Raw genomic sequence first — 144,179 nt, 5'->3', positions numbered from 1 at the left:
GGCTTTCCCTCAACCCAATATGAGCAAATGCTGGGTAACTTTCGGTGTTGAACTCCGGACTCATTTCACCGGCACTATCACCTTCATGTCATTCAGACGCTAAATAACCTAAGATGTTGATAAAGCGTCGTAAAATAACCTACTAAAATAAATAAAAAGATACATTTTCAATCGCCTGTAAACTCCCAACCCTTCTTATCCCCTCTCACTCCTTTTCCGTACAGAGGCCGAGCGTTCTAAGCAATTTGTTCCGCTCTCGAGTCGCGAGTCTGCTCAGTGAGTACAATTTAGTGTAGTCCTGTCCTAAGACATAAAACATGATGATGATGATGATGATAACATAAATATCATTATTTCAAATAAGAATTACTGTATGTCATGTGCTTCATTTAGGGATACATTGACTCATACCGAAATATAGGCTATATTGAATTTCAGGAGAAATCGTTGTTCAGAAACAGACAAGCGACATGTTCAATACTTCAATATTAAGGCTGTTGAAAACTATATTTAGTAGTAGTATTTATTTATTTATTTGTCCCGCGCCGTGGCGTCGTGGTCTAAGGCAGCTACCTAGGACTCGCGTTACGGAATGCGCGCTGGTTCGAGTCCTCATGGGGGAAGAAATTTTGTCATGAAATTTCGGCCAGTGTATGGGACCGGTGTCCACCCAGCATCGTGATGCACTTGGGGAGCTGCGATAGGTAGTGAAATCCGGTTGCGAATGGCAGCTAACCACACGATACCTCCATTCTGGTTGGATGATCGTCCACCTCTGCTTCGGTATGTGGGCGGGAGGCCAGCAGCCGGCTGGTCGGTCTAGTCCCTTCACGGGCTGTAGCGCCACGGATTATTATTTATTTATTTAATCTGATGGATATCAGGCCTTCTCTTCCCCTCTATCAGTGGAAAATATCTGCGAAAAACTCGAAATCGCTTTTCATCAGCACCACTGTGGATACTTCCTTCATAGTTTGTAGTATAATGAGAAAGTAAAAATAACAGACAGTATTTAGTTGTTTCTCTCAGCGTTACAAATGGCAAGGGTGACAACTCAGACTTTCATAAATGTCAAGTTAGACTATAAAAGCTATTACTAATGATGCACACGAATAAAAGTGATACACGCACGCAAGACGCATATTGACGCCAAGCACAATGGAAGCTTGGTAATTAAAAGAGGGGAAGTGCGGAGAGGGAATACGGGTCACGGTGGGATCCCATTCGTCCAAGGTCAATGCGGAGTATGTCAGAATCGTGTTGGCTTGGCCGGACCCGGGACGGATATCCTTGCACTTAAAGCAAACATTCTCATGGGGGCAGATAAAAAAAAACTAATTTTTTTCTCCCCCATGTTAATAATGACAAAACAAGTGCTTATACAAATTTTAGCCACTCGAGCGCAATTACGAGAGCCGTAAAAATGTTTCCCTGGGTCCGTTTACAGAACGAAAACACAATTTCATTGCAAAAATTTATTGGAACAGATACAGCAACTGTTGAGCTATTTTTCAGCATATTATCCACGGAATTGAGATATTTGTCATACCATGGGGTCGACAGAGAGGTGCAGACGCTGGTTCCAATCCTAGGTGGAAGATTTCTGCGATACAGGGATATAAAAGTTGGCCTGGGTGGTATTCGTGAATCCGACGCTGACGAGTGGGCTATCCTGCCTCATTCCTGACAGAGCCAAGTCCAGTCCTGCAACGAGTACCTGATAAGCCCCAGAACCCGTAGCCCAAAGTCTCTCCTATATCAGTATCGGAAATCCGTACTAACCCAAGAATTAATCCCAGCCAATTTTTAATTAATTGTAGATGACCAGACTGGGTCGCAGGGTACCGAAAAGCGTTAAGTTACGAACGCTCTGACCACTGTGTTGTGTAGATTGACGGGAATGGGAGAGTGAGAGTGCAGTTACTCCTTGCCTCAACACGTAAACATTCAGTGACAGTAGGGCAGAAAATAAATGTTCAAGTTTACAAATATAATATATACAGTGCATTTCTAGCACAAAAAATAATTGTCTAACATTACGTTTCAATTTACATTATACTGTACAAGTTTTAACGATATAAAATAATAATTTGTTTGTGAACAGAGAAGGAAAAAATACACAGTACGTATATAAAATACATTTCTTCATAACTCAATGCACCGAATTACAAGGTACATTCGCAACGTATCAAAAGAAAACTTTTTCAAGAAACGCTTTGAAATATTGCTGAAAGGGATGTTAGCATGTTCCAATACAAATCTCGATGAAATTATGGTTCATGTTTTATGTCTGATTTTGATGTTGAAGGCCAGTTTTGACTATATAACTAAATATTTTCCATGTACCTTTTGTTGTTACAGTGCTTTTGAAAGAATCGAGTTCTGTCTGTCTATCCTTATACTTTTTTAACAATTCGGAAAATTCAGTGTTTTTTTCCTTTAATAAGAAAATATTCCTTTCCGAACGTCTCTATAAGTTCGTTCTGAAGGGAACGCTTGGTGCTTTTAATTTTCGACATATTCCTCAGTAGTGTGAATTATAAAATGGCGAAGTTAACATTAACACAAATATGCGTGTATAAATAATCGAATATATAAATAAAAATAAATAAAATATACTTGTTTAATCACAGGATCTGAAGTAAGTGTGATGACTGTAAGGACCCACGCCAAGCAGAATTAGAAAGGCGGTAATGTAATTTCTTACGAAATCAACTGCACTCTCACAGTGCCAGCCCACCCCATGGGCCTTGATGTCATGCATACTCCGTGCGTTCCAAACTTGTCTCGCGAATCTGTGACCCTATGCCGCAGTCTGTAGATGACAAAATATGAAATAAGAGGACAAACGCGTTACCTCTTGACCCACAGACGCGGCATCAGAACGAAGCAAGTGGTTCGGTGCTCAACCCGTCCTGAAAGTTATTAATTCATGTTTTGAGGAGCTTATCTTCTTTCCTTCGTTATTGACATCTTGTCAACATGATGGTCAATCCTCATAAGATGAAGTGGATATAGGTTTCACCGACATAACATAATTATACAGTGGTCACAGAATATCTCTGAGCCTTGCACAGTGCTGCTAACCTTTCGAATATAAAAGTTCCGAGAAACGGTCCTAATTGCGCCATTTAGTTGTAAAATGTCTCACAAATTGAAATACTGTTATATACATTTTTAAAATAAATATATTTTATTTTATCCTATGACTGAATGGGGTTATTAGGGGTCGGATTTCTAGGTTTTTAACTATTTTTTCCTTACTTCTGAATTCCTAATTTCTTCAATACTTTACCGAATCATGATCGTAGGAGTAGTATATGTGAATTCCGTTGAACCTAAAGAAACTTAAATTGGACCTTAGTAAAAAACCTAAATTGGACCTTAAAACCTAAAAAAACCTAAATCATTGTTGATAAGCATCCTGTATTGACTGCGTTATATATTCATTTGTTTATTTTGAGAGAAATATCAATACATTGATATATATATATATATATATATATATATACTCGACGTGGAGGAGGCTGCCTTATTCCATAAAAAGGTAAAGGTAAAGGTATCCCCGTAATATGCCATGAAGGCACTTGGGGGGCATGGAGGTAGAGCTCCATGCTTTCCATGACCTCGGCACTAGAATGAGGTGGTGTAGTCGGCACCACGCTCTGACCGCCTTTTACCCCCGGTACTCAATTTTATAGGAGGCTGAGTGAACCTCGGGGCCGTTCTGAAACTTTGGCAACGAGAAAAAATCCTGTCACCACCTGGGATCGAACCCCGGACCTTCCAGTCCGTAGCCAGCTGCTCTACCAACTGAGCTACCATATAAGGCAAAATCTGTACTTAGCAGTGACAACACCTATGGCTCCCTTGCTTTCCTCAAGGCACATTTCAATGACCTTCCAAAATATATTGTATACTTGGAACCTTCGTCGCTTCAACTGAAAGATGCATTGGTGTCATTGACTCGCTTCTACAGAAACAAGTACCAGGATCAGTGGGTGAAGCCGTCACATTAAAACTGAAGAAAGTATTGCAGAGGAATCCAGGATTTGAAAAAAAAAAATAAAAAAATATGTGCTCCATTCTCCAGGAGGAAAGATTCAATTGTCAGTTACTGTTGGGTATTTGCTGCAGTTGCAGTGATGAAATTTGCATCTATGATGTCATGTGCTGTCAAAAGAACCTTTTTCTCCTTAAACTGTATTTTGAGAGACAATAGAAAAAAACTTCTCAGTCGAGAATCTTGAAAAGTATTTGGTCATATATTGCAACCAAGAACAGTACCAGTAAATAATCTTGTTTTGTTTCATCGGGCGTCACCAATGAGTGAGTGGCCAGTGTGCGTACAGTTTTCCTATTGCGAAGGAATCAGATTTCAAGCGAAAATTTTAAACACCGTGTCAAAAAATGAAGCTGGATATTAATTAACATTTTAGAAGTGACGTATAATTTTCTAAAAAAAAAAAAAAAAAGAAGAAAGAAAAAATGCAAATTTAAATGTCCCATATTAAGAGTAACTACTAGGAAAAAAAAACCTTCGTCCCATTTTCATTTTATTTTCCTAAAAAAATCCCATGAAATGGGACATGTCTCATGAGTTAGCAACACTGGCCTGGCGACCTAACGATTTTGATTCCCAGAAGCGGACTTGTGGTAGGAAGCGGCGGATATGGCGACATTTTTGTACCGTATCTGTATGAAAACAAATCCTTCACACTGTTGAAATTCAAAACATCCGCTCACTGTCACTGTCAGACTCAATTACATCACTAGAATAGAGGACCAACATAAAGTCGTGAGCAGTCGATGTTTTCAGTTTTATAATACACGCATAACAATCCGCACTAATGCATTAATTATATCTCCGTATGTCACTCTCCTTTGTCTGTAACGTAGGCCAGGCTCGGAGGTATTTTGCGTTGACTGTACTCTTCTTCTGCTCATTTGAGTAGATTTAGGCACTTCTAATGGTCCCAATGGTTAGAATTCTTTTCCGCATTATCTTTTTTACCTAACGTTCGGAATGTATTTTCCACGCAGAAAGTCTGTGAGATGCTCCGACTAACTTTGGGATGAGGTCTTAGACACAAAAACAATAAAAAATTTCATGTACACAAGATGAAAACCAGCTCAGAACAGATTAAACATTTTTATCATATTTGGAGTTTTTTTATATTGATAGTCTTCAAATTGAGAAGTCAGACAATGAGGAATCTTATCACCCATCAAGCAATAGTTCTGGCTCAGAATGGAGGAAGAAGAGGGTATGATGAGGAATTGTTCGATAAAGTATTTATAGATTGCCAATCCTGTAGCTAAGAAACTCTATATTATTAAAAAATAACTGTAACGGGCAGATTAAAAATAGGGTTTTAATTGTTTTGGAGAGGTCTCTCGTAGTTACCAAGAGATTTGGAACTCTCCTACATTCATATTCTGTGGTAGATCACAACATGATTTTGACCGCAATGGAATATATGCCAGAAATAGGAACCCAGTAATAACGCCGAATGAATTGGTAGATGTGAAGTCAGCTCATAACTTCATTGTGACAAAAATGGAAAAAGAGGACTTCAAGAGTTCAGATACCCTTAAGTCACTGATGTCCAAATGCACTGTCTTCAGAAGTGATGAGATGGACTTTAGTGAAATCTCACAATTTCAGTTCAGTTCGAGAAGTCCCTTTGAACAAGGTCGTAAAGCATTGTTACGCCTTTCTAGGCCCTGTGAATTATACTGGCATACTTACGTATTAAGAGAGTAAAACCTGTTGAATCTCAACCACTTCAGCTCTCAATGAAATACAGAAACCCACTCTTCAGCAACAACCAGAAGATACTAGATGATGCAATGTTTCTCATGTCATTAATTCCAACTGCTAACCAACACTTCTTCCAGTCTCTCAGTTGCAGTAATGAGGTAGAAGGAATCTCAAAATATGAATACTAACAGGATTTTAATTTGGAGTTCTTTGTGGCACTTAAATACAAATTATAAAGTGAAAATAAGTACAATTTGTTTAGTGAAAAAGTGTGTGTGTGTGTTTTTTTTTACTATATTAATGAGATACATTGGAAAATATTTCACTTTATCTTGCTTAAGATATAGTCATAACCCCATGTTGGTTATCTCTTAAATTAAAGTCACTATGAGTCTGGATGATAAATAAAAAACATCATACCATATGCTACAGTGTGTTTCCTTAAAAATACTGAAGTGCCATTTAATATAAAGAGATGTTTGCAGCTTTAATTGCAGACTTGCATATGTTTATAAAACTCAGAATTGCTAATAACTCAGGACTAAGTAAGAGTGATATTAGAGAAGAAAAATTTCTCCGGCGCCGGAGATCGATATAAGTTATTCTGTAGGACCAGAAAATTAATCTTTACGTAGATAAGTACGAGTGGCTTATAACAAGTCAACGGATTTTCGGTCCCGATACTGAACGTTAGAGGCTCATTCACAATGAAAATTAAACATAACGTAAGCGTTAACTTAACGTTACAGTAAAATCAAGAGGTCATACCATCATTCACGATGGGAACATAAACATAACCGCAAACATACTTGGTAACCATGGAAACATAACAACGACGCCATTTCCTCATATTCTGTCGTATACTTCAGCGCTCCACGATTGTGTTCTGTTTGCAAATCACGTAAGCATAAGCATGAAAGTTTGGAGTTTGCAAACTTTCATGTTAATGTCTTACGGTAATGTTTATGTCAATGTTTATGTGAATCATTGTGAATGATCCCATTTGGTAGCCTGGGCGCAAACTTCTGTGTTTATGTTACGGTTATGTTTAATTTTCATTGTGAATGGGCCTTAGTTGTGCGTCAGTTCCATGAAGGTCTTTGAACTCATAGCTACGTTCCCTCCATAAGCCAAGGGACGTGACGTCTTGTCGCTGTGTAGGGACAGAAAATCCGCTGTCTGCTTATAAACACAGTCTAGTATATACAGTCATGAAGCTTGAGTTTATGAGGGTACTAGGAACAATAGACTGTGCGGGTATTATTTCGCATTGTCTGTAATGAGGCGATAATAGCGATCCTAGTGGTTAGCAACTATCTATGGATGTATATTTACTACGTATTGAGCTTCGTGACTGTATATACTAGACTGTGTTATAACTATATCTCAGTGAGTCCTTGAAATACATATCCTCTTCACTAATCTGTAAATCCCTAGACTCACAAATTACTAAAATTTAAACTAAAATGGAACTAATTTTCTGTTAACAGTTAGTCTTTCTGATTTTCATCATTAGTGCGCACTCTTTCACATATACTGAAGGACGACCATGAACTGAAGTCAGTGTTCAGGGACTACGAGAAAGTTTTACAGAAATCGTAACCTCGTCATTGGTCTTTCGGCCCATTTAGTCTTCAAGGGAGATTGTAAATCAACACTACATATACATAAGTAGCAAAGCTTCTTGGTTTATGTTGTCATCATGACCACTACTTAAGACAGAATAGGACAGACAAAGATGAGTGCCACTGCCAGGAATCTAAATTCATTACGTTTGTTACTACTAACGTGCCACCAGTACTCTTATAGATAGAAAAAATTTGAAGTGCATATTTTTAACATTTTTGGCACACAAATATCCTAGCCCTAATGATTAAATCGACGTACTAATATTAGGTGCACAAAGTAAAAAAAAGCATATACAGTAAATTGGAAAGAAAACAGTTAAGAAGAACTAATGATTTCGATGTCAATTGCGGGGTATTGGAACCAATCATCATTTTCTCATTCTACCTCTTTACTCATACATTTCAGCGGGATCTCGTGAAGTCACTCATCTACGTATAGCTAATAAGCGTCGCTGGTTCCCTGCTAGTTGTTATACTCTCTCTGTTCCAAAATATGGCATAGAAAGATGTAATTAAATGTTCAAAAATATGGTATACATTTGTTAAAGTTCTCAGTAATATAATGTAACTTTAATACATCTTCTAGATACTTATTTAGTTAATAAATTAACGTAAGAAAACCATAAAAATTAGGTACATTTTATTCTGTGTGATGTCTAAAATAAAAAAAAACAAACATTGTTTTGAGAGCGGCCAATTAACATAATAACTGCAATAAAATACAAATCCCTTTTTGTACAACTGTTGAACCTTAGATGTTCCATTCAAAATTGACTGAATTGGTGTTACGTTTTCTGCAACAGGAACACCACAGCAGGTGCCCATTTGATTTCTGTTCATAATAAACTATTTAAATATTATGGTTTGATGCACTACAGAAGATTAGAAACAATCACAACTGCACTGTCTGATAGTCCCATCACTACTGAACAGAATACCACAGCGCGAAACATTTCATACGCGCATGCGCAATAATCAAACTTGTTTTGTTTGTTACTATACCATATTTTGGAACGGAGAGAGTACTTTATTTACTGTCATAGTGTGCAGTTCGGTGGCTCCTTTGAACACCCACTTAACAGATTTACAACTTCCTACAAAAACACCTCTGACCATTTCATCCCGTCTCCCCATCCTCATGGCTCACAGTTGCCACATTCAATGATATTCTCGTGTAAATTTACGGAATTCTTGGAATTCGGGAAAGATGTGGCAACTCTACCTTCACGTGGATATGAAGGTGGCCTGTCAATTTTTCTAAACTAGGGTTCTGATTGGTTACTAACAGGCGAAGACAATATTTGTCATAGTAAGGAAGACATTTATGACAACCAATTAGTAGGAGGCAATAGGTCTGTCGGTAAAGTCCTTTCTGTGAATTGATGTTGAGAAACAGACTCCTGTTCATTACATACAATTCTTTACTAAAATTCACCCCAAAAATAAGCGTAGTAAGTGACCATGTAACTTCGTTAAATGCTTACTTTATGTGCTGCAAACGATCACTTTGAAGAAATAAAAAGATGACGGGATGATTTTTTTTCTTTCATTTTTGAAACGGAAGATGTCTGAGGACCTAACCTTGAAGAATATGATAAATAACACGAACTGCGACTGTAATGGTCCCCGAAGGTCATCTACAAGCGTAGCGAAACTGCAGCAAGAACAGACAGGGAGTGGGCGGCCGTCATTATCAACCACCATCATCTGTTATCCTTATTGTGTACAGTCCATTCGAAACACCGATAGACTGTAGCTGAGGTCCTGAGGCGCTTGGAGCATGCATGGGTCTGAAAGTTTTAGCTGTGTTGGCAGCTTGCACATACACATGAATCCCGTGGAGAAATTACGCTACAACTATAACCCATGTGCAACATACTCGTACGATCAGAGTTGGAACTACTGTATCTGAATGTACAATAGAATGGAAAAGGCACAAGGTGAAGTGATCTCGGAGGTTGTAAGTTTAGTTGGTTATGATTGACACAGACAATTCTATTTGATTACAATCGACGAAAAAAGTTCTTATCAATAGAATCAGATCGATTACACAAAACTGATTTGACAATATCTTCTGCTCAAAGACTACCCCAAACCAGCCTTGCTTTCAAGCGAATCATCAAGTTTACTTTTCACGACAACCGAAGAGAAGTCCTAAATATCTTTCCAGGACTACCAAACACATTAAAATATGCTGGATTTTATCTGAAATAAGTTAATTGTTTCAAAGCCATAAATTTGTATAAAGGAGCTCACTGTATTACAGTAAAATCCCTCGTATCCGGCACCCAAATAACCGGTAATACCAAAACAATGGTAGACCCTAGGCCAAAAAAAAAAGTCATTAATGAGAAAGGAATCAGTTGGACGAAGATGTGAGTGGTTTTCGTGGATCGCACATGTTACATATTATTTACTTTTTACATTGTTCACGCGTGAAAACATAGACAGAAAAACCCGTTATGTTCCTGGAGTATATCGGGTAGCATCGGTAAGCTGTCACTTAGGCCTTGCAAACAATGCGCAGAGACGATATCTTTAAATTTACCACTTGAACTCGCCCGTTTCGAAGGGGTGTTGGACGAGTCTAAATATGAAAGTGTGAAATTCTCTGTTCCTACAGCGCGTAAAAGTTTCATTCGAGTGATAGTATAAATATATAAACACGAATACATTAGAGATATGTTAAGGAGGTTCAAATCATCGAGCGCTACTTCATCTTCATATCTGCGACGTTGGCTACACTGCTCTTCACGTCACATGGCCGGTATTTAAATTGTCGTAAGTTAACGAAAACGTTTAGTATTTTTTACGATATTATGTATTACAATAATTATGAACTGATGAATGTACATTACCGTATTCAGTACTGAAAATAAACATTGTACATATTTCAAAACTTTATTTTTAAATATCTAAATGAAAATTACTAAATTTCAACTTGGAAAAAATGTTTGTGGATTACAGTATGTCTTTACATAACCTATAAACGTATTTTTCTAATTATCCTGAAAAATCAGTTATCCGGCACTGGCTTTGTCCCACAGTTGCCGGATACGAGGAATTCTACTGTATTTTTAATCCAGATGTCAACAAAACAAAAACCATTCCCAAGCGACGGTTGTGACTGAAGCAATAACGCAGGATACTGGTATTACTTTCAAGTCCATGTAGCAAGGTACAGCATGTGCCCCACAAGTAAAATAAAAGTGCTTACTGTAAGATCAAGATTATTATAATTATAACTAAAAATTCGGAATTAATGAAGTTAACATTAGGCCTACTTACATTAACAGTTATACTGTCAGAGAATGGAATAATGCAGTCTAAATCTGTGTTGTGTTCGCTCTGTAGAACTTGCATCACCAATATTTATCACTAGGAATCGTATTCTGGCCCAAGGCCTATGGAGATAAAGTTAGTTGTTCATAGACTATATTGACGTCATATTTGGCGCGTGCCACAGCGAACCATCAGCGAAATCTTGCGTCTTGTTTGTTCTGCAGTTGACGTTATGTTCATGATTCAAAACTATACCTTGCAGACTGTTCACAATGCATTATACTATTACACTTTTACTACGTCATACTACTTTTGACCTATAAAACGGTACGAAAAGGACGTCTTTCAATCAATCATGGCTTCTTATCGCACAATTTTATCGCGTCCCTAGCATTTTTTAAAATTTTATCGCTTCCCTAGCAATTGTTTATTTTTATCACTACCCTAGCATTTGTTTCTTTGTTTGCCAACATTCCAAACTGGTCTGGACGTAAAAAAAAAAAAAAAAAAAAAAAACAGAAAATTACAAGCCACTCCAGTCGATGCACAGCAGTTTCAAATATGATTCGCATTGGCATTCAAGAACAAGAATTAATAAAGATCACTGGTCATAGCTATGCATCTTTCCTGAAACCCTATTTACAAATAAATGAAGAACACCATTCGGAAATCCTAAATAAGTTGAGAAATACACCATGTACATCAACGAGTTCCACTTTTACGCATACGTCCCATATAACATCAACTGAACCACCAACCACTAAATAGTTAAAATTTGAAAATTGTACTTTCAATAATTGTTCCTTTTAAAATTATTCATGTTTATTTTTTATTTCATCGTTAATTAAAACTTTTCTTGTTTATTTTATCATCTCTAATTAAAACTTTTCTAACACTTGTTTATATTATTTTGGTTATGTTATAGCTTCTGTTATATGATATTATGGATAGTCACGTATCAGAGATTGTTTAATACTAAGCTTTATTGAAAAATCATCTGTCAAGTGACGTTGATTACTGGGATCCGGATAATTGAAGTGGAATGCAACTGTTTTAATAAAAATGAAACTGAATCAACAAAGCCTTCTTGACCAGTAACAGTCCACAGAGTTCAATGAAGATTCCATAGTTGGCACAACTGATAACAAGAAAACAGCTATTCATAACACACTACTGCCAGTTAGGGCAATATTTGTAATGTTGAGATGGTACAATAATACATTTGAAGACAGTTATATTTTCGTAAATCAATTAACATTTATTGCATTGGAGTACTTCGTTACTTCTAATCTTTATATACTTTCTTCTAATCGTGTAATAGTTAATTAAATCCCACTCGAGTTTTGATTTTCTCTAGATAAATCAAAACCTCTAGTGAGATTACTGTTGATAAAACTGATACTACGATGACTTTCCTACAATTAAAATTATTTATTCATTTATTCAATTGATTTATTTTTACTGGCAGAGTTAAGGCCATAAGGCTTTCTCTTCCACTCAACGACTATAAAATACTTAGCAAATATAAATAATAGCAATACAGAAAACAACGAAACAATAATAATAATAATAATAATAATAATAATAATAATAATAATAATAATAATAATAATAATAATAAAGAGGTTGTTTTTCTGTTAACACCAGCGCAAGTTCCACATCCATATGGTTTCTGAAATTCCTGCTCACATTGCACACAGTTCAAGTAAGATGTTGACAACTAAGATTCGATGATGGCATATGTAGACTATCAGCTTATCAGCTTAAAATATCAAATGCTACTGTATGATGTAGGGTTCATGTCTCATTTGACAAGGAATTCGGTTAAAATAGTTTTGCTGTGAAAGGTGCAATTAAATGTTACTTTGACTGATGAAACGTTCAGTTAACAATCTTTAAACTAAGTATAGTGTTAAATATTTTATTTAAGTTAATAATTTTAGTATTAATCTATTTTGTTATTATTAGTGATTTAATTTTACAATATAACAGCGAATCAGTTTTTACTGTATGTATTATTACGTAAAAATGAAACCTGTGATTCCTGTGTTCCACACACAGAATAACTGCAAGAAGACGACTTTGTGAAAGAAGTAGTTAAGGAATTTTTCTAGTTGGTTATTTAACGACTCTGTATCAACTACTCAGTTATTTTGCGTCGAAAACACCCTCACAAACGGAAAATGTTAAAAAAAACTATTCTAAAAAATAATTCATAATTAAAACCATTCAAATAAATATATAATATTAAAAATAAAACTAAAACAGTAAATTCTCGATTGGATTTGTGACAGCGAGATGGTATTTGGCTTAGAATTCACCACAGATTAACTGAAATTTGTCTTACATTTGGGGAAAACCCAACCAGGTAACCAGTCCAAGTGGGAATCGAACTCACGCCCGAGCACAACTTCTGATCGGTAGGCAAGCGTTTCAACCGACTGAGTTACGTCGGTGACTAATAGGTGAAGATTAAATCCTGGAGTGGATAATAATAGTCTACATTTAAGAAAAAATAGTGACACTAATAGTGGCAGTGAGGTGAGCAACATGGGGGACGAAGAGGAAGTTGTTAGAGTGTCACTGCAATGCCATTAATCTAACCTGAATTTTTAATTTCAATATATAATTTGAACTTAGGCCCTACTGTGTGTGTTTAGAAATTGTATAATGGCCGTGCCAAAATTGTTAAATTGTTCTTTAATTTAAAACACTTAACGAATTTCAGACGCAATTAAATATATATTTTCAGGTGTACGCTATAACGATATTTTTCATATCTGAAAAAAAAAAATCCTTTTCATATGCTACTGTTTTTTTTCTTTATAAAGTTCTTAAGAGAAACTGAGTTTAGTGTTTATTATGCTGTTTAAAATTAAAGACAGCGATAATAATGACGCCGTATGTCATTTCTAGAATGCTCCGGTTCACATAATCCAGAGATGTAAAAATGTGACCCACTGAGTGATTTCTCCTCATTACCTCCTCCTACATATTTAGGTGCGCGCGATTGAACTGAGGGAGGATCGCGTGGTTTTGACATAAACAACCCTCTCTCAGCGCCACATCAGTGCGGTGGAGGGGGTAATACGTCACGCACGATTTCTCCTCATTTACATCCCTGAAATAATCTCATTTCAGAAGGACTAAGGCTGCAATGAACTGAGCCGTCAAAGTAACCTACAGACCATATTAATAATTGTTATGCCAAGAAAATACATTTTAAGATAATATATTGATAGTCAGCATCTTCTGCATTGCCCTACCCTAAACTGAGAAACAAAACAAGTCAAGGGTATACCTTATTTTATTTCAAGGAGTGCAGTTCGGTGGCTTATTTGAACACCGAACTGCACTCCTTGAAATAAAATAAGGTATACCACAAGCTTGTACTGGAAGGCCAGAGAGAAATGACTTTAAGCTTCTGTCATTGGTAAATAAATAAATATGAAAGGAAAGGAAGAAAGAAAGAAATGAGTAAATAATAAATACAAATAAATAATATTATAATATATAGTATGTAGTAATATGTGTCACTTAATAGTAATTATCTTTGCCATAGTGTTATCAGTGAGAAATAAGTTATCATTATAATCTATTTTTGACATGCGCAGAAATGGTCTTCAACTGGAATGAAGAATTAGAGCCTTGCTTTTTCTGAACCGACGCATGCCACGTGCGAGGGGTCCGCCTCGCATAAATCCTGAATACACGAGAGATAGTGAGTGGCTTACTGCAAGGTTAAACTATAAAACGTCTTTGGCTGCGAGATGCGAGGTCTGGGCACCTCGCAGTTATAGAAATATTCACTATCTCTCGTGTAGTCCGGATTTGCGCACGACGCATGCATCTGTTCAGAAAAACCAAGGCTTTAGGTCGGAAGGGAATATTAGGCGCTATTCTCCGATTGTGACCTTGATATTCAGCAAAGTTCTGCGGCTACTACTGTCCGTTACTTAGGAGAAGACGAGCGGAAAGAATGTGACCTTCTTGACTATCGCTGTTGATTATTATAAACATCGCTCAGATAAGGATCCCAGTAGCCAGGTTATTACTCGTACAGGAAACATGAGTAACAATGCGTATGGAAATTAAAGCTAAGTTGAACAGAAGGAGACCTAATGTTTCCGCTTACTGCAGTAGGCCTACAAATATTTCACGTGTTGTCGTACGTGGTCTGTTCACATCCCTTCCTCCTCAGTCCGCTCTCGTCTTCTCCTGAGTCACCGACAGTGTAAGTAGGTGCGCGTGCATTTGTTGACAACGGGATTAGAAGTACAGATAACGGATTTCACGGATGCAGTCAGGCGACTTTAAATTAATCATATTAAAAATATTTCACAGAAGATTGTAAAATTCACAAAATATTGTTAATTTGAAATAAACTATATCTTAACGTATCCTCTTTAAAGGAGTAGTTTCTCTTACACAAACGTAATCAGAGTTTCTACGCAAAAAATATATGCTACCTGTAATTCCTATGCAAAGTTTCGTAAAAATCTGTTAGGAGAGAAGTTATTGTACTAATTTTGTCTACATGCACCCCCTGTAAACTGTAGAGAGATAGTTTCTCTTATACAAACGTAATCAGAGTTGATACACAAATATATTACTGTATAACCGAGCGGGCTAGCGGAGTGGTAGAGGGCTGGCCTCGCATTCGGGAGGTCCGGGGTTCGATCCCAGGGGCCCGCGATCCTGAGGTTTTTCATGGTTTCCTCAGTTATTTCCAGGCAAATGCCGGGATTGTACCTCTTGAAAGTCCGGCCATGGACGGTGATCCTTCCCTTAATCCTTTCATATGTGTGAGTGAATGATGTGTAATGTCTTAAATGTTTGTGTTGTATCGGAGTGGCTCAGGCATTGAGCTGATCCCTCATCCGGGGAGGCCCTCCATGTCCTTGTGTGGTCAAAAAAGTATGTATGTGATCCATAGCTTAATTCCTCTCCCAACAGGTCGCGGCCCTGTAAGGCCCGGGTGGCGTGAGTCGTGTAAATGAACCTAGAAGGGAGAGGTTAAACTGAGAGAAAGAAAGAAAGAAAGAAAGAAAGAAAGAAAGAAAGATATTACTGTATATAATTCCTGTATACGGTTTAATAAAAATATGTTATATAGGAGAGAAGTTATCCACTAATTTTGTTTACAGGCCTACACTAAAAAATATTATACTATCTGTATCTCCTGTTCAATAAAAATCTATTATATAGAAAATAAGTTACTAATTTTGTCGTCCACATCGCGAAACCAGGTGGTCCGGGTTCGAATCCCGGTCGGGGAAAGTTATCTGGTTGAGGTTTTTTCTGGGGTTTTCCCTCAACAAAATATGAGCAAATGCTGGGTGACTGTCGGTGTTGAAACCCGGACTCATTATTTTCACCGGCATAATAATAATAATAATAATAATAATAATAATAATAATAATATGAGAATTGCGCACAAATGTGCAAATACGAGAAAGGTGTCACTATTCCCTACGGTTCACTGGCGTATTCCCTCAGTGATTTGATTCTGTTTCGACACTCGTTGAAATGATATTATCTGGCACACGCTTTATCGCAGAGCTTACACACGCATTCCGGTGATGGTTCGTGGTGTTCAGTTCTGTATAGCTTCTGGTGAAAACCGTGTACTGCCAACCTTGTTATCGCGCTGCGTAGCTGATTATTTGGACCTGTCCAGTTCCGGTTTAATCATCGCGTCGGTGAAGTAGAAATCGATCCATATTTCGTCTCTCTTTTCTTGTCTGACCCTTCTCAGTTGTGTTTCATGACTAGTAGATGGGAGTGTGAGCCTTGTTCGTAGATCTTCAATCATTCCATTCAGGCGCTAAATAACTCGAGATGTTGATACAGCGTCGTAAAATAACCTACTTATTTACTTACTGGCTTTTAAGGAACCCGGAGGTTCATTGCCGCCCTCACATAAGCCCGCCATTGATCCCTATCCTGAGCAAGATTAATCAGTCTCTATCATCATATCTCACCTCCCTCAAATCCATTTTAATATTATCTTCCCATCTACGTCTCGGCCTCCCTAAAGGTCTTTTTCCCCTCCGGCCTCCCAACTAACACTCTATATGCATTTCTGGATTCGCCCATACGTGCTACATGCTCTGCCCATCTCAAACGTCTGGATTTAATGTTCCTAGTTATGTCAGGTGAAGAATACAATGCGTGCAGTTCTGTGTTGTGTAACTTTCTCCATTCTCCTGTAACTTCATCCCTCATAGTCCCGAATATTTTCCTAAGCACCTTATTCTCAAACACCCTTAACCTATGTTCCTCTCTCAAAGTGAGAGTCCAAGTTTCACAACCATAAAGAACAACCGGTAATATAACTGTTTTATAAATTCTAACTTTCAGATTTTTTGACAGCAGACTGGATGACAAAAGTTTCTCAACCGAATAATAACAGGCATTTCCCATATTTATTCTGTGTTTAATTTCTTCCCGAGTATTATTTATATTTGTTACTGTTGCTCCCAGGTATTTGAATTTCTCCATCTCTTCAAAAGATAAATTTCCAATTTTTATATTTCCATTTCGTACAATATTCTCGTCACGAGACATAATCATATACTTTGTCTTTTCGGGATTTACTTCCAAATCTATCTCTTTACTCGCTTCAAGTAAAATTTCCGTGTTTTCCCTAATCGTTCTTGGATTTTCTCCTAACATATTCACGTCATCCGCATAGACAAGCAGCTGATGTAACCCGTTCAATTCCAAACCCTCTCTGTTATCTTGGACTTTCCTAATGGCATACTCTAGACTCTAGAGCAAAGTTAAAAAGTAAAGGTGATAGTGCATCTCCTTGCTTCAGCCCACAGTGAATTGGAAAAGCATCTGACAGAAACTGACCTATACGACCTCTGCTGTACGTTTCACTGAGACACATTTTAATTAATCGAACTAGTTTCTTGGGAATACCAAATTCAATAAGAATATCATACAAAACTTCTCTCTTAACCGAGTCATATGTCTTTTTGAAATCTATGAATAACTGATGCACTGTACCCTTATACTCCCATTTTTTCTCCATTATCTGTCCAATACAAAATATCTGGTCAATAGTTGATTTATTACGCCTAAAACCACACTGATGATCCCCGATAATTTCATCTACATTGGAGTTAACCTTCTCAAAAGAATATTGGACAAAATTTTGTACGACGTCAACAAAAGTGATATTCCTCGAAAGTTACTACAGTTAGTCTTGTACCACTTCTTAAAGATAGGTACGATTATGGACTCCTTCCATTGATCTGGTACAATTTCCTTTTCCAAAATAGCAAGTACAAGCTTATAAATTTCGTTAGATAATGCGCTTCCACCCTCTTGTATTAATTCTGCTGGAATTTGATCGATACCTGGAGACTTTAATTTTTCAGATTTTCTATCGCAATTTCGACTTCAGAAAGTGTGGGTTCGGGTATAAATGGCTCAGCAGTTTGTATTTCAATTTCGTCCCGATCATTTCTGTTCGGCCTATAGATGTATATTTAGTAGTTATAATCTACTACAAAAAAAAAAAACTAATTTTGTCTAAAACCACCTTTATATAGGGATAGTTCCTCTTACACGAACGTAATCAGAATTTATACACAACAAATATATATTATGCTACTTGTAACTAATATGCCAAGTTTCATAAAAATCTAGGTATTATATAGGAGAGAAGTTATTAATTTCGTCCAGTTACAGTAGATTTGCATGTTTACACATTGTGATGTCTGGAACACAACGCTGAGCATGTTGCCTATACAGCAATGGCTTATCTTTTAAAGGCACGCTATCGCCTCCTGGTAACGAAGTGTGGTATTTTCGGACGTGGATTTATTTTAAAGTTACTTACCTTGATATTATCTGTTACTCCAAGAAGCTTGTCGATCAAATTTTTCGGCACCTGTATAACACACAATACACTTATTTCTTAAAATATTTTCGATAAGAGAAGATGCTAGCTTTGTGCACCGAGACGTAGTAACAGCCAACAGGCAGCAACAGATCGATCACAATAGCTATTTGTGTGACGAAACTGCTGCGTGTCAAACGTCACTCGTGTTCCATAGTCCTCTTAATTTAAACAACCGTGTAACATGAAAAATTGCAAATAACAGTGTAACATGAGAAATTACATGACACTCATATTTTATGCAATTTTTAAGTATTATGCAATTTCAAAAGTGGCACCGTGTACATAGCGAAAAGGACAGACTCTCGCCATCTGAGAATGGCCTAAGAAGTTTAAATAATTTTTGGTGAATGGAAGAAGCTTAATCAAGAGTAGCCTATGTAATGTATGTATGTATGTATGTATGTATGTATGTATGTATGTATGTATGTATGTATGTATGTATGTATGTATGTATGTATGAGCTATTCCATCTCAAATCGACCGAAATATAGATAAAATTGATCTTACAATTTCTAAATACAATGAAGCTTTTTTTGTACGTAGAGAACTGTGATACAATGCTTTGTGCAAAGTTTGAGGCATCAGAACTTCATAGTGTTTAAATTAAAAATATTTAAATTTATCGTATTTTCATAAAATTAGCAACTTTAAACTGTTGTGGCTCCGAAACCCTTTCACCCAATGATCAAAATCATGGTTTATTTTGATGCTGAGAAATTAAAGTTTATATCGATATATAAACATATTTTCTTACTTTTTATGGAAATGGAGAAATTTAGATTTTTCCTCATTAAGACGCCTTTAGCTAGGAAAAAATATTTTTAAAATATGTATAGTTAGATTCCGCATTGAAAGTACGAATAAATACATATTTTTACTGATGGAATGTTCATAAGAAAGCATTGAAAATATCAAATAAAAAAAAATAAATAGTAAGCGCGTGAACTAACCAGCTGACTGTGAGACGGGAGCTTAGCCGAGATAAGCAAGGCCAGGAGACAAACAGGTGATGTGTCATCTAGCAGTCATGGCTGTGCTAGCTTTATCACAGGTTTTCATAAACACAGGAGTAAAATGACGCCCAACGCTCTCTTATCTTCAGCTCTCGGCCAGTGCGTGCGGTACTGCGCCGTTCAAGTCTAGGCGTGTGAAAATAATCTATTTAATACCCTCGAAACTTATTGCCGTACAACTAAGCAAACAATGCCGAATCCCTCTTAATAATGCAAGGTTTTTTCTCAATATTTTTTTACATTTTTACAAATAGCCAAAAAGCCTAAAAGCAAGTAAAATCAGATTATCTGTCTCTATGTGTACAATAAACATAAGGATTACTTCTTAACATAACCTACCAAATGTCAGCTTCAAAATAAGCTCTCGTTCAATGTTCTGCAGTAAATGGCTCCAGAGTTCTGAGCGCTGAAAGAGGGTTGTTTTTATAAAATACGCTAAATTTGTCGCTCAATAATACGAAAACCGTTTGACTTTCGATAGTATATTTTTGAAAATGCACTCCCCTCAGCACCTTGTATAAGTAGGGAAAAAATTAGAGTATAAAAAATGCGAGGTTTTTTATTGATCGATTTCATATGGAATAGCCCGTACGTACGTACGTATGTATGTATGTATGTATGTATGTATGTATGTGTGTATGTATGTATGTATGTATGTATGTATGTATGTATGTATGTATGTATGTATGTAATGCTCAACCAGATTGATTCAACATCATTTGGTTTCTGACAAACCAGTACAAAGTCTCCATAGAAGATTAAATTTTTTTTTCACAAACATTTAAATGTTTCCAATTCATAATAGAATTTTCTTCATTATGAACGACGCCCTGAGGTGATGGTAAAATATTCCGCCAGGCAGTCGTGACCAGTGACAATCCTTATGGCAGCTACAGTTTCTTTACGGGGGTGATAAGGAAGTATCTCTGACTTGTCAATAAGACCAGCCCATTTCTTGCCACCACTCTTCAGTTGAAGATCTGAGAGAATCTCATTCTTAAATGAGCAATTAACTAATCGTTTCAAGTTGTGATACGAAAGTTGGGAGGTCGTCCGTAACAATATTTCAGTCCCCTTTTTTGCTAGGGAGTCCGCGATCTCATTTTCTGAAATACCAACATGCGAAGGTATCCACTGGAAGACAACGACGACTTGTAACGCTTTGAGTGAGGCAAGGGATTTTCTGATGTTACAGGATAAGGGAGAGATGCCACTGCCAAAATGGCAGAATGAGAGTCACAGAGAATGATAACATGACTGTGGCAAGTCGGTCTTCCAAACAATTGCTTTAAGACAATATTTATGTCCTCCAATTCACCATCGAAGTGCGACTGATACTGCCGTAGCGACTTGTAGAAGCTAAAAGGCTTATTGTATGTATACGTTCTGTGCTACCTACTGTTTTATTTTGAGCAATACGCGTTAAACCTAGTCTGATGTTTTCAGTATTTACAGTAGAAACAATTTCATATATGCAGGGTGTATAAAAAAATGTGAGAAATCTCTGAGGAATTGATAGAGGATCTGAAAACAAACAAAAAAGTTAATATAAACATACGATCAATTCGCTTAGTTTTTTTTTAGTTACAGTTACATAATATCTGTGACGATAAAGTTTAATTTACAATTTACAATACCTTTTTCTTATATAGAAACTTCTAATTTCTACAGATAGTGCTCAAAATGGCCACTACGAGCTCTAATACAGGCTTCTGAGCGCCGTGTCATCCTCTGCCTTACTCTCACCCATATTCCAGACGCCTGCCGTATCTGCTGATATCCTTCTTCAAGTCACTGGGGAAGAATTTCCACGTCATGAATAGGCCTAGGTCTGCCATATGACTCACATTCTTGAGTGCTGCTGGTGCTGCTCCCGTTATTATTCTCAATATGATTGAGGACTCGTTCTTCTAAGTTAGGTGTTCTGGTGCTCATTGGTCTTCCATCATCTGAAACACATTTTTAAAAAGAGCCTGTTCCCACAAGACGGTCATGTATTCTTTGGAACGTCTTGTTGCTGGGTAAATGTCTATTAGCATACAAACGGCTTGCTTCATTTGCATTGCAATTAGCTAATTATTGAATGACCCATGTAGAAAAGTTTTAATTAAGGATGATCAAATAGACACCAATCATCTTAAAAGGTACGATAAATTATTGAAAGTACAATGTTGGAAAACAAAGAAACAAAAATGCTAGGGAAGTGATAAAAATGCTAGGAAGGTGATTAAAAATTCTAGGATAACCAGCCATGATTGGTCGAAACACGTCGTTCGGTACTGTTTTATTTGTTACAAGTAGTATGATGTAGTAAAAGTGTAATAGTCATTTTAAGAGTAGTTGGTGATGTAAAATAATGCAGTGAATGAGTTTGATTATTCTGCTTCGTAAGGTGAATTTCTGCCATTTCCTGATTACAGTACTTCATTTTGACCACTAGTTGTAATGTATTTAATTATTACACTCAAAATAACAAACTTTCACAAGTATCAATAAAAGTTCTAGCATATGCCTTGTGTTTATTTTGTTATGGCAACTGTCATCAGGTGACTTTGAATACAAAACAAATCAACAACTTAAATACAGAAGAAAATTACATGTGGCTTGTTTATCATCACAAATATTATGTACACCACAAACAATGGCTGTAACTAAAAAGCTAAGCGAAATTGGCCATGTGTTTATATGTACTTGTTTGCTCTTTTCAGATCCTCTATAAATTTCTCATAGTTTTCCCACAAGTTTTGATACACGCCTCGCACAAATCCGGACTACACGAAAGATAGTGAGTGGTTTCTATTACTGCGAGATGCGAGGTCTGCGTACATCACAATTATAGAAAGCACTCACTATCTCTCGTATAGTCCGGATTTGTGCGAGGCGGGCCTCGCATCTCGCAACTTGCATGCATTGGTTCAGAAAAAACCAAGGCTTAAGAGTTTATTTTTCTACAGACCCGAAAGAACTTTTCGACGGGCCAGTTTAAAAGAAAAACAACTTAAAATTTAAAGTTTTGAGAACTGTATTTTAAAGTTTCATATTGCTGTGAAGAATCCAATTAACATCCCTCTAATTTAAAACTTACAGTACATAAAAACAGCATTAACATGAACGTCGGATGTAAGTAAACTGCAGTTGAAGTGACGTTCCTGAATACGATCCATAGCTACATACTGCACCGCCTGGTAACGATCTTGGTTCTCATTGACAGAAACTTCCGCTTATAGATAACATTCACACTGTTGCAACTTGGTTGGCCTCAAGCGCCGATTTTTATGGAATGTATACCCTGTACATAACTTAAGAATGAACAGTAGGCTTAATATGTGATTCAGTATCATTATCATCATCATTATCATCATCATCATCATAATACCAGTGTGGGAGGAGACAGGAGAAGGGAGAAAAAGAGAGATATAGATACTGTATGTTTATATGCTCTACCGCGAGTCGGGTACGAAAAGTAAAATACTCAAGTTGAAACTTTCTAATTAGCAGCGTTATATAGGATTGTTGGAAATGAGTGGATAGCTTCAAATATTCAAATATTTGGGCTGTATTGTAAGTAGTAACATGAGTTGCTGCCAGGAAGTCAAAAGGGGGATAGCAATGGTAAGGGAAGCTTTTAATAAAAAAAAGAGCATCATCTACAGACATCTGATAAAAGAGCTAAAAAAGATACTAGTGAAGTGCTTTGTATGGAGTGTGCCATTGTATGTCGCAGAAACCATGGACATTACGAAGAAGTGAAGAGAAACAACTAGAAGCATTTGAAATGCGCATATGGAGAAGAATAAAGCGTGTGAAATGGACAGACAGAATAAAAATGAATTTGTTCTTGGAAGAGTGGACGATGAAAGAATAATACTGAAACTGGTAAGGAAGAGAGGAAGAAATCGGCCAGATCACTAAGAAGAAACTGCCTACTGAAGGATACACTGGAAAGAATAGTGAACAGGAGAAAAGTTCGGGGCAGAATAAGATAGGCCTATCAAATGATAGAAAACATTAATATATATTATCTATGCGGAGACTAAGAGGTAGGTGGAAAATAGGAAAGAGTAGAGAATGCTGGGTTTGCACTGAAAGCAAACTAAGAATGAATGAATAGGTATAGGATTGTTGTGATTACTAGTAATTTATACTTTATTCCCATTGTGTTTACTTTACTTTACTGATGGTTTGAATGGACTGTAGTGATTTATCCAAGACACCACAACGCGGAACACGGATGATTACAAAATATCTGCTTCCTTGTAATATTATTTATTCACAAAATATCCAGTTCAGTCGCGATGAACTCCGCGAAGCGTGTAGGCGTTTTAGAAAGACTCCAGTATCTGAGTTTTAAAGTTCATTCCCTTTTAATTTATCTGTCTTGCATTTTGAAACTAATACTAGTTTGTGTGATGCAAACGAGAAGGGAATTGCTTGTATTTACTTTCGATAAGTGAAAGAGTCTGAAGTATGACGTTTCCAGTAGACTACCTCTCTGAAACTCGTATGTCGCATATTCAGTATTTCTGACTTGAAGTAACACTTCTGAATAAGATAACGCAATTTTAGTGTGCATTAAGATTTGATTTCTCAGACTTTTGGAAGTACTGTCGCAGAAAGAGCTGCTCCGTGTGTTATAGAAATGTTTCTTTTTAATACAATGACTGGTATTTGTTGACTTTGCGTCTTTCACTGCAGCATCTTCCCCGAGGAGTGACAAGTCGTAACTTTCCGTCTTCGGCACACCATGAAATGCGATTTACATAGCGCCGTATGATATTGTTCATTAATGAAGTAATAGTGGAATTCTGATAGGGGAAACGGAAGTACCCCACGAAAACCTACCACCAAGCACTATCCTTGTCAGCCACAAATTCCACTTGAACTCAACTGGTTTTGAACGAACTGTCCGAAGACACAAGTGATAACAAGAAGCCACTACTTATGAGGCAACTAGGCCAGGAGATAGGCCTAATGGGGTAGGGTGACCAGTTCCTTTCCTCCCTCCATTGCATAGATCGCTGACTAGCTACATATTACTCTAGTCAGACTTCAGATGCATACAAGTTAACAACATGAAAATACGGTGCTCCGCCATTGAAATGTAGAGACATACAATTGGCTCTTAATGCCTGATTTTTTAAATAAAAATTCCAGCTGATTACACTGTTCCAATATTTAAAACAATTGGCTGTTAACAAACGAGTAAGCTACCGGCGTATTCAGTCAGTTAAGGGGTTTGTCTGCCGGCCTGAAGTTGCGCTCGGGCGCGGGTCCGATCCCCGCTTGGGCTGATTAACTGGTTGGGATTTTTCCGAGGTTTTCCCCAACCGTAAGGTGAATGCCAGGTGATCTATGGCGAATCCTCGGCCTCATCTCGCCAAAAACCATTTCGCTATAACCAATCTCATCGACGTTAAATAACCTAGTAGTTGATACAGCGTCGTTAAATAGCCAACTAAAAAACACACAAAAAAACAAACTAGTGTGTTTAAGGCTCGAGAGAATAAGAGTAGAAAGTTTTCTGAAGCACGTAACAAACAAAATAAATTTATTCGTCAAAATGTAGGCCTACTAGCCTATTTTCTTTCTTTTTTTTTTTTTTTAAATTTCGACCGGCCAGAGGCCGTTTTTCCAAAGTTATCTATTTTTGTTTTCTGTTTGTTTTACCTTTGGTTCCTTTGTTTTTTACTTATACTAATACAATCACAACACCCATGCCCGAGGCGGGACTCGAACCCACAACCCTTCGGACCAAGCGATAGGGACATGCCGTGCCCCTACCGCTTGAGCCATCCGGGCCGGCGCCTATTTGATCTACCATTAATAGGCAATATTTTTCTTTTCCTTCACTTAAAGTTGTCTCTTTCTAAACTGTTTATGCCAAGAAAGGAATTACTTCAGCATTTGTTTGATTCTCTGGTTTTCTCTTTCCTTCAGTATTTTATACTTTGAGATCGATTTCGTCATTATTTGTAACCCTAATATAGATGGTTTAAATGCTAATTATACTGATAACATTTTAAACCGAGGATCTGTTGCTAAATAGTAAATTACACAAAGAATAATTTTATAATCATCTTGCGTATGGTCTTTCTCGAAGTTCAAGGAGATATTAATAAACCAGAGCGAAATCTACTTTATTGCTGTTGCACACTAGGGCTGTACGTCAATTACGTAATTAGAGGTTTTGGTCTTTTTAAAATTATTTGTCCTCGCCAGATCCAGCATTAACTATCCGCCCATGGCAAAGAATATAAGGTTAACACAAAAAAGCATTGTAGACTTGTAAAAGAACGCTACCATTATGTTCAAATATAGAGCTGTTGTATAGCTTCCCACTTTATGTAACTAACTGGCACTGGCACTCCTTGATTCAGAGATTCTTCCACAACACGTGAATCATAGTGCGACTATGTATGCCAACTGGAATTATTTAGAATCAACTGTGGATATCCAGCTTCGATGAAATTGGTCATAGTGAAATAGTATTTTGACGACACGAATCCCGAGGATTTCTCATGGGATGAACTGACATTCGCCTTATAGGTTTGGGAAAACTTCGAAGGAAAAAAACTATAGATAACAGTTCAAGTGCGATTCAAATCTACGTAATAGCCGCAGTCTCTTCGATATCATTCTCTCTAGTTAACCTTGGCCACACCAGTAAAATTAATCTATTAACAGAAGGTTATTGCGATTTGGTGACAATAGAGTTACGGTGAAATGGATAGAGGTAAATGAAGTACGTGCTCGGAGAAGATACTATCTTAATATAGTGTTACGTTCTACAAAATGTCGGGAATCGAATGCATTCTGATTCTACCAACTTCAAAATACCAAGGTACCTTTCTTCGAATTGGCCGCGCTAAATTCTGACGAGTGAAGTGGAAAATCATATTACATAAAGGGGCCTAGAATCAAAACTTGCTATGTCCACTTTTAATGAAAATCGAGTTAACGCTGAAATTAGTTTAAGTTAGTTGACCTGATTATCATATTATATTTATATGTAGCAAAAATGGCCATAAAGCCTTTAAAACCCATCGTTTAAAATGGGTTTCATTAACAAAACTGATGATATCCACATGCATATCAGTAACAGAACTGACTGTGTCCTAGTGGTTTCAAAACGGCCTTGTCCGACCTGATATTAATTAATATCTATGTTCTGTGTCTCTATTTTCAGAACTGGCCATTACTTTTTCACGTTTAAGCACTGGAATGGTTGTATTACGAGTATAACCCATTATTGTGTTTGAATTTTGTGAATTTTCAGCAGAAGTCTGTTTGTACCAGACACATTAATTTCTGTTCGTATCGAATTGTAAAAGAACGATAAATCATTACGGTATTCAAAAGATGGATGTTTCGAAAGTGAATGCTACTCCTGGGAGAGGTAGTAAAAGAGTAAAAACTGAAGAGAATTGATAAGAAAACATAAGGCAAAGACAGAGGTAAGAATGTAATAATTAATTTCTTCACATAATTATCTTACTTGAGTAAGTAGAGAACATATAGGAAACCATAACAGTTACTTGTATTTTCTTTAGGCATTCAAGATAAAATCCTCCAAAACCTCCTGTGTGGCCACAAATCTTCAGCTTTCCAATGTAGCTCTTAGGCCTAACCATGCAGGATTTTATGCTGTACCTAAGAAAACTCTATAGGACTACCTGGCTCTGAATTATACTTCAGCCGTGAAAATGAGAACCATGCAGACGTTAGGAATGATGATCCCTTGTGCGAGATTAATGAAAAATATGAAGAACCAACTGTTTAAAAGGCCTACATTTTCTTAGCCTATAATGATCCATGTCTTACATCGTTGGCGGAAAATGTTATAAATAATTTTCCAGGGGTAAATGCTATTGTGTCACTGTTAAGAAAGTTTTTCTTAAATCACCTAGTCACATTCAAACATCAGAGACATGCTACCAGAAGTAAGCCTATCGCGAGAACCAATAATAACTCCCTGGGAAACCTGGTTGTCAGCAGCACTCTACTACGCCGAACATTATGAGGAAATAAAAAGTCGTAGACCAGGGATGAGGCGATATTAGCTCCCAATCATGGTAGCAGAGCTCGACCTTGATCACGAGCGCATGGCGCATCCGCTACATAGCGTCGTAACGTAGACGTCAGTGAATAAAGGCAGCAATTATTACAATAACCTGCGTTACTAAATTTCTGGCTATGCAATAGGGCTAATTATTCAGTTATTTAATATACATGTACATAATATAAACAAATCGTAAAGGGAAGGGTTTTTTAGGAACAAAAAGAGAAATAGGAAAAGTTAATTTATGTGAACCATTTTCTTGTTAACAGCAATTATTTATTATGTAAATACTTCATTTCATTGGTTAGGAGAAACTAATAGGGTCTACCTGCTCCACGTGTGTGATCTCTAAGTACTTTTGAGTATTTGTTGAAAAAATAATAATGACAGTATTGATTGAAATAGAGTATACTGATTGTGTGATTGTAAAATGTAGTCCTTACTCTCCAGTCGTGATTATGTAATGAGTTTTCTTAGAGCGATTTTTGAGATGCACATAATACGAAAAAACAAATTGATTAAATTAAGATATTGAGAGCCATCGTAATTTTTGTGGTCAATCATTTAAGGGGATATGTATGATTTTTAAAACTTCCACAATTTTCGGCCAAAATTTGTGAAATTTAAACTATATAAACAGATCTATAATAATATCATCTGTACAAAATTTGGTGCAATTAGGTCTAATAGTTTTGAAATTATATTTTTAAGTATATTTTATATTGACGTTACTAAAAAAGCTCCTTGCATAAAAGTTCTCAAAATGTTTAGTTCATATTTGATCAAAATCCTGAAAATAGTTATTGGAATAAAAGTGAATTAGCTTTTTGAGCTTAGTAATAGTATAAGTTAAAGTGCAATCAAAGATAAAATATTATTTCTAAATTAAAGAAACACGTAGTCTAATAAAAGTAAATATCCAGAAACAAGCAACAAATAACACATCAACAATACATTTAAAATAAAGAAATAAAAGGAACCTAGATACAGTCTACTGACCCAAATGTAAATTAATTTACCTTCGATGCCAATTCCGAAAGCAATTTACTTCTCTCTTCTCCTGAATAATACCTATATATATATTTTTTTTTTTTTCATGTTGCGTCTCATAATGCCGTTTTATGTTGCTTTTTTGCAAATGATATATTTTTTACACAACAAACACTGGACTTTATCACCATGTTCGAAGCATAAATATTGTATCTTCCACTCTTCCTTGAAAGCTTTAAGCGCTTCAGTTCCGTCATGATGCGCTGTGTTCTAAAGTCTGTACATCCTTTAGCAATGTTTACAGGTAAAAGAGCTCCGCGGCGCGCAGCGGGCAGAAAAGAGCTCTCGCTCTAAAGTACTAGTCGCCATCGCAAGACTGTCGTAGACAAATTCGACAACAGCGATGCTGCTCGCATCTCGAAGGCAAAGGATGCTTTTCAGGATAAAGAAAAAACATCGCTCCTCTTTCATTCATCAAAGTCCACTTTGCTGACTTTCCTGCTACCATTGAACACCTGGAAGGTGCATCTCTTTCACTGAATTAAGCAATGAATATCTTCGGAGCAGTTTAAAATAAGAAAATACCACGGGTAGTGGGCGATGTGCTCGCTTCAAAGCTGTTTAAAATCCTTGAACGGAATCCTAAATACGCGAAGATGAAATACGTAGATGCAACTCTTCAAGGAGAAGAAATGACTGGAGAATTACCATGGGAACCAAAAGCAGTGACATCCGTGAAGTACGCACCAATGACTTCATGTTGTGTGGCGCGAACGTTTTCTCGCTACAGAAATGTGTTGAGGGACAATAGGATGTTTCACAACATATAATTTGGAATTGTACATTGTTGCTCATTGCAACAGTTCATTAAAAAAAGTGAGCATTTTGTTTTGTATGAAATTCTTCAACTAAATATAGGAACTCAAGATAAACTTTGATTTCTACGGTGTGTACTTTCTTGAAAAAGTTTTTTTGTTGTTGCTGTCGGCCTGGGGCGCAGTCGGTACAGTGCTGACCTTCTGTGACCGAGGTTGCGGGTAGACCCCGGCCCATGTCGATGACATTTAAGTGTGCTTAAATGCGACAGGTTTATGTCAGTAGATTTACTGGCATGTAAAAGAACTCCTCCGGGATAAAATTCCGGCACACCGGCGACGTTGATATAACCTCGGCAGTTGCGACCGTCGTTAAATAAAACACAAAATTTAATTTTGTTGTTGCTGTAAATTCAGTAAACAGTTGTCATTAATCACATAAAAAGTGTCTGCAGTTCAGATTAATTTGTTACTTATTTCAATGCAAATTTTTGTCAGTTCAATACAAATATAATATGGCTTGAAGAAAGGGCTGAACCACCGCTTTATAAAGCCTGAAATGATGATTATAAAATTCTAAAAATGCGGGCCTTAGTCATAATCCATCAAGTTTATTATTCGTTATCTAAAGATTGTATGAGTTGCTATGCAAACTCTCCAGTCATTTGCGTGGAACATATTCTTGAATGCACAAATAAGCAGATAGGCCTGTATTCACGGAGACGTAATATGCACAGTAAGCTCAACCGAAATTTTAGTCACGACCATTCAATTGTTTAGGCAAATCAGTGTGAATAGAAACTGTTTAACACTGGTAATATTCAATTCTTTAAAGTAATTCGAGACATCATTAATTCCGTGTCTATTTCTCCCCCTCCAAATGGAACCAAAAAGGGCAATAAAGTAATTTCCGCTTCTAGAAGTAGTTTTGATAGGGTGGTCTATTGCAAAATATAAACTACAGTAATGTAATTAAAGCCCACCGTGAAAGAAATACACATCTCAAGTAAAATCAGGTAAACTCAAGCGATTTCACACCACAGACTTGTCCCTCCAAATAGATTCGTAAAAAGGCAAAAAAGTAATTTGCGTTTCTACAAGAGCTTCTAACATGGTACCTAATAATAATAATAATAATAATAATAATAATAATAATAATAATAATAATAATAATAATAATAATAATAATAATAATAATAATAATCCGTGGCGCTACAGCCCGTGAAGGGCCTAGACCGACCAGCCGGCTGCTGGCCTCACGCCCACATGTCGACGCAGAGGTGAACGATCATCCAACTAGAATGGATGTATTGTGTGGTTAGCACGATGATCTCCCCAGCCGTTATAGCTGGAACATGGTACCTACTTATACTAATATTGTTTTCACATAATGGATCATCACTCGAAATACTGTTACACATGAAATACGGTGATTTTTTAAATAAAATGCATAGAAAATTAACTACATTGTGTATCTCAAAAATCCGAATTGACGGAACATTTTGCTTGTTACTTTTGAATTCAGGAATCGAAATTAGTAAGAATTTGTTAGTTTTATGTCTGGCACAAAATGACTGTTGACCGGTGTTATAAGCGATTTCACATATACGCGTGTTACTGCTTCATGTTAAAGGAACTACATCTTGTATCTATCAAACACTCAAAGAAGCAACACTTGCACGTGCACTAGGAGTGGTGCAATTGCTTGGAGGAAATGCAGAGCACAGATAATGCTGCTTTAACCGCGAGAACCATTTGCATACATTTGCCGCTTACGTGAGCCAACATCGCCATATGATTTGTGGATACGTTTCAAAAGTCCTATGTGGAAAATACAGAAAGACTTCATGAACATGTAGGCCTAACTGAAAACGTGGCTTAGCCTACAACACCTAGATCGCATTCTGATAGTTAATGGTTTGGAGCAGTGGTACTCACTAGACGTTAGAGGAGAGCCAAAAGTGAGTAATTGCAATCTGCCGAGAGCCGCAATGCATTTCACACTAGTGAAGCTTCATTATTATTATTATTATTATTATTATTATTATTATTATTATTATTATTAAAGCCCGGATTTTTAAGCACAATCAAACAGTAAAATAAACAAGCAAATAAGCACGAAAAATGGAGAAAATAAGCACCAAAATAAGCAAAAATGGAATTCTAACATTATGCAACTAAATATCTGACAAAAGCGAATGGTCTGAACATTTCACGGATACATTGTTGCCGTCAGTACCAAAGACGCTCGGGCGCGGGTTCGATCCCCACTTGGGCTGATTACCTGGTTCGGTTTTTTCCGAGGTTTTCTCCAATCGTAAGGTGAATGCCAGGTAATCTATGGCGAATCCTCGGCCTCTTCTCGCCAAACACTATCTCGCTATCACCAACCTCATCGGCGCTAAATAACCTAGTAGTTGAGACAGCGTCGTTAAATAACCAACTAAAAAAGAAGTACCAAAGATAAATAATGCCAAATAATGTAATGAGTTCAGAACCATCAGTCTGATATCGCAGTCGGCAAAGGTTCTCCAGCGAACACTCAATCAACGTTTATATTCTAAGATGGAAGGAAAGTTGGAAGAAGAGCAATTTGGCTTCAAGAAGGGAAGAAGTACAACAGATGCAATTGGACTGCTGCGAACAATCGGCGAAAGATACCTAGAGAAAAATAAAAAAAAATGTATGTAATATTTGTGAACTTGGAAAGGGCTTTTCAGATGAAGATTAATGCAAAAGGAAGACCATGGTTATCGGATGGCATAGGCGGAGTTATTGGGGGAGTGCCCCTCCCCCCAAACTTTTCTGAACTCCTGTTTTTTTCTATTAACATTAGAAAATATTCAATGCAAAAGACTTTTCTTGCTTTTGTTTATGATTAAGTTTCTGTGCTTAAATTGACGAATTAATGTCTTCAGTTCATGTGTCTAGACTATAATATTTATTTTACATTTTTGAATGTACATATATAAGAATTTGTATACCTCGTTTTGAGGAATGGAAGCACTGTAATGTTTCTTTTGCAACAGCCTGTACTCCTGTGTTAGAAGTCTGCAGCGGCCATCTACTGAATTAAGTGTTAGTGGGGGGGGGGGGGGGAAAAACACCATAGTCCCATGTTAAAGGAGTGAAAATTTTCAGTAGTTTTCGTAAAACAACCATAGTCCAAAGATTTTTTTGTGAAACTAGCCATTTTCCAGGAAGATGTTACGATGGCAGCATTTACAAATAATATCCCATTCATAAACAAAAGCAAGGAAAGTCTTTTGAATTCAATATTTTGTAATGTTAATAGAAAAAAAAAGAGTTCAGACACATTTGGGGGGGGGGGCAGCGCTCCCACATACCCTCCCATAACTCTGCCTATGGTTATGCCCTATTACAATTTGTAGTAGACCTACACTTGAAGCCCTGTACAACTCAGTCCGAAACATCGTGTATATGGATGTAACACTATAAGAAACATGCATCCCAAAAATACTTTTATTAAATGATCATATTCCGATATACTGTACCACTGTCCAAGCTATAACAGGGGAGTAAGTAAATGATATCCCCCGTAACCTCGTTATATCGGGATTCTATGGTTTTGCCCTTCCCCCCCCCTCAAGGGAACGGTTCTCTCTCCGCCTATGTCGGATGGAAAAAAAGATAAACGTGTGAATTCGAAATGAGGAAGTAGAACAACTGTACAACTTCAAATACCTTGGGTTGTACTGTAAGCAATACAGGAGCTGTTGTCAGGAAGTCAAAAAGATGATAACAATGGCAGAGGAAGCTTTTAATAGAATAAGGATATCTTCTGCAGATCCCTGAAAAAAGAACTGAGAGACTAGTGAAGTGCTTTGTGTGGATTGTAGCATTGTATAGGCAGAAACATAAACATTACGACGAATTGTAGAGAAACGGTTAGAAGCATTTGGATATGAAGTAGAATGAAGCGTGTGAAATGGACAGACAGAATAAAAAATTAAGCTTTGCTAGAAAGAGTGGACGGAGAAAGAATAATGCCGAAACTGATCAGGAAGGGGGAAAGAAATTGGCTGGGTCACTGGCTTACAATAGAAGAAACTGCCTACTGAAGAATGCTCTGGAACTACTAGAAGAAATGGTGAACGGGAGAAAAGTTCAGGGCAGAAGATATCAGATGATAGACATTAAGATATATGGATCGTGTGCGGAAAGGAAAAGAGGAGGAGGGCGGAAAATAGGGAAGATTGGAGAACGCTGGGTTTGCAGTGAAATACCTGTCCTTGGGCAGAAAACTATGAATGAATAAGCGTATATTGTGTATGTATGTATGTATGTATGTATGTATTACGTATGTATGTGTATATACAGAGTGATTCAGAACCTCTGCAACAAACTCTGGGGATCGATAGATCTCGCAATGCGGATCATTTTTCGTAAAACAACCTAGGTTCTCCGATGCCTCGTTTAGGACCTAAGCGACATCGAAACAAAGACAGGTTTTAGTGACATTAACAATTATAAAACTAATTACTTTTCAAATATGTTTGCTGACAAGTTACAGGCGTTCAAAGTGTCTACCCCGAATCTGATTACATTCATTACTTCGTCGTAGCAGTGGTTATCAGCCTGTGTCGAATTTGATCAAAAGCAGCTAATACTCGCATAGTCGGTTTCCCTCTGGTGTCAATTCGAGTGATGTATTGCTTCACAATTCACATGCCCCAAAAGAAAAAAAAAAGATTAAGGGTGTGAAGTCGGGTGATCACGCTGGCCAAGCAGCAGGTCCGGCTCTCCCTATCCATTGCTTCCCGTAGGTGTTGTTCAGATGTTCTCGTACAACCAGGTTGAAGTGCGTTGGGACGTTACGTTGAATCACATGTCCCCACACATCGTGAAGGGTACATCTTCCATGAGCAGCGGAAGCGTGTTCGAAGAGTGCTCCATTCAAACGGGGCAGCAAAATGACAAGACACTTGTAACCTGCCCGCAAGGGTACTTAAAGAAATAAATGAATAATTAATTTCATAATTAACTGTAAATGTCACTAAAACTGTCTTTTTTTTTTTTCGATGTCGCGTAGCCTACACGAGGCATCGGAGAACATGGGTTGTTTTACGAAAAATGATCCTCATTGCGAGATCTATCGATCCTCAGAGTTTGTTGCAGAGGTCCTGAATCACTTAATAGCATAATATAAATTAATAGATATAAGATTGCGAGAAAAAATGTTGGTTGTACTGTCTTTATTCCAGAGGCGCCACTGTATATGATGTAATTGCATAATACAAACTACCGGAACACTTACAGAGTTACATAAATGGATTCATTAAGCGATCCCTCCGGCGCAACGGCCTTGATGCCGTAAAATAATACAGCGTTGCCACATGATAAATTTCTGACCGCTTTTCCGGATATAAAATTTATATCTTAACTTGCCTTAACTTAGATGATTAAGTCCCAGATTTCTAGACATAAAATTATATTTAATTTGTCTTAATTTACTCGTTCAGTAGATTCTTGAAGTGATGACACATTTCCTCGCGTCTTGTAAAATGTTACCTCTGGTCCACACCTGTGGAGTAATGGTCAGCGCGTCTGGCCGCGAAACCAGGTGGCCGGGTTCGAATCCCGATCGGGGGAAGTTATCTGGTTGAAGTTTTTCCGGGGTTTTCCCTCAACCCAATACGAGCAAATGCTGGGTAACTTTCGGTGCTGGACCCCGGATTCATTTCACCGGCATTATCACCTTCATTTCATTCAGACGCTAAATAACCTGAGATGTTGATACAGCGTCGTAAAATAACCCAATAAAATGAAATGTTACCTCTGATTGAGGTTCTGGCTGATATGTACAGATACGCCACGGAATTAAAAAATGAACAGAGTCTTGGTAACAGTCCTAGTCTATGTAGACAACAAGCTTCGCAAGACTGTTCACAAGTAGCATACATTTAGGCGCTTTTGTTTACTGCACATGCGCAATGCGTTGTATCTGAAAATTAGTAAAATTGCGTGGCCGAAATTTTGTTTCTGTACAGTACATCTATTATCACGTAGAGCCCGGAAGTTAAGAGTGACACTGAGTATAGATGAATAGAAGTGGTGTCCGTTGAGGAGAGTTTTAAGCTTAGTTCACAAGAGTCCGATATGTAAAAATAGACAACAGAGTCAGGAGGAGTGAATAATGGATCCTGTAAACCGTGCGCTAATTTGTAAGTGGGGTTAAGAAGATTAAAGATATTTAACGATACCAAAGGGAAAATACTGAATGACAAGAATGGCATTTAAAAGAAGTGGAGGTATGACAATGATCTTGTAAATCGTACGCTAGTTTGTAAGTGATGGTTAAGAGGATTAGAGACCTTTAGCGGTACCGAAGGGAAAACACTGGATGACATTTCAAAGAAATGGGGGCATGACTTCTATATTTATAAACTACAGCGAGAAACAATATTAACTTTTAGCACCTAAAATTCCGGGCTCTAAATTTATCAGGCAGTACATCTTACTTGACAATATGTTAGAGGATGAATAATTGTATAGGCCTACATCTGAAGTCTGATTAGTGTAATATGTTACTTAGCGATGTATGAAATGGAAGGGAAAGGAACTAGCCATCCTACCTCATTATCTCCTAACTTAGTTGTCTCATAGGTGGTGTCTTGTTGGTAGCACTTCTGAGGTTGAGACCTGTCTCTGAACAGTTGACTAAACATCAATTCCGTATGTTGAAATTTTAATACTAGTATTGTATGAGGGTTGTCCATGCAACTTTTTTCCTCCACAAAAATCAAGCGAGATGGCTCAGCGGTAAAGCACTGGACTCACATTCAGGAGGTCCCGGATTCGATCCCCTGTGTGAACCAGTGTGGTCGAGGTTTTTTCCGTGGTTTTCCTCGACTGAATGTAACTAATTTTCAGTTAAATAAAGGGGAATGTCAGATTGGACCACAATTACCACGAAATAATAGATAGGCCTACACAGAAAAAAATGCAACAAGCATTCCCAATAGTAAACTACAGACGGTCGCGATATGATCTAAGAGTTATAGTGACTGTAAATAAATACAGATAAAATATTTTTAAAAGTTTTATAAAAGTTACGTAAATCTATATTAAAATTTAGTGGCTAGAGGTTTCCTCAATGTGAAAATCGGAATTTTCAGTAGTGTAACATCAGTGCGCGTTAATAGTATAGCCGATGTTTCGCGAACAGACGGTGAATTCTGAAAGCTGTTTTCATAATACACTGACTCAGTTCTCCGTTGAAATTGATGTAAGAAAGAACAACGTATTGCTAGGAGGCCTACTTCAGGTAGGTTACTACAGCACCGTACACATCAAAATTCTCAGTGAATAACATTAGAAGGATGATCAATAATCGTATGATTAGTCAAGAATTGTGGCCACCTCGACCCTCAGATTTAAGCTTTTTAGATTTTTATTTTGAAACTTGTATATTTTTTACGTAAGTTTCTTGGAACTCTTCTCCATAAAACACACTTCATGAATTTTTTATTTGCATTTGGTTGGTTTTTCAGTAGCACTTACTGTAAGGGACTACTTGCTGAAATATTATAGGTAACAGTATTCTTTTGTTCCAAAGTACACACATCCTTTTGCAGAGACGGCGCCAGTAATGGGAATTCAGTGCGTCTGTACAAACCCGAAGCTAACTCGTCTCCACTCTTTTACCTTCCCTCCACCGCTTAAACTCCGCAGAAGTATTGAAAGTGCTGCTAACATTCAGAACATTAACAACCAGCTTTTCTAATTTATTTAATTATATTTACAATCTTTTTCCTTTATATGGAAGAGGGGCCCGAAGACTAGCATCGTAGCCTCGAAGTAGTTTGTTTTTTAAGCTAGTTATTTAACGATGCTATATCAACTGTAACTTATTTAGCATCGATGGAATTGATAATAGCCAGATGGTATATGGCGAGAGGGTCAGAGAATTCACTATGGAATTACCTAAGTTTCGTCTTACAGTTCAGCAAAAGCGCGGGAAAAAAGCCATCATGGTAATTGGTTCAAGCGGAATTCGAACTCACGTCCGAGTACTACCTCGGATCAACAGGCAAAGACGCTACTAGCCTATCTGATCTACACAGGCAATTCCCGGTCAAAGCATACCTTACAGTTCCTTCATTTAGGAATGGTTGTCCGGATGGCTGGTTTCTTCGTCAATACTAAGTTATGTGACGTCATCTATCGATTCAGCCATGTAGGCTTAAGAGTCTGGTGAAGTTCCATAGAGTGCCCTGTCACTCCCTCGAAACGTTGCTCGTAACAGGGTCAGAGTATTGGAGAGTACCGCATTCTCGGCACAGAAGCGTATGCAGTAATGCTAGAACGAAGGTCATTAAAGGCGATATCATACATGTTGTTCTGGTTTACTGAATAGGCTACAGGAGACATGGATTAATAAACAGTATTGTCATAGTGAAATGTCTCATTAGCAAGGTTACCATTAGACTTGGAATCTAAAATAAGAGAACATTGCTGAAAAAAGGACTTTTTAAAAATTCGTATGAACAAAATAATTAAAGATAAAAACAATGGCTCACCTTAGACAGTTTTCTCACTAGTTGCTGGATCAGTATTACATCTGTACCCTATTTATCAGTGGAGCCCACTTTGTGCACAAGAGCCTAAACAGACAAACATATCTTGTAACAAATAACTATGGAACTGTTCACAGGACATGTCCTTGAAATTATATTTCACCATGATGATACCTCTGTCTGCGTTAGCATGCGATTTCGTTCTTTTGTCCATTGAGCAGCTATTAGGGAAAATACTCTCTCAACTCTTGCATTGTGACTCGGGATAAATAAATAGAATTGACATATTTTTAAGAATTCTGAGAAAGTTTCAGTGCTCGCGGAACTATTGGAATTGAAGACTTTGCACTATTGTTTATCTAAATTTAAATCTTTGTCAAAATTAACTTGATTGGCATATCTTTGTACATTTCAGAATAAAATTGACAAAATAGCTTAGAATCATGAATAGTGACGTTTTTAGTGTGTAAGAATTCAATTCATGACAATAGGTCATCATATTTTTTTTATGTGCTCCAGCTTCAACCATTGAAAGCAGTTAATTATTTCATAGGTTTTCATCATTTGTTTAGATGTTCTATAAATAATATAGCACATTATTCAATATTCATTTTAATTCTAGTTGAAATGCGAAATGCCGGACATTTAAATTTTTTTTAAAATGCCTGCTGGACAGGATAAAATTATTAAAAAAGAGGACATGTCCTCCTCTTGCCAGACGAATGGTAACCCTACTCATCAGACATAACGCTATTATTAGTTATATCATTTCAATAGGGATAAAATCAGCAATTTTCTACTGGAATTCTCATACAAACTCTTCGACTGCCACATTTAGCAGATTGTTGTAATGCATTTGCTGTAACAGAAAATTTTCTTAACAAATACGTTCTAATCCTAAAATACAGTGATAAGACTTTTTAAAAAATATTAGAAGTTGGGAATGTATGAGTTGGAGTGTTAATGAATAAAGATGTCAAATCTTTAGTGTACACTCATTTTCTACTAACATTTCACTTTTACTTCTGAAAATTTTTTCTGCATTTAGGTTTACATCAAACAGATTTACAAGGGTATACAAGTGACATTTCCTTGTACGACTTGAGAGTCACTAATGTGCTAACAAAATAATTTATAGATTCATCAGTTATTAGAGATGAAAAACAGGTTTTACAAATACTATATAACATTTTGTTTTATTTTGAACAAAACTGATCCCAACAAATAGTAAAGAGCTCGTTGTTCACTCAGGTCAATATCTATATTTTCAGTTAAATTACAATTTATATCAATTTCCTTTTGCTCACATTCGTCTTTGCTAGACCTTTCTGTTTGGGGTTTACTTACATCAAGAAAACAATGGAATATCACACTAGAAACCTGTATTCCTATGCAAGTCTTGCATTGTACACAGTTTCCTCTGGAGTAAATGTACTCGCTGTGTCAGCATTTTTCAGATATAACATTTTGTTTTATTTTGAACAAAACTGATCCCAACAAATAGTAAAGAGCTCATTGTTCACTCAGGTCAATATCTATATTTTCAGTTAAATTACAATTTATATCAATTTCCTTTTGCTCACATTCGTCTTTGCTAGACCTTTCTGTTTGGGGTTTACTTACATCAAGAAAACAATGGAATATCACACTAGAAACCTGTATTCCTATGCAAGTCTTGCATTGTACACAGTTACCTCTGGAGTAAATGTACTCGCTGTGTCAGCATTTTTCAGATATAACATTTTGTTTTATTTTGAACAAAACTGATCCCAACAAATAGTAAAGAGCTCATTGTTCACTCAGGTCAATATCTATATTTTCAGTTAAATTACAATTTATATCAATTTCCTTTTGCTCACATTCGTCTTTGCTAGACCTTTCTGTTTGGGGTTTACTTACATCAAGAAAACAATGGAATATCACACTAGAAACCTGTATTCCTATGCAAGTCTTGCATTGTACACAGTTTCCTCTGGAGTAAATGTACTCGCCATGTCAGCATTTTTCAGATAAAAAAAATGTGGTACTCTCCAATATATACTGACTCTGCCTCGAAAGAGTACTACGCCTCCTCACACTGATGCTATCTGTACACCACACTGAGTCGATTTCTAAAACGAGGTCTAGACCACGGCCATGGCTTTAAACCGCGTTTAGATTTATAAAACGAGGTCTTTTTCATTTTTCTGAGCCATGGCTCGAAACCATGGTCTGAAGCAGAGACCACGGCTGAGGTAGGTTTAAAACCATGGCTACATGAAGTAGTAGATCAGCTGGATGTTTATCAAAGGACAATTTGTCTCTACGGTATTAAATCCCCAGATTAGAGTGATGAGAAACAGGAATAATTCTTTGTAACTATATAACAACGATAATTTCAGGCGAATATTTCGACTTTCGAAGGAATGAACGCAAAATCGAGCAAGAATGGCTAAATAGTAATCTGGAACGAAATGCAAGAGGGGCGGGTTGACAATTTTTTTTACATCTTGTTGCTTTGAGGGAAGTAAGATATACAGTATTTTATATTAATAATATACCTTTATGCCTGTAAGACGATGTAACTTAATTCTTAATCTTTACAGTAGTTTTGACATTTTATTTAATACTCGAAAATTATGTGGGCCTACAAGAATATGATGCAAATGTGATTTTGTCTTCTTATTTTAAGTTGTATGCTACTAGGGCTTTCCACGTAGTATTATATGTGAAAATAGAACCATACTACATTTTAGTTTCAATTGAAATTTTAATCCAGTTAATATTTAGGTTATCAATTCCTTAGAATCGGGTTTTCAGGTAGTTAATGTTGGTAGTAGTTATGAACAAATGATAAACTACAACATAAACGCTCGATTTGTGCTAATTATTTGGGCAATATCATTCGAATACCTAAAAATCCGTTTCCTATTAAAATACTAAGTAATGCTAGTACAGTATTTTAAACGAACGTATATTCTGTAAGTACCACAGTCTAGTAACTTATATACAGTCACGAAGCTCAATACATAGGAGATATGCATCCATAGATAGTTGCTAACCAGTAGGATCACTACTATCGCCTCATAACAGACAATGCGAAATTGTACCGACAGTTTTTTGTTCCTAGTACCCTCAATAACTCTAAGCTTCGTGACTGTATATACTAGAATGTGACAATACCTTAGTTTAGAACAAAAGAATGTGACTTACTGCAATTCAATATAAATATTAATTCCGATGTTAATTTATTTCTAATATCGACTGTTTACAGGAATAAAAATCGTTTCTTAGCTGCGTTGCCATATATAAAACCCACGAACCTCGGTTTCTTCTCAAGCCGCGTCTCGACTTCGTTTTAGAAATCGCATAAGGATTCAGACCTCGATCGCAGTTTAAAAGCCGAGGTTTGGAACCACGAATTCGTTCGTGTTTTAGAAATCGACCCACTGTGTTGAGTAAATACTATTGTAATGATGATGAATATTGAAATAGGGAATGATTGTGTAATGATAAGAGAAATGGGAGACCCCCGAGAAAAACTACTGCAAATATGATTCCGCCATCACCAGGATTCAAACCTGTGTCAGTGGCCATCATAAGCCACTGCTCTGCCATCTGAACAACCTTATTGTTTGGTCACAACTTTTTCCTTAGCAATTCCTCAGAATTTCTTTCATCACTGTTAGTAAACCAGTACATAAACTGCTGTGTCCACGTTTGAATTATTTTGTAAAATCTTCTTTATATTCTAGCTTACAATTTTTAATTTTTATTTCGCATGTAGATACCAGAACCTGGCAGACTCATTTTTATTGTTCGGTATCACTTGCTTACTTCTCACAGACAGGTGATAATTGACATGTACATTTAACATTTAAAATATTTCCCTTAACCAACGATAATTAAAAACTAGGAAAGCTACTGGTTCCGAGGGTATAAAAATTGTGGTATATTGCATGCGTTGTTAAAATAAATTAATTTTGACTGATAGACAAATTCAGCAGTGGTTGACTGAATGTGATGACCAACAAATTAGTGAAAGTTAAAAATGTCAACATAATTTATATTCACTTGTTGCAATCTTTCTATTTAAAATATTATGTATACTAATTTTCAAAAAGTATGTAAAATTTAAAATTTGTAAAATATGTGACAAATGAATAAACAGATGAAAATATGTGTATATTATATAAAATGTAAAATTTATATGTAAAGTAATTGACAATTAAACAAATAGATGTCCACACCTGTGGAGTAACGTCAGCGCATCTAGCCGCGAAACCAGGTGGCCCGGATTCGATTCCCGGTTGGGGCAAGTTACCTGGTTGAGGTTTTTTCAGGAGTTTTCTCTCAACCCAATATGAGCAAATGTTGGGTAACTTCGGTGCTGGACCCCGGACTCATTTCACCGGCATTATCACCCTTACCTCATTCAGACGCTAAGTAACCTAAGATGTTGATAAAGTCTCGTAAAATAACCTACTAAAAAAACAAAACAAACAGATTAATAAAAGATATATAAAATTAAGAAATATAACAAAAAAATAAAGTAAGGAAATGAATTTTAAAAAATTAATTACAAATTATAACGGATTAAAATAAAGGCCAAAATTTTAATGGACTAGTAGCCAACGCAAGTAATAACGGGGTTATTATATGTGCGAGGTATGAAATGATAATGTTCCTAATTATGTTAGATTAAGAATACAATGCGTGCAGTTCTGTGTTGTGTAACTTTCTCAATTCTCCTGTAACTTCATCCCTCTTCGCCCCAAATATTTTCCTAAGCACCTTATTCTCGAACACTCTTAATCTCTGTTACCTTCTGAAACTGAGATTCCATGTTTCACAACCATACAGTTCAACCGGTAATATACTGGTGAATGTTTTATAAATTCTAATTTTTTGTTTGTTTTTTTTTTTTTTAAAGCAGACTAGATAACAAAAGCTTCTCAACCGAATAGTAGCAGCTATTTCCCATATTTATTCTGCATTTAATTTCCTCTCGAGTATCATTTATATTTGTTACTATTACTCCAAGGTATTTGAATTTTCCCACCTTTTCAAAGGATAAATTTGCAATTTTTATATTTCCACTTCACGAGACATAAACATGTACTTTCTTTTTTTATTTTTTCGGGATTTACTTCCAAACCTATTTCCTTATTTGCTTCAAGCAAAGTTTTCGTGTTTTCTCTAATAGTTTGTGGATTTTCTCTTAATGTATTCAGGTTACCTGCATAAACAAACAGCCAATGTAACCCGTTCAATTCCAAACCCTCTCTGTTTTCTGGGACTTTCCTAATGGCATAATCTAGAGCAAAGTTGAAAAGTAAAGGTGATAGTGCATCTCCTTGCTTTCTCCCTCAGTGAATTGGAAAAGCATTGGATAGAAACTGGCCTATAAGGACTCTTCTGTACATTTCACTGAGACACATTTTAATAATTGAACTAGTTTTTTTGGAAATACCAAATTCAATAAAGACATTATATAAAACTTCTCATCGGAGATTTTATCACAGATTTTAGAAGGTTATTTTGAAGATCCATTTGGACATATCGTTATTTTTTATATGAAACTTTCATCTGAATGGTTGAAACTTATCACAGATTTTAGAATGTTATTTTAAACTTTCACAAATTTTAGAAAGTTATCATTACTTCATGAAGATTTATTTTGCACGTAGTGAATATTGTCATGGTAGAGATGATATGCCAAATGCGCGGTTTAGATTCTACCAATCAGACTTTGTATATACAATGCTCAAATTACAAGCTTACCTAAAATGCTGTAGGCCGTTAAAGACATTTTATTATAGAGGTGTTGCAAATATTTTCTATGCCATATATTTTCCAGCAAATAGTATCTCAGTTATCAACACGATATTTTTGAAGAATGAAGTGGATGGTACCATATTTTATTATCACATTACAAAATTATTACATGAATGGACAAATATTATTATGTCCTTAAGTTATGCAACACAACACTTTTTTCAAGATCAGAGAAATACGGAAGTGGGTCCTGAATGCTATATTTTAGCACCATGTAGACCTTAAAGGTCACTTCAGATAGTATATCGTCACATTCCACTTACGTACTTCATTTTAATTACAGGCTGTATGCACATTATAATGAAACACTACACAGTGGTCTTGTACAGCACTACTAAAATAAAATGTTCACTGCGTAATATTGATAAACACCGATGATTGGTAAGAAGAGATGAAAATGGAAAGCTCTCTTAGATGAAAACACACCACACCAAAGAGGCATGAAAGTGTTACAGTCATAGAACTTCATATTTTCTTACACTGGCATAAGATGTTTTCTAGGCCAAATGGGCACTGCAGCCACTTTTACTCGATCATAAAAATATCGGTAATCCCATTTTGCACCAGAGATGTGGCGTGTGCATGGATATTGGAATCAAATGATAAGTTCAAGAAAAATGAAGCAAGATTTGTTTTCATTTCATCATGTTTTCAACGGTAATGTAATCTTCATTTTCTCTGCTTGTTAAACATATCTTGTATACAGCATGTAATGATTTTGGTTTGCCACTTAATTTATCGTAACTATTGTTCCATTGCAAGTTTTAATGCTTTCCAAACATGTAATTTTCATCTCCGTGCTATAAGTTTCAAGGAATTTAAAACAGACTCTTGTGACGATTTTATCGTTTATGCAAATATTACTATGTTTAGAATGTTTCCCTGTAAAAATCCACACCTTAAATTTTTTCGTTGGTTGACATTATGAATATTGAACATAACTGATATTTTGTGTAGATGGGAACAAAGCGTGCAATTCATCTTTAGAATAGTATCCACAATAATAAGGTAAACCATTTTCGATTATTACTGTACTGATGTTCATGGCCTTATGAAGCTGAGGTTTCCATTTTTGTATAATTTAATTCTTATGCACACTACATAGTAAAGCTAAAAGTTTTGTTTTGTTTACAAAAGTCACATTCTATTTTTTTTTAAGAAGCAAGGGTATAAAACATTATACACAATCATAACTGATAAATTAAATCATTAACAAATGTAATCTTCATCTTACGATGTTTGGTGACGTATATACGTCCGTTGATGTGCCATATTAATGAATTAAATACTATTATAGTCACAATCATGCCATGGTATGAAAGAAAAATTTCACCACCTCGAGCGGGAATCGAACCTGCGACTTCCTGGTCTCTGGTCAGGAGCCTTTGGCGTGAGACGAACTCGATAGCTCAGTGGTAGAGCGCCTGACCGGAGACCAGGAAGTCGCAGGTTCGATTCCTGCTCGAGGTTGTGAAATTTTTCTTTCATACCATGGCATGATTGTGACTATAATAGTATTTAATTCATTAAATCATTAACAGTTTTCCGGCATAAAGGATATTTTGGTTGAAACAGTGCCATTATTATGGATGCGAATTTTACACTATAAAATTTCATAGAGAATATAGATGCATTTCAGGGTTTGAAGAGAATTTTTGATATATTAGGGTATACAAGTCCGTATTTCAAAGTGTTTTGTCTGTGTGCTTCCTAAATGATTGCTTATTTATTTACCAATTCTCGTTCAGTTGTTCATCTAGTTATTTCAGTGGTAAAATTATTGATTATATTACACAGATGTAATGTTAAATTCAAACATATTATGCGATCTGACAAAGAATTGTCGCTCTTTTGACTAACAATCTAAATTTAACAGGTCTTGTCTAGAAATAAGGGGTTACTGAGCTCAAAAATGTTATCACATGTGCTACATAGCAAGTTAAGTTGGGTTAGCAACAAAGAACATCCCATTTTACAAAAATGCGTCCGATGACATCATGTGATGTGGAGAGGATTTTTTCAGTCTTCAAATTCGTGTTAAATGACAAAAGATTGAGAATCTCAGAGAAGAACATGAAGAAGATAACAAGTGTCACAAAGTTGTTTCAAGTAAATGTTGTACAAAAAAAAAATTGACGAAAAAATGAATTATGAACACTAACACCATGTTATTTCTCATGTTATATTAATCAGTATAATCTTTAAGAGAATATATATACATATTTTTTTAAAGAATATTTAGATGGATACTAGGCATGTTGTTAGAACATGAAGTTTTTATCCTAGTCATTATAATTCATTAGGAATATGCGAGGGTAACTACTCTTTTGTTACATGAACTTGAAAACGTACTACAGGATTTCAAAATCCTAATCTCTATACAACAAAAATTATTTTTAAACACAGTCAAAGGCATCATGTTAATCCAGATTCTTATATGTATTAACATGATTATGTATAAAGTAAATTGTATATGCTACATTTCGTATTATCACGTACGTTTTCGTACTTATACTTGCTATGAAATGGAGTTGTGATACTGTACCGGTATATGAAAACAAAATAATGATGCAAGACATGAAAGTTAGTTGGTACAAAACATGTTAAAAATATTTGAGTGATGAACATATTCAAAGCCAAAAATCATCGAACAGAACTCACTGACAAATAACTTACCCTATAAGTCGGTAAAATAAAAATTATTAATACAGTTACTGCAATTTATTCTAAGAACAAATAACACCTCTCAATCATGCATGCCACATCCCTGGATTGAATCCGTTACCTTGTAATTCACAGCCTCTTGCACTTGTACTAGTATGGCTCAATTCATGAATTATCACTAACATTATGCAATTTTACCATTACTCTTCCAATTCATTCTGTTGACTGCAGAAATTGTGTAATGAGACTACAGACACACAACTCTGTACAGGTAGGCATAACGTTTTAACTATACTATATCCGCTTAGAGAACGACTCTGACAGTTCTCGTGTGGAATGGAGAGAGGAAGCGAGAGAGATGAAACACTTTGAGCTGGCCTATCCCGTCTCCATGGTAATGGCTTGGCGTTGTCATGTCTCTCGGAACAGAACAACGTGGTCAGTTGCCAGGTGTCCAGGCGGTGGGTGGTGGTAATAGTAAACAAAACACTTTCGATTGTCCCGCCGCGCGAGCCGAGCAGCTCCATAGCTTCAACCGGTACATATTGACAACGCCGCACGCAACTATCAGAATGTTCTCTAAGCGGATACAGTATAGATACAATAGAGCTAGTTTTAAGATTTGGATGTCCCATTTAACAATGGATGATAAATCAAATTTAGCAACAACAGAGCTTTGAACTGTCAAGAGTTGTCTAACTCTTTGATGTAGTAAAGTAATCATTTTGTAGTTGCTTAATGTGAAAATGTATTTCATTAAAAATGCTTTTGGTGAACAATTTTTAAGTACAAGTTTATTGGTAGTCTTATTGCATATGCAGGTTTGTTCTGATGATAAACTATGTAATCTCAGTTTTATGGAGCTACATATTAATAGGAAAGAAAATTCTGAGAATATAAATTGGGAGAAAGTTAATTTTAAATTAAATAAATACTAAAAGTGCATGACATCAATGTTCATTTTGAACTCTGTGAGGCAAACGAGCTATTCAAATGTATTTTGAGAGAGTCTGGGGTTTTTATGTTTGTTCAGGTGGGTGGGCCAAGAGAGAACAAATTACGGTACATATTGTTAAATAAGGTACTTGGGTTATTGGTTGTAACAAAAAAAATTAAATATGTTATTATTAATGTAAGGTCATACAATAAATATACATTATACACATGCAATCAATAGACATATTCGTATAGAACATCATTCTTCCTTAAGTTATTTCAGTACACAGTCGCTAAAATCATTTTTGTTCTTTAAAATAAATTGTAAATGTTTCCAAATAGAACATTCTGAAAGTAAAAGAAATTAAGAAATGATGTTATTTTAGTTAAATTAAAAAAAATAGTAACAATTTTAAACAAACCAATTGGAAAGTTATATCAGTGTTCAAAGAATATTAAGAAATTTGTGTAATTAAAATATTTTTAAATCAGTCAAAATTAATATTATATGGCATCTAAGAATTAAAATTAAAAAACTGTATGAAAATTTGAGACAGCTACTTCAATCATTTTGAACTGGCTGACTTTACATAAAAGATAAAAAAATAAGCAAAAAGCAGTTAAATTAAGACCATGGTGACTTCAATGCTGTCCAAACTAGATATAACACATTAATAACTACTGTAGGATCTTTTAGCCAAATTGAGTACTATATTTGTTAGAAACATTGTTCAATTTAAAATTGAAATACTTTGAAAATAATCAGAGAAGGCATGCATAATGCTTCGGTGTTCATGAATAAAGTTTTCCATCGTTCTTTTACTCTTATACTTGACAGCATTTTATGCTACTTATTCTGTTAGACAATGCATCACAAAGATCTTTCTGACATTCAATATTATGGACATAGAGAAGGAGAATACTATTATGGTGGACTAGCAACATATTTTGGCACCTGCTGGTCTTTCATTTCTAAAGCCAGCATTCTCTTGTTCTACAAATAACATAATTCTTACAGTTTCTTCTTATTGGGCATGCATCTCATAAGATCAAAATCAATAGCATGAAATGCAGTGGCGTTGTCATTTACTTAATATCTATTTCATTTTGTATTTTCTTAAATGACAGGAGGATTTTTTTATCACTGACTGACTACGACTAATGATTATCGTTAGAAAATTAATAACATCACTTATGGTTACTGGTATTGTTGTTTTCATGTGGCCGAAACTCTACAGCCTGTCCTGGTACATTTATGTTCTTTGCTGGTTTCGGTAGGTTATATCGTGAAAAATATAATCAAGTTTTTATTTTACCTTTAATTGGAAATATTATACCGATAATGGCAATTTTAATCTCAAGAGTTTTTGGGTTATTTGCACCGTGAAAGTCTGAAATCATACTTATTCGTATTAGGAGTTTCATTAGGAACTTCATCGAATTCGGTAACCTTTATATGAAATACTGTAAAAACACTACTGTGATGAAAGCAAATGGGGTATCTGGTTATTTGGCGACACATTATGGAGAAACAAGTATCAGCATAAGGAATAAAATGTTTCAGCATTTGTGAAAGCATTATCAGACTTAAAATTAGATGTATATGTAGCCTACATAACAGAGACGATGCCAGAAAAAACAACTAATGGAAATTACAATAATGAGGATAATGCAGGGTTGCCATACATATGACTAATTTGACTAAGTGTACGAGGTATGACCGACTCTCTGTCGTATGCAATTTTGTACGACTATTTTACTGAAGGAATAAAATTGTTTTGGAACTTGTAATGTTAATCTAAAATTAAAATAAAATCAAAGGTTAATTCTCACTTTTCAGACAACTTTTCTTCATTCAGTACGTCAATAACTATTCGAAAGACACATGCTTTGAAAATCAATAAGGTAACTATGTTTGCAATGCAAGTCATAATTTTGTCACCTTCAGCTTCAGGTTTCATGTACTGCGCGCTTATGTCAAAGCAATACTGGGTTCAGAAATGTAATAGGTTTCATATATGCTCAACAATGGAAGTTGAAATAGTTTCGCAGTATGAAAAACTCTAAATGTGCCCACATAAGAGCAATGTCGGATTTGAGTCGGCTGCAGGTGGATTAATTTTATGTAATTATCATCTGCCGCCAAAGATCCAGTTTCTGCTGACTTTCAATACAATAATGTTGTTTCTGACAAGGCGTCATCATGCATGCTTTATGGTGATGACAGTGGTGATGAAGAAATGATGGTTGATTTGATTGCTAAATGTCATTGTGGATATGAACTGTATAATTATTAATATTCTTGACTGGATGAAGAAATGGATGCTGTTTTGTTTTAATGTTGAATGTAACTGTGGATGTGAACAATAATTAGTATTATTACTAACTGGAACTAAAATTTATTGGTAAAAATTACATAATATTATATATATATATATATATATATATATATATATATGCATATAAACCACTTTTTTGGGTGATGTAAAGTATGTCTGTACGTACTATCTTTAAAAACAGTAAGATGATTAGTGTACGATAATTTTATGCCGAAGTACGACATTTTTCATAAGTTTGTACGATGGTTGCATTTCCTTTATCTGGCAACTCTGGGTTGATGTGTAAAATGATTGGAATCAGTATATGCGACCATATAAGGAACGAACACCACATATACCTATATGAGTGGGCAGCATGAAAACAACGGACATCGTGTGGCACCAGAAAGAATATCAAAAAGTCCAAGCAGATTTCTAAAGATGGTGTAAGTTCATTATGTCCTGATAAAAATAGATTAATACGCTTACAAAAGAGAGAAATAAGAAGAAATATTCACTTCTGCTGACTGAATTTCAGAGTCCTTAGTCTATTGTCATCCATTCGGTAGTATATGTATTTATCAGAGTCAAAACTTACAGTGAAATCTTGGTGGTGTATCACCTTGTTATGAAGCGACCATAGTGGAAATGAACACTTAACTCACATTGTTCTACGATATAAACTTCAATGAAGAATAATTGAAGGAAGACTTAGAAAAGTGTGAAGAGATCAGGATTCGAGGAAGAAAGCTGTGAAGGGATCAAGATTAGAGGAAAATAAGTACCGGTACCGGGTACCCATACCTTGAAAAGGAAGAATAATACTTCGTTCGTATACTGGTATGTTGTATATTGAGTACGACTGTGATTGTTTGGCATTGTCTTAATTAATAAGAAAATAATGACGATTCCAAATCATCAGAAAACGTATGGTATTTCTAATGTTAACATTAGTAGCCTATGTAAATTTTAAGAAGCAACGGGATCGAAGTTCAGGTTTTAATATTAACTTTCTTCCAACCTCTGACTGAATGTTCATAAATAATCTGCATTATGTTTTTCAATAAATCCAATTATCATCCAGAAATTCCGTTGCTAATTAAACTTTTGAATTTTTCAAAATGATTTTTGTCTAACACAGCACCTGTTCCTTTGCTTATATAGGCCTATGGGTTATTATCTAGCATAGTTGTTGTTAACAAATCATAGCCTGTTTCAACCCTGAACAGATAACTGCTGTCTTTCTTAGCATACTTAGTACACAAACTCTGTTCTGTCTTTCATATTAGCATATTCTCTATCCTCTCATAAATTCTTCTTGGTTAACTTTTTCCTTTTGTAAAACACCTACTTTTTATAGCAACTTATTATGTAGTTCCCTTCTGCTCATTACTTTAGTCTACTCCAGTATTATGGCACAGGACGTTTATAATTTCTCGATTTTAACAAGTTTCATCTATCTAAAATTACATACAGTATTAAGATTGAGGATCTAACACATGGACAAACACTGCGTAAAAAATAGATCGCATAAACTCTTTACTGAACAGTTTTCAATCCCAAAAATATTGATCAAGGAGTGTGCTTCTACTAGGACAAATTTGTGCGTCACAAGATTGTGGAAGAATATAGCTTCCATAAGATAAAGCGACTGAAAAGTCAGGCTAAAGGCAATCTTCACGTCCTGGCAGCTCAGTAAGGCAACATCAATTACACAAATGATTACATTAACGCTTTCTGAGCTTACGGGAGCACCTAAGAAATAATGTTATTCTCTTAAATCATGTAAATGTATTAAATGAAAATGGCGTCAGTCAGTCAATAATGCAATTTTCGAGAGCAGACTTGGTGATGGACATTTCTTAAGAGGGAAGTCCAAGAGTCTTGCATGAAAATAAAATTTCTTATTTGAAACTGAGATTGCTCAGTCAAAAGAAGTTAAGAGTACTAATGCAGCAAACGAGTACCATTCAGTTAGAATTATCATCACATATGAATTGAACTTAATGAACAGTTAAGTCAGCATGAGCACACGAGGAAGTAACTAGATTCAGATGAGGAACTTGAATCCTCAGTACTACTGTCTCCTCATGATTTGCATGTTTTTGCTTTTTTTTTTCTTTCAAAATGTGATAAATATTTATAAATGTATTACAACACTGAAGCAAGTAAACTGGTAGCAGAATGTTGTAGTTACAACATTGTCCTGACTCAAGCGATCTCAGGAGTAGTCTTGCTGGGATTGTAAGGGCACAGAGCCTTCTCGTCTTCTGGGTAGGTAATCTGCATTTGGTCATTTGGGAGCCCATAGTTGTAGTTGACAATCGCAGTGGTTGGATTTTTTTCTTCTTCAACTTGTCGGTAGTAGCTGTACAGCACTACCCAGAAGAAGCAGCTCAGCACTGAAACATACAACATTACCATTGTCTGAAATAGAACCACAAGTCTGTGTTTGAGGGGTAATTTTTATACATTTTGATTTTGCAACTTTTAACACTATATCACTTTATGTGTCTTTCACGTGTTAAATTTTATGTTACCTTGTTAACATGTTTCGGCCTGCTATTGGCTATCATCAGAACTGGTCATTGTTGGTCTTGGCGCCTTTTGTTTTGTTTCCTGTGGGGGTGTGTTTGTGTAGCGTAATGTGGAGTCAAAGAGTGTGTGTGTTCTGAAATTGAGTTGTGTGTTGAGAATTTCATTTGGATATGTTTTTGTGTGCTTGTATTCTCAACACGCAACTCAATTTCAGAACACACACACATTCTTTTACTCCACATTACGCTACACAAACACACCCCTGCAGGAAACAAACCAAAGGCGCCAAGACCAGCAAAGACCAGTTCTGATGATGGCCAATAGCAGGCCGAAACATGTTAACAAGATAACATAAAATTTAACACGTGAAAGACACATAATACGTTTTCCAAAGGTAATTTTTAACGATGATCTCCATATAATATACAAGGTAAAGAGAAATTCAGTATATAAACCGATTCAATGTTCATCACCTATCCTGCCTTCTTCCCATGAAAAAGACTTGTCCGTTACATACAAATGTTATTGGGCACTAATCTCTCTCTGCCCTAAAAGACATGTCTGCTTCCAATGTTATTTTGTGTTCCCATTTTCAAAATTCACCTGTCTACTATTCTGTAAATAACAAGTTAAGAATGCAATGGCGAATGAGATATTCATTTTTATAAATCTGGTATTTAAATTTGTGTTCCCATTTTCAAAATTTACGTGTCTACTATTCTGTATACAATAAATTAAGAATGCAATGGAGGAATGATGTCGATTTTTGTAAATCTACCAAAAGAACATTTGTAAAGTTTTAAAAATTAATTTAAGTCTTAGAACCAATTTCTTTGATTTGAATAAAAATTATCTACCAGCAAATATAATGCAGTTAGAGAATAATTATTTGCATTCAAGCACGTTTTCTAAAGAAAAAAAAAACAGAGGCAAGAGATGTTTGGCACAATTTTTTATAATATTCTTATTAATTCAGTAATTTTTTTAAATGGTTATTTCAGGATGCTTCATCAGCTGCTATGGTTATGTAGTGTCTGACTGAGGTGAAGGAGATAATGCCAGGGAATTGAGTTCAGGGTCCAACACCCAAAGTTACCCAGCATTTGTTCTCAATGGGTTGAGAGAAAAGCCCGGAAAAAACCTCAACCAGGCAACTCATTCCAACCAGCATTTGAGCCCAACTCGCTCGTTTCATGGTCAGACATTACTCCACAACAGTTGACAATAAATTTGTTATATTTTGAAATCATTTATCACAAATTTCTTTGTGACTCTTAATTTCTTGTTTAGTATATCTATTAAACTTTTAGCTGTGATTGTAAACATACATTAAGTACATTTATAAATATCTTCAGCTCAGGTGGTAGAGAGAAAGAGAAAGAGAAAAATAAAGATGTAAGCTAACAGCCAATTTCAACTTCTTGAAGGTGAAACCACAGTCTAGTATATACAGTCACGAAGCTCAATACGTAGTAAATATGCATCCACAGATAGTTGCTAACCACTAGGATCGCTAATATCGCCTCATCACAGACAATGCAAAATAGTACCTGCACAGTCTACTGTTCTAGCACCCTCACAACCCAAGCTTCGTGACTGTATATACTAGACTGTGGTGAAACTATGTATAGATGAACTTAGAAAGGTAAAATGTAATTATCATCATCAGAAAAGTCTGATGTCATGAAATTTAATTACACATATTTACAATTAATTTCTAAATCTTGATTGTAAGTCGAATTTTTTTCACCTTTAGAACATAGAGAAAAGAAAGAGAAAAAAGGTGAAAAGGAAAATTCTTTGGTCGGTGGGAAAAGGCACATAAGTCAAAAAAAAATTTTTTTCAGGAGAGACTTTCTTTTTAATTTATTCTTAACTAAATATAAGTATAATAATGAAATTCATGTATGTTGGTTAAAGTAAGACCCCTTTCAATTTAAAATACAAGAAATTTTATTATTTCAAAAATAAGAAAAAATACTAGACTTATGTGATTAGGTACAACAGAAAAATCGACTTTTTTTTACTTAAATATGTGCCTTTTCCCGCTGATCAAAGAATTTAATTGTCAGAAGGTGGAAGAATTTATTGGAGGCTAAAAAATCGTTGATTGTAGCTTGAATTTTTCTCCAGTACCTACATAAGACTTTCTGTTGCATACATCATTGTTATCACTTGATTGACATCATACTGTTTTTAATGGTCACATGTGAAGTGCAATTCTGTTATGTTGAATTTACATTATATTAAATATTTATCAGCTTATAGCCCTAAAGATGATTTGATTTTTGAAGGTACACAGTCTGAGAAATATATACCGGTATATACCGGGTGGAACTGAATGATTTTTTTTTTTTTTAATTTGGGGGGATGTAGATGATGATATGGTGAAGATTTTTCTCCGAGGAATCCATGACCGGAAATAAGAATAATTGGAGTATCTATAGTATTTTGTGACTTGAGAGCCAGTCCCTGGAGGAGCCTGTCTCAAAATGTAAACTGAGCTACAGCTGTGATGTCTTTACTTGTATCAGCTTTGTCATTTCCTTCCTGTTGATCGCCAAGTGAGGGAAACTGGAACCTTGGCATACGCACTCCCCAAACATCACCCCTCCTAGCTTTTCCAACGGGGGGGGGGGGGAATCCCCCCATCCCCCCATCCCCCCGTTAATTCGCACCCTACTAAAATTAATAAAACAATTTTATTTAGATATCATAGATATTGGACATGTACAAAAAAGGCAAAGCAGCAAATTTCTAAGAGTTCAATTCATGTTGAATCTTTCGTACACTACTTTTAACACTTGAATATAAATAATTGATTAAATGGTGATCTTACATCACATTAACATACGAAAACAAAAACACACACAAGATCGCATCCTCATTCAGAAAACAGAAATACAACATAGCATACAGAACAGAAAACACAATACAAAGTCATCTCAACACACAAACAACACAAACAAATAAATACAACCACACAGGCGTATACAAACTCACATGCAATAATTGCGACAGTTTCTACATTGGACAGACAGGCAGATCATTCCAAACTCGATACAAAGAACACATTAAAGCAATAACCAGAGGACACAATATAGCTACATATGCCGAACACATAACTAATGCTAACCACACATACAACAACATAAATACAGACATGGAAATCCTACACATACAATCCAAAAATCAAAAACTCAACACACTAGAACAATATGAAATATACAGACACACTAAAACACACAGATCAATTTCAGAACACACACACTATTTGACACCACATTTCAACACTTTTCAACAATCGAACGCACTCACACAACAGGCAGCGAAGTTCGAGATGACGCTGAGATCTAGTAGGCTCTGAGGATGGTGTGAAGAAGCACAGAAACAGCTGTAAGCCGCACATGCTTACACAATTAACACGAGTAAGATCACCATTTAATCAATTATTTATAGTTAAATTCAGTTGAAATAATAGAAAGAAACAGAAAAAAAAAGAAAAAAAAAATGGATAAAAGGAATGTATCAAGTTATGCTAGAAAGAGGACAGCAGTAGGCTATCAATAAACGGACAGAACAGCTTGGTTATTAAAGTCTAATTGGTTTATGTTGGCACATGTGGGAAAGACAAAGTTTTTCTCACCAACTACCTAATTCTACCCTATTGGAACACAAAACGAAACCCAAATTAATACCTACGATTTTTCGGAAGAACTAAGCACTGTTGTCATACTGTACCTTCTTTCTAGCTATTACATCACGTCAGTCAGATGACGGTTATCAGTGGTAGTGGTGTTCACATTGTAAGTTATTACAGTGTTTGATTAGAGACAGTTTCTACGCATCATATACCTGAAAGTGCATATGTGGTAGGCTATTTATTTTTCTAATATCGGTAGTTTAATATGTTTGTGATTTTTCAAGCCGGTGCGGTGTTGGAAAGAAATGGCAAAGCTTTACAATCAGATGGTAGAGATGGCTCCGCCACTGCTTCATTCAGCAGCCATATGCCAGGGGTTTCCTCCCACCAGTACCCAAATATATATGCCGAGAAGTTATGGCAATGATGTGTGCAAGTGGGAAGGTATTTCCTTCTATTTCTAAAAATTGTGCTGATATAAACCAACTGGAGTTTTAGGAACCAAATGTTATCAAGGGCTTTAAAAATCGATACTGCTAACATAAATCTTTTATAAGTTTTAAGTTATGAGTTTAATACTTACGCACGAGTAGAGTCAAAATGACAAAAGTAATGAAACCAGCTAGCAAACTGTACACACACATCACGATGGTGATGATAAAAGATATGACTGTCATGATAATCAGTCCGATTAGGTCCAGGACCAGGTACGGCAGCATGTAAGCTGGCTTCTTCTGTAAGTGACACAAACAAATTGACATAATAATGAAACAATCAGGGCAAATGTCATTTTCAATTTACACAAATATAGTAATCGTGAAACATACCTTAATTCTGAATTTCAACAGAAATTAGTTTTGCAATACTTATTTTCAAGTGATTATTAGTACTTCAGGAGTGTTGCATGAGAACACATTATAATGTGGTTCATTGTAATAGGTATTTAAATGAAAAACTGGATGTGAACAATACTGTACTTAAGTTACAGAGCTAAATTTAATTTATTGTTTAAAAATATGGTGTTACATATTTCTGTCCTTAGTAGCAGGAGTATTGAGTGGCTAAGGGTGGGTAAATACTTATTTGCAGGAATACATAACACTTTTAATCATACTGTACAATTTATATTGATAGATTTTGGATTTTCCATCCCTTTACGCCTATATGCTCACTTAGGGTTTGTGATCAGGCAGAAAACAGAAAACAGACAAATCAATCTCATAATTGTATTGTACACCACAAAAAATTCCAGGATATCAAATTGTAATTAGGGGACATCCGATTTTCTTCCTACCCTTATAAGTCACCTATGGGGTGTCCTCATGAACTAAACTTTTCCTATTTTCATATCAAAGAATCTCCCTATCCTCCAAAATAGAAAAAAATATTCTTGATCGGTCGTATCCCAGAACCAAATACCGGTACCGGTATTACTGTTTTTTAGTGATTGCGGGATGAAACCCTGTGTTTTTTTTTCTTGGCTGTGATGGTATAAGTGTGCAAAACTTGGTACAGACCGATTATTTAGTCCTGACAGCTCAGCGACGTGAAAGAGGGGAAGTAATCGGAGGAGTGGGGAGAGTTCTGGAGTAGAGATAAGGTCGAGCAGTCAGTAAAGGCAAGCGAGTGAATATACCAAATACCCCTTGGCGTAACTAAATGGACTCGCCTGTCCCACGCGCACATCTCTGACGACTGTCACGACTAAATAATTGTACTGTACATACTGGTCAAAATATGTAGATTTGTATAAAGAACATACATACAGACATATATACATAAATACATTGTTCTGCTACTGGCCACTAAATAAAACGCATAGCAAACTCGACTTATAATTTCAAACCAAACAATTTAAGAGACTGCACTTGTTTCTGGCGCTGAAGTGTTGAGTTGCAATAATAAACAGCTCAACCAGCAAAGAGACGATAAAAACTGATGCAATGCCTAATTATAACATTCTTTATATCAGATTGACTCAAAGAAGTCCTTAATTATGGAGTCATTATACCAAATTTCTAGGACTTTTTATAGACTCCAGTTTAACATGGGAAAAACACATCAAATATATATGCACAAAATTATCAAGAGTTATATATTTATTAAAGAAATTAGTGACTTGCGTTTCTCAAAATTATTTAAGATGTGCCTACTTTTCGTTCTTTCAGTCGATAATTAGGTATGCTTTAATTTTTGGGGGAAATGGTAGCAAAATTGAGTGTGTCTTGATTTTGCAAAAGAAAGCCATTAGAATTCTATGTCAATCAAACTATCTTGAACATTGTCGACCTCTTTTCAAACAATCACAGATATTAACTGTCATAATACGACCTAGTCCTTTACACTCGACAAAATATAGATATTTACCCATTAATAGCCAATATACATGATCATGAAATTAGAAATGGTGAACAAATTAATATTCCATACTGTAGATTACATAAAACTAGTACAAATTTTTCTGTCATGGGGATGAAATTATATAATAAGCTTCCCAGTCAATATTATAAGTTACCAACCAATAGTTTCAAAGCTAGCTTTTATAATTGGCTTTTAATTATCCCTTTCTACTCTGTAGATGAGTTTCTTAACATAAATTCATAGAGTACGAAATTGTTTTTTAATAAATAAAGTTCATTACATTTAGTTACAAATATTACATTAAGAGTGAAATGTTTTCATTAATTTTAGAGTTTCAAAATGTTTTGTGTTTTCATTCTGATTAAACTTTACTGTTTTCAATTATATGTATATTTTCAAATGTATGTTTTTTTTTCCTCCCTTCTGTATTGTGACGAAGCCTATCACTGTATGTTTAATGGCTTAATAAATTGAATTGAATAAATTATATTATTACTCCTTATTTTAAGCAATTACTATTATTTCGTGATGAACAATACATAATAATTATTCATATAATATTCATTTTTATGTTGGGTGGGGAGAGGGGTTAAGGGTGAGCTCAAATTAATTTTTGGTGGGCTACAGCCTCTCTGCTGGCGGCATCCCTGCTCAATGCATGTTACTCACATTATGGATTCCATACAACAGCAATACATCGAGAACTGATCCCCCAATTGCTGTGCTCAGCGTGCTGGCGAAGAACTCCTTTGATTCTGTAAAGGAGATAGAAATAACTAACTTTATCATCACTAAAAACATTATACTAGATTTGTGAATATTTCTATATACTGAACATTTTTTACTTCTGTACATTTCTGTATATTGGACATTTTAATGTGTGAATATTCCTATATACTGAACATTTTTACATCTGTACATTTCTTTATATTGGACATTTATATATGAGCCGTTCAGAGCAAAAGTGGTGTAAGTCAAAATTGAATAATGAGGTTTAAAGTAAAAATTCTGTAAAATACAGCGCAAAGTAGCAATTAATTTGTCCTTCGTGCTATCCACTGACTACTAACAGTTTAAATAAATTCAATATTGATTGATATTTTGTTCTGTATTTTACAGAATGTTTACTTTAACTTCATTACCCATTTTTGACTTACACCATTTCTGCTCCCAATGGCTTATATACTGAAAATTTTGACTTGTGGACATTTCTGCATATTGGACATTTTGACTAGTGGCCTTATTTAATTAGACATTTTGGTTGTGGGCATTTTGTAGTGGACTTTCTGCACACTGGACATTGTGCTGTGAACAAATTGGCCTGGAATGCTGGTCTCTTGAACAATAATACCTTTTCCAGTATAGAAAAAAATGTATTACACGTACTTATGGCCTACCCAAAACGAATGAACTATCACTGGTATTACGTATTCAGTATTCATTGTTTACCATACGCATAACGAGGACGCAGGCTGGGGTGACTCAGGTATATGATGCTCGTCACTACTAGTGTTAAATTGCCCACAGTACCGAGCCAGGCCAGAACAATAGCAGCTGCCCTCAGGTTACACTTGCAACAACAGAAATTCCATTCCTTCAGCACTGGCGCACAGCGCACTACGAACGTCATGTTAGACCTGCAACAACAAAAAACAGAACGTTGTTAAAATAAGATTCACAAATACATAATATACCGGGTTAGCCCAGTTGTTATAAGGATTGATGGCAGACAAGATTGCGGTATTTTTTTTTTCACACAGCGATATATCCCCCCCCCCCCCCAACTTTAACTTTTAGAAAGTTTCTACAGAGGACTGTTACAATATTATAGATTAACAAGTGGCAAAACTCCGTTGTAGGAGGTTACTAAACCTTACCGCTCGCTGTACTGGAGGTGGAGTCGGAGCTTTCCCTCCATTAATCTGAAACATTGTCGCTACTGATTGACAGTCATTTGATGCATCACTGCTATCAATCAGTACCGCTACTATTGGATGATAATTAGGGAGGAGGAGGTGAAAAGCATATGTCACTCTTTAAGATCAACACATGCGCAGACCAACGGAGTTTTCTAGGTTGTTCCCCTCTAGCAGTGTATCAATACCAGAATGATACTCGTACTTGTGTCCGAAGAGTTTTTAACATTTTGAATCCTTATTTATTTTCGATAGCTTTGAAAATTTCAATAACATTAGATAAATTTATGAATGGATGAATTAAATAATATGCAGCATAACTAATTTATTCTTATGAAATACATTGATAAAATACCACATTCAGTCCTCTTCACATTCACCTAAAATTAGTAAGTTTTCCTTGTGATTTGTAGGCGATTTCTGTCTAGCCTAATGGCGGGGTGTGATTTGAAGATCTGTGATTTTGTCACTGTAACAGATTTGTCGCTGGTTCCGACTGTGACTATCGTTCGAAAATCACAGCTCCGAGAAATCATCTCTGCCCAATATGATGTCTACTGTGATTATGTGTGACCATACAACTTCAACTAAAAAAATCCTTACTAACTTGAATGACAAGATAACTGGCATCTATTACACTCCCATTCAACTCTTTGATACTAAAGCATACACAGCTCACCACGTGTATGTTACGCGCCGCGCTAATCCGTATTGTTGAAGTAATATTATTATGGCACTCGTATAGGGGATATGCCAATATTCGCAGAAGAGCGATAAACAAAAATATATGTTGTCTCCTGATGGCAAACCAAGTGTCGTCATAGATGTAGTTCGGTTACATTCGCGGATAACTCGGCAACATTTCAATCATAATGAATCAGCGAGAGAAATCGCCATCTGCGCCCCATTTGTGACTCACAGTGATGATGGCGATTGTGATTACACTGCTCCTAGATTACTAAGAAATTACACCCCGGTGGGTACAAGAAACCCTGAAAGGCCACTGAAGAGACTTCTCGATCTCAAAGTCTTTAGTATATGGTGTACCTCAGGGATCTGTTTTAGGTCCTAAATTGTTTATTATTTATATTAATGATTTACCCTGTGTTGTTAATAGTAACTCTGTTAACCCTTATCTATTTGCTGATGATGTGGCTATTCAGCTAACTGCTGATAGTTATTCTGACTCTCAAGATTTGTCAGATGAGAATGATTTATTAAGTCATGGTGTTCTTATAATTATTTATGTATTAATGAAAGTAAAGTGACAGATCTTAAATTTAGCTTAGATAGAAAAAATGATGCTTTTCATAATAACATCAAGTTTTTAGGTGTTTAAATTGAATGCGGTTTGGGCAGGGATAGCCATATCAATATGATTTCGGGTAAGATATCTAAAGGAATATTTATGTTAAGATGTTTGTCTAAAACTTTGGACACAAAAATGCTATTAACTGTATATTTTTCATATATTCATAGTATTCTTTAATATGGTATTTTATTATGGAAAAATCATAGTTCATCTTTTAATATTTTTAAATTACAGAAGAAAGCAGTGAGAATTATTTGTGGTGTTGGACCAAAAGAACATTGTAAACCTTTATTTCAGTCCTGTAAAATTCTCACTCTTCCATCGCTATATTATAGTTATATACTAAATTGAATATCGATAATTTCCCATTGAAATTGAATTTTCCGAACACCATACGAGAAGCTGCAACGATATAAGACTTAATTTATGCAGATACAAGACTACACAAAATAATTTTTATTACTTCGGAATATGTATGATGAGACTTTCTTGTGTTAAATTATAACGTACCTTCTTTACATGTTTCGACCTATTTATGGGTCATCCTCAGAACTGGTAGTTGTTGGTCTTGGGGTCTCTTGTTTTGTTTCCTCTGAGGGTGTGTTCTTGTAGTATAGTGTAGAGTCAAAGAGTGTGTGTGTTCTGAAATTGAGTTGTGTGTTGAGAATTTCGTTGTTCTGAGGATGACCCATAAATACGTCGAAACATGTAAACAAGGTACGTTAGAATTTAACACAAGAAAGTCTCATCTTACATATTCCTAAGTGATACAGTGTTAAAAGTTGTGTAATCTAGATGTATAATTTTTATTATATGTCTCTGAAGTTGTATAAGTTACCAAATTCAACTAAAAATTTAAATTACGATTTATTCAAATCGTTAATTAAAAGAAAATTGTATGAACCTAGTTTGTACAGCATTAACGACTATTTTAACTTGGCAAACAGTTTTGTATGATCTTGTTTATATTAACGTTGCTATGCATAACGTATTTATGTCCAAGCAATAAAGTAGCTATCAATATGAGACCAGAATGGGCCAATTTGTGGCCCAACTCCTTGGAAGTCACATGATGATTATAAATAATGAAAGAATAAATCATTGAATGAATAAACAAAAAAAATGAATAAATGAATAGGAGAATGAATGAATGAATTAACAAATAAGTAAATATGTAAATACATAAGTAATGAGTGTGTAAGTGAATGAATGAATGAATGAATGAATATTACCTTAAACTCTCCAGCAATATTCTTAATATTTGTACCATTTTCTAGGCGTTGAATAATATTTACGTTGTCAAAAATACTTGGGTGTGAACGTTTTGTGACATGATTCCTCAAAGTTGTGCGGAGGCTTGGTTTCTCAACACAACAACCAGGGCGGGTAATACCCGCCCTGCAACAACTAACCTCGTTGTACTGCTGCTTTCTTTAGATTCAAACGCATTCTACTAAATCGACGTAACAGTGTATACGACCATGACAATAAATTGCAATCACCAAGAATTGGCCGAATGCAAAAATCACAGTGACAATATCGCCATTATCCGCCACAATTCGGAGCTTTGACAGCCAATCGCTGTCACACTCCACCACTAGTCTGTTCACGATTACCCCCACCTTAGAAAACATTCATTTGATGGTTAGCCTTCGGCAATTTAACTGTAAGATGAAAGTTATATGATACATAGAACAAAGTACATTAATAATAATTGTTCAAAGGACAGCAATAATTCTATTCGACGACGGATAACAGCATTGCGAAATTGCTAGATAGGTGTTACTTTTGCCGCATTAGAAATTTAAACAAAAGAGTTGTGAAGATGAAGCATACTTTCTTATTACAACTTTGTGTATTTCTCTTCTTTTATATCGGTGCGAATGATGTTACTGTGTATAGTTTATTTTCTTCTAAAGACAATCGTAAATGAAATCATTTAATATTAGGGCTCTCAGATTTCAAAATAAAAAAATCTGGGTCACTCTAGAACATGGGTGTCCAAACGCCTATAGAACCAGAAGATACTGCACGTCAAGCATGCTCTGTTAAGGTCAATAACTTTCCATATAAAATAGGAAAAACGACCTTAAAGAATATGCGCTGCGGTTTGCTTACGCCAGGGGTCACCTCGTACGAGTTACAATATTGGACATCTATACTCTAGAACAGACCTTATGAATACTGCGGCCAATATTAAAAAAAAGTTCTTTTGGAGGGCCGCAGACATCCTCCAATGATAAATAATTTACATAAATGTCTTAATAATTAGTGATTACTGTAATTTATAGTAATTAATAATACAAGTCTGTTCAAATATATATATATTTAATTTTAAGTTTGAAACTTTATATTGGGCCGCAGCAAACATAGTGGCGGGCCGCAGGTTGTGCACCGCTGTTCTAGAACATTTTGGAGGATTTATAAAGAAAAACTTGTGAAGCTAATAACTGAAATAATAGGTCAACACTCACTAAAAGTTACATTTAACTAATGGTGCTTGCTGCAAAGCAATACTTCTCTGATGAGCGAATCTTTTCTATAAATTTGCTGTCTTTGGAGATTAACTCACATAATTCTGAGCATGAAACATTTCTTCATTCTTGAATACACTGTTAACACTTATATAACCACTGATGACCTGTTAAGTTATTTAAATTAACCTTCAACATCCGGATTTAAATGCCTACGTTTGGGTACAGCGGGTCGGATTTATGTCGGCCTCTTAAGTGGCGGCCATTTAACTCTCCGGCTTTTAGATTTCATGTAATGTAAGAAACAATTTTTCTTCTTTCTGTGCGATTTTCACCAAATAAAATGGCAATAAATTGTTATAAATGAAGCATATACCTTTTGTTTAACTTAATTTTCACCCGGTATATTTAACTTAATTTTAATCCGGTATGTGCTTCTTTTCGGCTATGAATTCGTACATTATCTTCTATTTTCAATTCAGAAATCTCCATACTTCTTACATTCTGGACATCCTTGTTTGTCATTACAACCAGATGTGTTATGGAATTCCTTAACAGCTTTATGGGTCATTGTGAATTTTCTAAAGGTTCACTTTTTTCTAACAGGAAGCGCTCAACCTATAGCCTACGTATTCTGAGAAGACCCTTTCTAATAGAATTGACAGATTTGTTAGTTTTCAAGGTCTTTCTTGTTTTTGGCGTCTCTGCTAGACTGTATTCAGTTGTATTCAGTGTTCTGCGTGGTTCACAGAGTTTCATTGAGTGACCTGATCATGCTTCCGAAACGAAAAATATTGAAAACAACAGAAGACATACTTGAAGTTTACGCAGACAGGGATTCGGAGGCAGATAACAATGATGAAGAACAATGTTAGCGGAGGCGACGAATACGGCGACATTGAAGACTCAGTTTGTAACGGGACAAACCACAATATAAACTGGGGACTTCCATGAGGCCAGGCACACACTGAAAATGTTTATATATTTTCTGGTGCTACAAGAGCACTGAAAAGAGACCAAGTTCCTCAAATTAACAACACATCGACACCACTGACTGTCCTAATGCTATTGTTTAAGCCCGTACTTCACACACTAGTAGAAGAGAATAACCGGTATTACCAACAATATTTACTGAATTCTGACGCTGGACCTTCTACATGTCCACACCTGTGGAGTAACGACTAGCGCGTCTGGCCGCGAAACCAGGTGGCCCGGGTTCGATTCCCGGTCGGGGCAAGTTACCTGGTTGAGGTTTTTTCCGGGGTTTTCCCTCAACCGAATATGAGCAAATGCTGGGTAACTTTCGGTGCTGGACCCCGGACTCATTTAACCGGCATTATCACCTTCATCTCATTCAGACGCTAAATAACCTAAGCTGTTGGTAAAGCATCGTAAAATAACCCACTAAAAAAACCTTCTACATTACCTGACGAGACTGTACCGGAAATGAAGCTATTTTTGGCAATAATCATATAAATGGGCCACGACATAAGCAAGGGAAACGATGAAAGACTACTGGACGAAATTAGAATAGTTTCACTCCCCTTTCTATTCCAAGACTATGAAACGTGACTGATTCTTTCATATTTTACTATTTTTACACTTCACCGACAATACAAATTGCCTAGACAAGAATGGCCCTGCTTTTGACCGGCTGTGGAAGGTAATAACTGTCTTTTGACATAGGCTACTAAATGACGCTTACGAAAAATTTTACTCTCCTGCTGAACATTTGGCAGTGGATGGAGTTATTATGTTGTTCGAAGGAAGAGTATTAATTTTCAAACCATACCCAAAAAAAAAAAATAAAAAAAAAAAAATAAATAAATAAAACGCATACGCTTTGGCATAAAAATTTACAAACTTTGCGACATGACAGAATACGGATATATATACCTACGATATGAAAGTTTACTTGGGAAAAGATCAACTAGGAACAACACAAAATATGACTGTAACGCATGCAACAGTGAGACAACTGACAAGAAAGGTGGAAGGAATTGGACAAAAATTATATATTGACAATTTCTTTTCCTCTCCAGACGTTTGACGATCTAAAAACAAGAAAAATAAATTGCTATGGCACCGTGAAGCTCGGGACTTGGACCGCAAGATACTAAAATTGAAAAGGGGCGACTTAGATGTTAGAACAAAGGGTAACTTCACGAACATAGTTTGGAAAGACAAGCGAGACGCATCTATGTTGACAAATATACATAACCTACAACGAGAGGGACATTACTGTGACGAACATGGAAATGCAATGAAATCAACAATGGACTCCAATACTCACATGGGTTATGTAGACAAAGGAGACACGTGGGTTGGACCCTTAGGTCCTAGCGTCGACGAACATCATTAACGGAGAGTCAGTAATTATTAGATAGATGTTTTATTCTGGCATAAATGTTACAATTTAAGTGGACTTGCCTGAAGTAAGATCCAGAGATACGGGATACAATGTCCCTCCTCTTTCATAATATTTAATCAGGATGTGATATAACCTTTCGACCCTTTAATTACTTCCTCGAGTAATAAAATGTTTTCTCAAGGAGCGACAGTCTCGAGGGAAATTAGGTATGGTTAGAGTCATGTGAGAGGCTACTATACCCCCTCTCACCACATATGTACCATAAAGTAAAACGGATATTTCCTGCAAGAAACTGCATTTTAAGAGTTGCTTTAGCTGCGTGCAAGAAGAGTCCATCTTACTTCCTAAAGCCTTGGTTTTTTTGAACCGACGCATGCGACGTGCGTGGCGGGTTTCTATAACTGCGAGATGCGAAGTCTGCGCACCTCGCAGCCATAGAAACCACACACTATCTCTCGTGTAGTCCGGATTTGTGCGAGACGGGCCTCGCACCTCGCACGTCGCATGCGTCAGTTCAGAAAAACCAAGGCTTTACTGTTACATGATGCATTATACTATAACTAGCTTACTACATCATTTGACATGGTTAGACTTATACAAATACGTTCTTATGCTGTTACCTTGCATTTACGTACGGTACAGACACATTTCACAACAAAGAAAGAACGACTGGACGCAGTACAAACTAACACCATCCTGTGAAAGACAAAACATCAGTTTGCCGCGCGTGTTCTGCGAAAAATATTCGCAAACGCAGTATCGGCTTGTGCGCCGCCCCGTGTTTTATGGATTATCACACCAAAATTAATCCATAAAATAGAGACTGAAAGTGTTGGAGTATTGGAGAACAAATTCAGGATAACATTCGCCAAATATGCAAGTAAAAAAGTGTACTAATAGTTGCATGTTAAAGCGCATTTTCTTTTCACTTCAGGACTTATAAATTTAAATACCTCACAGCCACGGTAGCTGGTAGCACGGCCAACAGACCCAACTTTTAAATACATGTACCACTTGAGTGGTTGTACGTACGTTAAAGGTTAAATAAATAACTTCACTGTGTTAACATTTTAAATTTTGGTGTTATGTTACACAACGCAGAACTGCACGCATTGTATTCTTCACCTGACAGAATTAGGAACATTAAATCTAGACGATTGAGATAGGCAGGGTATATAGCACATATGGGCGAATCCAGAACTATATATAGTGTTAGTTGGGAAGCCGGAGGGAAAAAGACCTTGGGGAGGTCGAGACGTAGATGGGCGGATAATATTAAAATGGATTTGAGGGAGGTGGGATATGATGATAGAGACTACATTAATCTTGCAAAGGATAGGGACCAATGGAGGGCTTATGTGAGGGCGGCAATGAACCTCCGGGTTTCTTAAAAGCCATTTGTAAGTAAGAAAGTTAGTTATGTTACCTGATTGACTAGTTTCGATGTTATCGGCACCATCTTCTGAATACTAGGAAATTACTCAATCAGGTATCATAACACCAAAATTTAAAATTGAAGTAATCTGTAGGTAAGACCAACAGTGGGATGGATATCTTGTTTATTTTGGTAGGGAGCACACGTGAGGTCTATTCTCTCCTAAACCTGTCATTAAACAAAGATGTTACGAGTTTTTTTCTCTCGTACGGAGGAGGGACCCGAAGGCTTACACTGCAGCCTGAGGGTTATTGTGCTTAGCACTCCTATTCTGTGAATGATGGGATAGCCGAACGGCTCTTGTTCAAGTACTGCACGCGCACTGTGAACGTAATCCGGGGTATTGTATGGATGATGATATGTAAATTAATGATGGCGAAATAAGTCCGAGGTCCAACGCCAAAAATTACCCAGCAATTCTGCTTTAATATGTTGAGGGAAACCCCCGAATGAAAACTTCGAGAATTTGAACCCGCTCGTTTCATACCCAGACGTGCTGACCATTACTACACAGCAGTGGACTATATTACGAGTTTACGATCTTCATGCTTTTAATCACTACATAAGGAAAATAGGGATATTAATACAGTTCTTATGGAGGGAGGAATACTCGGTCTATCACGTTTTTGCTGTATAAACACTCTGACTTACGTTATCTCCTCTCTCCGTTATCTGACGGTCACATGTAATTCAAAGTAATGTTGGTTCAGCTTTTCCTTGTGTTGCAGTTTCAAGATAGACTTGTGTATTTCATTGCTTCATGGACTATAAATTGTTTTTATAAGATGATAAATCGGGCCAGTCATAACAGTGGCAACTCGGTATCACATGTCGCGTCGATCCTAAAGTATTTTCAGTAATTATAATACAAAATGTTAAAAAATGTATCCAATATTTTAGGAGGTGATTGTATGCACGCAAAGAAGAAAGTCTATAAACATGGGTCCTACAATACATACTGTCTGAAATCTGAACACTTGTTCATAGGAGGTGCTCAATGTGATGTCCATTTATGGCAATGCATTTCTCTATCCTACAATACAGCAGACTATCAGATATTTATACCGTAGTTGACACTGGCATGGAATAATGATACGTCGCAAGGAATACTGGAAAGAAAAGTTTGGTTGTGGATATGAGCGAGGTTCAGCAGAGATGGTATTGTGAATTTTCGTAATCAGCATGTATGGGCATGATGAAAATTCCCATGCAGTTGAAGAAATAAGGTATCAGCACCGATTTTCAATCAACTTATGTTCTTGGAGATAGATTAAGGGCCATACGTGCTACCACAGAGATTAACTGGGGCTCGTTAACAGGACTTTCTTAATAACGTATTGTCTAGTTTGCTGGAGTATGTGCCATGTCAGCAAAGACTACAGATGTGGTTCATGATGATGGCACACCAGCACATTTTTTTCCGCAATGAGCGTGAACACCGGGCGCTAACATTTCAGGACTGCCGGATTGATTGGGGAGGCCCTACACCTTGGCCTGCTCGTTCCCCAAATCTATAGTATCCGTCACGTAACTTGGCGGTTCGGGCAAGATGCGTCGTGGCATCGATCATGACGTCATGTCGTATTAAGCAACTTCTTGTATCACATCCTATTTCAACATTACAAACTTTGTCTTCAACCTGCTAACTTCACTGACGCAGCAACATTGCTGAACGTAGCTCTTTCTCTCTTGACAGAACCGACCGCCAAGTTACGTGACGGATACTTAAATCCCCTAGCCTAGACTTTTGGTTATCAAGAAAAACCAGGTCCATTTCAAAGAGCACGTGATTCCTTACTCCGAAAGGCAGAGGAATGCACTGCCATGAATGGACGTCACATTGAGCACCTCCTATGAACAAGTGTATAGATCTCAGAAAGTATGTGTTGCAGAACCCACGTTTATTAGAGATCATTTTCTTGTTTCGATGCATACTAGCACCTCCTAAAATATTGGATAGTTTTTTAACATTCTGTATAGTACAATACAATATCAGTGACTTCCCTTATAAAACCAATGTTGTGAAAGTATGGCATGCTTTATTTATATTAAACTTCTAAGTACCTTATCGTGTTGATGTCAACATTCACTCTTGAGGCAATATTACAAACAATAAAACATGCAGTTCTTTTGCCGGAAACTTGAATAGTTCGGTATAGGCCAGGTCTCGCAAGCAGGGATTACCGACGATAGGAAAGCGAACGAAACAATTCGATAAGGAAGAGCAGGCGACAGGAAAGACCACGAGATAACTTGAATGATATTTAAGAGTACAGTCGGAAGAGAAACGACATCGATAGAATCAGTCTTGCATTGTGATAGTTACATTACTGTTTTAGTTTCAGTTCCACTGCATGTGAGTACGTGTCTTGTTCCAAGTGCGTTTATTTTATTATGTAGTGATGAAGCGTTCCCCTCGCAAAGTAGCATTATTTAATTCGTAAACATAATGTTGCACGTTTAATTCGCTTCGAATTTTTCTCTTGCTACGCTCTTCATTTCCACAGGCGATGTCCCCATCTGTTCATCTTCTTGGAAGAGACAGTACTTCCATCGTCCCGCACCTCTCGCTCCCTCGGCGTGCCAACATACACACGTCAAAACAGACACTAACGCCACCACTGTTTTTCGGTAATCGTTCCTTCCACGAACAATACGCATCTACACTGATCTCTGATCTAGATCAGCGGTCATCAGCACAGTGCACTCTCGGGCTAGCGTCTCTTACCCGCGGATAAGACATTGACCTATCATGCATCCGTGGCTGTTGGCCGGGTATGCTTTCTACCTCTCCCTTCTGCACGAGGGTGCATATTTCGATGCACTGCTTACCCGTTACATTTCAGCGAGTGCTGACGACCACTGGTCTAGATAATATTAATCGACATTTGGTTAAATTACAGAGTTCAAAGGGACCTTTATATTAATAAAATTATTTTTATATTTATTGAACGAAATACTTGGGGAAGAAACTGAGAGTTACAGTAAGGGGGCGGATGTAGATGACCTAAAATAGCTGAAAAATGACCAATAAAATGCCCTTAAATTTCCATATATAGTCTTAAAAATAAAAAAAGGCCTTAAATATTGATAAATTAAAGACACGGGACTGTAGGCCTATATGGGCAGGGAGGCGTAATAAATGCTAGAGAGCGGATGGTTTTCAAAAGAAATCAACATTACGCTCTTCTTTTTGTTTCTCTTGTGCATATTACAAATAATTATAAATTAATAGAAATTCATGGTTGTATACTGCAACATAGAACAATATATGATTTTTAAACTAAAGTAAAAGTAACATTTATTCATAGTAATGAAAATAAAACTTACTATTAACCGTTTTTTATTTCTTTTAGGCTCTAGCGGTCACATAATCAAGAGGACTGTCCTCTTGTACATAATGCAGTGGTTCCCAACCTTTTTTACTGACGACACACTTTACTGAACGTCCACGATACAGCGACACATTTATTTTTAATAATAATAATAATAATAATAATAATAATAATAATACGCATAATTTAAAATACCCATAATATAAATTGTAAAAAATTTTAATAATGACGAAATTCTGCGTACGTCACTGTAATACAACAATGTTCGTTTAGTCAACTGTCCAAAGACAGGTTTGAATCTCATAACTGACACCAAGGCATAACTCTTGAGGCAACTAAGCCAGGAGATAATGGAATAGGATGGCCAGTTCCTTTCCCCCTCCATTGCATAGATCGCCAACTAGTAACATATTACATTAATCAGACTTCATAATATGTATACAAACAGTTGTTCTTCCTCTGACACATATCGTCTAGTGAGATGTAGGCCTACTGCCTGATAATAGATGTATAGCCTATATCAGCCAGAACCACAATCAGAGGGAACAATAATGTTTCTATTACTTAAATTTTTATGATGGGCCGTTTTCAGTTATGATATAAAACAGCACTTTTTTTAAAGTTATTCATTCTTATTTTGTTTCCCCTTTCATCTAAGGAAATTTTAGACAACTTCCAAGCGCTGGGGTTTTACGCGCTTGCGGGCCGAGAGTTGAACAATACGTGTAGGATGCAGTGAACTCTGTATTTACATGTAAAATCTATCCTCACAACAATTTTTGTAAGCTTACTGGATCACTATGACCACCTATTAAGCTCAGGTTCCTTAGCAGTGAAGAATATTAAGCAGTGGAAAAGAAGCAATTATGATTTTTATGCAAAACTGCTGGAAAATAAAACGAACGATATAGGATTTTGGAAGAGGATCATCACATACGATAAAAGGTGGATCCTTTTACCTAAGCCAAATAAAATAAAGCAGTGATTACCTCTAAATAAACACACTCGAGCTGTGTTTTAACATACCTACTGTACTTTGGCCACAAGATCTCTATTTGTGTATGGTTAAAATTTTGGAGGTAGCTACTACAGCTCAATTCAACGTTAATGGCCCCTGCCCTTGGTTGTTTGTCTAGTGAGCAAGCTGTTTGTTGCGTAATAAGAAAGAAATTTAATCACAAATGTGCACAGGAGGGGAAGAGAAAAGAGGAAGAATGAAAATAATACCTATGCTCGAAGTTGAGGGGAACTCATGTCAAGAAAATTTAAGTCATCATGACATTGTTTAGTCAAGTGATTAGTTACGGGACATGTGAAAGAATATTGTGTTTTAAGACGGAGTGTACTGCGACATGAAAAGAAGGAAGTAGATGTTATGACTGTGCGGCCTGACCTGTGTGACCCAGTCCGCCAGTAGTGATGAGTAACTCTCTCTTAGTCTCTCTACTTACTTTTTGCAGGGGCTAAAATCCTGAATCAAGCTGTACTTCAATTCGAACTTATTTTGAAAGGTTGGGACGTTGATACCAAAATGTACTATCAAGAACTTGACGTGTACTACCCGTCCGTTGTAACTTGACCGGCGTTGATCCTACGAACTAGCACACTGTGTCGTCCTCTCCACGAATGCTTTGATCTCAATGTCCCGCCATGGATTCATATCCTTGGCCCCGGACTCCATAATCACCTATGGTGTCTTCTATACGACAGTGGCGACATCAACTCCCAGCGGTCATGTAACACTGAACGCGTAGTACATACATGACATTTTACGTAATCGTTACCCGTGTTTAGTAGAACGAAAGTGAGTTTTTTATCAGCATGTCAACGATCCAGCCATCGATCATGTTTGATGCAAGTAAATATGTACCATCTGGAGCGAATTAAGGTGTTACCACATTCAACTTAGGTTACGTTATATATGCCAGACGTTGCGCTATCACGGTTAATTCTGGTTGGCTTATTATCTGGGTAGACTGTACGTAATAATTTTGATAAAGCCCGCATGGCATTACAAGTTCGATGAATAGTAGGCCTACTATTGTTTGTTACGAAGCGTCAGAGGGAAGAATATTAGTGATAGGAATGCTTACATTAGGTGACACAATAGCGATACTTACTTGTGGCTTTTAAGGAACCGGGAGGTTCATTGCCACCATCACATAAACCCGCCATCGGTCCCTATCCTGAGCAAAATTAATCCAGTCTCTACAATCACATCCCACCTCCTTCAAATCCAGTTTAATATTATCCTCCCATCTACCTCTCGGCCTTCCCAAAGGTCTTTTTCCCTCCGGCCTCCCAACTAACACTCTATATGCATTTTTGGATTCGTCCATACGTGCTACACGCCCTGCCCATCTCAAATGTTTGGATTTAATGTTCCTAATTATGTCAAGTGAAGAATATAATGCGTTGTGTAAGTTTCTCCATTCTCCTGTAACTTATCCCTTTTAGCCCCAAATATTTTCCTAAGCACCTTATTTTTAAACACCCTTCACTTCTATTCCTCTCTCAAATTGAGACTCCAAGTTTCACAACCATACAGAACAACCGGTAATATAACTGTATCATAAATTCTAACTTTCAGCTTTTTGAGAGCAGACTGGATGACGAAAGCCTCTCAACTGAATAATAACAGGCATTTCCCATATTTATTCTGCGTTTAATTTCCTCCCGAGTATAATTTGTTTTTGTTACTGTTGCTCCAAGATATTTGAATTTTTTTCACCTCTTCCAATCTTTTTATTTCCATTTCGTACAATATTCTGGTCACGAGACAGAATCATCATATATTTTATCTTTTCGGGATTTACTTCCAAACCTATCTCTTTATTTGTTTGAAGTAAAATTTCCGTGTTTTCCCTAATAGTTTGTGGATTTTCTCCTAACATATTCACGTCATCCGCATAGACAAGAAGCTGATGTTGCCCGTCCAATTCCAAACCCCTCTGTTACCCTGAACTTTTCTAATGGCATATTATAGAGCGAAGTTAAAAAATAAAGGTGATAGTGCATCTCCTTGCTTTAGTCCGCAGTGAATTGGAAAAGCATCCGACAAAGTAGCGATACTATTCATTAAAAAATAAGCAAATTTCGTGAAATTCTGGTCATTGCTTTTGAGCTTAGGAAGTGAAAAGTTAAGCTATTAATTAGAATTCGTACTAGATTAAGCAACTAATAATAATAATAATAATAATAATAATAATAATAATAATAATAATAATAATAATAATAATTACTTTATTAAAATCGTTAGTATGCAGTATTCTAATTTCTATACGCATGTTGTAACTAATGTTTTCGGTATGTGTAATAGCCTGGTAACTGGGATGCTTATGTGACATATAATAATCAACGCATTTCAAATGTGGTTATAGAGAAGAATGGAGCTTGTGAAATGGACAGACAAAATAAGAAATGAAGCTGTCATAGAAAGTGGGTGAAGAAAGAATAATGCTGAAATTAATCAGGAAGACAAAAATGAATTGGCAAGGTCACTGGCTGAACGGAATGGTGAACGGGAGAAAAGTTCTGGGCAGAAGATGATGTCAGATGATAGACATTAAGCCTATATGTAGCCTATAATATACGGAGACTAAGAGGAAAATAGGAAAGATTGGAGAATAGTGGGTTTGCATTGAAATACCTACTCTTGGGCACAACACAATGAATGAAAAAACCACAGTCAAAAAGGTCACATTCCTTCCGTTCGTCTTCTCCTGAGTAACCAATAATACCACTACCACCAAACTGAACTATCAGCAGAAAAATTGCAGACTATTACTGAATATAATGATTTGATTTCGAAGAATTCGCTATGAAATAAATGTGATGTTTACATACTATAAAACACTTGACCCCACCTAGCAACATGGACGAGGTCATGCTGCTATAATGATGTGCAGATAAACAATTCCGATAGTGTAAAAGCCTACAGTAGACACGCTAGGGATACGCATGGACATTATTAATTGGACCTTGGGATGTCACAATAAAACAGAATTTCCGCGAAACGTTACAGCAGATGTATCTCTGAGAATCTACTTTCGAATGAGGATGTACACTCTTGGAAATAGCCAACATGCTATATATGTGGATATCGCTATTCCAGGAATCGGGATCGATGCGCGAACTTCTCGACAACCAGGTCTATCTGCGGCATTTGTTTCATGTTTAGTCTACAAGGATATTGAAATTACGGCCAGTGAGATGTTTCCTTGTCTTGGAATGTAGTTTCCTTGTTGATTCACCATTTTCATGGTACAAATTTCTGATTCACAAAAGTATGACGTTGAAAACGGCAGCAAAATGCTTATGACCCTCTTTGCAATTGTAGGACACTAACATCGCGCATAAATCCAAAAAGACTGCATGAATTGCCTAGAAATTTTGTTTCCATAGTAGAATCGCATGACAAATCTAGCAACTCATTTTTCTCGTTGACAATTAAGTTCATGGCATTTGGAATGTTGATCTCACCAGAAATACCAAAAGGAGAAATTACCCATTCTAACTCTAAAACGGACATGCAAGGGAAGTACTTTGTTACTGAAGTTTGTAAACGCATTTAGATGTTTTGTTATTAACTTCTTCAGACCAGGGGCAGCTTTAGAGGTAGTGCTGTTGTGCCATGGCACTACCAGAATACAGAAGGAAAAGGAGAATTTATATTTTCCGGTCAAAACCTGAGAGAAACAAGTTACGCTTACACAAACTCTACCGTCAATATGATCTTTGCAGCGAAACACTTTGTAACCGGTGTTTGGAGGATGGATCTGTGCCAGGCACTACATCCCATAAGAAATATAATGGGATGCGCGCGCAATCTTCATGTTCGCTCGTCCTTTTCAGCATCTAAAAGCATGAACTGAAATGTGCCAGGCACAAATTGCCGCTGGCTTTTGCAATGCTTGTAAAACTGTATACATCCCCATTTACTACGCCGATCCCTTACTACCTCGCTCTCTGTCTGCCCTTCGCTTTGTCGGAACAAGTTTCTTAGCGAAGACTGCAACAATAAGATAATAAAATCTCTCCCGGTTTCTTGAAAACTTGGCTTGAGAAAGTTTTCACTTTATTATTTCTACCAACAGTACCAAGTGTAGTGTGAACGTGTTAAGTCGTGAGGCTGTCATCGTAATAGTGGTCGTGTTATTGTGTTGTGTACTGTTAAAAAATGAATTCGGTTGGCGCTTTATTGAAATCTCAGTTTTCAACATTAACATATGAAAACAAACTTCGTGTTAAAGAATTAGGCAGACCAACACCGCACTTAAATATTCATCAAAAGCAGCAAAGTGCTAAAGTTAACAGATCTCGCAAATTCAACCCAGATATTTATTTAAAAAACAACTGGTTGTGTGGATGTGATGTGAAAAATGCGTTCTTCTTTTTCCCGTGTGTTCTGTTCGGAGGTGAACTTAGCTGGTCAAAAGTGGGTGTGACAGATTTAGTACACTTATGGGGTAAAATAAAAACACATCATAAGTCAAAGGTTAATATAAATAACGTCTTCAGTTTGTCTATGCTGGGTAAAGCGAACACTGAAAATCAGTTAAATTTACACTACAGACTCGCGATTGCAAAACACAATGAGCAAGTTGATAAAAACAGATATGTGTTAAATTTAATAATAAATTGTATACGATTTTGTGGGGCACTAGATTTAGCACTATGAGGGCACGATGAATCGAAGGAGTTTTGTTTGCAAAATAGACAACTTCAACAAAAAAATGATGGATTTATTTTCAAGTCAGAAGAATAGGCGAATGGGTTTTATCTATCGCGCCTGGTCAACAAAAGTGCTCAAGTGCTCCAGTTGTATAAATTTGGTGAGTGATTATTATTATTATTATTATTATTATTATTATTATTATTATTATTATTATTATTATTATTATTATTATCACTTTTGTTGACGTCGTACAAAATTTTGTCCAATATTCTTTTGAGAAGATTAACTCCGTACGTAGATGAAATTATTGGGGATCATCAGTGCGGTTTTCGGCGTAATAGATCGACTATTGATCAGATTTTTTGTATTCGACAGATAATGGAGAAAAAATGGGAGTATAAGGGTACAGTACATCAGTTATTCATAGATTTCAAAAAGGCTTATGACTCGGTTAAGAGGGAAGTATTATATGATATTCTTATTGAATTTGGTATTCCCAAGAAACTAGTTCGATTAATTAAAATGTGTCTCAGTGAAACGTACAGCAGAGTCCGTATAGGTCAGTTTCTATCTGATGCTTTTCCAATTCACTGCGGGCTAAAGCAAGGAGATGCACTATCACCTTTACTTTTTAACTTCGCTCTAGAATATGCCATTAGGAAAGTTCAGGATAACAGGCAGGGTTTGGAATTGAACGGGTTACATCAGCTTCTTGTCTATGCGGATGACGTGAATATGTTAGGAGAAAATACACAAACGATTAGGGAAAACACGGAAATTTTACTTGAAGCAAGTAGAGCGATCGGTTTGGAAGTAAATCCCGAAAAGACAAAGTATATGATTATGTCTCGTGACCAGAATATTGTACGAAATGGAAATATAAAAATTGGAGATTTATCCTTCGAAGAGGTGGAAAAATTCAAATATCTTGGAGCAACAGTAACAAATATAAATGACACTCGGGAGGAAATTAAACGCAGAATAAATATGGGAAATGCGTGTTATTATTCGGTTGAGAAGCTCTTATCATCCAGTCTGCTGTCGAAAAATCTGAAAGTTAGAATTTATAAAACAGTTATATTACCGGTTCTTCTGTATGGTTGTGAAACTTGGACTCTCACTCTGAGAGAGGAACATAGGTTCAGGGTGTTTGAGAATAAGGTGCTAAGGAAAATATTTGGGGCTAAGCGGGATGAAGTTACAGGAGAATGGAGAAAGTTACACAACACAGAACTGCACGCATTGTATTCTTCACCTGACATAATTAGGAACATTAAATCCAGACGTTTGAGATGGGCAGGGCATGTAGCACGTATGGGCGAATCCAGAAATGCATATAGAGGGTTAGTTGGGAGACCGGAGGGAAAAAGACCTTTAGGGAGGCCGAGACGTAGATGGGAGGATAATATTAAAATGGATCTGAGGGAGCTGGGGTATGATGATAGAGACTGGATTAATCTTGCACAGGATAGGGACCGCTGGCGGGCTTATGTGAGGGCGGCAATGAACCTTCGGGTTCCTTAAAAGCCATTTGTAAGTAAGTAAGTATTATTATTATTATTATTATTATTATTATTATTATTATTATTATTATTATTATTATTAGAGACGATAATTTTATGCACTATAAGATCCCAAAATATGCATGCATTCATGCACTATCAAACTATGAAATATGCATGATCAAGCGAAAAATACATTAAAATATGCACTTTTATTTTTGTTTCAAAATGTCTTATTTCACTTCACTTTTTTGCATAGTTAAAAACCTAATAACATTTTTAAATTGGTTTCTGTGAGGTTCCTGCACTTGTCTCTATATTGCAAGAAGTTACGGGTTTAAACTTGAATGAACATATTTGTGACAGTGTCAGGTCAAATTCTTCATTCAAGTTTTCGCCACAAATAACCTTATCCACTGAACAAAAGAATCCGCAGTCCGGGTTAGCATTTATGATCCTGTCCAATTTGTTTTTCGCCGCTACATCCACTTTCCCACGGGCATAACTGAGGGATCTATGAAATTCTTTGAAGATTATTTCTTTTGTTGCGTTCTTGCTATATGTGAAACAGATGCGACATGCTGGTCGACTTGAAATTTTTTAGTACATTTCATCTGAAATTATAATAGACCTTACGGTTACCTAGATACGATTTAAAAACGGACATCGTAATTTAATAATTATTTTGAACAAGTTTTGTAATTTTTTTTTTTTACAAAGAACAATTGTCGTATAAAATATTCGGAAACAGAACAGCATTGTTTTACTCTTTACTCCAACAGTCGCAAAATACGACATCCTCATCTGACCTAATAAAATCTTTTCCTTTACAGTAATCCACTGTGCAAAGAATACACTTTTGGAATCTTTAAATTGGAAACATATTAGAACCACATTAACACGCGCAAACAGAATAAACAAGCACATTAACAACTTACGACATTCACACACTGCAAACACAGTTTAACGGTGATTCCAATTTTAGAAGAATCTAAATTGCTACTAGTACTAGAAAAGGAAGAGAATTTACAACCTCCCTGAAAGAGGATGCTTTTGACCTAAATTATTTGTCGACAATTTCCTTGAACCCTCTATATTTCCTCTCTACTTACTATTCTCAAAATATCCAACGTAATACATTTATGACACGCAGTGCACAGAGGGTCGTCGGTAGAGTGTTGTAAAAGTGGACTTCCGTCCAGGGAAAGGTCCTCTAACACCTTATTGAGAAAATCTTAACATTTTATTTAATTTTTCTGTTATTTAGTTTTTTTCTTTTTCTTTTTTTCTTCAATCCTGATTTCTGAAGCTAAAATATGGGACATAAAATCGAGAAACTAAGGTGTCCACACAAAACCACTAAAACATGCATTTAAACTGAATTTAATGTATATTATATGCATTATTAGGCTAAAAATTACCTAAATATGCATTATGCATGTTTTTATCCTTAAAAAGTCGAAAACATGCAAATATGCACGGGAAAAGTACACATATTTGGAACCGGCAAGTAATGAAATGGATAAGTACTAAGTAGCTATGAGCTATGTCCTATGTTCCTATAAAAACATGCATTTGCATGGAATTCTCGTCTCTAATTATTATTATTATTATTATTATTATTATTATTATTATTATTATTATTATTGCTTATGGTAGGAAAAAGAGATACCCTCCCCCTTAGGGTATCCTGGATATACCACTGATTTTGGCACTATGCATTAAATATGTATGAGCCGCCACTGCTTCAGACATTTTTAAATTTTAATGGCATGTTGGTTCCGATAAGTATAATATAAGTATCAAATATGTGTAGGTTTATTACAGTCAACTACTGATAAGTAAATTTGACTGTAATAAACCTACACATATTTGATACTTCTAAAGACATTCTTTTTCATTTTCAGCAAGTCGATTTTCAAAACTCTCAACTAAAGGAAAGGGCAACAATTTACCCGCTATAACCGAAAACGCTCAAAACTTCAGTTTTTGTTTGTGAAATCCTTGAATTCTGTTTGTGACTGAAATAAATATTTCTATTTTGTGTTGCATGCTTGCATTTTCGAAAATTTCGGCAAAATATGCTAGTTTGACACACCAAAAAATCCTCCAAAAGTTTATCACACTCTGGTTTTTCGTCCTAAAAATAATAAGAAGCTCGTCTTGAAGCTCTGTCACTCGCATTATTGATTTACCCTTAGAAAATAAATTGATATGCTTGGCCCCCATAGACTCGGAAAGCATTTGAAACACTCTAAGACTTAACTGATCTTGTTTTTTATATAATTTATTATTTTAATAACACATCCTAAAAGTCCCCTTTCAACAATTCTCATAATATTAACGTCTTCCTGTGCAAGAAACAATGAGTTGTCATTATTTGCTTGTAGTAGTGGTTTTGAGTTGTTGGCAGAATAAAAATTTATGATTTGAGGCTTTCTCGGCGTTGGTTCGCTAATATGTTTTCGCGGGATATCAGCCGAGTTAAGATTTTGGAATGCTCCAAGCTTTCGACTGCTATCTCTGCAGCCATCTTCAGGGAAGTGATGTCCGAACAGAAAGTCGAAAGGTTATATAGATGTGGCTGTCTCAGGTGAAACGGGATTGGTTGGCGGATCGGCCAATCCGGGGCCGGGAATTGTCATCGCTCGTAAGCTCCGCCCCTCCCGGGATTACTGCGTGAAGTTTGGCGGGCGGCGAGCCCTGTTCCGCCGGTTGGAATCGGTTGCCGTCCTCGGTCCGTGATCTTCATGACCTTGATTGTAAGAGGGCCTGAGTTGGTCTAAGGCCGGTGTCCATGCCTGACTGAGCTGGAGTCCACTGTCTCTGTTAAAGTTGTTTTTCTCCAGCTTGATCTCTATGGCCTCCTTGATTGTACGATCCCAGTAGTGGCTTGATTTGTTAATGACCTTGGTGTGGTCAAACAGTATTTTATGCTCCTTTTCTATGCTGTGTTGCGCCACTGCAGATTTTTCCGGGTAATACAGCCTGAAGTGGAATGCAACTTTTTAATAGAAATGAAACTGAATCAACAAAGCCTTCTTGACTAGTAACCGTCCATAGAGTTCAATGAAGATTCCATAGTTGGCACAACTGATAAGAAGAAAACAACTAAACATAACACACTACTGCCATCTAGCGTAATTTGTAATTTAGAGATGGTACAATAATATATTTGAAGACAGTTGTATTTTCGTAACTCAATTAATATTTTATTGTATTGGAGTACTTCGTTACTTCTAATCTTCATATACTTTCTTCTAATTGTGTAATAGTCAATTAAATCCCACTCGAGTTTTGATTTTCTCTAGATAAATCTCTAGTGAGATTACTGTTGATAAAATCTAAATAAAGTACTTTTGATAAAATATCGCACTATCACCCGGTCACACTTAAGATTGAAACTGACCAATATGTTCTGACCGTTTCTAAACTTTTGTTTATTACTAAGTGGAAAGCATACTAAGCATTGCTGCAGGTGTTGACTTTCATTCGAACTGTCGCCAAGCAGAAAAATTAAACTGAGCATTGTTGCAGGTGTTCATGTTTCATTGGTGAAGTCTGTCTCAAAATAAAAATGTACCATATCAAAGACTTGGTTATAAGTAAAAAAATTCGTTATAAAGAGATTTTCTGGATGACATAAGATTTTTATTTTTCAATTCCAAAATTTCGCGACACACTCCATGGGGCTGCACACTAGTTGAGAACTCCTGGTCTAGGCTATACATCCATCACATTTGGATTTCTTTCCTGACAACTTGTGTGATGAGCAGGGGGAGCGATTTTACCAGATATCGCTACAATGGAGTAATGTCTCAAGAAGATGGGATTGAACGATGAGGAGCGATTACTGCTGGTTTTTAAGAAGGGAAGATTCCAGTTCTCATAAGAGGAAAAAATAAGATAATCTCTGTTTTTTATTTCTCAGTTTTAAGATAGACAAGCTTCATACAAGAAGTGAAACCAGAGTAATTTTCCATATGCCAAAAATTATGATTTTCCAAACTATCGAGTAAATATGAAGGCCTGTCAGTGTTCAAAGAAATTGTTCTATAGGCCTACCATTTTATTGAAACTTTTGAAGACATAATGAAAATTTAGTTTTGTGTTGGGAAAAAAAAAATTGCATATTTCTTCGTAAGTTTTCAATAAACTAATTTGAAACGCATTTTTTAGCCAAAAGATGAGTAAGTATCGCATATTTCATAAGTTTACAATAAAATGATATGCAACAATTTCTTTGAGCACTGTATATAACACAAAAAAGTGACATGTTACAAACTTTTCACTGCCATTTTCGTGTTCAGCGCGTGAAGATTAGTTGAGATCAGCTAATTTGATTCGTGTTATGGGGAAAAAAACAAAAAATAAATTTGTTGACCAGTGTTATTTGAGCATATTGTAATATTGTACTTCACTATTTACATGTCCTATATCAATTACACTTGGAATGAATGAATGACTAGAATCTATACTAGGCCTAATAATAAAACTGTAACCCAAACTTTTCTGGTAATTTTCGCTTTTACAAAAATAATTGATGTTAACGTGTATAATGAACTGTCCAGAGATCGAAAATCACGTGTTTTAAATTTTTGTTTGTATGTCTGTTACCTTTCACGCTATTACCGATTTCTACGAAAACTGGTGTGTAAAATAATTTAGTTCGCACTTAGATTTTAGGCTATATGACATTAAAAATGGGTACTTTCTTTAAAAGGAGAAGGATTATAAGGGGGATTGAAGTAAATAAGTAGTAATATTTCGCTTATTATTGATTTTTTTCGGGTAATATTACATAACAAAAGTTGTTTTAAAAATGTTTCCGACAAGTTTTATTCTGGTAAAATTTTTATAAGATATATTTAAAGAGATACGTATGCCTATATGAGTTTTAAATAGCAATGCGTTTTATATCCGTGTCGTCTCAATAAAGGCTGATATAATAAAATGAAAACAAAGGACTCTACGATTATTTAAGGTGGCCTTGTATAACAAGCGGAAGATATTAATTTAACACTGTACTTTTTAAAATTTATTGAGTACGCCCGATCGAGTAAAATTCATATTCAGGGGCTATACAAGAACAGATACATAATACCACTGTGTTGTACAACATAACAAATCATAAAGCTACAGTCTGTGAAAAACATAAAATATGACAAGAATTAAGGAAAGAAAATAAATAGGAACAGTAAGGTATCACTGAAGATTTAGGGAGAAAAAAAGAATAAGAAACCATAAAATAAATAAACCAACTGAAAATTAAAATAAATAATCTTGCCGCAACGTTTTTTCTTAAAAATTCCTTAAAACTCCGGAAATTGGTAAAACTTTGTATTCTAATGGAAAGTTGGTTAAAAATGATTAAAAATGCTTAATCCCTTTCGTACCATTTTTGAGAAAAAATATTTGTTTGTAGCAAGTGCAATGAAGCGCATAGGTATGACTATCCTAGTAAGTAAATAAAGTAGACAAGTAAATAAATAAATAAACAAGTAAATAGAGTTACAGTGAATTGCACAATCGTGCGTCATACGAAAATGGATGTCACGAGAATTGTTTTGGCATTTAAGTATAAATATTACAAAATGTATACAATATTAGGTTTAACCCAATATTATCTACTACTTTCTATGAAGTGATCCTGCAGACGGCAGACAGTGTGTTCGATTCTCGAAATTGGTTACTACCTATTCCAAACCGGAGCCTTTTTTAAATTAAAATATGATCAACGTCAATAAGTTTATTGAAAGAGGTTTACTACAACTAAATGTACTTGTAGCACTAAATAATGATGATGACAGATATACGTGACAGTTACACATTACCTGTACTTGCGTTCCAACACAAACACACAAATATATCTCCTTTAACCTTGCAATTCTCTTGTGCTCTTGTATACCGGCTGTCTGCTCTGTGGTTCTTCACGCTCTGGCGTCTCGTTACGCGCATGCGCAGGGACGTAGCACAACAAACGCGATCAGTAAACTTGCAGCTCATACGCCGTACAATTTCGTGTGAAATTGATTCATAGGGTGCGCACGCAAAGAAAACAGGTTGACTGTTCGCAGGCACCCGACACCAGCCAGCAGGAAAATGCTTACGCGTTAGAAATATATGGAGAACATTGCAGGTTTAAGTCTGTCAGAATTCCGATAAGCTTAGCAGAATGCATTCCATTGTTTCTCACAGATGGCACAGACCTCTCAATACGCTCAGAGCTCTGTATAGACAGAGTAGTGCGAAGGTCGGCGTCTGGATCATTGCTGGAATAAGGAAATTGACGCTATCTCTTTTTTGTTTTTTATACTACAGATTCCATTCTAGGACACTGATGATAGAGATGGGAAAAGTTATTATTTTCTCGTAACAATTCCATCTGTTACAGTTCCTTGAAAATACTAGTTCCAAATAACAGTACTATGTATAAAGGTGCATAGTGGTATCTTAGAGCATATACGGACCTAGATCATATATGTAACAGATAACTCATCGCTATGTTAAAATCGGCAGCAGTTTGAAGAGAACAACCGCCAGGATCGCCACCCGTCTGCCATAAACGAACACGATATGGCAGTACAGTCGCTAATGCAATTCAAATGGGAATTATGACGTGACTCCTTATGTAACAACTAGATGGCAGCGTAGTAAACCTGACAAAAGTTGTTAACCTCAAAGCCTATAAGGCCGACCTATCTGAGTATATATGATCTAGGACATAACTTACGTATGACTAGTATCTAATCCAATGGAACCAAGAAGTTAGATAATCTCTTTCTAACTCGTTGAATGGAACAGTAGTATTTTGGAACATGCACGTACTGTACGACTAGTATGTAATATAACAGTGGTATCTTGGAATAGGTACGTACAATCAGTATGTAATGTAACAATGATATTTTGTACGCTCAATGCTACATACTTCCCGGCCCGGGCATGAGAGCGGCTCAGTCTAGCCGGCCAGAGCTGCTCTCGCTCCGCAAGGCACTTCAATTCCAAGCCAGAGCAGAACGTTCACGCAGTGGCGGACTCACATTACAGCTACCTTCCCTGCATTAATATAACAAGAGCCACGGTTGTTCTAGTCATTCAGTCTGTCAGTACATAATAGTTTATAAGAATATTACATCAATCCATTGTACATTACAGAATTTATAACACTCTTATTAATTTAATGAAATAAACTTCGCTCTATGCACACACACAAATCATTAGGCTTATTTACATAACTCGTACGCACAGACTGCAATCTCCTCACCACGGTTCTACGAGACAGGCGTATGGCTTCCACTTCCCCTACTTGCTGTGGACAGAGTTCATCTGCCAATATAATTAAACATCGCTTGATGAATTCACCTTCGTTGAATGTTTTCAATTCCTTTGCAATTTCGTGGCAAATTTTGTAGCTAATTCTCATAGCCGATTCACTAAGTGCATTATTGTCATCCTGTTAATACATAATATAATATAATATAATATAATATAATATAATATAATATAATATAATATAATATAATATAATATAATATAATATAATATAATATAATATAATATAATATATGGCATGATATGATGTGATGTGATATGATATATGATATGACATGATATGATATATGATATGACCAGGGAACGGATTTATATGGACTAAAAATATATGAAATATGTAAATATATATGTAGTTATTTTTACCAAAATATGGAATTAAATATGGATTTTTACCAAAATATGGAATTAAATATGGACTTAAAATTATAAAAAAATGACTATGTACGTTAAATATTGGTACATTTTAATCAAACTAAACAAAAAATATAATGGACGTACCTTATCTTCCAATGTAGTTTCAACAAAACACAATTTTTATTGTCTGTTACCATAACAATAGGTTACAAACATTTCTTTCAAGTGCTGAAAAGTGAATCTTCTTCTATTGTCTCTGAGGATAGATTTATACTGACTAAAAGAGCGTTCGACGTCACAAGAAGTAACTGGTACATAATTCAATTTCACAATGTCTGCTGGGGATAAGTCCAAGTTAATCTTCACTGTTGATTCACCACTCATCACAGCAACAACCTTTTGTAGTTCTTCATATCCAGGGTTTTTTGAAAGTACAGTGTCCACCTTAGCTCTTACTGCATCTGCAACTTTACCTCTACCACGATTCAGTTGTTCCACAGTACTATTTATAATTTCAAAACTTTCAGATAGTGAAAGGTGCCTATTTTGGAGACTTTTGAGCGTTTTTATGATGCATGAAAATGTATGCTGAATGTGAGCTAAGTCATTCTTCACACTTATGTCACAGGTAACTGTTTTCGCAGTATCAATTGAGACTGCATCTTCAGAGTCCAATGCAAGGAGAACATTGTTAATAGAGTCTATATGTTCGGCATAATATTCAACTGCTTCTAGCCATGTACCCCATCTAGTTAAAATTGGCTTTGGTGGCAATGGAATTTCAGGGTACATTTCTTTCAACACGTTAACTCTACTGGGAGCTTTGAGAAATACTTTTTTCACTGATGAAATCAACAAATCTACTTTAGGGAAATTGTCTCTGACCACTTCTGCCACACGATGAAATGCATGCGCCACACAAGTAAAATGAGTCAATTTAGGATATACAACAGATAATGCTTGTCCAGCTTTGACCATATAAGGGGCAGCATCGCTAATAAAGAATAACACATTATCGTACATAATACCCTTTGGCCACAGGATACCCATAGCTTCGTTGAACAGTTTAACTATAGTTTTGTTATTGCACTTTTCTAGAACATCACAATGTAAAAGAATTCGTTCAGAATATTGTTCACTTAACAAACCGATAACTACATTACCAACAAGTCTACCTTCTTTGTCGGGAGTCTCATCAATGGAAACCCAAATTGAACTATCTTTAATTTCATCTCTTATCTTCTGTATTGTCTCATCGTAGATGGATGGAGCATACGTCTTCCTAAGTGTTGACTCATCCGGGATTGTATGTTGAGTATATTTTTCAAGGAATTCCCTGAAGACCTTATTCTTTAGTTTGTAGAGAGGAATATCAGCAGAGATGAGAGAACGGCACAGGTCGATGTTAAACTCAGATCTTACATTCGATGTTGTTGGTTGTGTTAAAAACAATTGTCTCTGCTTGGAATTTAGTTGTTTGTTGGCCTGATGTTTACTAGTTGTAATGTGTTGTTGCACCAGGAACTTTTGTGTAGATGATACTGCACACTGACACAAATTACAAAATAATATTTTATTGTCAGTTGATAAACCATCTTCTTTAAATTCTGAAATGTAACTTGTTAGTTTTGATTTTAAATTGACTGAATGACGTACTTTTGGCATATTTACCGTCTTTATAGTATGATTTACAAAACTGAACCTATGTGTACTCTGACTGGCATTTAACTGTTGAGCTGCACAACTGAAGTCTGTTAAAAATTTTAAATTAAATTAATACAGTTTTGTAACTTACTTTCCCATTGTTGATAGGACTGCTAATTTTCAAATAACTCTGATGTTAAAGGGATTACTGAACATGTGTTTAAATCTCTATTGTTGAAATGTATTTTTAAAAGTTAATGGAATTTTGTTTTGTTTTATTGTTAAACCTAATATAATATGGACTGTTTTATATGAAATATGGAAAATATATGGAAATTAACGAAAATATGTACTAAACTCTAAAATATGGAAAAATATGGAAAATAAAAGTAGGATTTTTCAACCCTACACATTGTGAAACATAAAGATAATGCAAAATATAAATTATATTAGCTTTATAAGTAAATATGTATTTACATATAAATCCTTTCCCTGGATATGACCATAAATTAATACAACTTAGAAAACATGTTTCTCAGGTACATTATATTAGAGTATCTATTCGATATTTATATTGCATTATAAGTTATTATAATACATTTAGTAATATATAATTTTAAATTATACAAGTATTATGATATATCATAATACTTGTATAATTTAAACTGATATATTACTAAATGTATAATAACTTATAATGCAATGTAAATATCAAATATATACTCTAATATAATGTACCCGAGAAACATTTTCTTTAAGTGATATTGATTTATGGCGTTCATTACCAACACATTTGTCATATTCAGTAGCATGTTGTAAAGAATAATGTCGTTGGATATTGAACCTCTTAATCCGTTGGAGTGTTTTATGCCAAATTAAACACTTTGCTAATCCACTACTCTCTACCAAAAAGAACTCCTCCTCCCATGATACATTAAAAACATTGGGAGTAGCGGGCCGCTTTAGTGTATGAGCGGAAGCTCCGTCTTCAAAGTTCGTCTCATACTGCAGTCACCACTGCACCGACACTGAATGACGTACAGTATGCTTACGTCACAGCGCTCGCAAGACGCGCTCTTTAAAGCACACAGCGCTCATTTCTCAGAATCACGTAATGTGCCCAGCCCTGCTGTATGCCATGTGATGCAGTATGGTGGCATAATGAACTGAGATGTGAATTCGTAGAAAGGAAATGTTTTCTAATGCCAAACTGAATTCGTAGATCAAGTTTGTTCGAAGAAGGAAATTTAATGTAATTTTAAATTATTTGTAAATTTATTACGAAATCGAAGTAGATCCCAATCATAAATAAAATCTAACCTATTCTTACCTTTCTGCCCAGCTCAAGTTCACAATGGTGTTCAGTTTCTCCAAAAATTAGTAAATAAAAAGCTACAATAATTTCAGCCGTGCTAAAATTCATAATACCGTCATGAAGAGTAATAGTCTCACTGTAATGAAGCAAAACAATTTCAACCTTTGTACTTTTTTTAAATAAAAAATCTTCAACTTTCTCTGCTGTCTCATTAAGGTTACAATACAGTCAAGTTTGAATAGAATTTAGTTTAATTTCAAGAACTGGTAGTGAAACTAAAACTGGAAAACATGTAAATAAAACTTAACATATATATTTTCATCTCCCTTGATAAAATAAATGAAGTAGTATACTTACTGTTAGAGACTTCATGTTCGCAACGATATGTAACCAAAAGCAGAAAGACCATGACACTACAGTCTAGTATATAGTCACGAAGCTCAATACGTAGGGAATATGCATCCATAGATAGTTGCTAACCACTAGGATCGCTACTATCGCCTCATCACAGACAATGCAAAATAGTACCGGCACAGTCCTAGTACCCTCAACAACTCAAGCTTCGTGATTGTACAGTATATACTAGACTGTGATGACACCCAGCCAGACTTTACGGGAGGGAATCGGAGTACCGGTATTTAATTCCAGGAGCTCCTTTTTGGCGCGGAGGGAATCGGTATATTTAAAATTACTGCTTCTGAGGGAATCGGGAAAAAATTAACACCGTGGGAGGGGGAGGGGAGTCTGTAGCCACCAGGTTATTTAGTAAGTCTATGGTAGCCACCCGTACCGAGGGGTTTAGGGTTGAGAGGGAGAAGGCAAACTCTCCTGACCTGGTCGCTGCTCATTGCGTAGAACCTAGTTTGGGACAAAAATAACGAGGCTATAAAATAGACCACAAACAAATTATTTAAAAATACATATTTTATTTCATGAGTTAATAACTTTATAACGAAGCACTGCTTCTCTTACTTTGATGAAATTAACGCTCCTGCTTTCACAAGATGAAGCAACTTACAAGTCAGACTAAAGGCAGTCTCCACCTTCTAACAGCTCAATAAGGCAACAGTATGTAAACAGATGATTATACGAACACACTTTGAGCTTGTTACAGGAGTGTCACATAAAGTCATTCTCTTACGTCATGTATATAAACAAGAATGGCGTCAATTAGTTAATTACACAATTTCCAGGAAGAGACTTGTGATCATTTTTGAGAGGAAAACTCAAGAGTCTTGAATGAAAAATAATTTAAATATTCCTCATCTGAAACCAGGGCTAGGAGGACTACGCCTTAAGTCGATGTAGATTTTGTTACTCTGACAGTGAAAAATTAGAGAAGGGGAAACGATTATGGATAAAAACCACTTAAATCTAAACATGCATTTTTGTATGTTCAAGGGGAGGGTTCAAATCTGTTAACCCCCCCCCCCTTGCGTACACACCTGTCTGAAACTGAGTTTGAGCTTATTCAAAGAATGTTAATGGCCATGTGTATCAACATCAGTTTTTATAACCACCGTATAAGATAGTACGCAACCTTTGGTTAAGTTTTTTTAACAGTGCATAGACTTCGATTATTACTTAAACAGGTTAATCACTGTGATCTCTAACCGGTCATATTCCGGCGGTTAAAAGAGATAACCAGTGATTAGTAGACTTGAGAGCAAAATGGCAGCCAGATCCACGACTGATGATTTCGAAGATTATTATTATTATTATTATTATTATTATTATGATTATTATTATTATTATTATTATTAGACCTATTATTATTATTATTATTATTAGACCTATTATTATTATTATTATTATTATTATTAGACCTATTATTATTATTATTATTATTATTATTATTATTATTATTATTATTATTATTATTATTGTATCTGGATTGCTGGGATAGGAATTATAGTGATCGTGAAGATTTGATAGTCGCTAGTGGAAGTAGAGAATTCTTACGAGGAATTAGGTAACAGAAAATTTCAGAGCAGACTTGGTTTATTGAAATTTTCCGTGTCATTTCTGCTGCAACATATGTAAGTATCGCTTACAATAACCAACAAACAGAAATAATTCAATTTCTTCTATTAACCGGCTGTTACAACATTAGTATTCAGTAGAACTGACTTTCAGCATTTTAAAAGACTACACAGAATCCAGTGGCGGTTCTCGGGGGAGGGAGGGGAGGAACGTCCTCCTCACATTTTTCTTCTTTTGAAATTAAATGCCAAATAAAATGTGCGTCTTGAAATTCGTGGAAGATTCGATAATTTTTAAGTTCACAGCTATCAGAAAACCTCGGTTAATCGCGTTTTAAACGACGCGTGCTCATGTGCTGCGCGAAAACTGTAAGAAGAATGCGAGATTGTTTGTGAGGAGGAAAGCCAATCCTTCTGCAGTTAACACACATAGACAACAGCGCACTAGCGGCCAGAGAAAGAAGTGCAGAGTTTCAAAGCAAGTAAAATGAACGGATAGGGAGGAGATCCTCCTCTGATTCTGCGCATGAGCGAGAGATAGTGTAGCAGACAGAAACCGACTGGCCGTGCATCAAGCCAGAGTCCGTGGATGTAGCAGAGTAGCGAGTCGGCCGCCATTGTTATTCCTTTTCAACACGCGTGGGATAGGAATATTTAAAGTAAAACTTAGATATTTTTAATTTGAAGAAAAGAAACTTCAAAAGGATATTCGTATATTTCAGAACATTATTGTTAGTCAACATACAAATGTACAAAAAACCTCATTTAATAATACTGTATTATTACAGCATAAATATGCATTTAAATGTTCATATAGGCCTACATCACAATTATAGGTATTACAGCAGCATGAACTTAATAAATTACGAGCAATAAATGAAAACAACAATGTTGCGTGTTAGTAGCTAGTCTCTTTCAACACGTGTGATGCTGTAGTGTCTGCGAAAATGCTGCGAGGTTGTGAATTTCCTTGTAATTGTTAATTTGTGCGATATCAACAATGAATGGAAGTGAAAACATATTTTGGATAATTTAGGAAACTCAGTTTACAAGAACAGATTATTGCTATGCAAAAAGGGAAAAGCAACCTAAAAACTACCTGGTCTTACATGAATGCATGTAGACTAATTTATAGCATGTTTATTTTAAGAAAGTGTCATTTTGTACTGTTAACTTCTTTTCTCCTCTTAAAAAAATATGCAGGAGCCGCCACTGACAAAATATCTTTTGCTACGTCGCAGATTCAAGGGAATGAGGTTATCAATGGATTTTTGGATATTGCACAGTCCCCTGGTATAATTTGGACGGAGTTTCACAATAATAGATCAACCAACAATTTGAAAAAAAAAAAAAAAGAGAGATATTTGCACAAATCTATTGATGGCAGACTAATTTAACTCGGAAAAAAAATCAATAATGCGATATCTGAATTTTGCTGCCATTTATAAGCAAAAATTTGTTTATTGCATAAAATTCATTTATTTATTTTGTTTTGAAAAATTCAACTGCTGGTCTCTTATTAAAAATCGGTTTGCCTTTTTTGGTATTATTTGTGCTATTTTTTTAAATAGTATGAATGTTGTAATACTTCTTGAATAAACTGTTTTATAAAACACATATTAAAAAAACTGAGGCCAATATCTTGAATCAGGTTTTTGGCGCTTGGTCTATTATTGCATAACTCCTCCAATTGCGATCCTGGATTGTTCGCACATTCATATTAATCTCCTGGTGATCTGTGTTTCATCCTTTTCCCTTTATGAATAGCTACTCTATAATGTTTTATATTACCGTACATATTTATATCTAGCAATTAGATCTACCAATACTTCATACACATGTTGGGGAATAATCATTTTCATTTTCCATTTTGTAAGATTTAACCTAGCGCCACTAAAAAAAAAGAAAAGAAACAAAGAAATGGAACCTGGAAACATAACAGCGTCTAAGACAAACAAATGCAACAAGAAAAAGTAAGATACGTTCTTTTCAACGTAGAACGGAGTCAGCACAGTCGTTTTTAGGCACTGATTATTGTCTTCGCTGAGATAATTGTGGGTGCTTTCCTTTTGTCACTTTATACAAACGATCGTCACATACTTTGCTTGATTAGATGAGATGTAGGCTAATCAAATGTAAATAAACGGTAATTATAAATGGTTCACAGAAGTTATATTTTAACCACGGTTTCCTAACCCAAGGTTACTACATTTTTAGAGCCGAGGTTGATGCACATCGCCACACGAGTACCAACTGATGTGATATTGCGCTCACTTTTAGAAAAAGTTACTTTAAAATTGAATGTGTAGCAAACAAGTACAGAGTTAGAATTATCATCACTAGAGGACGAATCTGTGTGCGATTAGAAAACGAAACGCGACGCGACGAATCAGCAACACAGTCCATGCATACTAAACTTCAGGGACAACGCACACAGATCCGCCCTCTAATCATCACATATTAAGTGAACTGAACCATTCATTAGAATAGTTAACTCAGGATGAAAAAAATGAGGAAGTAACTTGATCGAGACAAGCAACATAAAATTCTCACACTACCTATTATAAGGCATCCGACAAGGAAAACTCTGTGCGCAGAAACCAGCGGGCGTGACTATCTCTTGCTGATGATATATGCTCCCCTTCCCAGCATGCTTTCACGCTTACTGTAGGGGTGTAAAGGTGCGTACACACTTAGCGAACGAACAACGAACGAATGCATTCGCTGACTGAAATCGAAACGTGTGTACTGTACGTCGCAGTAATGGCAAACCGATCGTTTGGTTTGCCTTCGGAAGTGATCCGTCGTTTGTCTGTACATCAAAGGAAGTTGGTATTCGTTGTGGACGGGATTTGCCACTAGTTTGTAGTTGGTAGCAGAACGCAGCGCTTAGTTCAATTTCACCAACAGGATGTCGAAACTGGAGTGGACGGAAGACGCTGTTATAAATCTTATTAATGCATATAGGGAGCAGGAAACTTTATGGAATTCCAAGTATCCTATTTATCACAATAAAGTAAGAAAACATGATGTCGCGGAAGCTATTGGAAAGATGTAGGCGAGTCAAACACGTGCAAAATTTGAAAATTATTTTTGTTTATTTATTTTCAGTGGATACATAGTCTACTTGTTGTTTATTGTAGGAAGCAGAAGTCGAAAAGAAAATTGAGTCCCTACTGACATCATTCCGGAGGGAAAGACAGAAGTCCATAAAAAGATCTGAAATGGGGAGTGATGAACTGTACGAGTCAACTTGGTTCGCGTATAAACAAATTCACGCCCAGAAACAAAAACAAAGTTCCAACCTTGTGCGCACAAAATAAATTATTGGCACTGAAAAGTGCCTTTTCGTAAGCATGATGCGCATTCGACAAACACAGACAAAAATCTCTTTTTAGTATTTTGAGATAATTATTGTCAGTGAAGTATCCGTATATTGAAACTTTCCCCTTCTTGCAGTTGTACCTTAATAAAATCTTCCAGTTCCTCAATTATATCAGTACATACTTCTGGAACAATCCTGGTGATCAGCTGTTTCGGCACTTTGAATAAATATATTAAACTTGTATACGAGTCTCCTGTAGCGAGATATCGAAGTGTTAATGCTAGCCTTTCCTCAATAGATATTGCTTCTCGCTAGCCTGTGTCTTTCTTTGAAATTTTTGACCCTATTTTGCACAGTAATATTTCGAAGTCTGTTTCTGAAATGCGACAGAAGTTGTGAAACTGTCCCGATTCCATTCGACGTAAATCATGAAGCAAGTCAGTGCCTCTATATTGATTGCGACTTTCGTAGAGTAGCGTCTGTCACCATCGTCTTTTGTAGTTTTAACTTTCTTTTTGTTAAACTGCCTATGATAACAACAGCTGCACTTGCTATGATTATATTTTCGTCTGCCATTATTGCGGGTAATCAGCGAAAGTGAAAGTTTTCTGACCATTTGCTGATGGTTTGTACGTTGCTCCAAACAGCGAACGAACAACGAAGTTTCGCTTCATCATTCGTTCGTTGTTCGTTCGCTAAGTGTGTACGCACCTTAAGAGGGTTATAGCATGCGCGCCGCGAGGAGTCCGAGCTGAGTTTTCCTTGTAGGATATTTAGAGTCTCCTCATGAATTGCACATTAAACTTTTCTTTCAAAATGTGATGTTACATTTTTATTAATGTATTACTGCACTTCCAAGGAAGTAAATTGGCAGCAGAGTGTTGCAGTTACAACATTGTGCTGACTCAAACGACCTCTGAAATAGACTTGCTGGGATTGCTAGAGCACAGAGCTTTCGCCTCTTCTGGATAGGTAATATGCATTTGATCGTTTGGGAGTTCAGAGTTGTAATAGACAACAGGAGTGGTCGGAGTCCTTTCTTCTTTGATTTGTCGGTAGTAGCGGTACGGCACTAACCAGAAGAGCCATCCTAGTCCTGAAACACACGACATTGTTACTCTCTCAAGTAGAAGTACAAGGCTGTATTAGAGTGGTAATCGTTAACGATAATCTCCATATGTACGTATAACGTACAGAGAAATTCAAGGTGTAAAGCGAATTAGTGTTCATCATCTTCCTTTTCCAAGGAAAGACGTGTCCGGTGGACATAAACGTTATCGACAACTAATCTCTCTTTGCCATAAAATACATGTCTACATCCAATGGTATTTCAATTTGTGTATCTTTTTCGAATATTAACCTGTCTATTATTCCGTAAATAAAAAATTAAGATTGCATGGAAAGAATGAAGTCTCTATTTGTATATATGCGAAAAGAGGATTTGTAAAAATCATCAGAAGGAAGAGATATTTCTATAATTTTTGTAATATTATTAATTCAGTAAACTCGTAATATTTTCAAGCAATAACTTCAAAATTACATTAATTACTTATTTATTGTAAATTCTTGTTTAGTATAATTATGTAGTAAACACCTGTTTAATTATATTTCTAAATCCATTGAAAATGACATAATAAGATAATACCGATCTTGGCAAATTATTTTTTCTATGACAGTGTGTAAAGCTGCATTTTACCCACCGTTATCAATGCCTAAAGCGTAAACACAAGTGCGTAAAAACGTATATAACCACTTTAGGCACTGCTCTTCATTTTACGGACTGCCAAAGAAATAGTAATATGCGTTACAAGAGCGGTATGTTGAAGTTTTCATGTTCGAGGAAAAGTTTGAAAAAGCGAAACGTAGTTGAGCTTTTTTAATTTCCGAGAATTGAAAGAAAACATACCGCTCGTGTATCGTACATTATTTTGTGCGAAGATCGTTTATTACATATCTGAAAGAGGAATTTCTAATTAGTTGAAATGAAATCTCCATCTTGGTTTCTGTTCAATGACGGCAAATTTGCAAAACAAAAATATCTATCTTCAACATTGTTGCTTTAAAATGTTTTCTGTGTTTACTATACTCCAGCAGGCCGTGATATACGTCTGTCTTTTTTCCCCCAGTCTATGATGAGTCTGGAATCTTGTTGATTTTTTCACGGCTTCCTTAATGTTACTTGCATCACGAATGCAGTAACTTTAGTGGAATTGTAGAGTTTACTTAATTTTTGCAAATATTTAAAAACAATAATTAACAGTGCAATTTAGGTGAAATTGCAGTGGTAAGTTTCCAATTTATAATTATTACTATATTGAATGTCTCTAAAAATAATATGTTAAAAGCCTAAAGGCCTCCCCACACCGACGCGAAATATTCGCACCGGTGGCGAATGTTTCGTTTCGCAAAGTTGCCACTGCCTCAGTGTACATTGCGGTATATGAGTGTGCCCACACCGACGCGAAAGTATCGCCGGACGTCTGCGAATCTGCAGCGTTGAAATTTAGATTCGCCGCATGCGCGGTTTTTTTCGCTGCCGCCGCGAATTTTATGATGGCATTCTGTGAGAAATAGTAGGAAAACATCCAGTATTATACGATTTATTCTAGAGGATTACAAGTAAGTAAGGAAAAATGGCAATATGAGATGCAATCCAATTGCAATTTAATGAAAGTGGTAAGTTATTCACATCTTTGACATTATCTTAAGAGAAAAATTCTAGCCTACATACGGCCTGTCTATAAGGAATAATTTCATATTCGCATCTTTGTTGACTTTTATCAGTCCTTCAGAATATCATAGCATTGCTTAGTACAGAAATATATTTCTAGAGAACCTACCTATATGAACTTTGCGTCATTTAACATCTTACTAAGGTTTAATACTTCAAAGTTAATAATTTTCTTAGTTTAGGAAAAGTTTCATTCTTAAAAGCAAACATATAAGCCTATATTTAATAGCAATTTTTTTTTGTCAAAACTAGTGTCATTCATATTTTATTCCTATGAAATACTCTAGGAACTTTTATATTGGCTTGTATAGAAGAGTTGTTTCAATAAACATAAATAGGCCTATTAATTGTTTTCATTAAACCTTACGGATTCGCGCTGTATCTCCTAACATTAGTACTCGCGTTTGGTGTCACTACAATCAATAATAATCAATGTTTTGGACTTAGGCTAATATTTTTATTTTATTATGCGATATTTGTGTACATAATGTTAAAATAACCGACTTGCAATTAATTTTTAAATATTAAATATAATATTATAGGATTGTTGTTTAGTCAATTTTCCGAAGACAAGTCTGAACCTCACACATGATACCAAGAAGGCACCAATTATGAGGCAACTAGGCCAGGAGATAATGGAGTAGGTTGGCCAGTTCCTTTCCCCCTCCATTGCATACATCGCCGAAAAAATTAGCAAAAATCTACACCTAGAAGATACTGCTTCACACTTACACTTACACATAAACAGGATAATTTTATTAATTATACGCGAATATCACTACTTGTGGGACAAATCCCTCCCAGATTTTAGACTTGGCACCATCTCTTGTCTTCCTTCTCTTGAAGGACGCATTATAACAGAATCAAAGAAAAATTAGAAAAGACGAGACGAAGTAGAGTTTCTTCTGTTTCCGAGATTTTGTTACGCACTTAACACACGTGTATTTTATACTATTTTTGCACGATCATATATTTAGAACTGCAAATACTGTATGAATTTTATGATACTTTCTGCGTTGAGAGCGCATTTTAGTGAAAGTAGCCATTATACATTCAAGGGAGTATTAGTTTGCTAAAAAGTTTAATAAAAGTCAGTATGGTTTTCTTTTTGTATCTAATGATGAAAAAAAAACATGAAAAATATGTTATTGAGGGGGTTTAGACGTATTACATTACATTATAATAGAAACGCGGGCAATTAAAGTATAATAATTGATTCCAAATGTGAATGTATTGATTGCAGGGCACTAAAATGATTTATATTGTGTTAGGAGTTTGTTGAACGTATTCTCATCAATTCTTAGAAAATTGCTAAATGACCGAGGATCTTCCAATGTCATCTCTCTGAGTATGAATAAAAAATATATTACTAATAAAGGATATTTTATTTCATTTCACTATTTTCAATTATTTATATGTGCTGGGATGGTAATTCATGTTATGAGGGATTCTCTGAATATTCGTTTCATAGGTAATTTATCTTTTCATATCTTTAACGTCTTGTTTCTGATGCACTTTTGTATTTTTCTACGTGGACTTCACTTTCTCACCCACATTTCTTTCTGTTTTCTATGTGTTCTCTCCTCCAGAGCTATAAGTTCTTTGACAACGTTTGCAACCGCAAACACAACATCTAAGGCTAAATACTAGGTATCATCGTTCGCCATTTTGATTCTTTTCTTTTAATAATTTAATTAAATGTATTCTGATATTTCAGTTACATTTATTTTAATATTGTAACTACATTTATTTTAATATTGTGATTACATTTATTTTTCTAATTGCATTATTTATATTTTAATTACCTTTATTTTAATATTTATTATTACATTTCAAAACACATAATTAAAACCATTTAAGCGACGGAAGTATTTTGTAAGCGGATTTGAAATCAGAGCAAAGATTTCTGTATTAACAGACAAGAGGTAGTCTTGCGTTCTTCGCCAAGTAAAAATACTCTTTCCTTTAACTCGCCGTAACTTAAAAACCAGTAAAGATTTTGAATAGCGGCAACTTTTAAAAGTAATATCCATTCTTTCTCAACATTTCATTCGCTTTGACCCCCCCTCTAACGTGAAAAATAAAAAAGTTTGCCACTAACCACTTCTGAAGGTGTAAATGTCTATTTTGACCAGAATATTTCCAAATTAGTATATTTTTTTTTTCTCCCGCGTTTTAAACACAATTTTGATTTAAAAATTTGTTTCATGCTTTCCTCAGACACTGACCTACCAATCATGAAAATAACAGTGCGATTGATTGATTATCATAGGAACTACGACATGATATTCCTCTGCATACGCGGAATTTGCTCTCCGTCAGCGCTGCGAATATTTCGCGTCGGTGTGGGGTATATAGCGTGCGAATTTCGTTGCCGCTGTGTACTCGAAATATTCGTCGCCGCCACGGCTGCGAATATTTCGCGTCGGTGTGGGGAGGCCTTAAAGCTGTAAAATCAATATGTCACTTAAGCGGTAAGAAGAGGGAAATTGTTATGTGTGTAAGGTTGGGAATACTGAATGTGGAATTTTAGACTTTCCGCGGATTGGTTTTGTGCGGAAACCAAGCAAATACGCACGATCTCGCACAAATGTAATATTCAATGTACAAATTTCATTCAGTAAGAAATTAATGCATTATCTCGACCATCTATTACTTAAATATTAAACGTAACACAAATAAGTAACAAATTTAACATTTATATCTACATTTCAGTCCAATTTACATGTAGTATTCATTGTAACAAGATTGATTATTCAACTGTTTCTAATCACTTTGTTGATTATATGGCCGGTTTAGATGGCCATGAAATCGTGAACATGAATAAAACAAGCTGCCATTCCATGGATATTTACTTCTTGATGATTCTGGGTATAGACGGCCATGAAATTGTTATTTTATAACCTCTCTAGTTTGAAATATTTATTTAATGTAAATTTGTGCTATCATAGAAAAAAAAAACATTGTATGACACATTACTAAAATAATCTTTATGGCCCTTCTGTGTTTGTGAAACTCGGCTTCGCCTTGTTTCACAAACTTTACATTCGTGCCAAAAAGAGTAGACTACCTTTACAAACTTGTTTCATAAATAGCCTATTAGTCTATTCTGGATCAAGATTTGCATGATCAAATTGCAGCTATAAACTTTTTATTTTACATTTTCTTCTGTATAGTTGTCCTGGTAACAACAAACACAAAATTTCCACGCAGACTGGATCTTTTACTACTCTTAATATCAATAGAACCAGCGGCAGAGCCAGCTGGGGGGGGGGGGGTTGAAAATTTATTTTCACAAACTGACTATATAGAATGAACCGTAAGTAATGTAATTGATTTCAAGGGATTATTCTTTGAGTCATTTAAAACAAAAACGTTTAATAGGCTACAATCTTGCTCCTTTGTGCTTCCTTTTCGAGAAAAAAATTATTATATGAAACATATCATGGCGTATTTTGGGAAAGCTATTGAATTAATTCCCAATATGCTCAGTCATTTTAAGAGAGGAGTGCATTATAATATTAAATGATTAAAATAATTTTAGTTTTATCCTTTAATGTGCAGAAATTTGATCCAAAACCAATGGAAGTTTTCGTTGCGTTAAAGAATTTTAAACTCTGCTGTGTTGTGACAACATTGTAAAGCTGTCGGACAGATGCCGCTCGCGTATTTAAGGAATGGATGAGATAACGAGAAAAGGAACGTAACACAATTACTTTTAAATATGGCTCGGGAAATTGATTTCTTGTATGTAAGTTTACCGATTACTAATTTAAAAATTCAAGTGGGAGGTAACTACAGTGAAACCTCTCATTTACGGACATCGAAGGGACGTAACAATCTGACCGCATCTGGGAGGTGTAATTTATTGGGAGGGAGGCTCCCCAATCTAATAGTAAATTTATAATATGCATTACGTATCCCTTCGCGCTTTAAATGAAATCTATTACTGTAGTTTAATTCTAAATACAGTGTACAGTACTGTACTACAGTAAATTCTTTGAAACTTTGAACTACAGTAGATAAGACCGAAAAAGGAAAGTACAGTACTGTGACATGCAATTTTATTCTAGGTCTACAGTTACGCAGTACTGTAATTTACAGCTTTCAACTTAACCTTTACGTTCAGGTGCCATGTCTCTCGAAACAGATCAACTGATTAAGTGAAGAGAATAATTCTACTAACCCTATCAAGTGTCGAATACAATTTCACGATCGCGGAAAACTTGGACCCATCAGACAGGTTAAATTTTATGACTTTGTTTATCTACCCACTTCCAGCTTACAAGGGGTAGCCGGCTGGGCTAGTGGTAGCATACGAGACTCTTATTGTCTTCTTTTAGCTTAAGGAATTTCTGTACAGTTCTCAAAACTAAATTTTCCATTTTTGTAATACATTAGGTCTTCAAATCAAAGTTCTGTCAGTAGTCAGGAGGTAAAGCAAGCTTTAGGACTGTGAAACAGCTGTCCGTGTCCGTGTCTGAGAGTGTCCGTAAACGAGAGTTAAATTTATCATTATTTCTATATTATTTCAGTTGGGACATAAAACATCTGCCCGTATATGAGGAGTATCCGTAACTTGGGGTGTCCGTAAGGAGAGATTTCACTGTATTTCTAACTGACTGAAGAAAAATGATTGTAGTAGAAAAAAGGATATTTTTTAAACCATTAATTATTACGTTTGTATAATGTAAAATAAACTTTCCTTACTGGCTATGTTTACCGAATATACAATTAAAATTAAGTTTAAGAGTTTGAAAATAAAACTGATTGTACTACAGCATTGTAAACAGTCTTTATCGTTAATGAAAATCGTGCTTAATATGCCACATTATCGTACTGGTGCCATAAAATATAACCATGACAACTAAAACGTCATGAATTCTATTAAGAAGGCATAACTTCTATCATGATGTTAACATTGTGAAACGATTTGCCAGTGCTATAATATTTAATAGCCTATATCAAATTTGTCATAACAAACTCTTTTTCCATAGATCATGATATCAAACTACACAACATTACAAATCTGATATTATTTCTTTATTAATATTCTTTCATAATACTGTCGTACAAAAAATAGCGCATGAAAATCATTTATAATGTTATATAATAATTATTACATTCGTAAAAGGTACGAAACTCACTATGTTCGTTTCATAACATTTACTCGTGTAATAAACTATAACATTATACACTTGTTTCATAATGTTACTATTTTAATTTTGTTCGTTAATTCAACGTGAAATACGCATATCGTATTTTTATTTTTTCCTTTAGAGTTTTAAATGTTTTAAAATTTTGTTTTTATAACGTGAAAATAATATGTATCATTATAGTTCACGGTCTCTAGAATATTCAATTGAAATGGGAGTGTAGAAATATTTCTTAATCGTATCCATTTAGTTTGAAAGAAGCGTATCTTATTGCCTATTATTAGTTAAAATTAGGTTATAGAGTTATTTTAAATTGTACAAGATTTTGTTTAACTTGAAACAAGCAGTGTTCATTTTCAGCTCTCGAACACAGTTTAAACACAAAAATTAATCTGTATATCTTCTGTATTTTTTCATATGAGTTTAAATGCAATGTACATGCGACCTTCAACAACCCAAGTGGAGGGATTTGTTCAAAGCAAGAAACTAAATGAGGTGTATAGTTCCAAAACCCGACATTTGCTTTCTAAGTGGTTTAGAGAAAAAGCCAAAAAACTATCTGTAGTATTTCCAGTGTTGAGATGTGCAGGAAATTTTTATAATAGTCTTTAATAGTAAAGCTGAGGATAAAATTACATGTTTGAACTAAAAGTATGTATTTTTGTAAGAATTATTAGATTATTAAATATGAACATGTCGTGTTTTGGAACTAACTATTGCATATGTCGGATTTTGGAACTAACAATAAAATTTATGTCGGATTTTGAAAATTCTAATAACATTATTTTCCATAAATAATCCACATTTTATACTAAAAAGCTATTAATTTTATTGAATCCATGAAATGTAATACTCGTAAGTCAATATTCATTAAGTATGAGGTCTCGCCCACCTCATTGAATATTACACGCTACTATGAAGTAGCCAATGTGTGTTATTATCATTTAATACGAGAAAAATTCGTACCGGCACCGGGAATCGAACGAGAGAGGTTCGGCCGGCGCCGTGGATCGTGTCCCGGCATAGCTCAGTTGGAAAGAGCGCTCAGCGCGCAGAGCTGAGAGGTCCTGGGTTCGATTCCCGGTGCCGGTACGAATTTTTCTCGTATTAAATGGTAAGAATGTAATAAACAATTGTCATTCATTTATATATATCATCAAAATATTATATTTAACCTTCATTAAGTGTACATTTTAAATCCTGAAATTCTCTTCTCCCTGTGGTTCACAGATAGTCCATCTTCTTCATTCTCATCCTTGTTATAAATACGGTCTGTAATATTCTTGCAATATTCCAAAGTTTCCATGTCTCTCCAGTTATCTTAAACATTTCTTTAAGTAATTTGTTAACATTACTTAGTTCTTCCTTATAGATTATGCATGTGTTTTTGTGCAAGTGTGATTTTTCCATCCAGAGCACGTTTTCCCCTTTTTCAAAATCCTTTGTACAAATTTACAATTCTTCTATAGTTTTGTTCACCCCTTATCGCAACTCAATTTTTTATTTCCTTATCTTAATTCTTTTACAGAATTTTAGTTTGAAATGCCAGCCATTTGGTGGCTTCGAAACAGTTTGTATATTCGTTTTCCACTCATAAACTGGACAGTCTGTACTTAACTTGTTTATGGTGTCATTGTTGACGATATTGCAGTAATCTTCGGATTTCATAATGTTCATCTTCTTTGCCTCCTTCTCAATTCCATAAAAAAATTCTATCCGTTTGTATGGAGGAAATGGAGTGACTCATTGTACCTAATTTTTCGATGAAGTCTTTCATAGCATATCACTTTATTTCACATTTCTTGCTACATGTATCCTCTTCTCTACTTTTTTACTGGCGGAAGTCCAATTTTTAAATGCCACTTAAATACAAGTCCCACCCAGTTCTTTGACACTTGCAAGATTTTTAAGAAAGTTTGTCGGTAAACTGGTAGAACACGACCTGCTCCCATCCCCTGATGTCTCACTGTTCTGTTAACAAAATATGCTTTAGGATAATCAGCTGTTGTGTATACAGTATGAATTCATATTGAACGAACTTATTGGGGACGCTGTAAAACACTTTGTAAAAGTGGTTGATATCACGCTGAGTTAGGAAACTTCATTGTTTATGGGAAAAGTTTTGAGTTCTGAGAGAGTAGCAACCAATAATCAATACAAAAAATTATCAAATACATGCAAGCATCGCACACTGTAAAGACAAACATTACAGTTAGCATAAAACTTAACTTCCTATCCCTTTTCTATGTTTTGTCTAGTTCTTTGTATCACCGACTCTCCTTCTTCCACGCCTAGGCTCTGAAGGCGAAATCTTTATGTGAGATTCTATGAAAATTTTACTTCTATAAGAAGCTCACACAACACGTCAACACGTTGTAAAAATCTGCACAGCTCTGAAGTACCAATATAATGAAGCATATTCTTATTCAGCTAAAGTTCCATTGTAATTTTCCCAGTAAGTTCCGTGCACTGAAGAATTATGATATTCTAAAAGAAATCACACACTTTCTTTATCTTGAGCAAAGATGTCGACTTCTGGAACGTTACTGGCCTTCATAGTTCACACAATGGAAGTGTAAATGTCGGACTTTGGAATAAACTGCATATGTCGAGTTTTGGAACAATACCTTAACAAAATAAGTCGGGTTTTGGAAAAAAACTCCATATTTTAAAGCTTGATTTATGTTAGAAATATCGAGTTTTTGAGGATGAAATAGTGTTTTTCCAATGTATTTCAACCCAAAGATATAAGAAATGATCGTAACTCATTTTTCATAAAAATGGCAGATGTCGACTTTTGGAACTATACATCTCAAATGTGTTACTCCCAGCTGGTTGTAGGGCGCAGCGTTGCAAATTCTCATATTTTATGCATTTTAAAATGCACGTTTTTCTGGAAAACTATTTAGAATAGGCTATAGCAAAATGGTATTCGACTTTTGGAAGCTAAAATATGGAGTTCACAATTTACTGAAGAGAGGAATATTGTGTACTTCATATATGCCTCTTTCAGTAAAACAGTTTTTGAACGTTGATTATCGCTTGCATATTTTTTTTAATTTTTACTTTACTAATTGTTGAATTTCGTCGCTGTAATTCCAAAGCCTAGTAACTTCAAAACAAAAAATGTTTTCTTTGGTTGTGAATGAAGAAGTAAAGTTGGAAAAAGACATTTTTGGTAAAAGTTGTTTCCTTTTTAGAAGTCCTATCGAAAGATACCTTACACGACCTAAGTTCTCATTTGAAAATTCAAAGTTGACCCTGGCTACCCCTACCTCCGGCTTGTCCCGGAAAATGGATGTACCACATTCGATTCTTTATGTAGGTTTTGGTTACGAACATTTTTTTTTCGCGAACGTCCAATGTCATATTGAAACATCCAGTCTCAATGGGAACTTGTGGGAGGATATGAGATTTGAAACCAAAATAAATTAATGTGTACAGTACAACAATGAAACCGAAAGAAAATAGTTGATTCTAAAAGTATAATACAGTAGTCTACTTTTAATATGTTTTTTTAGTAGGTTATTTTATGACATTTTATCAACATCTTAGGTTATTTAGCGTCTGAATGAGGTGAAGGTGATAATGCCGGTGAAATGAGTCCGGGGTCCTGCACCGATAGTTACCCAGCATTTGTTCATATTGGCTTGAGGGAAAACCCCGGAAAAACCTCAACCAGGTAACTTGCACCGACCGGGAATCGAACCCGGGCCACCCGGTTTCGCGGCCAGACGTGCTAACCGTTACTCCATAGGTGTGGGCTTTTAAATATGTTAGGGAGAACATCAAGAAAGAAAGAGAAATAATAATTTTGTTACTCGAGAATATATTAATGTTAAAAATTATGCTACAATAAACATAATTTAAGTAATATGAACGTGTACAGAAAAGAGAAAGCAGCTAATTTTGAAAAGAATGCGTTAAATTCAGTTCATACGAACAAAGAAAACGAGGAAAATAAGAAAATAATGGATAAAAGAAAGGTATGAAAAGAAATACGGTTACATCATGAATAAAGATTAAACGGACAAAAAGTCTTGGTTACTAGGAAATAAAATGTATAAATAACGTTGAAAGATCTATATAAACATAAATGCTAAACTGCAATTTTAAGTTATGAGTGAAATACTTACCTGTGCCAATAGCTAAAATTATAAACATTATGAAACCAGCTAGCAGACTCTGCAAACACATGAAGATGGTGATGATAAACATCAAGGCTGTCATGACCATCATTCCGATTAGGCCCAGGATCAGGTATGGTAGCATGTAAGCTGGCCTCTTCTGTAAGTGATACAAACAAATTGGCGTAATGATGAAACATCACCAGGGCAATGCCATTTCATTTTGTGTTACCGTCAAATGGAGTGAATTGAGACTGCATGGTGACTTGAGACAAACGTGCCTTTCACTGTTTAATGTTGCATACTGCATACTAAGCTTATTATTTAAATCGGCTGGCGATTTTTTTTTACCATTGGTTTGTACAGTCAGAGGAAGGCATCACTTCAGTTATAAACACGTTTCAGGTTCGGCAAGTCGTCGAAACATATCATGAATATTGACCTTTATTTATTCAAATTTTAAGTATTCGTTAAACTTCTACATATTTCACTAACAATAATTACATTGAGCAACCATTTTTTAAAAGTATTATATAATAGAAATGTATTTATTGGCTATCCATTAAATTTGCATTGTTTGGTTTGTATCCTACATTCATATTTAAAGCAGATTTTGGTTTTAGATGTTCCTGTGGGGTGAAATGAGACCTGCCGAGAGTTTATAAGAAAAGGTTTGAATGAAAATCTTATCGAAACTATGACCCTTAGAATTTAATTAAAGCAGTGGAATTCATCCGTACACATCCTGATCAGTCCCTAAGAGCCATTGCTGAAAAGTATGGCGTGATTGAAGATTCTGTACGCTGCTGAGTACGAGGCACATACGCTAAGATGGCTGGAGGTCGAGTTTAACTTCAGATGAAAAACAATTGGTTGACGGAATCATTGTCACAAGTATATGGGGATTTCCGTTCACCACTAAAGACATCATAGTAAAAGGTTACCTAGACAATAGATGTAGAAACGAAAAGAGGTTCCGAAATAACATACTGGGAGTATAGTGGACAAATTCATTCCTCCGTCAGCCCTCTAGTGTCCTAACGCAAAGACTTGGTGAAAATATTAATCGTGTTAGGGCAGGAGTGAGGCATGAAACAATGCTTACTTTGACAACTTAAAGCAGATCGTCCAGGAACAAGGCACAACTAAACAAAATCTAGTTGGTTTGACCAACATGTATTTGAGGATTGGTTCATGTCTGCATTGCAATATTTCCAGCGACTTCACTCTAATAAAAAGAAGTTTATCTTTGGGGACAGCCTGTCCAACCTCTTTCACAATAGGTGATCAGTATTTGTCAGATCGAGGACATAAACTTTGTGCTGTTAGTTCGAAGCAGCACTCATTTGCATTTCTTGCTCTCTCAAGAAAACATGGCACGTTGTTCTTTGGCATGAAAGAAGAGAAACAGAGGTTGTTTGGCAAAAGAGCTGAAATGATAACTTTATTATGTTCGTGATTTTTTATTTCTGACTTTTGTTTCACATTTCCACGTTTATATTTGTGTTTTATTTATCTTAAATTTGTTCCTAAATGTGATTTTTATTCATAAGGTTGCATATTAGGTAGTTCTTAGATGATTGTTAAATTTGTGGATTTTTCTGTGGCATTAAAATATTTTTAAAAACAATACCTCTGTCGTATTGCACTCCAATGACAGTGTTATTTGAGATTTCAGTTGATTTCCATGTGTGTCTCAAGTCACCTCCACTAACGAGGTGACATGAGACAACATATTTCTAAAAAAAGAAAGACACATTTGAGATAGATAAATGTAATGAAATGCTCAAATATATCCTGAGATATGAATTGCACTGTTGGATTATAATAAATAGTAAAAAGAGCTATTGCAAAAACAACATAGAACGTAATATCTAAAATCTGTCTCAATTCACCCCGTTTGACGGTATCATAGGCCTATAGTACATACATATAGTAATCATGAAACATAATTAAATCTGAATTTCGGTAGAAATTACAGTTTCGCGACAATTATTTTTGCAATGATTGTGTCTACTTCAGGAGTGGTGTACGAGAACATACTATAAGGGGGTTCATTGTAATACTCGTAGGTATTTAAATGAAACATACAGCCTAATACGTAGGTTAAAAAATTAAGTTCTTGTAAAATATGGTGTTATATTTTTCTGTCCTACGAGGGATAAAATACTGGTGGTACATTTATAAGTGAAGTCATAAAATTTCAACTGACATGATCATAGTCAGCATTTTATAATTTTATTATTAAATACTAGAAGGCTGTGAATATAGAGAAAATTATGCCTTGTGTCAAGAATGTTCACTTATTTGCTAAAACATCCCTTGTCAATACTATATACAGAGTGGAGTGAAATATTACCTTGCAGATTTTCGGAACGAATAGCTCATGTTGTATGTAACAAAAACTGTAATATCATATTGGTGGAAAGTTAATAGTATTTCAGAAAAAAAAATGTTTAACACCTTCTTATTCAGTAACTGTTGCGAGTAGGATCGTGATTTTTGTACATATAGATAAGAAATCTAATAAAGAATAATGTTTATGTATCCCTCTGGAGCATTTCAGTAGCATGGACGGCTTTCGTGTAAATTTAATTAAAAACCACTAATTTCAAGCCACTGCGCGATGCAGGCAGATTGCAACGTCGAGCCAGAGAGCAGCTCACCTAGCGAGACAGACCGAGTTCGTTTATGTTTATATTACGAGAAGTGTGTGTTGGCGGCGATGTTGCCGGACTGCTGAAATTTCAAACTTAATTTTCTAATTAACCGTGCATGTACGTAATATAGGTTTTCTATTCATTTAAGTGTACCCTATTTATTTCACTTCAAGCCTGTATATACAGTGTGTATCATAATATGTGGGACCCACGTCACCAACAGATAGGAGATACCAGAACAAAGAGAAAACTCGTATGAACTTGCGTCCCAGTATACTACGTTTCAGAGTTATCGTTACAATGCAGTAATGGCAGAGATGTTTACCCTTAGAGGAGATGCTTAAATGACCACTCCCAGATTGAATGCAAGCATACAGTCGTAGTCCTGTAGAACCCCGCATTCTTTCAAATGTACCAGGTGTCTTGTCGGATTCGTTGGCTGTTATCTTATATCTGCTGACGAAATAAGTCAGTGGTGGGAATGGGTTCTGAATAAACACGTTCTTTCAAATGCACCCACAAATAAAAATCTATTGGATTAAAGATTGGGGAACGCGCAGGCCGTTTGTTGGAAAATGTTACTTTCGGCGAGTCCATACATCAAATGCATATCTACCATTTACTCGTTTGAATAATCCATCTTGTCGCATCTGGTGAACAACGCCGTTTCAACTGCTCTTGTTAAGAGTACAATCTGGAATGATCCACACACTGTACGTACATAATCAACAGCTCATGTGATGGAGTGAGGTGTGGCTGCATGTGTACAGGTGGCGTCGAACTCCAAACAGTGCTCGCTGCGTGCCTACGCCTTGTCGCTTCCCCACCACTTGCCACATCAGCCAGTAAAAGCATGGTGCAAGGTGCAATGAGCGTATTTCGAATCTCAGTGCTGAGCAATCTGATGGCATCACGGTGTTCCGAATTTCAATGATGACGTCACTGATGCTCTACCGGTGTCGCCGCACCGGTGCCATCAGCTTGCAGAGGTGGTGGCAGTTTTCATCAGCCGTCATCAGTGAATCTGATTGGTTCTTGTATAGGCGGGAATTAGCAGACGAATGACATCGTGCACTGTTGGGTCATGGCGGTGTGTTCTGCTTTAGTTCTGCTGCATTGTTTGTAATGAGTACAACGTAAAAACAATATGTTAATGGCTTATGAGCGAACATGTCAACGGACCAGTTATTACTACTGGTTCAAGAAATAAATTGTTTATGCTCTCTTTTCTTTGAACGAGATGACAGTATGGAAATTTCGCAAAATCTTGCTAGCGTAGCACAGACAACTTGTACAGCCGCCATGATAGCCATCGAACCTTCCAGCAGTTTTGTTCCTATTTCACTGCAGCGTGACGTCAGTGTTGTCTACTGGTCTAGTGAGACTCGGAATACGCTGAATGAAACCAATAGTCCCGTCGCTGTTATTTCCGGCGTGACTCCTCCTCTTTGCTTACGCCTGAGGAAGTGAAGGCCCTATAAAGTCTAAAGGTACGTTTTCCTCGGTGCGACTATTGCGATGATCGTTCAACGATGATCGTGCAACGATAATCGTTGAGCACTATTTCTTTGTATTTTCTATGGAGCTGTTTTCCTCCGAGCGACTGCCACGACTCTAGAAAATACAAAGAAATAATGCTCAACGATTATCGTTGCACTATCATCGTTGAACGATCATCGCAATAGTCGCACCGAGGAAAACGTACCTTTAGTAGGTATTATCGTTCGCCATTTTTGTTCTTTCGTTGCCGAGCTACCAGACGAGGAATCTGCTTGCCGCACCGTTAAACATTATCACGTCGTAGTTCCTATGATAATATATCAAAAGCACTGTAATTTTTAGGATATATAGATAAATGTCTAACGAGTAGCAGCCACTGCTACTCAAAATCTTTACTGGTTTGCGAGTTACGGCGAGTTAAAGAAGTCATGAATGTTGTGATATTGCAAAATGAGGAAAGAGTGTGTTTCTTGAGAAAAAACAGCATTTTGTGCTTCAGTGCACGTTACTCACATTATGGATTCCATACAGCAGCAAGATATGGACAATTAATGAAACGATCACTGTGACCAATATGCAGGCATCGAGCTCCTTGGATTCTGTAAAGAGAATAGAAATAAGTGTATCATCATTCATCACAATAAGCATTATACTAGTTTAGAATGTAATTACGGAACATATTTGTAATGAAATCGAAAGCATTTAACGTGCGAGACATGTACAGTAAATACATATATTTATTATGTTCACATGTATGTGTTAATAATTCAACAGAGCGACAGTGCTCTAGCAGCCCAGTGAATAAAATGTTTTTGAGTAAACATAAGTGATATAGCTGTATAATGGACTGACTACCGCAAATTTGAAGACCATGTGCATTCATATTTTCTGTATGTAACTTATGTTGATATACAGAGTGTAACGAAAAAAGTGGGCATAATTTCAGGTATGAATTCCTCAAATATGCAGAGAAAAAAATAGTTATGTCAACATGTCCTGAAATGCTTGGATTCTGAGTAGGCCTTCCAAGCATGATCATAGTGAACTTCAGTATGTTTGTTTGCAGGAATTATGATGTATTCTGTTCACTTAATTGCATTTCTTCGATTATTACCGTCATTTGTTTCCTTCAGTGCTTCAGACTTAGACAAAAAACTTAGAGAGTTTTGTTTTCATCTGGCACCAATATTACATTTCTACCTCTATTCATTAATAATAATAATAATAATAATAATAATAATAATAATAATAATAATAATAATAATAAAATCCTCTAAAAACCCACCACGACTTTTGGGACACAGGGTGATTCACGAGAATTTACCGTCCTTTACGGAGCTTATTTCTGAAGACATTTTAAGCAAAAAAAAAAAAAGTCATATAAACATAGTTCTCAATTTTTTCAGAGCTACACCAATTTAAAGTTGTTTGTAAAATAAGTTTTTTCTTTAGTATGAAGGTAAAAGAATAATACATAAAGAGAATAAACCATTCAGAAGTATCATTTCTTTAATTGGCAAGTATTATGAACCTAAAAATGTGCTGTGAACTCCTTAGTTGAGCAAGATTACGCGTTCATGCGTTCCAATAACGAAACGTAACTCTGTAAATATTGAGAATGGGATTCATGTTTATATGACATTTTTTTCCCAGAATGTCTTCAGAAATAAGCTCCGTAAAGGACGGTATATCCTCGTGAATCACCCTGTATGTACACAGAGCGCGGCAAACAAGACTTGACCCTGGTAACTTGCTCTCTGCAGGCATGCAAGATAGAAAAAGAACGTAGTGTTGGGGTTTAGTTATATTTTAAAGCAGCTCCGTCAGAGCTCGTCTCGCATCAAGTACATTTTACACAGTAGCTACTATATTTTGTGATTCTGATTATTTATACATTATACGTTTAAGCTGAGTTTTTCATTTCCTATTAATCGACCCCTTATCCATCTTCCTATATATTTAGTATTTTCAATTGCCTATTTCTTTTGGACGTCTTGATCTTAAATCATTTTATTTATGTAATAACTAATTTCCCTCAGTTTGTTTAAAATTTCGTTTTAACTCGTTTCGAAACCCAGTTGCTTGAAATGTATGATCTCTTTTTACGTACTCGTTTGAGATGATTTCAAACGAGATCGAACTGCAGCGTCTACACTTCGTTGCTTTGTCATGCCATGTTCTTGGCCTCAAACGAATTATGCTCTCACGGAACATAAGTGGCTAGCATAGGCTGAGTTATTGGGGGACATGTTACTGGTCTTATTATGTATTTACTAGTGATTGTTTACCATATTGGTAACGGACATGCACTTCTCGGTCACCCAATAGTGCGATGCATGTCGTCACTAGCTCTATTATACAGCTTACAGTATTGAACCAGGCCAGTACGATAGCCGCGGCCCTCAGGCTGCACTTGCAACAACAGCAACTGCATTCCTCAAGCTGCGGTGGATTGCGCACTATCGACGTCATGTTAGATCTGCAACAATAAAAAGAGGAGGTCTAGTTAAAAACATGACTTACAAATACATTATACACTGGAGTTAAGCTAAATTTGTATAGACCATTCGTTATCTCGTGAAACCTACCTGCGCGTGAAGGGAAGAAGAAAGTGGACTGAGAAGCTTCTCTCCTTCGCTACGCTTCCACTTCTCGCTACCTAGCTCACTTATTCCCACCATGAGGTTCTTACTATAAGCTACGGCATACGCATGCATTATTTGGTTTCACGAGATAACGAATGGCGTATACAAGTATTAATAGCTAGGCGTAACGGACGGAAGATTGTGGACTCTATTCCAAACAGTGGTATTATTTTTTTTAAGTGTACGTTTGTGCTCAAAGAAAATGTCAACGTTTGACGTGAGTTTCGTAACGCTACACGACGTCAGTTGTTTAGCAACGTACTGTCCGCGAAACTTATCTGGGCAGTTGAAAGAGAGTCGCTCGAGGTTAGAGAGGTACAGTGCGATTATTTAGTACTGACAGTCGCCGACAATGTGCGCCTGGGTCAGGCGAGTCCATTAAGTTACTCCAAGGGGTGTTCGGGTTAGTTAGTCGCTTGCATTCAGAGCGATCGGATTGTCACGAGTGCGGTAGAGTGAAGTGTTTCCAGTACAGTTAAGTTGTACTGCATTCCTTTACTGACCGCTCGCTCTTATCTTTACTCCGGAGCTCGCCCCACTACACGTATTACTTCCCCTCTTTCGCGTCGCCAAGCTGTCAGGACTAAATAAAATCGGTCTGTAGCTTCTAGCGGTATCGACGAAGGAGAGGGGAGGACGTTCTACAAGACGGGTAAAATGCATTTGCTTACTCAGTGTGATCAAAGAGTTCGTTGTACTTAAAGTTGCGTATTATTATTATTATTATTTTACTGTATATTTATTAATATTATGCTTTGTTCTAATAGAACATGTTCATGAATATCCTTATAAAATCTTTGAAACGTAATTTTTTCACAGCCATCCAATTTTTAACAAATTTTAACGTGTGTTTAATTTTGTATAATAAAAAATGCTGGTGTCATTATTACACTTACACAATAATATTATATATATATATATATATATATATATACATAGTCAACAGTTACTTGTAGCCTATATGATAGCTAAGACAGTTAACATAACAGGAAAATCCATGGAAACAATCAAATGTAATATATATATATATATATATATATATATATATATATATATAATTTTATTTTAAAGTTCAAGGGGAGGGGGTTCGCACCTGTAAGCTCCCCTTGCTTACGCCCCTGTAACAGACCCATATCTCTTTTACTTGAAAGGCTTTATGTATCGCGTACCATCAGTAGTTTACGGTCAGATATGAATTGTAATAATTGGAGTTGTGATTATATTATATTGCACAGAGATGAAGAAAAATGTAATTAATTTATTTGTCATTTTGTGAATCCATACGCTTTTACCTACCATATCCAATGGAATGCACTGAAAATAAATACCGAATGATGTTTTTGCAACTGTACGAACAACTGCTGCAGCGATGGTCAGACAGCTACAGGACAGTGAGAGAGCACTAGGGAACGCAGCTGCCTAGATAAGTTGCTTAGCAACGTTATCAGTCTCTTACATTGATGCCAACCTGCTGGTCCTGCGGCGAACCTGGACACCTGAGGAGGGACTGTGACCGATCTGGTCACAAACAGGAAAACTAAAAGGGGCCGATGCGATGAGGGGCACGTCAGGAAGAGACGAGGTTCTCTGCAGCGATTTTCCTTTGTTTTAAATACAATAACTTGTCTCTTTCATATCACTTATTGTATTTCTTTTCACATTTGACCCTGCGATTATCTGCTGTCTGCAACAATCACGACGTGAACAGTATTTCAGAGATGCTATGAATACACACACAAATATTTTACGTTTCATCCATTTGATATTTATTCCACCAGAATAGAAAACATTTAAAGAGAAAAAATGGCCTAATGGAATAAGAAGAACGCTAAGATAACAACCCCCAAGATAAGGCTGTGTTACATAATCAGTGCATTCATAAGTTTATATTTTTCACCAAGAAAAATGTCAGATAGAAAGTCAATACTTACCATTGAAAACAATTAGGACCACAGAACACAACAAACTCTTCTTTTAACAAAGGAAATCGGATGGTATATTCACTCACAAATTCAGAGCTATAGATCTCACAACACTTCAAGTAGGCCTAGATTCCAAAAAAATCTGCTCATGTCACTGCGAGAGTGCAGTGAACAAAATCTGTGTTGTAAATATAGCTTTCAGGTAAAGCTTCCTGTGAAGCAGACTTGAACAATTTCACGGGAAAAATTGTTCCGGGGTCTGGTATCGATCCTGGGACCTTCAGCTGAACGCACCAACGCTCTAACAGACTGAGCTACCCAGGAGCTTCACCCGACACTGTCTCAATTTTTCCCTTTATATCTACACAACTCGAGTGGACCGACAAGACGCCAGAAACCCACATCGAATGCACACAAACTGTGTGACTTTAAATTGTGGTTTTCTGTTAACGTACCTACAGTAACGTATATATTTTCACTGGGTTTCTGGCGTCTTGTTGGCCCACTCGAGTTGTGTGGATATAAATGGAAAAATTGAGACGGTGTCGGGTGAATTTCCTGGGTAGGTCAGTCGCTTAGAGCATTGGTGCGTTCAGCCAAAGGTTCCGGGATCGATACCCGGCCCCGGAACAATTTTTCCCTTGAAATTGTTTAAAGTCTATGTTATAATACATCTTCTACCATTTATACTATGCCATCAGAATTTACATTTGTCCCTGGTATAAATTCGTGATCAATTTAAATAAAAAACATCACAAAATTAGCAGAGTTTCCCGAATTCCATGTTAATTTTTTTCCCCCATTTTAACTTTTGAAATGTTTCTAAAGAGAACTTGTACAGGACCGCAACAACGTTTCGAAACCAGAATGATAGGCCTACTCGTACTTATATCCCATGTGTTTTTAACGTTCTGAATTCTTATCATCGATTGACAGGTTTTAATATTTATTACATAAGGTAACAATATGTGAATGAATGGCCGAATTAAATGTATGTAGCAAAAGTAATGCATTCTTATGAAACATATTTACAGAAATTATTGCATCCAGTCCTGTTAACATTCACCTAAGATTCATAGCTTTTCCTTGATGTTACCATGACGGCGATTTCTATCTATCCCAAGATTGCCCCTATCTTAAGAAACATTCATTTGATGGTTGCTGCCAATGGCGCGACAACCCATGAAGGGGCAAGGCCGAGCAGTCGACTGCTGGCCTCAAGTCCACATGCCTCAGCAGAGATGAACCATCATCCAACCAGTACCAAAGTATCTTGTTTTCAGCACGACATAGCTGGTTTTCGTAACCGGATTTCTTTACTTATTGTAGCTCCCCGATTATATGTTAGTTCCAATACTTACAACTAGTCATTTCCAATCTGTCTGTTTATGGTTCTGCCATTACTGTCATTTCCCATAAGGCTTACCACAATGACCGTATATTTTGACACATACGTCATAAATATTAAATAATAATTAGAACATAGCTAATCTAGAACGAAGTCAGAATTGCAGACTACTAGAGAATTGAATTGGGAACTTCCCGTCACAAACTCGTAACTTCAACTCGAAACTTCGTGAAATACTTCCCTGTACACTGCTGGCATGGGTGTCACTTCTCTTGCCCTTTTCTTAGAAATGAATTTAAGTTTTTCTATTTCACATCATTTGTTGTAATTCTTCCTTTGCATTTTACAGTGTAATATTTTTCACATAACCAATTCGTCGTAGATATGTTTAGTTTACTTACGTTGTACTTGTAACCTTTATGTACATAAGATGGCTTGTTTCTTGTCTTTACTATGTAACATGTTAACGACTTCCATGTTTGAAGACGAACAGCGACTAACAAACTTATCGCTTCAACAGTCCCTGTGAGTATTTGTAAATATTGCCCTCAAGGTAACAATTCTAGACAACAGAATACGTGAACAGCACAACGCATGAGTTGACAGACAGTAGCTATGTGACGTCACACCCTGCTGTAGCGGGTGGTATTGGAAATGACAACGAATTAATTAATTGCTTGAGAACGAGAATTATGTTTGGTATCGAAAATGACCCGGAATACCCACATTCTTTCAGGTACTGGAAATAACAGTATTGGAAGTAACATGCAACGAGCTCCCCAGATTCATCCCGATGGTGGATGGGCGCCCATCCCATGCACCGCACCGACCGGAATTTAATGAGTAGGGCCAGGATTCCCTTCTTCGTATAATGCGTTCGATAGAGGTAACAAAGCAAAAATTTTAAACTACTGATATTGTAGACCTACATACATATTCTAGACCTGGTTGAATGGAAGAGAAAGCCTCAAGGCCTTAACTCTGCCAGGTTTACAAAATAAGTTATTATTATTATTATTATTATTATTATTATTATTATTATCGTTGTTACTACAAATACTATTACTGTTACGATTGTATGGACATAGGCAGAGTAGGGTGAGGTATGGGAAGGCAATGCTCTCAGGTCAAATTGTAGCATTAGGTATGAAGAAAACATAATTTTAAGAAGTTATAATAAGTTTCTACTCGTAATTAGTATAGGCTTTCATTATGCAATTTATTTTTTGAAAGTTTGGTAGGAAAGAATTAGGACAGGTCTGGAACATTTTCTAGAGAGAATTTAATCAGTTCACTTCACGTGACAATGAGTTCGCGAGATATTTGCTCCTTTTTAAAAGTAGTATAGAACAAAATAGAAGTAAGCGTATTAATAATGAAGAACCTGCTCATACTAAGAATAATAGTGTAAGTGTTGGTGGATCTGTTACTGCGGATGACATTCAACCTACAAGTAGTGACCATATAATGATATGATAACAAATGGCGAAGTGGACAAATATGAAGTAGCTATCCTATAGAAGCAGTGTTGTCATAGCTCTCTAGTTCACACAAGGGTCTTAGTATCTTCTTAATAAAAATCGACAATATTTATTTTATATAAAATTGATATTTTATTGTAGTCTACTGTTATGTTTAGATAGCTTGGCCGGTCATAACATTATGCATAGCAAATCAGACAAGTTCATTTGATACTGATAATGAAAAAAGGTGTGCCTCTCCTGTGGAGTTCACTTCTTTTTCTTTGTGCAAGTTCGTAGTAGGTATACTAATTATTGCAAAAACATCAGTATCGTAATGAAACCAATAAACTGTGATCGCCAGTGGAGTGCAGATACTTGACTAATGTTTTTCAATACAGGTATAGCTTACGTCAGTATGCTTGCAGTTCTCCTTCTTGCCCTTCTTTTCCCGCTAAATATGCTGAGAAACTGAATCACTCCACATTACTCCTACTCAAGTGTTCGCACATAATAATAACACCGGCCAAGCTATCTAAACAGAAGAGTACTTACAGTCCATCGGAATGCTTATGTTGCAGAGTTGTCGAAACGGAGGATATCACGTGACAGTTATTTAAACGGGACCTCTTCTTTAAATTATTTTAATCATTTGTATAATATTACGTAGAGGTCCACTTTGTACAGCAAATATTTTCAGGAAAGAGCCTAACAGCCCAGCCATTAGCCTTTGCAGAAGGGCAACAGAAATCGGTGGGGAAAACCGGCATGCCACGTAACCACTTGGACGGACAGTAGCTAAGCAAGGTATAAGGTTTCAGTGGATATAATGAATGTTTATTTCTTCATTGTGTATGCACAAGTGTGTATTTGTAATTTCTATGAGTGTGGGCGTATTCGTATGGTCATGATAAGAGTATGTATTTGTGAATTAGCTTATTTTATTATCCTATTGTTTCCCCCTCTCCAAGGAAATCGTTGTCTCCTCCAGTAGATATGGATGAGCATAGAAAATAAAGTATCAATGCTGCAATACCGATGCAGAAACCTGTATCATATCAGTAGGATCTCAATATCAGACTTCTTTTAGTTGCCTGTCGGGGTTTATTTTCCTTGAAGCAACGTGCCCGACATGTCTGTTGGGAGTCTAAGTTTAATTTTAAAGCAACACATTCCAGAAGTTCTGCGTAGCAGTTGTCTACACCGATATTCTTCTCTCCTACTCCTCTAACAATGTGTACATTTTATGTTATCTGCAATATCCTAGCTCAGCGTTTCTCAAACTATGGCCCGCGGACCACCTGTGGTCCTCGAGATCTGCCTTGTGGTCCTTCAAAAACGACAGAAGGAAAAATGAAATTCAAACGAATTGCGTATCAAACTATAGCTGAAAATCTCAGAGTTTCGAAATGACACATGGCAATCACCTTTCACTATTTCTTCCAGTACTGAAATTTTATGACATTTTTACCCTCCCTGTTTATCGACTTCCCACTCTACTCTCAGCAACAAAAGAGGGATTTAAAGCACTATGAACGTGGTGTTTCTCGCCATCTTTTCCCTGTACATCAGCTGATGACATATGACTAAGTACATTGGCATATCTTTCAGATATATTCTCAAAATTAAACGAATTAAATCTCTCTCTACAAGGTAATTCTTTGACTGTTCTCAATGTGCATGAGAAAATAAACTTGGTTTGTGGGTCTTTTCCCTGTACATCAGCTGATGACTTGTAACTAAGTACATTGGCATATCTTTCAGATATATTCTCAAAATTAAACGAATTAAATCTCTCTCTACAAGGTAATTCTTTGACTGTTCTCAATGTGCATGAGAAAATAAACTTGGTTTGTGGGTCTTTTCCCTGTACATCAGCTGATGACTTGTAACTAAGTACATTGGCATATCTTTCAGATATATTCTCAAAATTAAACGAATTAAATCTCTCTCTACAAGGTAATTCTTTGACTGTTCTCAATGTGCATGAGAAAATAAACTTGGTTTGTGGGTCAGTTCCGTAAAACAGACGATTTTTTTTTCACTATTTCCAACCCTAGAGTCTTTTTTGGTCGAAAATGATTTCGTTATTGGAAAAGAATTATGCAATGACATATGTTCGCATCTCGAAACTACGAGGTCACAATTTTAAACTTATTTTCCAAGTAAATATGACGAATTTTCATGTGTTCGTGATCCATTTCATTGCGATATTGAAAATAACAAACTTTCATTGAGTGAAAGAGAACAGTTAATCGAATGATACCGGACTTAAAGTGAAATTCCAAGCGGAAGGTATGGTTAATTTCTGGACCCCATCACAAGTGAAAAGAGAATATAGTGAATTGTACAATGATGCTTTACAGATTATAATTCAATTTGCTTTTACGTATCTGTGTGAGAAAGGGTTTCCATCACTAACTCTAATAAAAACAAAGTACCGAAATCGACTCGATGTATGTGACAATCTCCGACTTAAGCTTACCAGCATACATCCAAATATAAAACAACTGTGCTAGAATTGGCAGGCTTATTCATCTCATTAATATGAGCACCGACGTTTATTTAGTTTGTTTAGTTAAGAAGTTAAAGATTTTGTCCAATCTCTAATAGCCTTGATTTATTAAAAAACGAAAATGATTTTTTTCTATTAACATTAACTTAATTAGTTAATATTAATATAAAATTATATGAATTAATGTTAATTAATTAATTCTGTTTTAAAATATAAGTATACTGGTATTAAAATATGCTACAAAAATGATAAATTTGCTTTCCAAGGACACAAGAGGAAGGTGGTCCGCGGAACTGTTCTGACTTAAAAAGGTGGTCCCCACTTCAAAAAAGTTTGAGAAATGCTGTCTTCGCCTATAGCAGTAGTTTTCAATCCAAGGTCCTCTAACGCTATTTCCGTGGTCCTTTCGATTATGTAACAATACATAATACATATAAATTGTTTCTTGGAGGTAAAATTCACTTTTTTCGTTAGCATAATTATTTTAATGATTCAGCAAAAGGGGTGGCCCAAGCAGGAGGCATCAATGGAAAGTAATTGCTTGGACACTGGCTAACTTAAATTACGTATATACAGTAATTTTCATTGGAATCAGCTCTGTTATTGTAGAGAAGAAGTTTTCAACATGTTCATAATTTTTATTACGGAGAATGCGAACGGATATCATTAAGCTCTGAACAATAGCGTGAAGCTAGGCTGTGGATGTCATCGTCCTTAAAAGACTCGTTATCTTCAGCCCTCACCGCACCGGGTAGGTTAGGATAGGTTAGATTATGTCACGGCGGCTTAGAACGACTCTTTGCACGTCGGCCACACTGAGGCCTATTGTGCACCCTGTATTTATAGGATGAATGAGGATGAGAGTGTACCAGCCCATCGGCCGCATGTGACCCTTCATCCGCTCACCCAATAGGGGCCTCCAACCACATCGTCCTAAGTTCATACCGCTAAGGTGCGTTATAGGTCCTTTGGTTCACTACGTTTCGTCCACTTTTTGTTTTGTCCATTGACATATTTGTCCATTTCATGATTCGTCCATTAAGTTTTGTCCACTGACCATTTAGTCCATTTTCATGATTAATCCATTATGCTTTCGTCCACTGACTATTTCGTCCACCGTGACAAAAAAAATAGATGACATGAAACATGAAACAATTCATTTGGTGAAAAAGTAATTTATTTAAATTTAAATGTGTTGTTAAATGTAGTAGTAGTATTTATTTATTTAACCTGGTAGAGATAAGGCCGTCAGGCCTTCTCTGCCCCTCTACCAGGAGATTCCAACTACAATATCAACAATAAAATTACAATTAAGTTAGTATTAAATTTACAATTACAATTACAATGTACGTACATGTTTGTATTAAAAACATGAATAGTCATCATTTTCTTCTTCCTGAAGAACTTCAGCAGGGTTAATTTTTAATCTGTATGAAATTCCTCTCATATGTTTCCAACCGGCCGTCGTTCTTGTAGTCTTCATACCGTGTAACCATTTCCCTGATGCGTTCATGATCATCGACATAGCAATGTCCGACTTAATGGTGCACGGACTCGCGTGTGTCCTCACAACAATTGAGTAATCACCTGCTCATTTGATTCCTTTCATCCAGCAAGACTTTCAAAAACTTCCAAATGCTAGGATGATGAACAACCATGAGTTTTTTAATTTACTATGCCAACCTTGTTAATCTTCTGTTCCTCACTCAAGACTGCTTCGTACACATTTCATAACCATGTTTCCGGTATTGTAATTGTAGATGGGAAACACAAATATGTATTCTTAAAATGGACGAAAGGTTATGGACATAAAAGGTGTGGACAAAATATATGGATGAACGTAAATTGAATAGACGAATCGATTGTGGACAAGAGAACGTGGACGAAAGTGAGTGGACGAAACAAATTGTGGACAAAAGGTAGTGGACGAAAGGCTCTCTTAAACTGACTGACAAGGGATCCGTTCCAGGTCGTGTAGCTTGAATTCAATGAAAATGCATATTTAACTAATTTTCGTTCCGTAAGAAACGTGGTGACCAAGCAGTATAGGATTTAGGAGTAGTTGTGTTGACGTTAGTTTGAGTGTTATTCTTCTGATTGTGTTAGTGAAGTGTTTACATCTAGAAGTGGTTGTGTTGACGTTAGACTACTCCAAAGCCTTCGACACTGTAGACGTTGACTTACTAATTGTAAAATTAAAAGCACTACATTTTTCTGATAATGCCTTAGCGTGGATGGACTCCTACCTTCGTGAACGCCAACAGTGCATGTCTATTAATACGTTATTCCACTTGGCGTACCACGAAGACTGGCGTACCACAAGGCTCTGTCCTAGAACCTTTACTATTTTCCATTTATATTAATGATATTTCTTGTAATCTAACATACTGTCGACACCATATTTATGCTGACGACATACAAATCTATCTGCATACCCGACCTAACTACATAAATGACGCTATAACTAAAGTTAATGATGACTTGAATTCCATATCCATATGGTCGAAAACGCACGGACTTAATCTAAATGCAAATAAATCGCAGGCTATCTTAATAGAACATCAAAGATCGAAGTGTGACAAACAAAATTTTCCATCGATAATTGTAAATAATACTACTATTCCATACAGCTCGACTGTGAAGAACCTTGGTATTTATATGGATTGTCACCTGGAATGGAATGAACAAGTGAATCACACTTCCAAAAAAATATTTTCTATTATTCACTCATTAAAGCGACTGAAGCACTTTCTTCCTGATAAATTAAAATTAATCCCTGTACAAACACTCGTGATGCGATATTATATTAAGTAACCTAAATGCAAATTTGAGCAGCAGGCTACAACGTGTGCATAATGCGTGCGTCCGTTATATTTTTAATATTCGTAAGTATGATCATGTTTCCCCGTCTTTCCAAATTCTGTCTTGGCTAAGGCTAAGCGATCGACGAGCCCTGCATTCTCTTGTTCTCTTATTTCAAATTCTGCGCACCGCTACCCCAATCTATTTGACTTCTCGTTTTCAAAATTTATCCGAATATTCATCAGCTAAGTACAAGATTTCATCAGAACAATTTACTCATTATACCCTACCACAAGACATCTTTATATTCTTCATCTTATACAGTTTCAGTTGCTATAAATTGGAACTCGCTACCGAGTGATATAAGGGGTTGTTGGACAATGAATTCATTTAGGTCAAAATTACATAAGTTCTTACTTAACAAATTAATTGCTGATTAATATTTATTACATATTATAATGAAACTAACATCTGTCCATTCCTATTATTATCATTAATTTCTCTAAATAGATTTACAAAACCTCTAATGACAATTACATTAATATTCTCATTATAGAAATATATTTTAGATTTATATATATATATTTTTTTTCTGCCTGTAACATAGTTCTAGTAAGCTTATATTAAATTAATTTTCATCATTTTACTAGCTATCTCAAACCTCAAATTAATTATAATTGATTGAATTAAATTACCTCATAAATTAAGTTACTACTTTACCTTATAGGTTTATCTAAATTTAAATGAATATGTAGTCTACTAGTCGTTAACATAACTGAAGAATATTGCTATAGTGTAAATATTCGTAATTTAAATATGTATTGTAGTGATTAAGGCTGGTTGAGTAGAAGAGAAGGCCTTATGGCCTTAACTCTGCCAGCGAAAATAAAACATTATTATTATTATTATTATTATTATTATTATTATTATTATTATTATTATTATTATTATTATTATTATTAGATTGCGTGTTATTCTTCTGATTGTGTTAGTGAAGAGTTTAGATTTAGGAGTGCTGTTCGCATTTGCTGCTGCTGATATGTGAAACGGTAACATTAGAAAATGTTCTTGCAAATCATCTTGTTAACTTTCTGCAACCACTCTTTTCCGCATATGTCTCTACCATTAAAATCCTTTGCTCTGATTAAATTACATAAGTTGTACTTATTAATATAAACACAAGTTTTATCTTTAGGTAGTATATTTTTAAGATATCTTAAATGTCTATTTCCTCATTCTAATTTCATCATTAATCTTAATTACCAAATACTTTGAAATGATTAATACTCAGGTTTTGTCATATTTTTCATTTTTAATAATATTTTTAAGATATCTTAAATGTCTATTTCCTCATTCTAATTTCATCATTAATCTTAATTACCAAATATTTTGAAATGATTAATACTCAGGTTTTGTCATATTTTTCATTTTTAATAATCTGGACATTTTAACATTACTTTTTGTTAATTTCAACATCATACAGTATTTATATATACTCTGGTTAATCATTTTGTACTCTATATAATATATATATATATATATATATATATATATATATATAATTTCGCTATTAGATATTGCATTTGTAAAGTTGTTTAAATAACTATTTTAATCAATTTAATTTGTATTTAAGCTTATAATATGCATTTGTACTAAACAACACTTAGGTCACTTTATTTTCAACAATTGTTGATATTTAAATTATATATCTTTGTAAAACAAAATATTATTAACCACGAGCTTTACACAATTTATGTTCTTATTACAATCGTGGTACTACCACTGAAGATGGAGGAGCATTCCTCCGAAACATGTCTGGTTTTTAACCGATTTTATTAATTTTATTCAATCATTAAAAAGTATTCATATAACTGTATTATATCACTTCTATTGCACATAACTATCCTTTGCTCTAATGTAAATTTCTGTGATTCCATATGAGTAAGCTAATCTACAACCACTTCTACAGAGAGACTAAACTGGATCGTTGAGCCGTTGAGCGTGCGAAAGATGGTTTGCCACGTGTTGCATGGCCTTCTTCCCGCACGGTAGACCTACATTATGTAAGCCAACGTTCTGTATATAGGTGTCCACACCAAATGTAATGATTTCAAATATTTTGAAATATTACAATAGGGATCACATATCACACCCAGTCTCTAAAGTAAGTCCCTCTTTCAGTAATTTATAGCACATAGCCTGGCGGATATACTATGATTAGTGTTGCAAAGTTAGGTAGACAACCGTAGGATATGAAATGGCAGTGTAAAATACTGCAGTTTTACTATCAGCATTCGTAGAATGCAATGCAACCTTAGGTACCAGAGGTCTGCATCGGACGTTTTCGCTCGAGCGCCAAGTAGTTCATAGCATAATCCGATAGGTAGCGCACATGCATGATGGGTAAAATTGTCACGAGCGATAAATCCTCGAACGGTACAAGCCGAGCGTTAGACATTCGTTCTTGTTACAGTGATGAACTGTGTAGTAACATCATAGATATTTATCATTTCAAAACTTTGCAGTGTTTAACTAACCTCTCCATAGTACAACTACAAAACTTGCTTTAAAATGTAATATACATTTTGTAGGTAAATGTTCCCCCCCCCCCCACATAGGAGTGATTTTGTTTTTGCCACATCTGATAGATGTTATTGGATGTAAATGTAATTATTATAAACGGAGAACACAATCAGATAATGCAAGAACTGTATTAAGTTTTCTAGTAATAATAATAATAATAATAATAATAATAATAATCTCTAATAATTAGTGTATCAATCTTTGCGTCTGTAACAGTTGTGCAGCATGATTATTCGTTTTATTATATTTTCTGTGACGTTATCTCTGTACTAATCAACTGCGTATGGGACTAATCAACTGCGTAATTTGTTCGAAACTTTCAATCTAACAATTCTTCCACTCAATCCTACACACCACACACCTACTTCCGATACTTTAATTGACCTAATCATTACGAATAATTCTGATAGAATTCTAACCTCAGGACAGTTACCAGTTCCGGGAATATCTGGTCATGATCTTATTTTTGCCGAGTACTCTCTTCAGTGCCCAAAAAATGCAGCTAAGGTAATTACTTACAGAGATCTAAAAGGCATTGACAACGACCAACTAATTTCTGACGCCCTACAAATGCCATGGCATACTATTTTTAATTTAATTACAGTTGACGAAAAAGTTGCCACCTTTAATGACATGGTAATACAATTATTCGACAAACATGCACCTTTAAAGAAGAGACGTGTCACTCACCGACCTGCCCCATGGCTGAATGACAGTATTCGTAATCTTATGACGTCACGTGACGCTGCTTTCCGGAAGTACAGACACAACAAATCTGCCGAAAACTTTAACAACTACAAAAAACTTAGAAACAAAACCACACAAAGCATTAGGAATGCTAAACGCCGTCACGCCCTGAGTCTCGTCGACCCGTCCATTCCCCCTCGGTGTCTTTGGAATAACTTACGTGATATGGGAGTAGGGAAGAAAGCATCAGAAGCTGAAGTTATAAACATACCGCTTGATAAACTCAATGAATACTTTACCTCACCTCCCACTATACGACCTGAAAAACAGTCAAAACGAAATACAATTAATACTCTCCTAGCTAATCCTCCACCTTCTCGCGAAAAATTTTTCTTCTCGCACATTACTGATTCTGAAGTAAGAAGGGCTCTTAAAAGCATTAAATCTAAAGCACAAGGCACTGATAACATAAGCATAGTCTTTATCAATAAGTTAGTCGATGTCGTGCTTCCCGTAATAACTCATATTTTCAATTCTTCAATTATCACGTCTGTTTATCCGCAACTCTGGAAAACAGCCTTGGTACGCCCACTTCCTAAAGTAAATTCACCTACTTCTGCAAAAGACTATAGGCCAATCTCCATTCTTCCTGTTTTATCTAAAGCTCTGGAACGCATCATTCATAAGCAGTTGTCAGATTACCTAATAGAATTTAATCTTTTAGACCCTTTACAATCAGGATTCAGAAATGGCCATAGCACTTCTACTGCTTTGTTGAATGTTACTGAGGACATACGCGCAGCCATGGATAAACGACAGGCTACTGTACTAGTTTTATTGGACTATAGCAAAGCCTTTGATTCTGTTGACTTCGATCTACTATTAACTAAACTACAAACGCTACACCTTTCTGATAGTGCTATCACCTGGATGTACTCCTACCTTACTGGCCGCCAGCAGCGTGTCATATCTAATAATCGTTTCTCATCCTGGCGTACTGTAGATACAGGAGTTCCTCAGGGATCAGTATTAGGCCCCTTGCTCTTCTCTATTTATATAAATGGAATTTCCAACTCATTTAAGCACTGCAGATATCAAATATATGCAGACGACGTTCAATTGTATATTTCAGCCCGTCCCGACGCACTAAACGATAGCATTAATAGTCTGAATGAAGATCTTGATTCCATCTCTTCCTGGTCTCAACAATTTGGGCTTAACCTAAACGCATGTAAATCACAGGCTATTCTGTTCGCGAACCGTAGATTAATTCCTGAAGTCAACGACCTGAATATTCCGCCTGTGAAACTGAATAAAACAATCATCCCGTTTAGCTCTACCGTCAAAAATCTCGGAGTACATTTCGAATCTAATCTCAATTGGGATACGCATATTAAATATACATGTAAGAAGGCATTCTCTATTCTCCATTCACTAAAAAGATTGTATCATTATCCATCTAAATTAAAACAGACGCTGGTACAGACACTCATTCTACCTCACTTCGATTATTGCGACGTTTTGTTCAGTGATCTCAGGATTGATTCCGCTCAGAAACTACAGCGTGTTCATAACGCGTGCGTCCGCTTCATTTGTAATGTTCGATACTATGATCATATCTCACCTTCTTTCAAGAAGTTATCATGGCTTAGGTTACATGAGAGGAGAAATCTGCACTCACTTTCTCTCTTATATCGAATTATGCACTCTTTATCCCCCTATTATTTATTCACTCGATTTCATACTCTCTCTCGCTATCATAATATTAATATTCGATCACAACGCGATAACACGCTAGAAATTCCACTTCACGCATCGTCTCTGTATTCCTCATCCTTCACTGTTGCTACCTCTCGTCACTGGAACTCTCTGCCGCCTGAAGTCAAGGGCTGCCGAACATTGAATTCTTTCAAATCCAAGTTAGAAAATTATCTTATGACGAGTTGCCAAACTAACTTACTATTATGACAAGTGTTGTATTGCATGTTTCCACGTTTTCACATTTTTTTTATGTTCTAATGATATTCAACTTATCTTATATTTTTGTTTTCATATTTTCCGATAATGTTATATCTCTAATGTAATAAGTTGAGCTATATATAATCTTAATTTTCCTTATTGTGTGTACTTAGAAATATTGTATTCACTGTATACTTTGTACTGCACTATTTTATTACTAATATTACTATTATTATTATTATTATTATTATTATTATTATTATCATCATCATCATTATTACTATTCTTATTTTATTATTATTATTATTATTATTATTATTATTATTATTATTATTATTATTATTATTATTATTATTATGAATAATTGTCTTTTTTTTTTGTATGCCTCATTTATTTTGACCTGCTGTTCACATATTATTATGCTTTTTTCTTTCTTTCTGTATGTTATATATTATGTGCGATTTCTTCTTATTTGTTGTTTATTTTTTATTATTATTATTATTATCTTATTCAATTTTGTGTGTAAAATTGTAGTGTAATTTGTAAATTTGTAGTGTTTTTGTAACGCAGTCTTTACTCCTGGTTGAGTGTTAGAGAAGGCCGTATGGCCTTAACTCTGCCAGGTTAAATAAATCATTATTATTATTATTATTATATTGTTATTAATCTACTGCTATATCAATAATATTTTGCGAAACGTTTCTACATTGTCGCAGTATATAGGCGGAACACTATGTGTGGACCTGACATATTATATATGTGGTAAATCAAATATTGAATAATTATTAATTAGAAAATAATAACTGTATATCGAAGTTTTTCATACAATATTATTTATAACTTCATGTTCCTGTTTTGGTACGTTCCATTGACTGTTCCATTAAGCGTTTGCCATAAACGCAGAAAATAAAGCCTTATTTTTACCGTGTGAGCAAAACATATGTGTATCTTATCTGTCGCCTTCGATACAAGATAAGACATGTCGGTGAGATGATCTTGTACTGTGCTTTTATTTATTACTAGCGTATCACGACCGATCGTATCTCACTCGAGGGTGCGACACTCGACCGAGTTCAAGCGAGCGATTTAACTCCAATGCAGCACTCTGTTAGGTACACCAAGGTTCTGCCAGATGCATATACAACTGGCGATGTTATCTATCAGTGTTATTAAAATTATTAAGTAGAATAAGCAGATTCTATAACGGTTACGTAGTCTAGCAGCAGGCGTAAATTATATGACACATATTTTACGTAAATTAAACGTAATTTACGCCGCGTAGAAAATAATCTTTTACACGATTTTTTATGCGGCGTAATTAATGATTTTCATAGAAGTAAATTAATAAGTAGGTGCTCTTCTCTGAGCTTGAAGATGCGATGTTGCTGTGTTTTTAATTCGAGCCACAAAATGTAGATTTTACGCAGATTTTATTTCAAGTTTTGTGGGAATAGAACCAAGTTCGTCATATTTACTTTGCAAAGATCTTCCTGTGTAGAACTTACAGCAAATACTGTAGATACTAATACCGGAAAGCTAGCTCTCATATGTGCGACATCGACTAACAGCGCTCCAAGCGGAAAGGTTTGAATAAGTTGACGAGAGGGTCGGCCGTGCGAGAGGAGATCGAAACATTTCTTGTGCTGCCTGCAGCGAGCTAGAAGTAAGAATAGTTGCCTGTCTAAGAGGCTGTGATGCTAGCAAATATGATTGCAATATAAAATGTTTCGAAATATAATATTGTAAGCCTTATAAAGCACAAAATTTATCTTGTTATAGATAACTTGGAGAATGCTAGAACTCCTAAAAGACAAAAAATTTCGTCTGAGAAAAAAATACATTTCTTACTAACAAACTAAGGAATGCGCAGAAAATTATGTCAAAACAAAGGAAACTCATTCAAACCCTAAGAGCTGACGTACAAAAATTTAAAAAATCTCATTCATCTTTAGAATGTGTTCAATTGCTGGTAGAAGATTCATTTCTTAAATCTCAGTTGAAGCTAAGAAAAAGAAAACCTATGGGAAGGCGATATACCGTGTATGACAAATATTTCGCACTGGCATTGCATTATGCTTCACCGAATGCATATCGATACTTGAGGAAGACTTTCTGTTTGCCGACTATTCGCTCCTTACGTAATTGGCTGCAACAATTGGGTGTTGGTCCAGGTTTCAATGAGACAATAATGCAACTTCTTAAGATAAAATCGAGAAGTCTGACACCAGCTCAGAGAGTTGTTTCCATTGTACTTGACGAGATATCTTTGAAACAAAGTTTCTCGTATGATGCAAAATTATATTTATTCGATGGCTTTGTAGAATTTGGACCGTACGAGAGTCAAAATGAAACAAAAAGTGAAGAATTGAAACCCGCAAATCAGGCTTTAGTATTTATGATTAGGGGCTTGCAAACCAACTACAAGCAGATAATAGGATATTTCCTATCTAATAATTCCACGCCCGGTGATGTTATAAAGGATCTTCTTTCCGAAGCCATCCGCGAGGTTAGGAAATGTGGCTGTTTTCCTAAAGTAGTCGTTAGTGATCAGGCAGCCAGTAATATTAGAATGAGGAATTTATTGGGATGCGAGGTTGATAAACCATTTATTGAAATAGATGGAGAACAACTTTAAGCGGCACGACCTTTCGTACAAAGATGAAGTATACAAGTGGCAACTGTATAATAAGGATAAAGATATGAATCCTCGATTATGCCCAAATTTGAGACAAAAACATATAGAACTTCCATCTTTCTCGCCCATGAGGGTTTGTCTGGCTGCACAGGTGCTAAGTCATTCAGTCAGCAAGGCCATAAAAACTCATGTATCGTTTCAGTCACTACCTGAAGAAGCTCTTCAAACAGCTGAGTTTATAGAGCTAGTGGATCGTGGATTTGACTATTTTAATTCATCGACCACAAACGATGCTAAATCCTCACGCAGGGCTTTACAAGCTACTACTTGTCATTGGACGACTCTACAAAAACTGGAAAGTCTGTTTTCAAAACTGAAAATTCTGAGCGAAAAAAGGACAAACCCTCCTTGCTTTAAGGGTTGGAACAAAATTTTAACTTTCGGTTCCTGCTTAAAAAACGTATAACACAAGACTGTATTGAAAATATTTTCTCTGTTGTGAGTTCTAAGGGTGGTAATAACATTACCCCTGACAGCTGTAAATTCAAGTCTGCCGTCAGAGGAATTATGAGCTGCCAGCTCTTAACACCTTCAGAGAAAGGCAACTGTGAAATTGAAGTCAGTGAATTTTTAGTTACGAAGAAGGAGATTAGTTCATTTAGAATCTGCAGTGATTATCCAGCAACAGAAAACAGTTTTGTAGAAACCGCTGAACTTGAAGAGGACAGTCATGATCAGTGTATGATTCCAGATAATGCACTAACATATGTGACAGGGTGGGCTTGTAGCAGAATACCACATGAGACATGCAAACTGGAACTAGCTAGTTTCAAATCTGAAAACTTGACAGGCATTTATCAGCAAATTGCAAATAAAAAGTATGACAGTGCTAATTTTCTAATTCCCACAAGTTATTCAGTTTCTTTATCTAAAATTATTCGATCAACATTTCACACGTACTTCAGAAAAATTCTTTCATCAAGCAGACAAGGTGTAAAAACCAAGATAATGACCCTTATTTTTGAACAAATAGATCAAACTAATTCAGTATGTAAAGATTGTAAACATGTTTTCGTTAATAAGTTCCTTAACGTAATGATCAATTTTTTTTGTAAAATATGAATGTGACAGAATAAGTTGTAGAACAGTGACTGGAAAAAAGAACAGAAAGGCTAAAAAAAGTAATGCATCAGTAACCTGGAGAATAGAGAGCTAATGGGACAATTAAGAAGTATGCACTGTAGCTTTAATGTTGTTTTTCACCAATGTGATATCTCTTTTAAAACATCTTATAATATTATTATTAGCATCATAATGTTAGTTCAATAGTTATGACAATTAAATTAACGAGAATGTAAATCTGACCGTTCTGTAATGATTTCTTTAGCTCTCATGTAATACTGTATAGGCCTACCACAATTCCTCCCAACCCTTCCTAGATATGTACGCAATGAAATACTGTAGAGAGCTTCGTACGGTATTTGAAGCAATACATATTGGAAGCATTGTTCAAACCAAGCCGCTACACAGCGCTAGTGTTCTCGTGTCGCGCCCGACACCATGTTAATCGCGTTGCTTTCCGGTATTAGTTCTCTACAGTATTTGCTTACAGTCCTCAATTTTTATTTTTTTAATGGAAGATCTAACGAACTCCAAAATCACTAGTTATAAACTCTTACTGAACGCTTGGAAACTATGCTATGAATTGAAATTGATTATTCAAAGCATTCTTTTAAAATTTCTAAACTATGAGATTACAATATGATCGCGAACAATCTAGAAAATCAAAGTTACTGCCTCTGGGAAAGTGTGCACAAAGAGTTCTCAGAGGACAATAAATTTTAAGTTTTCTCTTTCAATATTGGTCTCTGTGAACAGGATTTCCTCGTCGTTGTACATAAAGACACTATCCCACCCCTGGACATAAAGGGGAAGAGAAGAGGAAAGGAGATAACCCCGCCCATGTCCTTTTCGCTTACTCTGCTTTAGAAACAAACACAGTCAGGCACTGTGCATCAGTGATGGACTTCAGACGACTAGCGAGAGCTGAAAGCTATTATACCTGCCAGAGCAGATATGTGCCTTATACAATCCCTCACTCAACAGTGCTTGCCTACCTGTGTACTCGTATCGGTCCGTAGCATTACTGTCTCTGTCAGGTGAAGTGGAGAGTTATGGGTAGTCTGCAGTCATCGAGTTCGGTAAAAAAATATAAAGAGAAAAATGTCGGAGGAAATCATGGAAAACACAATGACAAAATGACGAAAACCATTAGAAACCTCAGATGACTAGTGAACACTTGGATCTGTATCGGTGCGGCGAGTAGCTAAGGAACACGCGGAAACACTGTGTGGTGTCAGCTTATCAAGACTTTATATGAAGAGCTCGATGAATTACCTAAAAAATAATGCTTACTGGTAGGCCTACACTGGAAATTCGAGTAATAATTTAAAACTTTGTTTTTTTTTTTATTTATCACAACAAGTTTTGAATTTATTAAATTTCTTATATTTCTAACATAAATTACGCATTTTACGCGTAGAAATTGACTTTTTCCGTCTAACTTCACACACCTCATCTAGCAGTCAGCATTTATGACTACAAATAATGAAATCCCAGGGTTCGATTCTAGTCCTGAGCATGGAAATTTGTCCTTAAGGAGACTATACTTTCACGGGAAAAGGATTTTTCTGGAATACGGTCTTTCTGGAAGCCGTAAAGTTCCAAGAGTTACCTAAAAAGGCACATTAGTGTCCCCTTATTAGAATTAGATTTTTATAGTATACAATGTTCTGGAACTCGTAAAGCTCTAGAAGCTAATTGAATGTATATAAAGGATCTCTATAGCTAGAAGCGTCTCATTGTTCAAGTAAAGGACCTTAGAATCCGCCCTAGGTCTAAATTGTGAGATCTGTATGATACAAAAACCATCAACAACAAGAACGGGGCCAAATGCAAATATTGCGGATCGATTTACTATAATGCAATATTCACTAGTATGAAAAACATCCTCTTAAGTGTAGCATATGTTCACAATCTGTCAAACACAATTATTGGTAAGAAAATGTCTGTGATTGTTTAAGAGAAGCAACACAAATTCTTTCCACACGTCTGGAACTTCTAGCTTCTAGCTTAGAGTTTCATGTCTTATACATACAACTTAAGTAAAATTCACACTAGTAAATTTTATAACACTCATAACCAGCTTAAAGTCATATTTGAGTGTCATACAAAGACATTTAGTTGGTCCTTATTTGATTCTGTAAGCCTTAATGAATATATTGTGTGTGTGTGTGTGTATCTGGAGGCCATACGGGGCCATATACCGCATGGAAACCTACAATTTTTTTAATTAATCGTATGGGGAAAAGAAAATTTTGTCTTTTTGGAGCCATACGGCATATGGGTATCTAAGTTTTGTATGCGGAGATCTGTACAGATCTTAGATCATCTCTTGCTGTTCCTAATGTATTTTGTTTGATGTTCATAAACAAAAATTGTTCACCTCTGCAGCACTGGAATCCAGAATTATATAAAATAATGGTTGGAAAAAAAAAAAAAACAAGAAGTGCTGCAAATACACACTCCATGATTCATCGAGACAAGTGTGCATCTACGGTGGTGCTACATGGTGTATTCTTTAAATCAAACTTGTTGTATAATTGAAATGTGAAGTATAACAATTTCTTTACTTCTTGGATATTAAAAAAAAGCATTAAATGACAGTCGGAGATATAGAGAGAGGGTAAAATATATTTCAAGGGAGAAAACAAGGGGTGGAGCGTATAGCCAAGAAAAGAATTACCATGACAGTACTCCATATATGCACACATACAGCGATTCCCATACATACATTCAAGTTTCTTTTCTGGTCAATTCTACCGGTTCTACGATGATTTCTACCTAGGATATCCTACTTTCATATTCTATGAAAATATCGAAGCAACTCTAATTATGATGAATCAGGTGACATGTGTAAGAATAGTCCTACCGGTTTTGTTTTGTTTTCATTGTAGTTTATCTAGTTGATAGCATCAATGGAACTATGGCGTTTAATTGAGCAGATTTTTTTTTTTGCATCTTGCAATTCGATAGAAATGGTTGTGCAACGTTAGAACTAAATTTGGAAAGGAGATATCCACCAGAACGTCGATGACGAAGTGACATCTCAATCTGTCACGAATGTTTATGCCTACAGAAAAAGACCAGATGTTCTGCACTTTCCATTGAACGTGTTTCGCGTGTGACGTAGTTCTCGAATGTTCTTGCAGAAAGCCCCTCGTGAGCTGGGAATACCACAGAAGACAGTGTAGAAGGTGCTACTGAAATGTTTACAGATGAAGCCGTATAAATATCAACTTTAACAGCTCTCAGACCCCAATCAAGAAGCTGGGTATCACTTCGCATGAAGTTTTCAAGGGTTTGGGAAGAAAGACGGGTTTGTGGAGCGTCTCATAGCGATGAGGCAACATTCCACAATTTCCGAATTTTAAATTATAACTGCACGGTTAAAAGGAACCACCGGCCATGTAACATCGATTCTTCCCACAGCTTAAAAATTTCGTACGTGTTTTACCGCTACATAATTTTCTTTTGCTTAAACATCTCTTATTTATTCTTACAGATTCACAACACGCTACAATTCTATACGTCGTGATGACTGTTGCAACTTTTTACCCTTTTAACCGTCTCTTTTATATTTCGTAAGCTTCACACATGTTTTTACAGATTTTTATTCAAGGCATAAACTCTGTATTTTAATATCTAGTCTTTATAGAGGTTGAATTACTACAACCACCACGCCTGTTTTCAAGTCATTATCATCACTTTGCCTTCAGTTTGTGCAGTTGTTTATAATATTTCTCACGTCATGCATTTTTATCACTATTTATTATGTTGCATTTCATCTATGTCTTTATGTTAAAAGCATCATAATATGCTAATTAGACCTGAAGATGCCATCCAATTGGCGAAAGCGCTAGTCATAGGGTATATATTTATATGTATAACCTAATGCAATTCTTGTACTACTCATTAGGTTAAAAATAGGCACTTATTGAAGGATTTATGTTACTCATTTTCATTTACATGTTAACTTGTCGGACCAACATGCCTTTTAAATATTATATGGAAATGGGTAATGTTGAGAGAACTTTCCTGACATTAAAATAAAAATGTCACAAAATTGAGGCCGTTAGAAACACAGTGATATAAGTAACAAATTTACGAAAAATGAAAACCGTACACTGGCGTATACCTAAATATTGTATCTAATGAGGGAAAGAGTGATACGCATGAGCTCTATCACCTACTTGCACTATGTTGGGCAAAAAAGTTTACTACGTGAACTGAGGACGTATGCTATCTCCCACTTTCAAAGTTAACGGAACGGTCAATATAGAGTATCCACCAGCCAATGAACGAATATTGCACACTTTTATCACTGCCAATGTGGCACGATATATAAATTTTCAATACTTTTATCATAATCACAACAAATTTCAATTCTTATTGTAATATATATACTATGGAATTAATATCACAAAATATACAATGGACGAACTAAATGTAATTATTTATGAAAGTCGCCATATTTCCTTTCTCGAATTACGATCCACTTTCACTAGATGGCTACCAACACGAGAAGCAGCGCCGGCAACATATGTAAACGAAATTTTACTAAATGTGAGGAATTTTACTACAGATGTGTAGTATTATGTGACAGGTTAGGTTTGGTTAGATTAGGTGTGTATTGTGTGACAGGTTAGGTTAGATTAGGTGTGTGTGTCCACACCTGTGGAGTAACGGTTAGCGCGTCTAGCCGCGAAACCAGGTGGCCCGGGTTCGATTCCCGGTTGGGGCAAGTTACCTGGTTGAGGTTTTTTCCGGGGTTTTCCCTTAACCCAAATGTGAGCAAATGCTGGGTAACTTTCTGTGCTGGACCCCGGACTCATTTCACCGGCATTATCACCTTCATCTCATTCAGACGCTAAATAACCTGAGATGTTGATAAAGCGTCATAAAATAACCTACTAAAATAAATAAACATAGATTAGGTGTGTGGTATTATGAGAGAGGTTAGGTTAGGTTTGATTATGTGTGTAGTATTAGTGTGTTGGCGATACTAAAACCCACTCTTCATTCACTCGCGACGATTTTCGTATATAAGTAATGTACAGTTTCCCTGGAAAAGGATGAGACGATTGAATATTCCTAAGTCTCAGATGTAAGACACTGCGCATGATCGGAGACCAGAGCACCGATACACAAGATAACGAATATTGAGTTACTTAAATTCAGGCTATTTGGTTTGTTACTAGCATCGTTCCGAAATTCAATTAAAAAAACTGCAAAAAATATGATAATATTACCTAAATAAAAGATAAATATATACATAAATCGTGTAGTTAAATCGACAATGGACCTTCATGACTAGATCGACACTCAGCACAGAAAGGAAAGCTTTCATGTCGTTTCCATAGCTCAGACGGTAAGACCTGCGTGTTGTGTAGAAGAGTGCGAGTTCGATTCCTAGTCTACACAACAATTTTTTTTGTCTAAATAACGTTGAAATAGCTAAGTCACGTTGAAATATAGTTTTACAAAGTCCTGAGATTAAGTGTTAATGATAGCAAACAATACAAAATTACAAGTTATAATATTATAAACGTTAATCTAATGAATGCATTTATACACACACATATATACAATGTAAATGCATATATATTAAAAACTAACAATTAAAATGAAATTAAAAAAATATATAATAATAGACAAACTCTTACAAAGGTTTAGAGTCCTTAGGCTATGTCATTTGTTGAGTAATTATTACAATAATTTATTAATAGCTTTCCCATATGTGTAAGAAATGCACTCGCAAAAAACAATTTTTGTTAAAAGTATGGCTTTGGATTATTTCATTCTCACCCCTGCAGTTAATTTTAACTATTTTATCTACGTGTTTGCATTCAATTTTATTCATGTTATGATTGAATGTATAAGCACTATTGCAGTTATTGACTAATTACATATATTAATAATAATTATTAAATACATCTGTTAAGTAACCAATTGCAGTATCTTTTGCAAAATCTTGAATGTTTAAGTTGTCAATAATATTTCTGTACTATATACTATAATACGTTAAAAGAATTTGCAATAGATTTGGGATCCTCTACTTTATAATCATTGGTTTTAATGAAAAAATATTTTCTTTCTTAGGATATCTACAAGTTTAAATTTAATAATATTACGAATAGGTTTAATTGCATTATCTGAATTTTGTACTTTTCTACTCAAATATATTCTGTTTCCCTCTTTCATAATTTTTGATAAATTACACTGTACTTCTTGCAGTATTTAAGAACATGAAGATCATTACATTGCAACTCATTACATATAGATTCTTCTTTTTAATACATGAGATTTTGAAGTCCCTGCGTTATCTACATGTTTTAACTTTTGAATTTTTTCACAACATTGAGTGGAGAACATCCACTGAAGTGATTATGAAATTAAGTGAAAAATTCAATATATTTACTCTTAATATCAGTAGTACCAGTATCATATATGTTTTTCCAAGATTCATTTTTAGACATAAATGTAAATAATCACTAGATACAGCAATTACGATCCTTTCTTAGTTTTTAAATTAATATTTTGAAATTGTTCAGTGACATTGGAAACACATAGGATTTGTTTATCATGGTCAGACAAGCCATTGATTATAGGTTCTGTCGAATAGGAATTCAGTCTAATTCTGTGTACAAAACGTTTATCAATGGCTGTGTTACTTCAGCTTGTATGCTATGGGAAAATGACCCTACGAATAAGGTTTCCAGTTTCAAGGAGTGAATTTAATTTACTTTTACGGAAAAGTTCCGAGAGATAATCTATGTTTATGTCACTACAGATCACAAATTCGATATGAGATTTCTAAAGTCTTTTCTTTACAAATTCAATGTTGGCTATAAATATTAATAAATAGTGTAAGAAATATGAATGATTGTAGTTATAAGTCTGATTTAAATTATAAAAAGCAAGAAGTTACATTCCTCGGCAAGATTCGAACTTTCGATGTTTGGTTTTGTCGTCCAACGCACAACCACGGACCTATTCAATGCTTATGTTAATAACATACAATTTAGCTGTAGCAATGTGGTGTCATAACTTGGGGTTTGTTTATTTAATGTAATTAGATTTAATTTGATTAGTTTCGCAACAATTGGACTTCCTGTTATATCCTGTTATTTAGATATTTAATTTAGGGTTGATTTATTAACTCTTACTATGCAAGATGCCTCTTATTTCAATAATTCTATATCATGTTAAATAGTCATTGTCTACACTAAAGTATTATCGTCATCTCTCATTTCTTATCGTAATGGCGAACCGACGTGACATGAGACAGCGAGTTATAGCTCTAGTTGAGGCTGGATATGGGGCTAGATCTGCTGGCCGTTTGGTCGGTGTTCCTGGAAGTACAGCCGCGAGATGGGTTCATCGTTACCAACATTTTGGGGAGGTCGAAAATCGCCCTATTCCTGGGCGTCCGCGGATTTCTTCATTGGAAGAGGATGCTCTTTTATTCGAGACAGTTCGACAGGACCCCTTTCTGACTGCTAACGAAATAAGAGCAGCATCTAACTTTCCCGGCTCTTCACAGACTGTGATCAGCAGGTTGAGGAGCAGCGGTATTAGGAGCCGGAGGGCTGCGCAAATGGAAATATTGGGGGAAGCACAAGCTGTCGACCGTCTTGCCTTCGCTACCAATCGAGTGGATTTCGATTGGAGAAATGTAATTTTCTCCGACGAAACAACCATCTCGAGTGATTACGAAGGTCCTGTCCGTGTCTATCGTGAGGATGGTCTCCGACATGATCAGCGCTATGTACACCGACGTGAAAGATCGGGGCGCTTTAGCATATCGTGTTGGGGGTGGATGTCTTACGATGGACCTGGCGTTATAGAACGCATCGATGGCCGGTTTAATGCGGAAACTTACGAGCACATTCTGGAAAATATATTCCTTCCCTCCGCCCGAGAACGTTTTCCCGAAGGAACATTGCTGTTCCAGCAGGATAACCATCCCGTGCACTATGCTGCAAGCATTCAAAGATGGTTTCAAAGGAGACCCGAGATCGAAATCATTAATTGGCCTCCGAAGTCACCTGATTTGAATGTCACCGAAAATTTATGGGCGGAATTGAAAAAGAGAAGGATAGCCACCTATGCCCACCGACGCCCTCGAAATCGAGACGAATTGTGGGATCAAGTTGTTGACACCTGGGAAGATCTCGCCGGGGATCAGAACTTATTCCACAATCTCGTGACATCCATGCCGGATCGACTTAGAGGTGTAATAGAAGCTGATGGCATGTGGACAAGATTTTAAGTTAACAGGTCTCTTTTTGTTTCTTATGATTTTTGTTTGAGGAAGAATACTTTTAACTTCCAAGTAAGATTTATTTTTTGACGAGGTTCAGCCCACTTGTAAGACCCAGAAATTGGGCATAAATTATTCCATATTTTTCGACAAATTAGACAGTCGAGGAACTCTGAACAAATTAATTACACCTCAATAAAAAAAAAGTTTTACCTGGGATCGAACACGAGACGTTTCGGTTATACAATGGAACCGGCACGCTACTATATGAGCTACCGAGACAAGACAGTGATAGCAGCAGTCCAGAATGTAGATCCCTTAGCAGGCATTTGCCATTCGGTACAGTGAAGCAATGATATTTTGGGACTCGAGCTATGTTGTGAAATCCTGGCCTTAAATGGCAGTCTTCTTCGTGATCCTTATTCTGGTCCTTGTCCTTGTTGTGGTCCTTGTAACAATTCTTGTACTATCTGTCATGTTATGTATCCCTACGTCGATATCGAGTGAACCGCGCTGTAGAACTTTAACTTCCGACGACCAAGAATCGTCTCATTCTTTTTCAGGGTAACTGTACGTAACGTATTCAGGGCAGGTTGGGTGTGCATACAGCTCTCCCAGTGATCACATCAATTTATACTAATCAACTATAAATACAAGATATTTTTCAAGGTATTTTATCAAGTTCCTGTAGTGGCTGGGACATAAGTAATGCCGAAGACAGATTAGTGTGTTCGATGCTCGAAATTGACTACTTACTTACTTACAAATGGCTTTTAAGGAACCCGAAGGTTCATTGCCGCCCTCACATAAGCCCGCCAGCGGTTCCTATCCTGTGCAAGATTAATCCAGTCTCTATCATCATACCCCACCTCCCTCAAATCCATTTTAATATTATCCTCCCATCTACGTCTCGGCCTCCCTAAAGGTCTTTTTCCCTCCGGTCTCCCAACTAACACTCTATATGCATTTCTGGATTCGCCCATACGTGCTACATGCCCTGCCCATCTCAAACGTCTGGATTTAATGTTCCTAATTACGTCAGGTGAAGAATACAATGCGTGCAGTTCTGTGTTTTGTAACTTTCTCCATTCTCCTGTAACTTCATCCCGCTTAGCCCCAAATATTTTCCTTAGCACCTTATTCTCAAACACCCTGAACCTATGTTCCTCTCTCAGAGTGAGAGTCCAAGTTTCACAACCATACAGAAGAACCGGTAATATAACTGTTTTATAAATTCTAATTTTCAGATTTTTCGACAGCAGACTGGATGATAAGAGCTTCTCAACCGAATAATAACACGCATTTCCCATATTTATTCTGCGTTTAATTTCCTCCCGAGTGTCATTTATATTTGTTACTGTTGCTCCAAGGTATTTGAATTTTTCCACCTCTTCGAAGGATAAATCTCCAATTTATAGGGATACGTAACAAGTTGTTTTTTACGGTGAAGGGGTTGTTAGCCCTTCGCCCAACCCCCAAGCTGGAGGAACACCCCTTATCGGCTGTCCACGACTGCTTATTCAATATATTCGCAGCTACCCTCCATATCTGGAGGCCGTCTCCTCTATCCGCAACCTGAGGACGCGCCATGCCGTGGTAATTGAAATTGACTACTTATTCTTCCAAACTTTAGCCTTTTTCAAGTTGAAATGTGACCAACGCCGAGAAGATTCTGTACGAAAATAGCTGAGAAAGTTAACGCTAGAAATTGATTACATAGATATATGTGACATAATTATACATTACCTGCACTTGCATTCCAAGGGAAACGTTGCGCATTACCTCCTTTAACTCTGTCCGTCTGCACTGTGGTTGATTGGCTTCAGTTATTTACTTACGTCAGAAACAACCAATACGATCCATATACTAACTCCGTTGTTAATTCACATTAAGAAACCAAAAAAGTTGTAATATATATTTAATGAAGTCAAATTTACTAAAACGCTATAGTTACTAGCAAGTAAAAAGTAACTCACAATTTACAAAGTTGCCGAAAGTATAATTAGGAATGACTGTGCCAGTGCCGACGACAGCACTTCACCAAAACTGACACCAGAATTAAACACCGCCCGCTTGCCCTGTGGTTCTGTCCCGATCTGGCGTCTCATTGCGGGTATGCAGTGTGGCTAACTCCAGAAACACGAAATCCGCTACGGAGGTGAGAAAATTCCGTTATATTTCGCTACGGTGATCGGTACTGAATAAATGTGGAGAAATCAGAACTATGTTAATGGATCATAGAACGAGGTTTTATTGGGTTTCCTTTCATAATTCATACTGTTAGAAAATCATACTGTAGCTCTGAAATAGATCTATATTAATTTTATTTCATACGTATTCACACATGCTTAACTAATAAGACGTAGCCTATTTTGTAAATAGAAATGTAAGAGAGCATATTTTATTAACCCTCAAACGGAGTTGTGGGTTTTTTTTTCGATACCAAGCAAATTGTATAAACCCTGACCAAAGACGTTGTAGTTATATATATCTAGACACACAATTGGCGCTGGTGTCGTGTACAAATTTGAAACCTCTCGCGCAGGTTCGCGCGACGCCATGTTTTGGGAGCACGAATGATTCTTTCTATAAAGCATTCGGAGTTTAGAAAATACCATTGAGTATATGGGCGTTTTCTTAGTAGATTTCCTCCTTCACTGTAATATAACTAAACTTATTTACGTATTTTATAACGTATAATATAAAATAACAGAAGTAAATCTAAATATTGTAACAGAGCATTTTTTTTAAATATAAAAGCCTTATATTGCTCATAAATAGACTTATTAGTTTATTTCTATTTCCTATGACCGAATACATAGAATATTTTTACTTATACTTTTTATATACGTTAGAAAATACGTAAATAATTTATTTAAATTAGATTACAAAGAGAGGAATGTCCGCTAAAAATGTCTATAAACCCAATGGTATTTTCCAAACACCTAACGCACTGTAATAATAATCCTCAGTGTTTTGAGAATCAGAGGCGATATGACTCTTCTACTGCAGACATTGATTGCAATTCCCTCATTCTTACATCATTCTCAATGACACAATATTGTCAAAATGTGATTGTATTCATTGCTGGCTTAGTTGTTAAATCATTAAGAAATACATGATGTAATAAATCTAAAGATTCAATTTATGGTACGTAGCCTACCAGCAGTAAATGAAATCTCTTTTATTTTTTTAGCGAAAGAATAATGGGAGTCTTGTTATACCATCATCTGAGATTATAGAAATATGCCGCTTAAGTGAAAGAGCGATTATACAGATGTTGACAGTTCAATGGCATATTACCACCCACTCTTACATCGTGTGAAAACAATGTGCTCTAGAAGTAGAAAACTTGTACAGGGACATCATTTTATTTTTACTTGCATTTTTATTGTACCTGCATTTCTGAATGTACTTCACTCCCACCCCTTCACTAATGTCCTTGCTCCCGTCAGACACACAAACTTACGGCTGCTGTTGCATTCGAAGTCTTCAAGCAGTGAAGTAAACACTGCAGTGTATAGTGTGTTTCAGAAATATGGTTGCGTTTTCTATAGAAGAAAGAACCTATATTAATATTATCGTACTAAAAAATTATATTCAAGAAACGATAAATTCAATTTCAGAGAATATGCTTCAAAATGTTTTTAATAATATGCGTAAAGAATTGAAGCCTGCATTGTAATGAACGGCAACCATTTTCAGAAACTTGTTTAAAAATTCAGATTAGTTTATTTTGAATTGACGTGGCTAGAAGCAAAGGAATGCTAGTGACATTTGTAATAACATGAGTTAAGTGCATCC

At 35.9% G+C, this 144,179-nt stretch overlaps 2 protein-coding genes, 1 long non-coding RNA gene and 1 other non-coding gene across 7 annotated transcripts; 1 reads left to right on the top strand and 3 right to left on the bottom strand.

The window, feature by feature from the left end:
- Positions 1 to 21,172: 21,172 nt before the first annotated feature.
- Positions 21,173 to 38,520, bottom strand: LOC138698838 (uncharacterized). Its single transcript, XR_011331951.1, has 3 exons — positions 38,013 to 38,520; positions 37,579 to 37,792; positions 21,173 to 21,554 (listed from the first exon to the last, which is right to left on the bottom strand). It is a non-coding gene; the product is annotated as an uncharacterized lncRNA (long non-coding RNA).
- A 6,704-nt stretch (positions 38,521 to 45,224) lies between these two features.
- TRNAS-GGA (transfer RNA serine (anticodon GGA)) lies at positions 45,225 to 45,297 on the top strand. The gene has a single exon. It is a non-coding gene; the product is annotated as a tRNA-Ser (tRNA).
- Positions 45,298 to 51,829: 6,532 nt separating this feature from the next.
- LOC138697925 (uncharacterized) lies at positions 51,830 to 74,804 on the bottom strand. The gene is made up of 5 exons (XM_069823535.1): positions 74,783 to 74,804; positions 59,736 to 59,923; positions 58,956 to 59,041; positions 56,509 to 56,659; positions 51,830 to 52,146 (listed from the first exon to the last, which is right to left on the bottom strand). Exons 2-5 carry the CDS (start codon positions 59,914 to 59,916, stop codon positions 51,956 to 51,958), a joined length of 609 nt encoding a protein of 202 aa, XP_069679636.1. The 5' UTR covers positions 59,917 to 59,923; positions 74,783 to 74,804; the 3' UTR covers positions 51,830 to 51,955.
- An 18,886-nt stretch (positions 74,805 to 93,690) lies between these two features.
- On the bottom strand, positions 93,691 to 142,502 carry LOC138697922 (uncharacterized). Of its 4 annotated transcripts, none has more exons than XM_069823526.1 (5): positions 142,122 to 142,502; positions 112,723 to 112,913; positions 110,948 to 111,033; positions 106,284 to 106,434; positions 93,691 to 95,356 (listed from the first exon to the last, which is right to left on the bottom strand). In XM_069823526.1, exons 2-5 carry the CDS (start codon positions 112,904 to 112,906, stop codon positions 95,166 to 95,168), a joined length of 612 nt encoding a protein of 203 aa, XP_069679627.1. In that variant the 5' UTR covers positions 112,907 to 112,913; positions 142,122 to 142,502; the 3' UTR covers positions 93,691 to 95,165. The 4 variants fall into 4 exon arrangements, with proteins under 4 accessions (XP_069679627.1, XP_069679628.1, XP_069679626.1 ...); XM_069823527.1 differs by having other exon boundaries at positions 142,352 to 142,501; XM_069823525.1 differs by lacking the exon at positions 142,122 to 142,502 and adding an exon at positions 116,751 to 116,840.
- Positions 142,503 to 144,179: the final 1,677 nt, after the last annotated feature.

The sequence above is a fragment of the Periplaneta americana genome, chromosome 4 (assembly GCF_040183065.1).
Source record: "Periplaneta americana isolate PAMFEO1 chromosome 4, P.americana_PAMFEO1_priV1, whole genome shotgun sequence".
In the NCBI taxonomy this organism is placed as follows: domain Eukaryota; kingdom Metazoa; phylum Arthropoda; class Insecta; order Blattodea; family Blattidae; genus Periplaneta; species Periplaneta americana.
This window is presented reverse-complemented; position numbering and strand designations above follow the sequence as displayed.

What these genes read in the sequence shown, in the direction of transcription:
- LOC138697925 (XM_069823535.1), bottom strand. Translation starts at nt 59,916, where the DNA reads ATGACGTTCGTAGTGCGCTGTGCGCCAGTGCTGAAGGAATGGAATTTC. An exon ending in GCGTCCTCGTTATGCGTATG is followed by an intron (nt 59,042 to 59,735) that starts GTAAACAATGAA and finishes TCTCCTTTACAG; the next exon opens with AATCAAAGGAGTTCTTCGCC. An exon ending in TGTTGTATGGAATCCATAAT is followed by an intron (nt 56,660 to 58,955) that starts GTGAGTAACATG and finishes TGTCACTTACAG; the next exon opens with AAGAAGCCAGCTTACATGCT.
- LOC138697922 (XM_069823525.1), bottom strand. Translation starts at nt 116,776, where the DNA reads ATGTACATAAAGGTTACAAGTACAAC. An exon ending in TGCTGTATGGAATCCATAAT is followed by an intron (nt 106,435 to 110,947) that starts GTGAGTAACGTG and finishes TATCACTTACAG; the next exon opens with AAGAGGCCAGCTTACATGCT. An exon ending in AATTTTAGCTATTGGCACAG is followed by an intron (nt 95,357 to 106,283) that starts GTAAGTATTTCA and finishes CGTGTGTTTCAG; the next exon opens with GACTAGGATGGCTCTTCTGG.